The sequence below is a fragment of the Dromiciops gliroides genome, chromosome 2 (genome assembly GCF_019393635.1).
Source record: "Dromiciops gliroides isolate mDroGli1 chromosome 2, mDroGli1.pri, whole genome shotgun sequence".
Classification (NCBI taxonomy): domain Eukaryota; kingdom Metazoa; phylum Chordata; class Mammalia; order Microbiotheria; family Microbiotheriidae; genus Dromiciops; species Dromiciops gliroides.
The window spans coordinates 262,194,999-262,304,726 of NC_057862.1; the positions used below are offsets into that span (position 1 = coordinate 262,194,999).

The 109,728-nt window shown below is 37.8% G+C and overlaps 2 protein-coding genes across 6 annotated transcripts; one reads left to right on the forward strand and one right to left on the reverse strand.

The window, feature by feature from the left end:
- Positions 1-1,819: 1,819 nt before the first annotated feature.
- On the forward strand, positions 1,820-35,052 carry KLHDC2 (kelch domain containing 2). Of its 2 annotated transcripts, none has more exons than XM_043981636.1 (13): positions 1,820-2,429; positions 7,558-7,637; positions 24,532-24,649; positions 26,522-26,637; positions 27,068-27,149; positions 27,468-27,551; positions 28,680-28,760; positions 28,834-28,892; positions 29,172-29,281; positions 29,704-29,776; positions 34,088-34,175; positions 34,260-34,312; positions 34,668-35,052. In XM_043981636.1, exons 1-13 carry the CDS (start codon positions 2,226-2,228, stop codon positions 34,789-34,791), a joined length of 1,272 nt encoding a protein of 423 aa, XP_043837571.1. In that variant the 5' UTR covers positions 1,820-2,225; the 3' UTR covers positions 34,792-35,052. The 2 variants fall into 2 exon arrangements, with proteins under 2 accessions (XP_043837571.1, XP_043837572.1); XM_043981637.1 differs by lacking the exon at positions 1,820-2,429 and adding an exon at positions 3,254-3,450.
- Positions 35,041-99,734, reverse strand: NEMF (nuclear export mediator factor). Of its 4 annotated transcripts, none has more exons than XM_043981635.1 (33): positions 99,579-99,734; positions 98,003-98,071; positions 97,766-97,868; positions 94,636-94,761; positions 89,373-89,521; positions 86,943-87,010; positions 77,832-77,918; positions 76,433-76,506; positions 75,422-75,492; positions 75,262-75,337; positions 74,187-74,249; positions 72,952-73,029; positions 70,593-70,801; positions 67,017-67,202; positions 66,686-66,749; positions 66,204-66,292; positions 62,027-62,130; positions 61,437-61,499; positions 59,769-59,881; positions 54,828-54,885; positions 53,937-53,995; positions 53,726-53,846; positions 51,599-51,971; positions 50,255-50,297; positions 48,989-49,038; positions 46,931-47,078; positions 44,139-44,216; positions 41,051-41,257; positions 39,051-39,083; positions 36,575-36,675; positions 36,437-36,480; positions 36,271-36,350; positions 35,041-36,128 (listed from the first exon to the last, which is right to left on the reverse strand). In XM_043981635.1, exons 1-33 carry the CDS (start codon positions 99,635-99,637, stop codon positions 36,051-36,053), a joined length of 3,324 nt encoding a protein of 1,107 aa, XP_043837570.1. In that variant the 5' UTR covers positions 99,638-99,734; the 3' UTR covers positions 35,041-36,050. The 4 variants fall into 4 exon arrangements, with proteins under 4 accessions (XP_043837570.1, XP_043837568.1, XP_043837569.1 ...); XM_043981633.1 differs by having other exon boundaries at positions 39,051-39,086; XM_043981634.1 differs by having other exon boundaries at positions 51,599-51,974.
- Between the last annotated feature and the right edge of the window lie 9,994 nt (positions 99,735-109,728).

Here is a 109,728-nt window from a genome sequence, read left to right on the forward strand (position 1 = left end):
TTCCTTAATCTGAAGTTTGGGGTTTTTTTGACTGTTTTCTCTCATAACCTAGCTAATGTGGGAATGTTTTCCATGACTACTCACGTATAACTTATTTTGAATTGCTTGAGTTCTTGTGAGTGGGGGGTGTGAATGGAGGAGGAAGAGAAGTTTGTTATGGGGAAAATGGGGTTGGGGGGTTTGGGTAGGGGTAGGGGTTTGGGGTTCTTAGGAATTCCTCTTTAAAGAATTATACCCTCTTGCACACAAAAGCAGTTAGAATAAGATAATAGTTTATTTCGGGGCTGAGGAAGGGAAGGGAAGGGAAACTATGAAAGAAGTCCTTGGACTTCTAATGGGGAGAAAGGCATGGCACAGAGAGAGTAGCTCTGAGATACCAATCTCTTGGAGCAGGAGACAGGTAGATGCTTTTTTTTTTTTGTGGGGCAATGGGGGTTAAGTGACTTGCCCAGGGTCACACAGCTAGTAAGTGTCAAGTGTCTGAGGCCGCATTTGAACTCAGGTACTCCTGAATCTAGGGCTGGTGCTTTATCCACTGTGCCACCTAGCCGCTCCGACAGGTAGATACTTTTATAGAGGACTGATGGGGGTGATCATCTGACTGTGGAAAGTTCCTTTAGTGAGGGAAGACCATCCCCCCACTGGTGGTGGCTAGAGGAATTGGGTGAGGGGTGGCTGCAGATCTCTTAAACCATCTCCTCAGGACACAAAGGCAGCAGCCACACCCAAACTTACCTCCCCAGGGTTGAGGGAGACTAGAATGAAGGGTAGGGGTCCTATAACTAGCTTAGTTTGATCTGGTTCTACTTATCTCTTTAGGTGTGTCTGTCCTTTGGTTTAGTTTCTCAAGGAGAAGCTTCCTTGATGTGGTCCAAAGAACTTCTGGGGTGCTATGGGCCCAGAACAAGTTGGAACACAAAGTTTTAAAAAACTGATGTTAAGGGGGCAGCTAGGTGGCGCAGTGGATAGAGCACCGGCCCTGGAGTCAGGAAGACCTGAGTTCATATCCAGCCTCAGACACATAACACTTACTAGCTGTGTGACCCTGGGCAAGTCACTTAACCCCAATTGCCTCACTAAAAAAAAGAAAAAAAAAACTGATGTTAAAATTTGTTTTTACATATATTTTGGAAAATAAAATTCTATTCATAATCATAAAAAAAATAGCCAACTACCAACTTTTCACATCCTTGCTCCCTTTCCCCAACCAGACCATATGCTTGATTATACCCTCATGAAGAATAATATTTTAGGTAAAAATTCAGGTTTTATTCAATAAAGGTTAGTGACAAATTCTATTTGCATTTTAAAATTCAGAATAAAACTTAAAACACCAAGAAATTCGTAAGTGACCTTTCCCTCTGCATATACCTACAATTTTTCCTATCTCGCTTTCCCTTTTTTAAATGTTCCCTGGTATACAGCAAGCACTCATTATGTGCTCCACTGGTAGACTCCACTAATTTACTCCGCACGTGATTCCCCAAACCCCTTCACCCTACCCCCATCCCGGTCCCCCCTTTCCTGCCTCTCCAAAATCTAGGAAGAAGTCCCGGAGGTAGCGCTTGTTCCATCCCGCAGGGATCCCAGACCCTGTGCTGCCCCTTCCCCAGCTGGCCCTTAGGGCACAAGCTGGCCTTTGTAAGGCTGTTGGCCTTTCGGCTCTAAGACTGACCCGGACAGCTCTGGTCTAGCAGGGCAGCCAGCCAAAAGCGGGAGAGAGCCTGGAAGACCGCCGCTGGGGGGCGCTGACAGCCCCGCTAGGCTTCCGCACCTGCGTCCAGGGTCCGCCCCAGGAGAACCGACGTTTTCCGCTCCGAGGTATAAACAAGGGGCCATCCGGCGGAAGCTCAGGCTCGGGGCAGGGTCGGTTCTCGCGGGGCGGCGAGCCCAGGCCAGGCCAGGCCCTTGACGCTGGCCAGGGCCGTCTCAGTAGCGGCCTGGGCATAGTGAAGCAGCCTAACGTGGGGCCGGACCCGGGGCTTCGGGGCCGAGAGCTCCTAGGACCCTGCGGTCCCGGCTGCTTCCCCCTGACAGCGGAGCCCACGGCAGAGACCGCCGGCCGACCCGCGGGGCCCCCGGGCCGAGGCTGACGCGCCTCCGGGGCTAGGCGGGCGGCCGGCAGGCCGGCCCCTCGTCCTCTGGGGAGGGCCCGGGGGTGGCTTTATTTTCCCTCTCCCTGGGGCCGGAGGCGTCGGTGGTTCTTGAACAAAGAACAAACCAAAATGGCTGATGGAGAGGAGGAGGAGCTGCAGGCGGCCGAGCCGCCGCCGGGGCCGGGGCCGGGGCCGGGGCCGGGGCCGGGGCCGGGGCCCGGGCCCGCAGACCAGGAGAGCTCGGAGCTTCTCGAGGCGGCCAGTCCAGCCGAGCGCAGCGGCCACGTCGCCGTCAGCGACGGGCGACACATGCTTGTCTGGGGCGGCTACAAGGTCGGTAACCAAAGCACGACTGTCGTCCCAGGCCCTTCCCCCGCCTTCCCTGGGGGGCGGCGACTCTTTAGCCTCTGGCAGCCCGGCTAGGCCTGGCAGCCCGGCGGGGCCCGGCAGCCCGGCGGGGCCCAGCAGCCCGGCGGGGCCCAGCAGCCCGGCGGGGCCCAGCAGCCAGGCGAGGCCCGCCACCCCTTCCTTCTCGGTGATGTTTTTGAATGCATAAAATAAAATTCCTAGCATTGCAAAGGACATTAATTTTATTGAAGTACATTTTGTTTATATGTATATGTATATATATATATATACACACACGCACATAAAGTACATACACATATGCGTGAGAGAGCGCAGACACACATTTTAACCCAAACTCCGCAGATTCCAGATTAAGCAATTAGGATTTAACTCCCGAATTAGGGAGATTTCCCGGGGAGAAGTTTTATGTCTTCTTTCAGTTAGCCAGCGTTTGTCAAATTCCTGCTCTGCTAGGTACTGTCCTGGGGATACAAGAAATGGGAACGAAACCATTCCTATTGTAAAGGACAAACATTTTTTAATTATATACAGAGTATAAAGAGAATGCAGAGTAGTTTGGTGGTGTGGGACATAGGGCGTTAGCAGGTGAGGGAATCGGGAAGGATTCGTGTAGAAGGTGCTGGAGCTGCATCGTGAAGGAAAAGAGATTGTGTGAGAGAGGTGAAAAGGGAGGACATTCCAATTTGGGGTATGGCCAAGGCGAGGAGACAGGCATCATGTGTCAGCAACAAGAGGGGGGAGAAATGTCCGGTGACGTTGAAAACATAAGATCCTTGTTGTGAAGGTCCTGAAAAAAGACTTGGAATAATCTAGGCAAGAGTAATGAGGGATTGAACTAGGTGGTAGCCCTGCGAGTAGAGAAATTGTTCTATCTGATGGTTGAAGTGGCAAGATTTGGCAACGTAATGTGGTTTGAGGAGGTAATGAATCTGGAAGGCCGGAAGGATAGTGGTGCCTTGGAGAAAAATATGGAAATTTGGAAATGGTGAGAGTTGGGGTGCTGGGGGTGGGGGTGTAAAGGCTGGGTAATGAATGAGCTCTGGTCTAGACATATTGGGTTTGAGATTTTTTCCAGTTCATCCAGTTTGAAATGGCCAATGGGCAATTGGTAAGACTAAATTGGTAAGACTAAAGCTATGCTGGCTATATGTATGCATGTAAATGTGTATGTATATGTATACATACACATATTTGTGTGTATTTTACAATCTCTTAGTCATCTGCATAGAGATGATAAAGGCATGGGAGACAGTGAGGTCACACACAGTGCAGAGAGTAGAGGGATGAGTACTGATGTCTCACATACTTTGAAAAATACCCATAGTTGGGGCACTTGATAGAGATGAGGAGGAGTCAGGTAGAAGAATGAACAATAGAGTCATCAAAACTAAGAAGAGGGTATCTTGAAAGAGAGCATGACCAGGGTCAAATGCAACAAAAGGTTAGGTGAGAAGGATGAGAACTGAGAGAAGACTATCATATTTTGCAACTAGGCGATTGTTCTTAATTTTGGAGAGAGCAATTTCAGTTTTGATGGGGTCAAAAGCCTTATAGCAAAAAGTTGGAGTGTTTTCCCCTCCCTCTTTCTGCATCCTCAAACGTTTGGAGTACCCCAAGGTATCATCCTAGCATTGTCTTGATTCTGAGGGTAGGATAGACATAGAACAACTTTTGGTTACTAGCATGCTTTCCTGTTATTTATAGAAGTGCTGTCATTCAAAACCAGGCATTTTACAAGTGTATGCTCCTGGTGCTAAGCATGGGCTATACAAAGATAAATAAGACATAATCCTTGCCCTTAAGGAGTTTACAATATGGTTGTTGAGGTAATGTGTTATTTTTGCAACTGTTCTTTGTAATTGTTAGATTTAGGATGTTGTGTTGAACTAAATGACCTTTGAGGGCCTTTCCAGGTCTAACTTCCACTGAGTCTAACTAAATGTGTTCTTTTGTACTTTTCCCTGGTGGGAATGAAATATTAAAACATTATGGGGGGGGGCAGCTAGATGGCGCAGTGGATAGAGCACCGGCCCTGGAGTCAGGAGTACCTGAGTTCAAATCTGGCCTCAGACACTTAACACTTACTAGCTGTGTGACCCTAGGCAAGTCACTTAATCCCAATTGCCTCACTAAAAAAAACCAAACCAAAACAAAAACATTATGGCGGGGCAACTAGGTTGCGCAGTGGATAAAGCACTGGCCCTGGATTCAGGAGGACCTGAGTTCAAATCCAGCCTCAGACACTTAATAGCTGTGTGACCCTGGGCAAGTCACATAACTCTCATTGCCCCACAGCAAAAAAAAAAGATTAATGAATATTTAAAAAAAAATTATGGCTAGTCTGGAAAGCTACTTTTGGAAAACTTTTACCAACTGAGACCAGGATAGGCCTAGGATAGTTCTGCCTAGGGTCTCTCTGTCTAATTCCTTCCTTTTTAGTAGGGAAGCATCACACATTATAGGGGAAAGAGCATTAGAATTGGAGTCAGGAAGACAGCTTCATATTATTCATCAGACACAGTAGCTGTATGATGCTAGGCAAGTTACTTGTCCTCTTTTAGTCTCAATTCCAGGGTTATTGTGAAGATAAAGGAAGTTGCAGAAAGGATACCAAATCTGCATTGGTAAAGGAAGTTTCCTCACTTGGGAGTTTTCAGTACCAATGAAATTGTAGATCTGGGCTGTATTCCTACTCTTTGAAAAAAAAAATAAACACACGCACATACACATTGTCATTCCAGATAGAATATAAACTCTATTCATAGTAGGGTGTTTTATTTTTGTCTTTGTATACTTACTAAGCCTAGGAGATAGTAGGCACTTAATAGATTGAAAGCCAACTTACTGGATATGCAGAATGTTTCTCATTGTGTGTTGAATAAGTGGCCGTCTTGAAGTATAATTGAAGGTATTTGATCCCAGTGTGGTTAGAGCTCAGGTCATGGAACTGATTTATTTTGTTCCTATTTGGCCCTGTTCTGTGGTCACAGACTATAGTCATAGTGCTGACCATCTCCCAAATATGTACCTTTTGATGACAAGGGTAGACTCATGAAAGTGTATGAATAGAACATAAAAAATCTACCACCAGCACTAGGGCTGGACAAGAAGATCTGAGAATCATCAGGGGTGTGTGTGTGTGTGTGTGTGTGTGTGTGTGTGTGTGTGTGTGTGTTTTGTTGTTGTTGCTTTTGAGTCGTTTCAGTTGTGTTTGACTCTGTGACCCGCGTTGGGGTTTTCTTGGGAAAAGATATTGGAGTACCTTGCTATTTTTTTCTCCAGCTCATTTTATAGATGAGGAACTGAGGCAAACAGGGTTTAGTGACTCGCCTAGGGTCACACAGCTAGTAAATGTCTGGGGTCAAATTTGAACTCAGGTCTTCCTGATTCCAGGCCTGGTCCTCTATCCACTTTGACACCTAGCCATTTCCCAGAATCATAGGTCTAGAGAGAATAATTCAATCCATGGGAGCCAAATGAGAGAGAGAACCAAGAAAAACAGTATAGAGGAAGAAGAGAAGAGAGACTAAGACAAAGCCCTAGGGAGTATCTTAGTGGGCTTGACGGATAAAGATCCGTAAAGGGAGACTGAGAAGGAACAGTCAGACAAGTAGGTGAACTAGGAAAGAATAGTCACAAAATCTTAGTGGAGAGTACTGAGAAGAGGGTGATTGATGTTGTCAGAGACTGAAGAGAGATCAAGAAGGATGAAGATTGAGAAAAGGCCAATTAGGTTTGGCAGTTAGATCATTGGTAACTTTGGAGAGGGCAGGCAGGTGGTGCACTAGATAGAGTGCCAGGCCAGAATCAGGAATATGAGTCTTCCTGATTAAAGTCTGGCCTCAGACATTTAGTAGCTGTGTGACCCTGGGCAAGTCACTTAACTCTGTTTGCCTTGGTTTCTTCATCTGTAAAATGAGTTGGAGAAGGAAATGGCAAAGCATTCCAGTACCTTTGTCAAGAAAACCCCAAATAGGGTCATGAAGAGTCAGATGTGACTGAAAAGTAACTGAACAACTGAAACTTTGAAGAGATCAAATTCAGTCCAATGATGAGGTCTTAACTGCATAGAGTTAAAAAGAGAGGAAAGAAATGGAAGCACTAATTGTAGATAGCCTTCTCAAGGATTTTAACCTCAAAATGGGGGAGAAGTATGTGACAGTAGTTAGCAGGTGTGGACAGATTAAGTGAGGGTTTTTTGAGGACTTCAGTGTATTTGTAGATAGTAGAGAAGCAGCCAGTAGACAAGTAAGTGATTGAAGAGAAGGGCTTGTTTTGGTGAGAAGAAGGGCTACTTCTTCCTGTGAGGTGGGGGATGAAGGAAAGGAAAGTGGACAAAAACATCTGATGGGAAGGAACTTTCAACGATGGGCTTCATTTTTTCAGTGAAATATGAGGCAAAGGTCTCTGCTAAGAGGGTGAGGAGAGAAGGAATAATGGGAGATTTGAGGAAGAATTCAAAGGATTAGGAAAGTCTCTGTGGTTAATGGGATAGTTATTTGATTAGGAAGGTGTAAAAGGATTGCTTTCCCCAGTGAGGACTTGCCATTAGGTAACATCAGGTTATACTGGGGGAGGTCAGAACATCTTCTGTCTTCACTTAGCAGAACATGTGTAGGTACAAAGGCAAAAAATATAATATAAAAGGATTTTAATGTATTCCTGAAACCTTTATGCCTCCAACTCATAGGATCTTGGTAAACACTGAATTTTAAAGGTTAGCTCATTGATATTTATTTATCTATCTATCTATCTATTTATTGGTGAGGCAATTGGGGTTAAGTGACTTGCCCAGGGTCACACAGCTAGTAAGTGTCAAATGTCTGAGGCCGGATTTGAATGCAGGTACTCCTGACTCCAGGGCCGGTGCTCTATCCACTGTGCCACCTAGCTGCCCCCAACATTGATATTCAATATTATCATAGAGTAGAAAGATGTTACTATTATTAATTTTTTCCGAAAACATCAGTAAGTTATTAAAAGTTAAATGTGAAATGAAGCAAGGTGATAATACCTATTTAAGATACAAATCTATCATTGCTTGGTATCTTTTAAATCAATAGTCTTTTGTATATGTGTGTTTCTTTTTTAGAATGCTCAAGTCAGAGGATTTTATGATTTTTATCTGCCTAGAGATGAAATATGGATCTACAACATGGAGACTGGAAGATGGTAACTTTAAATATTATTTAGAGATGGGTCGGGGATGAAAATTGATGTAAGTTTTTAAAGGGAAAAGCAACTGTATAGAAGTTCCACTAAATTTTACTGAATGAAGGTCTCAATGAATTATGCTAAATTAACATGCTTTAGAAAACCATGGGGTGTGTGTGTGCGCACGCATGTATGTGCATGTTTCTTACAGAATCTTAAGAAGTGACTCTAGATCGGGGGTTTTTAATCTTTTTTTTTTTTTTTCACAGACCCCTTTGGGAGTCTGGTAAAGCTTAGGAGTTAAATACATGTGATTACAAAGGAAACCAATAGTATTGAAATACAGTTAGCAAAATATTTTCTTTTAAAGTTCACAGACTCTTGGTTAATAACTTTTGTTCTAGACTTTGGTTGCTCCTGATTATTTTTAGAGTTTACTTGAGGATTCTGTGATGACAGTTAAAAAAAAACTTCAGTGTATAAGAGGTATAGACAATTCACATTTGCCAATGGAGATGAAAAATGTTTTTTAAAATTATGTCTAGGTTGTATAATCTCCTACAAGTGGTATTAAGTGGGGGTACCCTGAATGAAAATAGTTTAGTTTCTTGAATCTTCTTGTTAGGAAAACAGAAGTTGCATGCCATTTTATTGAGTTTAATGGACTTTTACTTTTTTCTTATAATTTAAAATCCTCATTATATAAATTTTCAAATAAACTGTTACAAAAAGGACATATGATAAGGTATTGTTGTATTAAATATAGTTGTAGTATAAATTGATTTTGACAAAATCTGCATATTTTTCAAAATGTTTAGTCATTTTCAGTAGTGTCTGGCCTTTTTGACCCCTTTTAGGGTTATTTTGGCAAAGATGCTGGAGTAGTTTGCCATTTCTTTCTCCAGCTCATTTTACAAATAAGGAAACTGAGGCAAACTGGGTTAAATGACTTGCTTGGGGTCACATGGCTAGTGTTAGAGGCTAGATTTGAACTCAGATCTTCCTGATTTCAGGCCTGGCATTCTATCTACTGTGTCACCAGCTGCCCCAAATTTCTTTCCATTCTATTGTACTTCTGTTTCTCAAAATAGTGTATTGGTAATATTTTGGAGTTTATAAATTTGCTTTGTGGGTAGCTCTGTAATAAACATTTTTATATTATAGTTTTGGATTCCAATTTTTGTCCCTCTTTCCAACCTTCTCCTTTTCCTTCCCCAAGGCGGCAAACAATCAGATACGGGTTATACGTGTATGATTATGTAAAACATTACCATATTTGTCATAATAGGTATCTCTTTAGCATAGGATTTACAACATAGGATTTGCATGAAATCATACAGAAAGGATTGTTGGAGTGGGGAGGGAGCCCTGAGCCACGACTATTTCTGTATGGCTAATTAATGAATTTTTTCTGTTAGCAACTTTTGCTGTCATGTTAAAAAGCAATTAGATTAGAGAGTAGAATTAGGAGCAGTGGTTGGAAGGTATAGAGGCACATATAATCTAAACTTGATATAAAGAAATGCTTCCTAACTTGGAGGAACCTGGTTCCCCCTCACTGGAAGTCTTTAAAAAAAAAGATGAATGGACTCTTGCCACTTATGTTGTATGGTGTGTTTTTGTTGAGGTACAGATTGGACTATCTGGCCTCTGAGTTTCTTTCTAACTCAAATATTGTATTTTTGTTTTTAATTAAAACAAATTTAAAATAGCACAGTGAGAAGAATGATGAACCTTTGGTTACCTCTTTCCTCTAACTTAACTGTAAAATATTTTGCATCTCTTGTCACCAAATAAGGGTATATTTAATTTACTTTTATTCAAGGGAATATTTTTTCATATTCTTTTTCATTTTTACATTTCATTGCATTTCATTTAGGATCTTAGGAATAGTGGATAGCATATTGGACTTGGAATCAGGAAGACCCAAATTTGAATTCTGCCTCAGGCACTTAGCTATGTGACCCTAACCAAGTTTCTCCTTACTGTGCCTCAGTATTCTAATTTGTAAGATTTGAATTCAGTAACTCAATTTGAAATCAGTTTGAACTCATAGATCATAGATCCTCTGATCTTTGCTTGACAAGTTGGGGACTGTAGGGTGAAGGTGTATGATAGATTGTACACAGACAGCTGACTCAATGGATAACTCGTACATCAATAACAAGCCCTATCCTGATTATTAATGTATAATCTATTTCTTTTTGTGTGTGTGTTATTTGGTGCCCATTATGCCTGTTATCTGCTAATTCTCTTCTTGAAGAAAATACTCATACTCTCAAGGTTTCAGTGGAGTTTAAAGTCTCTCTTTCTGAACAGTACTTTTTCCATGTGTCTTACCCTCTTGCCATCCTTACCTTTTTCTACTTTAGCATTTAAGTCACAGAGCATCAGAATGTGTTGAATTAATTTAGAGGGTCTTAACAAATTATTTTTTAACTTTCTCTACCTTTTCATCCTCAGCACTGATGGTTTTGTATCAACTTTCTTTGACTTTTGAAGGACTACTTGAGTTATCCTTCTGTTTAGCTATAGCTTCCTTCTGGTTTCTTTTATAGCAAGAATAAGTTTAAATAGATTGAGCTCCTGTAGAAGTCACTGGACGCAGTCATTGAACAGGGATCTCAAATTTAGAGTACAAATAGTCAAGTTAACTATGGAAGACCTGAGTTCAAATCAAGCCTCAGAAACTTACTAGCTGTGTGACCCTGGGCAAGTCACTTATCTTCTGTTTGCCATAATCCACTGGAGAAGGAAATGGCAAACCACTACAGTAACTTTGCCAAGAAAACCCAGTGGACAGTATTGGCATACTGTGATCCGTGGGGGCATGAAGAATTGGACATGACTGAATGACTTAACAACAGTGTTTCAAGGCCTATGCTAAGGACTGGGGAAATAAAAGAAAGGTAAAAGGACAGCTTTGCTCTTGAGGAGCTCACAATCTAATAGGTGTAACGATTGGAATGACGCCACCTGCTGGAGATTTACTGTAGAAAAGCTCCGCCAAGAGTTGAAGGTCTTTGAGGGCAAGACCAGGAGTCTTTTCTTTGGCGTCAGGATGTGACGTTTGCTTGTGGGAGGAAGAAGGGGGGAGCCTGGCGCTCTGACTGGGGCTTTTTCCTGGGGATTCTGGTGGAGAGCGGAGCTAGAAATGTGCTCTCCCTTTAATAGATAGAGGAATGTAGGCCTTTCTCTCTCTTTACCAAATTCTTATTCTCCTTAATAAATGCTTAAAAGTCTAACTCTTGCTAAAGCTTATTATTTATTGGCGACCACCCATTAGATATTTTAGACAGACTAGCTAGAATTTTAGCCCTTTAACATAGGGGAAACAACATGCAAATAACTGTACAGACAAGCTAGCTACATACTGGAAATAATCACCAGAGGGAAATCACTAGAATTAAGGTGGTTTGGAAAAGCTTCCTGTAGAAGATGGGATTTAAAAAAAAAGATATAAAAGTATTTTATTATTTTCCAGTTTCATGTAGAGATAGTTTTCAACATTTGTTTTTATAAGATTTTTAGTTCCAAATTTTTCTCCTTCCCTCCTCTCCCTTCCCCCCTCCCCAAGACAGCAAGTAGGTTATATATGTATAATCATATTAAACATTTCTGCATTAGTCATGTTATAAGATAAGAATCAGAGCAAAGAGGAGAAACCTCAAAAAAGAAAAACAACAGCACCAAAAACAAAAGAAATAGTATCGTTCAATCTGCATCCATATTCCACAGTTCTTTTTTTTTTTTTTTTCTGGATTTGGAGAGCCTTTTCCATCATGAGTCCTTTGAAACTAAGAAGATGGGATTTTAACTGGGATTTGAAGGAAGCCAGAGAAGCCAGGAGGTGGAAATGAGGAGGAAGAGCAATCCAGGCATGGGGAACAGTCAGTGAAGATGCTTAGTCTGGAGATGGAGTGTCTTGTTTGAGGAACAGCAAGGAGGCTAGAATTACTGGATTGAAGAAAATGTGACAGAATAAAATGTAAGAAGATGGGAAAGGTTGGGGGCAAGTTATGAAAGGCTTTGAATATCAGAGGATTTTCTATTTGATCCTGCAGGTGACAGGGAGCCACTGGAGTTTACCAAGTAGGGGAGTGACATGGTCAGACCTGCATTTTAAGATGATCATTTTAACAAATGAGGGGAGGATGGACTGAAGTGGGAAGAGACTTATGACAGGCAGACTAACCATCAGGCTATTGCAATAGTGTAGGCATCATGTAATGAGATGAGATAAATTTGGGGAGGGGCTTTTTCTAGAGATGTTACAAAAGTAAAATCGACAGACCATGGCAGCAGTTTGGTAAGTAAGAATGAAGAGTTAAGTTTGACTACTGGTTGTGGGCCTGGGTGACTGGAAGGATAGTGGAGCCTTAACAGTAATAGGGAAGTTTGAATAGGTGGAAGGGAAAAGATGAGTTCTGTTTTAGATAAGTTGAGTTTAAGAAGCCACCATCAGGGCACCACACAGGAATGAGGGCCATTTCGTGTTTTTCTTTGAGTTTCCTTAGCCAAAAAAATGCATCATGGAGTAGACTAGGCTGCTGCTGCTGCTGAGTCTTTCTCTGCTTAGCTAGACTAGTTCTTGGGAACTAGTCTGTTGCTTAGGGTCATTATAAGTCTTTTCCAACATGGTAGATAGAAGCTGCCAGGGCTTATGCTCCACTTTTAGGAACCTAGAGTCACTTCCACACCATGATGAGGAATCAGAGTAGGACTACTCTATCTTGAATTATTTTAAAAAGTAATTTGTTATGAAAAATGGGAAACATAAAACAGAAATGACATTAATACAGGTTATAATCATTGTATGTAGAAATTTAGCCCTTGTAAATTGCTGCAACAAGAAGACCAAATAATGTCCAGAAGGTGGTTTGGTATAATATGATGCTAATATGACCTAATGGAGAAATACTGCCCAAAAGCAAAATCAGAGTCGAATATGAAGTCATCCTGTGGGTGAGTTCATATTCTACCAAGAAGTATGGTGGATGATTATGAGCAGTATTATGGGATAAATCAGAGAGAAGCAGTTTAAAGAAAACGTAACTGTGACTTCCAGTTAAGATTGGATACCGGAACGGAAGCAGACAGCTCAGCTCCCACATACTAACTCTAAAAGTTATGTCAGACCAAATGATGACTAAGAGATCTAGTGAGAAACTACATGAGATAACTTGGTCTACCCAGGAATAGCATGAAGTGAGCGAGAAGCCCACAGAGAATGAGAAAGAGGGCCAGCCACAAAAATAGCCTCCTTGGCACTACCAGAGATGGGCCAGAGACATGAAGGTTTCAGAAGGGGAGTCCGGTCCTCATTGATAATTCCTAGGGTAGTCACAAGGGATCAGAGGTTGCTGGGAGCATAAATTTTTAGATTTTTTTTTGTTTTTTTTTTTTTTACTTTTTTGTGGGGCAATGAGGGTTAAGTGACTTGCCCAAGGTCACACAGCTAGCAAGTGTCTGAGGCTGAATTTGAACTCAGGTCCTCCTGAGTCCAAGGCCAGTGCTTTATCCACTGTGCCACCTAGCTGCCTCAAATTTTTAGATTTGGACAACTCGGGCTCAAGGCCTCACATGGGTCTCTTAACATTATTTTCTGAAATACCATAGTGAGCCCTGAAGATTAAGTACCCTGAATATCAAAAAGCCATGGGAGCCAGGTGATTCAGATTGAGAGGTGGGCAGTCAGGGGAGGCTGACCATTTTACCCAAAAACAAAGTTGAAGGTAGAGCCTGGCAGTGGCACAAAACTGGTGAATAAACTAAAGAAGAGACAGACCACTGTAAAGCATTAAAATATGTGCTGAGAAGGGCAGCTAGGTGGTGCAGTGGATAAAGCACTTCCAATGGAACTTCTAATTATTATTATTTTTTTGTGTGTGTGTGGGGCAGTGAGGGTTAAGTGACTTGCCCAGGGTCACACAGTTAATAAGTGTCAAGGGTTTGAGGCTGGATTTGAACTTAGGTCCTCCTGAATCCAGGGCCAGTGCTTTATCCACTGTGCCTAGTTGCCCCCCAAGTATTCCTTTTTTTTTTTTTGGCAGGGCAATTGGGGTTAAGTGACTTGCCCAGGGTCACACAGCTAGTAAGTGTTAAGTGTCTGAGGCCGAATTTGAACTCAGGTACTCCTGACTCCAGGGCTGGTGCTCTATCCACTACGCCATCTAGCTGCCCTGCCTTTCTCCCCCAATTATTCTTAATGAAAAGATTCCATCCCTCAGGAAGAAATGCAAATATAAGTCAAGAGACATAAGTAAATTTATTTAATAGTTAGATGGGGCAGTGTGATGATGAAGGTTTTAACATTGTAATAAAGAAGAAGAAATGAAAAAAAAAATTAAAAAAAGAAGAAATGAGTTTTCAAGAGGTTTTGAGGGAGTTAATTAAGAATATGAGAGGCAGCTAGATGGCGCAGTGGTTAAAGCACCGACCCTGGATTCAGGAGGACCTGAGTTCAAATCCACTGCGCCACCTAGCCGCCCCACATTTGTTTTCATAAGATTTATAGTTTTCAAATTTTTCTCCCTTTCCTCCTTCCCCTTTCCCACCTCCCCAAGACAGCAAGCAATCTGATATAGGTTATATATGTACAATCACATTAAACATATTTCTGCATTAGTCATACTGTGAAGGAAGAATCATAAAAACTCAAAAAAGAAAAACAAAACAAGTAGAAACAGTATGGTTCAATCTTGTGAGGACCAAATTTTTTTTTTTTTTTTGGTGAGGCAATTGGGGTTAAGTGACTTGCCCAGGGTCACACAGCTAGTGTTAAGTATCTGAGGCCAGATTAGAACTCAGGTACTCCTGACTCCAGGGCCCGTGCTCTATCCACTGTGTCACCTAGCTGCCCCTGAGGGCCAAAATTTTATATACGAAGCGTTATTAGGGTGACTCGCTTTAACATTGGGGTCCTGGAAATATGAGGGACTCTTAGGTCTAATCTCCCCTTTGAACTTTCCTTTTATATATTCCTCCCAGGCCAATAAGAAAAGGAGCCTCTGAGCTTTAGTTCATAAAGGATCAGGTTTTGTTACTTGGGAATTAATTAAACCACAAAGGTGAAACCAATTAAGGAAATAAGGAAGTAGAAATACAGATAGATAGTCTTAACTCTAAGCTTAGCCTATGCAATCCCAGAGTGTTCTCAATTAAGCTAGTTAAAAGGAATTTAGGATTTTCCTTCATAAAACTCATCAAACCTGGTCAGTCTACAGTTACTCAGCAATTGCCTGAAACAAAGCAAAACATGTGCCTCTGCCAGGTCCCCAAACACCACCAGACTGATTGCCAGGCCCAAAGAGTGCAAACTTTTTGAACATGTCCCTCCTACCGGAAGTTCGCTCCCTTCCAGTTGTGTTTAGTTTTTCCTCCCCCAAAAGGGGAGGTCCTTCAAAAACTGCTCAGTAGCATGCACAATCTGAGGGTAGGCCAGGTGTGGCCCCTCCCAAGTGATTCAGCTAAAAGTTTTGATATTAATCTTTACCACAAATAATTTTTACCACAATCTGCATCTAGACTCCACAGGTTTTGTTTTGTTTTGTTTGGATTTGGAGAGCATTTTTCATTATGAGTACTTTGGAACTATCTTGGACCATTGTATTGCTGAGAAGAGTTTAATCTATCACAGTTGATCAAAACACAATGTTGTTGATACTATGTACAATGTTCTCCTGGTTCTGTTCATCTCATTCAGCATCAGTTCATGTAAATCCTTCCAGGTTTCTCTGAAATCTGCCTGCTCTTCGTATTCCATTACATCCATATACCACAACTTGTTCAGCCATTTCCCAATTGATGGGCAGCCCCTCAGTTTCCAATTCCTTGCCACCACAAAAAGGAGCAGCTATAAATAATCATGTATAAGTGGGTCCTTTTCCCTTTTTTATGATCTCTTTGTGAAAAAGACCGAATAGTGGTATTGCTGGGTCAAAGGGTATGCACAGCTTTATCGCCCTTTGGGCATAGTTCCAGATTGCTCTCCAGAATGGTTGCATCAGTTCACAGCTCCACCAACAATGCATTAGTGTTCCAGTTTTTCCACAGCTTCTCCAACATTTATTATTTTCCTTTTTTGTCATATTAGCCAATCTGATAGTTGTGAGGTGGTACCTGAGAGCAGTTTTGATTTGCATTTCTTTAGAAGTGATTGAGAACGTTTTTTCATATGGGAATAGATAGCTTTGATTTCTTCATCTGAAAACTGCTTATTCATATCCTTTGACAATTTCTCAGTTCTGGTCCATGCTCTCTTAATTTGCTTATGGTATCATCCTTTATGTGTAAACCATGTACCCATTTTGACCTTATTTTAGTATATGGTGTGAGATGTTGGTCTATACCTAGTTTCTGCCATACTGTTTTCCAGTTTTCCCAGCATTTTTTGTCAAATAATGAGTTTTTGTTTCAAAAGCTTGGATCTTTGGGTTTATCATTTACTAGATTGCTATAGTCATTTACTATAGTGTAATTTATACCTATTCTATTCCATTGATCCACCTCTCTATTTCTTAGCCAGTACCAGATTGTTTTAATAATTAGCACTTTAGGGACAGCTAGGTGGGGCAGTGGATCAGCCCTGGATTCAGGAGGACTTGAGTTCAAATTTGCCTCAGACATTTGACACTTACTAGCTGTGTGACCCTGGGCAGGTCACTTAACTCTCATTGCCCCACCAAAAACCAAAACAAAACAAGCAAAAGACATGTTTCAACCAGTGAAACCTTTTGGGGCAGCTAGGTGGTGCAGTGGATAGAGAGCTGGCCCTGGAATCAGGAGGACCTGAGTTTAAATATGGCCTCAGACACTTGATACTTACAAGCTGTGCGACCCTGGGCAAGTCACTTAACCCCAGTTGTCCCACCAAAAAAAAAAAATTAGCACTTTATAATACAGTTTGAGATCTGGTACGGCTAGACCACCTTTTTTGTATTTTTTCATTGATTCCCATGATATCCTTGAACTTTTATTTTTCCAGATGAATTTTGTTATTATCTTTTCTAGTTCTATAAAATATTTTTTGATAGGATTGTAATTTTTATTATATTGGCTCAGCCTACCCATGAGCAATTAATATTTTTCCAATTATTTAGATCTGTCTTCATTTGTGTGAAAAGTGTTTTGTAGTTCTGGTCATATATCTTGACAGGTACACTCCCAAGTATTTTATATTGGCCACAGATTTTTTGTTTTTTTTTGTTTGTTCTGGTTTTTTGGGTGAGGCAATTGGGGTTAAGTGACTTGCCCAGGGTCACACAGCTACTAAATGTTAAGTGTCTGAGGCCAGATTTGAACTCAGGTTCTCCTGACTCCAGGGCCGGTGCTCTATCTACTGCGCCACCTAGCTGCCCCTCACAGTTATTTTCTTTTTCCAGATGTGGGGAGCATTTCCCATCATGAGTCTTTTTTTTTTTTTTTTGGTTTTGGTATTTTTTGCAGGGCAATGAGGGTTAAGTGACTTGCCCAGGGTCACACAGCTAGTAAGTGTCAAGTGTCTGAGGCTGGATTTGAACTCAGGTACTCCTGAATTCAGGGCCGATGCTTTACCACTGCGCCATCTAGCTGCCCCCTCACAGTTATTTTTAATGGAATTTCTCATTCTATCTCTTGATGCTGGACTTTTTGGTAATATATAGAAATGCTGATGATTTATGTGGGTTTATTTTGTATCCTGAAACTTTGCTAATGTTGTTAATAATTCTGAGTAGCTCTTCAGTTGATTCTCTAGGTTTTTCTAAGTATAATATCATACATCTGCAAAGAACGATAGTTTTTTCTTTCCTCATTACCTGTTCTAATTCCTTTAATTTCTTTTTCTTCTCTTATTGCTATAACTAACATTTCTAGTATAATATTAAATAATAGTCATAATGGGTATCCTGATTGTATTGGAAAGGCTTCTAGCTTATCCTCATTACAGATAATGCTTGTTGATGGTTTTAGATAAGTAGTACTTATCATTTTAAGGTAAGCTCCTTTTATTCTTATGCTCTCTAGTGTTTTTGTTTGGTTGTTTTTTTGTGTTTTTTTTTTTTTAAGGCAGTGAGGGTTAAGTGACTTGCCCAGGGTCACATAGCTAGTAAGGGTCAAGTGTTTGATTCTGGATTTGAACTCAGGTCCTGAATCCAGGGCCAGTGCTTTATCCGCTGCACCACCTAGCTGCCCCTCTCTAGTGGTTTTTGTTTTTTTTTTTGGTGAGGCAATTGGGGTTAAGTGACTTGCTCAGGGTTACACAGCTAGTTAAGTGTTAAGTGTTTGAGGCTGGATTTGAACTCAGGTCCTCCTGAATCCAGGGCTGGTGCTTTATCTACTGTGCCACCTAGCTGCCCCCATCTAGTGTTTTTAATAGGAGTGGGTGCTGTATTTTGTCAAAGGCCTTTTCTTCATCTATGGAGGTAATCGTATGATTTCTGTTAGTTTTGTTATTGATATGATCAGTTATACTGATCGTTTTCCTAATATTGAACCAGCCCTGCATTCCTGGTATAAATCCCACCTGGTCATAGTGTATGATCCTTGTGAAGTATTGCTGTAATCTTTTTGCTAATATTTTATTTAAAATTCTTGCATCAGTGGGTACAGCTATTCCTAAGGCTCTTGGGTTCAAGATGCTAGGCTGTCTCTATTGGGGTCTAAGGAAAAATGGTAGTCGTGGTGGTGATAGTGGCTTGCCACCATGTTATGCCTCCTATCTCTCCCTCAAGGTACCTTGCTATTTCAGCGTGACCCAAAAAGAGTGTAGGTGTGGGGAATAGATTGGAAAGGTAGGAAGAGGCCAGGTTATGAAGGGTTTTAAAAGCCAGAGGATTTTACATTTAATCTTGGAGATTATAGGGAGCCACATGAATTTAGGAGTGGGATGGAGGGAAGAAAGACTTGGCCTGACCTGTACTTTAAGAATATTAGTTTGGGGGCAGGTAGGTGGCACAGTGGATAGAGCACTGGCCCTGGAGTCAGGAGGACCTGAGTTCAAATCTGGCCTCAGACACTTAACACTTACTAGCTGTGTGACCCTGGGCAAGTCACTTAACCCCAATTGCCTCACTAAAAAAAACCCACAAACAACAACAACAACAACAAAAAAGAATATTAGTTTGATTGCAGAGTGGATGATGGACAAAGACAGGGAGAACAACCAGCAAGCCATTACAGTAGTTCAGGGGTCAGGTGATGAGGGCCTGCACCAGGGTGGTTGCAATGTTTGAAGAGAGAAAGTGCATGTGACATGTATTAAAGATAAAAGAGAAAACTTGTCAGCTATCATTTATTAAGTGTCTGTGTGTCAGGCATTGTGCTAAGCACATAGATTGTAGAACAGGAGGAAATTGTACATGAAACTATCTTATATAGAACTTTTCTTTTTAAAAGTATAGAATAAATTTAACATGTAACTTCAAAAGTTGTTCTATTTCTCTGTGATTCCTTCTGGCCTTCCATTTTCTTTCTTTTGATGGTTTTTTTTTTTTTTTGCAACTCTAGCTTTAGCACTTCTCTCAGACTAACTTCCCCACTCTCCTATCAAATATGCATAGAGTCTGTCAAAAGAAATTTCTACATAGCCAAAATTTTACATATTATATTGCAGCTTAACACCATCAACTCTCTGTTAGGAGATAGCTTGCTTCATCATAGATACTTTGGAATCATGGTTCTTAAGTCTTTCAGACTTGTTTTTCCTTACATTGTCATAGTTATTGTATAAATTGTTCTTCTGGTTCTGCTCACTTCTTTCTGAATCAGTATATATGTCTTCCCAAGATCCTGTTCTTTATTTGTTACAGTGCAATAAAGATACATTACAGTTAGAGACTGTTCTGTTATTCCCCAATTGAGAGGCATGTCCTTAATTTCCAGTTCTTTGCCATTGCAAAAAAGAGCTGCTATAAATATTTTTGTATGGTTAGTCCCTTTTTTTTTTTTTAAATGCTTATAAACCTAGAAGTGTTATCTTTGAGTCAAAGGATTTTAGCCTTTTTCCAAATTTCTTTCCAGAATGGCTGGACCAATTCCCAATTCTACAAATAGTGTATTAAGGTGCCTTTTTTCTTACAGCCTTTGCTGACGGTATTTGTCATCTTTCCCAGTCTGATGGCTATGAGATAGAACATTAGAGTTGCTTTACTTCGCATTTCTCTATTATTGATCTGGAATATTTTTTTATATGACTATGGCTAGCTGGGATTTCTTTCCTTGAGAACTTCTCATTGGTATCCTTTAACCATTTTTCTATTGGGAAATAGTTCTTGTTTTTATAAATTTGAATCATTTCTTTATGTATCTTGAAGATGAAACATAAAGAAACTTGCTTCAGTTCCCCTTCTAATTTTAACTGTTCTAGATTTGTGTAAAATTTTTAATTTTATGTAATCAAAATGATCTATTTGATCTTCTATGATCCTTTCTATCTAATCTCTTTTCCTCCTCGCATATTTAAAAGGTAATTTCTTTTTAGCCTCTAATTTATTCATGATGTGACCTTTTATGTTTGTCATTTATCTACTTGAGCTTATTTTGGTATATGGTATTAAGTGTTGGTCTCAACCTAATTTCTGGGGTTTTTGTTGTTTGTTGTTTGTTTTTTTTTTTTTTTGCAGGGCAACGAGGGTTAAGTGACTTGCCCAGCGTCACACAGCTAGTAAATGTCAAGTGTCTGAGGCTGGATTTGAACTCAGGTACTCCTGAATCCAGGGCCGGTGTACTACTTAGCTGCCCCCTCAACCTATTTTCTTGAGAGAATGCTTTTCAGTTTTTCTGTGTTTTTTTTTTTAAATCAAATAATGAGTCTTTACACCAAAACTGCAGTCTTGCAGTGTCAAATAGTATATTACTGTTAATTTGCTTTTATCTCGTATATGTCATCTGTTCCATTAGTTAATCATTCTGTATTTTAGCCATCACTAAAAAGTTTTGATGATGATTTCCCTTGAGATTGTTGACCTTTTTTTTTCTCCAGATGATTTTTTTTCTAGCTCTACATAGTAATCCTTTAATAGTGTGTTGTTTAAAATCTAAATTATGGGTTCTAATCTGTCCCCCCCCCCCAGTCCTGGGGGGAAGCTGGCTAAAATCACTGATAAATTCAGCGAGTTTAGGCTTTTAAAGATTTATTAAAATATATATTATAAGTTAGTGAAGAGAGAGATTGAGAACAGATTCCTTATAGCATGGAAATCCTAGCTCAGATCTAATTCGGTATAGCCAGAGAGAAAAAACAATTTCCTTTCCTAGTAGCCCACGTGAAATCTCTCACCACCAAGCTGGTGTCCGAACGACTAAGAGGGACTCCTTGTTCTCCTTCTCTTGCCACATGCGTCTTCCTCACCAAAAAGAGAGTTCTTCTCTAAGCGAGTGTTCACTTCCTCGTTCCTCTCTCCCTTCCCAAAAGGGGAGGTCCTTTAAGTAGATTGGTTGAGAATGGTCTCTTGCTGATGTCAGTAGTACACCAACACTTCACTCAGGGCCAGCCAGGTGTGTTCCCCATCCAATCATCCTTAAGTAGGTGCTTAGACAGTTTCTCATTCTCACCCAATTCAAACAATAGTAAATCAGGTGGGACCCCTGGGCATCTGCCAAGTCCCATTATTTTATCACAATAGTTTGGTATGGTTACTGAATAAGTTATTTAATTTAGATAGCATTGTTTTTTATATGATATTGGCACAACCAACTTATCAATACCAAAACAGGCAAAAGACAATCCTGACTTCAAGGTGGTTACAATCTGGTGGGGGAGATAACAAACAAACAAATATATACAAACAAGCTTATGTATAAGATCAGTAGTAAATAATTAAAAGAGGGAAAGCACTGGGATTGGGTGGTTGGGAAAAGCTTCCTTCATAAGATGAGATTTTAATTGGGACTTGAAGGAAGCCAGAGCTGATGACATGAGGAGGGGAGAACACTGCAGGCATAGGGGTGAGCCAGAGAAAATACCTAGAACCATGAGATGGAATATCTTGTTTATGGGACAGCAAGAAGGCCATTGTCACTGGATTCAAGGGTAGGTGGTGGGGAAATGATGTATATAAGAATCTTGGAAAGGTTGGGGGCGGGGAGGGCATTGTATGTCAAACAGAGGATTCTGTATTTGATCCTGGATGCAATAGCCACTGGAGTTTATTGAATAGGAGAGTGTCATGGTTGGACCTTCACTTTAGGAAAATCACTTATGTGGCTGAATGGATGATGGATTGGGGTGGGGAGAGAATTGAGGCAGGCAGAACCACCATCAGGCTATTCCAATATCTGAGAGGGAATTGATGAAGGCCTGGACCAAATTGGTAGCATTCTTAGAGAAGAAAGTAGTGAAATGGACAAGCCTTGGCAGGATATTAGATATAAAGGTTGAGAGAGTGTGAAAAATTCAAGATGATACCTAGATTGTGAACCTGGAACATTGGAGAAATGGCATTGCCCTTGACAGTAACAGGGAAGTTTGGAAAGGGGAAAGGAAGTTTGAGGGAAAGACAATGAATGATTTTAGTTTTAGACATGTTCAATTTAAGATGCCTTCTGGTCATCTAGTCCATATTCCAAGGAGATCAAAGAAAAAGGAAAAGAACCCAAACCAAATCTTGTGAATATTAATAGTTAACAAATTCCCACATTAGCCAGATCTGAAAATATGGCTTATTGTGTACCTTGAATATATTACCTTTCTTTGAAGAGGTGGGTAGCATGTTTCTTTACCAGTCCTTATAATTGCATTGAATAGAGTTCTCAAGTTTTTCAGAATTGTCTCTTTTAGTATAAATCATTCTGTTCAGTTTGTTCTGCATCAGTTTATATAGGTCATCCCAGGCTTCTCTGAAACTATCGGTTTCATCTTTTCTTATAGTACAATAATATTCTTATTATATTCATATACTTTAATTTGTTTAGTCATTTCCCAATACAGAATGAGCTACTCTAAAAAATTTTTGTACATTTGGGTTCTTTTCCTTTTTCTTTGATCTCCTTGGAATATGGACCCTAGTAGTGGCATCACTGGCTTAAATTAGTAGTTTAAGCCTGTAAAAACTTGCACTAACTGATAACAAAGTGAAATGAACAGATCCAAGGAGAATAGTGTTCACAATAGCAGCAATATTGTATGATGAACAGTTATGAATGACTTAGCTATTCTCAGCAATACAATGATCCAAGACAGTTCTGAAAGATTTATGATGAAAAATGCTATTCACCTCCAAAGAAAGAACTGATGGAATCTGAATGCAAATTGAAGCATAATTTTTCTTTCTTGTTTTTTTGCCTGTGTTTTCTTTTATAACATGTCTAACATGGAAATATGTCTTGTGTGACTGCACATGTAGAACGTATATCAAATTGCTTGCCTTCTCAATGGGGGGAGGGTTGGTTGAAGAGGAGGGAAGGAAAGAATTTGGAACTCAAAAATTAAAAACTAATGTTAAAAATTGTTTTTACATCTAATTGGGGGAAAATATTAAAGGTGAGTTTAAAGACCTTAAAGTATAGTTATAAATGGTTTCCCAAAATGATTGTATCATTTTATAGCTCTACCAATAATGCATTAATATACTTGTATCTCTGCTGCTGCATTCTCTGGGTTTTGAGTGTGATATTCTACAAAGAAATTAGGAGCAGCTCAGGATGGGACCTACCAACATTCAGTCCTGATATAGGGACAAGTCTGATTGCTGCTACTTTTTTTGATCTTACCTTTTCAGGTTCCAATCCCTGCTTTTAGCATGGGTAACCCCATTGCAGGCTTGCTGCTAGTAGAATACTGATAGGCCCCAACCCCTTCAGCTGAGTGGATCTGATACTCACTCTTCAGTGTTCAATCTTAGTCTGAGCTTCCTGGACCTGTTTAATCAGCTTTATATTCCAAACCTTTTGCAAGCATGTTTAGAATCAGTGATATATTTACCACTGTGTAAAACCTGGCTACATCCACTCCATGCCCTGGTACTCACCCACAATGGCTCTCCCCCTCCACCAGTCCAGTCTGGTGTGAGAGAGACACAGGTACTAACTGCATCCTATTCTGTTCCTCGTCTTGGACTCATCCTCAGTCATTTCATTTGTTTGTTTTTTTCGGGGCAGTGAGGGTTAAGTGACTTGCCCAGTGTCACACAGCTGCTAAGTGTCAAGTGTCTGAGGTCGGATTTGAACTCAGGTCCTTCTGAATCCAAGGCCAGTACTTTATCCACTGCGCCACCTAGCTGCCCCCTTCAATCACTTTAGAACTGGATATGCAATTCCTTCTTGCTATGGTGAATACCTGCAGGTTCTGGCACAGTCTCTGTGCTAGAAGGCTCTCCCCCCCCCCCCCGCCCCCAGAAGGCTCTTTTTATACCTTCCTGCATGGACCCCCCCGTAGGCCCCTAGCTGTCTCTCTCTGCTGATCTGGGCAGTTACTATTTGGTTTGGTATGCTTCCTTGACTTTTTTTTTTTTTTAGTCAGAGGAGAGACCTTGGTACTGTTTCCTCCTACTCACCATCTTTGCCAGTTTTTGCTCTTGAAACATTTTTTTAAAACTACATTTTTAAAGGGAAAAGGACCCATGTGTACAAAAATATTTATAGCTGCTCTTTTTGTGGTACATCACTTGGGGAATAGCTGAACAAGTTGTGGTATATGAATATAATGGAATACTATTGTGCTGTAAGAAATGATGAGCAGGCAGATTTCAGAGAAACTGGGAAAAATATATTGTTGGAGAGAACTCCTAATTTGATGAGAGCTATTGAGTATGAATTAAATTAGATGGCTGGCCACTGAGATACCTTCCAACTCTGATTCTGTAAGTATTTTTTTCCTTACTGTAGGGGAAAAATGGTAGGTTTGAAAAACTGATATTGCTAAACTAGTTTTCCTTATCTGTCATGTCTTCTTTGAAAAGATAGTTAACATTCAGTTTTTTAAATTTCCTATCAGGACGAAGAAAAATACTGAAGGTGATGTTCCCCCTTCTATGTCAGGGAGTTGTGCTGTTTGTGTAGATAGGGTGCTATACTTATTTGGAGGACATCATTCGAGAGGAAATACAAACAAGGTTAGTGTTTTCAAGAATTTTAAATTCTCTTTTCCTACTTTTAGAAGCAGTGTTTGGGGATACCAGGTTTTTTAGGTTATTCAAGTAAAGTTAAAGGATTTATTACTCTTTACCACTTTTAAAAGTATGTTGGCCTTCATTTCTAAAATATATCAGGAACTAAATCAAATTTATAAGAATCCAAGTCACTCCCCAATTGAGAAATGGTCAAAGGATATGAACAGGCAGTTTTCTGATGAAGAAATCAAAACTATCTATTGCCATGTGAAAAAATGCTCTAAATCACTATTGATTAGAGAAATACAAATTAAAACAACTCTAAGGTACCGCCTCACAGCTATCAGATTGCTTAATATGACAAAAAAGGAAAATAATAAATGTTGGAGAAGCTGTGGAAAAATTGGAACACTAACGCATTGTTGGTGGAGTTGTGAACTGATCCAACCATTCTGGAGAGCAATTTGGAACTATGACCACAGGGATATAAAGCTGTGCATACCCTTTGACCCAGCAATACCACTATTTGGTCTTTTTCCCAGAGATCATAAAAAAGGGAAAAGGACCCACTTATACACGATTATTTATAGCTGCTCTTTTTGTGGTGGCAAGGAATTGGAAACTGAGGGGCTGCCCATCAGTTGGGGAATGGCTGAACAAATTGTGGTATATGAATGTAATGGAATACTATTGTGCTGTAAGAACCGATGAGCAGTGGGGGCAGCTAGGTGGTGCAGTGGATAAAACACCGGCCCTGGATTCAGGAGGACCTGAGTTCAAATCCGGCCTCAGACACTTGACACTTACTAGCCGTGTGACCCTGGGCAAGTCACTTAACCCCCATAGCCCTGCAAAAAAAAAAAAAGGAAACGATGAGCAGGCAGATTTCAGAGAAACCTGGAAGGACTTGCATTAACTGATGATGAGTGAGATGAGCAGAACCAGGAAAACATTGTACACAGTATCAACATCATTATATGTTGAACTGTGATAGACTTGATTCTTTTCAGCAATACAGTGGTCCAAGATAGTTCCAAAGGACTCATGATGGAAAATGCTCTCCAAATCCAGAAAAAAAAAAGGAACTGAAATCTAGATGCAGATCGAACCACACTATTTCTATTGTTTTTTTTTCTTTTTTGCTCTGATTCTTCTCTCATAACATGACTAATGCAGAAATATGTTTAATGTGATTATACATATATAACCAATATCAGATTACTTGCTGTCTTGGTGGCGGGGAGGGAGGGGAGGTAGGGAGAAAAATTTGGAAATCTCTACATGTAACTAGAAAATAAATACAATATTTATATGGGGAAAAAAGGTATGTTGGCCAAATGTGAAATATTGCCATTAGTATTTTGGCTGCAAAAATTTATATTTTCAGCCACCATTTTTTTTAAACTAATAAGATATTTGTGTATTATCTATTGACTCACTTAACATTTCTTTTGAAGGTAGTTTTGTTCCTTATAATTGAATCTTAGTATACCACTCTTACAAAAGGGCACTATAATTGATTGAATTAATAGATGTATAGCACTGTCTGATTTACAAAGCATTTTCTGCAAGGTCCTTTGAGATAGTAGTAATATGAATTTTGACACAATTTGGGGGGGGAGAAATTAGCAGTGCCAAGATCAATGAAAGGAAGATTGTAGTAGGTTGGATAGGTTACAGAGCTTAAATTTCGTAGATTAGGAGATATCTTGTAGATACAGGAGGAAAAGTTTATCTTTGAAGCTGGAATGACAGACTTTTGATAACCTACATTAAAATACCTAGCTATTCTCTATTGGAAATCTCAGACTGATAATATTTCTTTAGTTGTGTCCATTCTCTTCTTTCTTCCCTAAATAAATTTTTTTTCTGCAGTTCTACATGCTGGATTCAAGGTCCACAGACAAAGTGTTGCAGTGGGTAAGAATTGATTGCCAAGGAATTCCTCCATCATCAAAGGACAAACTTGGTGTCTGGGTGTATAAAAACAAGTGAGTTAGTAGCATTAGTATATTGCTTACATATAAAACTTGGTATACCCTTAAATATGTAATATATCCTTTATTACTTGTGAATAGTAACTGAATATAAAGAGTGCTTTACCCTTAAAAAACCTAAAACTGGGGCAGCTAGGTGGCGCAGTGGATAGAGCACCGGCTCTGGATTTAGGAGGACCTGAGTTCAAATCCGGCATCAATTAACAATTACTAGCTGTGTGACCCTGGGCAAGTCATTTAACCCCAATCGCCTCATGAAAAATAAAAAATCCAAACCAAAACCCTAAAACTTAACATTCTTATTTAAGTGAAGTAAAAATCAAAAAGATACTTCATCAACATTTTGAATATGATACAATAAAATGAATCACTAGTGAACAAAGTGGTGATGGAGTTTGTAAAATGTCTTATTTTTATATTACAGGCTAATATTTTTTGGAGGTTATGGGTATTTACCTGAAGATAAACAACTGGGAACTTTTGAGTTTGATGAAACATCTTTTTGGGTAAGTGATTTTTAACACTGACTCACTATTAATAACTGTTAAATTAAACAGAATTATTAATATCACCATATACACACCCCTTTCCTCCCTTCCATTTCTAGTATGCCTTGTTAATCAAGTTATGACTATGTAAAGTCAAGTCAACAAACATTTATTAAGTAATTATGTGCTAAGCACAAAGGGGCAAAAAATAGTCTTTTCTCCTAAGGAGCTCACAGTGTATAATTTAATATAATATGGATAAGTATGTGGCAATCATAAATTGGGAACTAAATATGGCCAAAAGTAGTTAAAGTAAAATTTTAAAATCTTATTTAGAATTCAAGTCATCCCAGAGGATGGAACGATCATGTACATGTTTTGGACACCGACACTTTTACCTGGAGGCAACCTATAACTACAGTAAGTTGCTACAGAACACTGAATTAAATTAGTCTTCTTATTTTGGTCACAATTGTTTTAAAGTATAACTATCTTCTCAGACTAGAAAGTGGATTGAAGAAAGATGTGAGTTGTGATTTTGTTTGTCTACTTTTTGGTTATAGGATGTAATCTATTTTTGTAATTGTTATAAAGACAGTAGGTGATGTGGTTGATTTCTTCAAATTTGGTGATCTTAACCCCAATTGCCTCACCAAAAAAAAAAAAAAGTGGGGCACCTAGGTGGTACAGTGGATAGAGCACTGGCCCTGGATTCAGGAGGACCTGAGTTCAAATCCGGCCTCATACACTTGACATTTACTAGCTGTGTGACCCTGGGCAAGTCACTTAATCCCTATTGCCTCACCCCCCCCCCCTTAAAAAAAAAATTTGGTGATCTCCCTCTTGTATGCTCATAAGGTAAAATATATAGCACCTTGCTATCTAGGCACTATGTTGAAAGTGAATTCATTTGTTTTATAATTCTTTTATAGCCTATTTTTTGTATTTAGAAAAAAAGTAAACTTTTAAAAGAATTATTTCTTCATTAGTTCTTTTTTTTTTTTTTTACGGGGCAGTGGTGTTAAGTGACTTGCCCAGGGTCACATAGCTAGTAAGTGTTAAGTGTCTGAGGCCGGATTTGAACTCAGGAACTCCTGAATCCAGGGCCAGTGCTTTATCCACTGCGCCACCTAGCCGCCCCATATTAGTTCTTTCAAAAAAGCAAATAATAAATTGAGATGAAGAATTTTTTGGGGGGTGGGGTGGGACAGTGAGGGTTAAGTGACTTGCCCAGGGTCACAGAGCTAGTGTCAAGTGTCTGAGGCCAAATTTGAACTCAGGTTCTCCTGAATCTAGGGCTGGTGTTTTATTCACTTCGCCACCTAGCTGCCTCATAAATTCTACTTCACACTACAGATTTACATTTTATTTAGGCAGTTGGTCTAGTCTTCCTAACCCTTCACATTACCACTGCTGGTGACTGTTTTTATTTGCTGTGCTCCAGATACAGTTCTGTTAACATTGTTCCCATTCCCAGAAACAACCAGTTTCTACTATCAGCTTAGCCTAGTCTGTTAACAAAATTTTCCTGTGTGATATTTTTTGCAGGGTAAATCTCCTTCTCCTAGAGCTGCCCATGCCTGTGCTACTGTTGGAAATAAAGGCTTTGTATTTGGAGGCAGATACCGAGTGAGTATATCACTTCCTAAATTTTGGTTTGCTTCTGGATTATTCAGAGTAACTTTTTTTTCCCCTCCCTTAGGACTCCAGGATGAATGATCTTCATTATCTTAATCTGGACACATGGGAATGGAATGAATTGTAGGTAACACACAACATTAGAAAAGTCCTTCAAAAGAAAAAACTTTCCATTGTAGATTCATTCCTTATTAAAGCTCTCTGTTAATAAATTTTCTTTATCATAATCATTGAGGCAAAACTTTCTGTTTTTAAGTATCCCTTACTTAAGAATTACTAAAATTTTGCTAATGCTAATTCATGCCAATTTTTAACATAGTTGTTGAATTCTGTGTTTGAAGAAAAGTGGAGAAAAAACTATAACATTGTTGCATTGATTACAGCTATTTTTTACTTTTTCAGAATTCCACAAGGTCTGTGCCCAGTTGGTCGTTCTTGGCATTCTTTAACACCAGTTTCTCCAGATCATCTTTTTCTCTTCGGCGGGTTTACCACTGATAAACAACCACTAAGTAAGTTGGTTTGATGCTTTTGAGCAGAACATGTGCCCCTAACTTTCCACAAAGAGTACGTAAACAAATGTAATTAATATCTGTGTTACTCTAGAAAATCCAAAGAGTCATTTACAAATAGGATTCTGTGCTTCTTTTAATCAGATACAATCTCCCCATTCATATTTTTGTTTAATTTTCAGAGGGTCTCAAAGTTGTAGGGGATGGATGGGATTTGCTTAGCTGTGAGTTCTAATGAAGGAAAAAAACCACTACATCTCTTTCTATTTCTTCTACATACACTGTTCAACTTATACACAAAATGTAATACCTTTTTGGAAATGAGCTTCAAACCTCTCTTGGTAAAAGTAAAAAGTACAGTTTAACATCACTTCCACATACAACAAAATAATATGCGTAAGGGTCTTTTTTCTTTTCTTCAGGTGATGCCTGGACTTACTGGATCAGTAAGAATGAATGGATACAGTTTAAACACAGCTATACTGAAAAACCAAGGTATAAGCAAACAAAAATGATTCATCAGCTTTATGCTGAACAAATAATTTGTGCATGCATAAGTGACTTCTGTGTGTAATAGAGAAAGGGGTGAATAAAGGTTATCCCAGAAGTAGCAACCTGGATGTCTCAAGTTGTAGATATCCTCATAAGAAACAGCGAAGTTGGGAGGAAGGGAAAAATTTGTTTGAAAGGCTGACAGAACAACCACTTTGAGAATGGACTTTTAAGAGACTAAGGTCTAGGAGACACATTAGAAATAATTCCATCAGTTAAATCAACTAAAGAAGAGAGGAGAAAGGACAAAAAGGTGGCTCAGGATAGTCATGGAGGACCACTGTTTTTAGGAATTGTCAGGTAGACAATGAACTGGTGAAGAAAATTGAGTAAGAGAGCAGCTAAGTGGATAGAGAACTGGACCTGGAGTCAGGAGGACCTGAGTTCAAATTTGGCCTCACATAATTACTAGTTCTGTCACTTAACCCTGATTGCCTCTCAAAAAACAGAAGAAAAAGAAAATTGAATAATGGTTAGACAGGTAGGAAAACCCAAAGAAAGCAGCATAAGGTAAGAGAAGAGAGAGAGTAACCAGGAAGTGGAGGATGGTCAGCAGTATCTAAAATTGTAGAGAGATTAAGGAAGATTAGAACTGAGATAAAGCCTTGCAGACTTCACTTTGGAATTAAGATGGTAACATTTGAGATAGGACTTCTGGAGATAGAGTGATTATAGCAGTTGGAGATTGAAAAGGAAGAGAAATGTACAACTAGTAGCTTGAGGGAATGTTAGAGTAAATGTTAATGATTGAACTGGAAAGAGTACAGTTAAACAGATGTGAAGTTGGACAGATCTGTTAGGATTTTTCTAGCATTCTGGTCTCATCATTCAAAAAACATTTACTAAGTACCTTCTTTGGGTCAGGCACAAAGAATTAGGTGCTAAGGATTCAAGTATTATATAAGTAGGTCATTGTGGAATAAAACACTCCCACCTCCCTGCACCATGTATGGAAGTAGAGATCAGTGTCAGGCAGTGTTCCTAACTCTTCTCCCTTATATACAGAGGAAATCAATGCTAAAATCCACATGATTTTAAAGGCACTTATAGATTGATTTTCACATTCTTAAAGAGAGGAACATCCCAAAAGAATATAAAAGATCAGAGTATTATTATACCAAAAAAAAAAAAGACATTGAAGAAAACAGCAGTACCAGCCTATATTCCTACTTGCTCATCTCTGTTATTTCCTGTGTTCATACAAATTCTATGTTGATTATAAAGCATTTTAGGTAGATGACCTCTATCCAAGTTTGCTTTGAGTTTTAAAATCTATCCTTGAAATACAGCCTTCTCTCTTCCAAAACAGTGCCACTCATGCATTTGCCAAGTAGAAGGTTCCTTGGTAGATAAAACCAGTGGTAACTTTGTTTAATGATCACATGTACTTTCTTTTTTTTAAATTAAAAAAATTTTTTTTTTTTAGTGAGGCAATTGGGGTTAAGTGACTTGCCCAGGGTCACACAGCTAGTTAAGTATTAAGTGTCTGAGGCCGGACTTGAACTGAGTCCAAGGCCGGTGCTTTATCCACTGCGCCACCTAGCTGCCCCACATGTACTTTCAAAGAAGTCATTGTCATGGATGATATCCTGTATAAAACTTAAATGGAACCAGATTTTCAAGAAACCAGAAAAAGACATTCTTTTCTCTTTTCTTTCTTTTTTGGTGAGGCAATTGGGGTTAAGTGACTTGCCCAGGGTCACACAGCTAGTAAGTGTCAAGTGTCTGAGGCCGGACTTGAACTGAGTCCAAGGCCGGTGCTTTATCCACTGCGCCACCTAGCTGCCCCCAGAAAAAGACATTCTTACCAGCCAGTCTGTCATCTCTACATTTTCTTTTTTTTCCCTTCCCCTTTCTGTGTGGCATTTTTTTCACTCTAACCTTCTGACAGGTGTGAGGTTTCCTCTCATCCATTTGAGATGCTTTTTTCCCCATTGAAACCTCACTTCCATTCCCTTCAAGAATACTTCATTGCCTGCTAACCTTCAGTGTTCCACAGGCCTCTGCTGTTTAGTCAGTTAAAGCATTTATGAAGCATACTGCTTCATAAATACACAGAGAGGCAAAAGACAGTTCCTGCTCTCAATGAGCAGGAGATAATTAAGAGAGAGTGAACTATAATTGAGAGGTTGGGAAAGGTTTCATGTAAAAACTGGAATTATACCTGAGACTCAGCGGAAGGAGGCAGAGATGAGAGAGAACATTCCAGGCATGGGACCTAGCTAGTGAAAATGACAGATGAGAGGTGGAATGTCTTGTTCAGGAGATAGTAAGGAGGCCAGTGTCACTGGATGCTAGATGGTATAAGGAAGTGATTAGGGGACCAAAATGCTAGCTTCATTCCTCTATCTTAGCTCTGCCCCTTTTAATCTTTTTCTTTTCTTTTTCAGCAACAAACATTTATTTTATTTTCCAGTTACATGTAAGGGTAGTTTTCAACATTCATTTTCATAAGATTTAGAGTTCCAAATTTTTCTCCTTCCCTCTCTCCCTTTCCTCCACCCTCCACAAGATCGCAACCAGGTTACATATGTACAATCCACAAGTGTTCTTTTTATCAGTTCTTTCTATAGGGGTGCATAGCAGGCTTCCTCATTAGTTCCTTGGGATTGTCTTGGATCATTTCACTGCTGAGAGTAGTTAAGTCATTCACAATTGCTCATTGAACAATACTGCTGTCACTATGCACAATGTCCTCCCAGCTTTGCTCACTTCACTATACATTGATGTTCATTAGTCTTTCCAGGTTTTTCAGGGATCATCCTTATAATCTTTTTACTAATTGTTTACTTTTCTTTATTACTAATTTCCTTTTCCTTCTTATTGAATCAGGTCCTTCCTCTTTAATTATCCTTAATCTTGCTTCTTCAACTATCACAAAATCTTAAAGTAGAATCTGGACCTGGAATTGCCCTTCAAATTTTCCTCAGTTTTGTACTTCCCACATTTGCAAAGAGAAGTCATTAAATGAGAGATTTCACTGCATAAAATTGACTAGTGTCTGAATTAGGTGGGCATCTAAGAAAAAAGACTTGTAGGAAATAGCAGTAAAATGATGGACAATTTGATGAAATGTTTGGAGAGTATTCTGGTGAGTGGGTCAGGAAGCCTTAATAATAAATCCCTTTTGGTCTGAAGCCCTAATGTTTTAGAAAAATCCATTTGACTTACACTATTTATCATTACATCAGCTTTGAATAGACAATATCATAATGTCTGTTAGAGTCAGGACTAAGTAAGTTCAAGTTCTACCTCTGTGACACAGATGTGGTTTTCTTACTGGGAGTTCTTTCTCAGGCTCCATCTTTCCCCCTGAAATGGTATGGTATAATTTCTTTAGCTAGTTAATAATTTTGCAATCTAAAATTTTAAGCTTCTGAGGGAATAGGTATGATTTTACCTTTTTCTGTTGGAATAATTTATTTTTCCTATAAAGGTAACTTGAAATGCTCATCATTCTTTGTGTTCTGGAGTGTTTTTCTTTTTTTTTTAAATGCTACTATATACATTTATAATGAACTTCATAAATTGCTTAGGATAGGGGCAGCTAGGTGGCACAGTTAACACTTGCCCAGGGTCACACAGCTAGTAAGTGTTAAATGTCTGAGGCCGGATTTGAACTCAGGTCCTCCTGACTCCAGGGCTGGTGCTCTATCCACTGTACCACCTAGCCGCCCCAGGAGTTTTTAAGGTACATTTTCCTACAAAAGACTGACATGGATTGTCCTATGCGTTAAGATTATTTTGACAGCTGTACGGAGCAGAAGTTTCTGTCTCTGAAAGGAGTGTAGTAGTAGTAGTAGTAGTAGTACTGGTAGTGTAGAAACATTTGAATAGAGAGATGTGGAAATAGAACTGCCTAGAACTGGCAATTGGAAGCATATTTTAGATAGAGAGATAGATGGCCTGAATGGTATCCATTTGGCTAATACCTTGGGTGACATTTTTTATTTGTGTGTGTAATCACTAACCAGATAGGTAGATACCATTCAGGCTATCTCTGACCCCAAAACATTCAAAGGGAAAATTGTTCACCTAGCAATGTGTATAATATGGAGATGTATGTGTATCTTTATAATGCACCAAATTTTTATACTCCTGTTTTGGTGTGATATGATTATAGCCACAGGGAAGGGGAAGCTTTCTTCTTCACCTTCCTTACTTAACATTATAGCGGGGAAGAGTATAAAGACGGCTAACCTGTAGAAAGGGAGGCATTTTGTTTAAACATGAAATGTTTTTGTTACTCTGCAGGTTGTGGCATACAGCTTGTGCAAGCGATGAAGGAGAAGTGATTGTTTTTGGTGGGTGTGCTAACAACTTGCTTGCCCAGCACAAAGCAGTAAGTATAGTTTTATTTTTTAAAGATGATTTTTTATTTCTGAATTTCAGTGACTAAAAAAATTTTTTTTTAAATCTCTCTTAGGCTCACAGTAATGAAATCCTTGTGTTTTCAGTACAACCAAAATCGCTTGTAAGGTAAGCTAAGGGGGAAAGATGCTTTTTTTTTTTTTTTTTGGGCGGGGCAATGGGGGTTAAGTGACTTACCCAGGGTTACACATCTAGTAAGTGTCAAGTGTCTGAGGCCGGATTTGTACTCAGGTACTCCTGAATCCAGGGCCCGTGCTTTATCCACTGCGTCACCTAGCCGCCCCAAGATGCAATTTTTAACTGGTTAATTTCTTGTAAATCATATTTGGGAAAAAATTGGGCACTTGCAGGAGGGTGCTAACAACAAGCATCACTTATAAACCATCTAATATTTCCTTATCTCCTTTTTGATAATTTATTAAAATTCAAAGTGCTTTTAACCATGTTTTTTTCTCCTTTTCAGGCTAAGCCTAGAAGCAGTCATTTGCTTTAAAGACTTATTAGCCAGCTCATGGAACTGCCTTCCAAAGCACTTACTTCACAGTGTGAATCAGAAGTTTGGTAGTAACAATACATCTGGATCATAAGACACTCTACAGGTCATGCCTCCAATAAATCTTGCATGGACAAGCAAAATTCTAAAAGGTGTAATTAATTTCACAAAGTGTGGCATCATCTGTAAGCTGTGTTGTAAGCTTTTTTTTGGCTTAAATATGCATGTGAATGGCCTAGAGAACCTATTTTTGTGTCTGAAGATATTTGCAATAAATGTATTTAATGCAAATGATTCTCTTCTATTAGAGCAAAAAATAAAATAAAACATACTGGACAGAAAGTCCAAGAACGGCTATCACATATTCTTATTTAATACTCTGAATAGGGCATACAACTTAGAGAATCATCTCACAATCTTAGAGAAGCTTACAACTAGAGAAAAGGTAAAACATAAAATAATTTAATTGAAATTTAACTTTCAAGATCATGGGATTTTGACATCATTCATAAATGGAGAAGTGAAATGGTACAATATAAACATCCAATTAGTACATAATCATATAATTAAAGATTCTCCTGCCACTAGAAGTTTTTGTATAAATTTCTAATGAAATCTTTCCTTTCCCTTTTCCTCCCCTCCCCCCAAGTATTATTTCTTTTACTTAGAACTGAGTATAATAATTTATCATCTTCTGGCCTGAACAAAGGAATCCCAAAAGGTTGGAAATATATCTAATTCTGGGAAGGGAAAAAAGACATTTTTAGTAATTGCAGTTCTTTAGTAGTACAAATACCAGCATGCTGTAGATACCTTAGCTTGATAACAAAGTAGTGAATGTGGCTGGCACAGGGTAGTTCGGGGAATGGGGGGCAGGTGAGGGCAGAAAGAACAATTGAATTATATTCAGTCTTTTTTTTTATAAACACATTCATAGCTTATGCCAACAGGAACTCCAGAAGTGATTGATTGGAGAAGGAAAAATTGCATAAACCCAATTACAATACAAATCAACTAGCTATTAACATTAGGAGAAAAACTGTTCCAACAGAGTAGGATCCAAGAACATGTGTTACAAGCTAATTTTTAGGTCTGCAGTATATGTACTATCTCAGTATTTCAACATGAAATGAAGGTTCACTTGTGACCTAAATTTCACATTAATTTAGGTGAACAGGCGCATGTATAGTGTTGTAAAAAATTTTATATAAACTTACAATTAAGATACTGAGTTTTTTCCATTTGAAATGGAGAAAAGGTTATTTTGTAGAATGCATATATAGTACAGCCTATTTACCTAAGCCACTTTGAGCATTTGAGTACCTTTCAAAATAGGTTATTATTTTGTCTCAGTTATTTCTTCTTTGCATTGAGCAGATTGGGTGCAGATACTTTCACTTTCCCAGGAATATTTCTTGACAAGTCAGTGTCCTAAAAAATACAAACATATTGAGTACCTTCATGTTTTTCAGGTTCTAGACATTAAACATTTACAACCACTATTTTAACTCTGACTTTACTATTAGAGCCAGAGGCTATACTAGCGGTCCAAAGACTATGGAAGAAAACCTACCTTTACACTACGAAATAAATCCTTTTCTCTTGCTGTTGCTTCTTTTGAATGCATGAAAGTATTCAAGGCAGTTTTAGCAGCTATAAACAGAAAAGAAGAAAACTGAACTGGTTGTCATTAGTTCACCATCATCTTTAAATCTTAAAGAATCAGAGGACAATAATACCTTTTCCTTTTTTCTGGACTCCAGGAGTAAGTTTCACTTTGTATCTTTAAAAAGAAATTGCCACATATCACTAAATTATGAAGCAATTTATAAAGCATTTTTGTTGTTGTTGACTTGACTAGCCTAATGGTGACTTACTTATAGTTGGTCATGGTGGTATATGGGGCACATATTGGTATAGCAAAAAGCAGCACATCTTCAGAGTGGGGTTGTCCTGTCAAAGAATCCAACAGGTTCTCCTAGAAAGCAAAAACTGCTTTGAAATGGGACAAAATTCAGATACTGTCTATTTAGATGAATACTTTTTTTATCTCCCTTCAATTCTTTTATGTTAAGTGTAATTTAGGACTTTATTTCTTTTCTCTTAAGAGAACCAAGGAGGGTACCTACTAGGGTTCACCCTGACAAGGATGCTTACTTAATTTTATAGTGGCACCATAGGTTAAGATCTGAAAGTGACCTCAGAGTCTCCTATTCCAGCCATACACACAAAAGTTACTGATTCAAAATCCTCTAGCTACAAAATCCAGTTTCCAGCACCATACTCTATTAATGCAAATCAGGCTACTTTTAAAACACCGAAGAAATATAGTATAAGACTAAGATTTTTATCAAGGTGGACAGAAATGGAATAGATACAGGGCCAGCTTTCTCTTATTTAGAGAAAATCAGATTACTTATCACTTAGACTATCTGATGCTGTTTTTTCTTGACAGCTGTTACAGAACCCCTTTAATATTTTAGGCTCCATACTGTAATGATTGGAATGATGCCACCTGCTGGAGATTTACTGTAGAAAAGCTCCCCACGAAGTGAAGGTCTTTGAGGGCAAGACCAGGAGTCTTTTCTTTGGCGTCAGGAAGTGACGTCTGCTAGTGGGAGGAAGAAGGAAGAGACTGGCACTCTGTCTTGCGCTCTTTCCTGCGGAGGGAGAAATGTGCTCTCCCTTTAATAGATAGATGAATGTAGGCCTTTCTCTCTCTCTACCAGATTCTTATTCTCCTTAATAAATGCTTAAAAGTCTAACTCTTGCTAAAGCTTATAATTTATTGGCCACCACTCATTAGATATTTTAGTCAGAATAGCTAGAATTTTAGCCCATAACAATACCAAATACCACCCAACAGTTTCTGTGTCTAGGGATACACGGGTTGCAGCAAAAAGCCTAGAATTAAGAACATTTATCCAAATGTAACTTTGCAGACTGAAAGTGAAACACATTTGCTGCCTCTCAATAAAGAGGTGGTATTGTCTACTTATCGAATACAGTATACTTTGCTGTGCTGATCTGATTTCCTTGACTGTTTGTTATAAGGAAAGTTTGCTGGGGAGGGGGAAGAGTGATGGGAAATATAACCAAAAAAGAAAAGTGGATTAATAAAACATTTAAAGAGAGAGATAATTTTTATAAGCCTTAAGAAAACTACTCAGCAATTATCATGATTGTATCTACAAAAAAAGTCTATTTTTCATAGTAGTTCATTATGTTGTGGCAAAGAACTGAAAATAGATGAAGTACTCATCAGCTGCGGGGGGGCGGCCTGAGTAAGTCAGGTATAAGGTGATAGAAATACCAGTGTGCTTTAAGAAATAATGAAGGAGATAGTTTCAGATCTTCCTGAATCCAGGGCCAGTGCTTTATCCACTGCGCCACCTAGCTGCCCCCAAGGAGATTGCTTCAGGGAAGCCCAGGAAGATTTTGTGAATAGATACAAAGTGAAGTGAGCAGAAGCAGGAGAATAATTTATAGAATTACAACTTGACTTAGCAATTCTGATTAATGCAATGACCAATCACAATTCATAATGAAACTGCTACACTCCTCCAGATAAAGAGACACAGGATGGACTCAGTACAGACTGTGTGTGTGTGTGTGTGTGTGTGTATAAAAACATCGCTAATGTGGGAATTTATTTTGTCTATAGACGTTTGCAATGGATTTTGTCTTTCTTGCTTTCTCAGTGGAAGGGTGGGAATTTGGAACTGAAACTAAAACTGAATTTTTTGAAAAGCCTCTCCAATTAGTACACAAGGTTCCCATTAGTTAACAAAGAGTTAGTTTCAACCATATGTGTTCAGAGATGTGTTTAATACCAATAATATATGGAGAAACATTGAAGAAGTGAGGACAGTACTAACTAAAGAGATTTATTTTATTGTACCTTTTTTAAAGATGTGTAAAATTTCAAAAAGGAAAAATAGCAGATTAATTTGACAAAGACTGGTTTAGTTTCTCTCCTCTTTTACTTGGAATTCACTCTTACTGTAGCCCATTAACTAACTACAAAAGGATTTAAATTTGCTTCATGAGCAATTTGACTACTAGGTGCAGAGTACTCAGCTAAAGAGTAGCATTAGAGTCTACGTGGGGTCCAGGAAGCTTGGTTATAGGGTTCCTAATTCTATGTCTTTCTGTTCTTAGGGCCCCTGCCCACATGTTGTTCAACTTGATCCATTCACTATTAAAGAATAAGGAAACCTAGGGCAAATGGCTCTGTGTAACATCAAAGAAGGACTTAAATTGGCACTAATATTTATGCTGAATCTTTTAGGAAACAGATGATACAGTGCTGTGAGAGCCCCTATTGGTCCCCATGCCCCCATAAAATCATACCTCATTTCCTTGTTGGTCTATATCTTGATCTTCCTGCTCCAAACATGGAAATAAAAGTGTATAATTAGTGCAACAAAACCCTTGTAGTCCATGTCAAAGATCATGTAACAGCCAAGACATCGTGATTAATAGGCTGTCACCACCCGACCCTTGCTGAGAGACAGATTTATATTCAAGAATGATCTGCGAGCAATGAATTTGAGTGTTACAGGGTATAAAAATCTGGACCTGGCATTTAAAATTTATTTTTCAGAGAGTAATACCACTCAAAGGGAGAGAGTAAAACAAAGTAAAGGTTTTTTAAAAATAGTGATCTAGCACATCTCCATGTTGTCTGGGAAGTTTTTATTGTTCTTAATCTGCAAAGGTATGAAGAATAACCAAACTAATTCATCAAAAGAAACAATTTTGGAAAGAACCGAGGATCAACAAGTCTTTTATCAATTACTACTGCCTCCAGAAAAATTTTCTGAAATGTATTACCCCAAATAATCAGATTATATTTTCTAATAAATAATGTACATGAGAGGATTCTTGCATTTGAACAAAATTTTCTTCATAAGAAATTCAACCCCTAAATACTGAATTACTATAAATTATAGACCTTAACTAAACTTAGATCCAAGACAACAGAATAATACAGAATATCAGAATGCAATAGTCCAAAATAGTGCTTTTATTACCACCAAAGGACATTAAAAAAACAAAAAAGGTAATTACTATATACATTTAGGAAACTACTGAGCTGGAAACATGGTGGTTTATGACCTAAGTTTAATTTGTCACAAAGAACAATGGTTGCCCAAACCTTTTTTTTTTTTAAGATTCTGCATTGAATTCATCAGAAACAACAGAATTTTTTGTTCAAATAAACATTTTCAAAATCCAGAAATTTAAAGTTTTTTTTTTTGTTGTTGTTTTTTGGTGAGGCAATTGGGGTTAATAAGTGACTTGCCCAGGGTCATACAGTTAGTATGTGTTAAGTGTCTGAGGCCGGATTTGAACTCAGGTCCTCCTGAATCCAGGGCCGGTGCTCTATCCACTGTGCCACCTAGCTGCCCCAAAATCCAGAAATTTTGCGTGCAAATTGAAATATTTTGTTAATGAAATTATTATATGGGTTAGTTTTTCAAACGGTACTTTGAATGTACCTAGGCCACCTTCAATATATCAATCCTTTCTACATAAAGATCAAGTAAATTTTTTCTCTGACTTCTATTTGAACCAATGTCAAATTACTACTTTACTTTGAACATATTTGTTTCAAAAATAACATTTTAAAGTCAGTTTTCACCAAAACAACATCTACTCAAAAACCTCATAAACAAAAATTTATGATTTTTAGAATTAGAGTGATTTTATAAGATGAAAGACATTCATCTCAATGCAACTGATGCTGGTGAGGTATGATGAGCAAACAAAGCCTACTTGCAAACTTGCCAACATCTGCTAATATATTCTGTTTGTACCTTAAGCCTGAAACCAAGCATGAAAGAAAAAATGTACATCTATCTCATCAAGAGGCAAGGGCACAGCAGCAGCTGTTTTAAGGTTCAATAATATAACTTAGTTCTGCAATTCCTTCAGTGCTGTAGAGGTTATGGTAGCCACAATTTTCTGGACTTATGATTTCACTAGGAATTCCCAGTGAGGAAACTCCCTCTACCAAAGCCAACTAGTAACCATTCTGAAATGTATAACGTTAAAAATTGTCAGGGGCATGAATATTAAGTGTCTTGCCCAGGATCACACAGCTAGGATATGTCAGAGGCCAGACTTGCACTTGGTGGGTTTCATTGACTCCCAGCCTATTTCTATATTCCCTATGCCCTGTTACCTCTTATTAAGCAGTTAAGAATGGTTGTATATTATGAATACATTCCTCAGCTCCTAAAGCAATTGTTCACTATTTTTAAAAAAGTAAACAAATATGCTTTTAGGAAAGAGCACTGAGCAAGTTTTTTAAATTTCAGATTATTTCTAAAGATGAGAAGATTTACCTTGTCATCTGGCTGATCGTCCATGGCAAGTTCTTGTAATTCATGAGTCAGAACTTCAAGAGAAGGAGTTTCTTTCTTAATTTTGTCACCAATCCTCAGTTCACTTCTGAATTTCTGGGGTTGTTTCTTCACTGCCTCTTCTTTTGTTTTCCCAGTTTTTCCTTTTTTTCCTTTCTTCCCTTTTTCTTCTTTGCTAGAACCTGCAGACTTTATTACACAGTATCACAGAATCAAAGAACTGGAAAGGACCTTGGAGTATACAAAACCCAATCCAAACCTGACAACAAATCCCTTCTAGAATATCCCCTGCCATTGGTTATTCAGCCTCTGCTTAAAGACCTCCAGTTAGAAGCAACCAACCACCCCACCACCTGAAGCAGTCTATCACATATTTTTCTGCAGCTTTAGGCTGCCAGCAACTTATGCCTTATATCAAAGTCTATATTTAACTCTGCAGCTTCCATCCACTGCTTCTAGTCCTTCCCTGTATAAAAAAAAAATTCTACTTTAGAACTGTATGATTTGATGCATTGTGAAGAAAGCAGAGCCAAAATAACAACATACACAATGATTAAAATAACAAGAACTGGAAAACAGATTGTCAGAAATTGGAGGGGATAGGTGACTTTACTATTAAGATCATGCTATTAAAAAAAAGAAATTGGAAGTAGCTCATAGACCTCTTATAGCTATGAGGAAGAAATGTATTCTTCACCAAACAAGGGATAGAGGTAATTATGAAAGATAAAAGAGATAACTTTGATTTCACAAAACTAAAAATCTTATGCACAGACAAAATTAATGCACCTAAGATAAGAAGAGAAGTGGTCAAATGGGAAAAATCTCTGTATCAAATTTCTCTGATAAAGGTTTTGTACCTAAGATACACAAACAATTAAAATACACACACACACACACACACACACACACACACACACCCCAATAGCTATTCTCCAACAGATAAGTGGTCAGACGATAGAAACAAACAATTCTCAAAAGATGAATGTAAAAATAGGCATATGAAAGAATGCTCTAAATCACTAATAAGAGAAATACAAAGCAATCTGAGATTTTACCCCATACTCTGCAAACTAGCAAAGATGATCCCCCAAAAGGCAATTTCAACGTTAGAGGGGTTGTGAGAAGATAGGTACAACGTTGGATTACTGGTAGAGCTGTAAATTGAGACAACCATTTTGGAATTATGCAAATAACTAAGATATTCATACTCTCTGAACCAAAGATTCCATTATAGGGCTTATACCCTGAAGGAAGCCATTGATTAAAAAAAAAAAAATCCCCATATACATCAAAACATTTATAGCAGCACTCTAGTGGCACCCTATGGCCTCCAGGATCAAAATCCTCTGCTTGGCATTCAAAGCCCTTCATAATGTATCCCCCTCCTACCTTTCCAATCTTTTTTTTAACATTTTACTCCTAAAGCATCTTGGTGCAACAGATAAACCACTGGACCTACAGTCAAGAAGGGTTCAGTTCAGATCTGTCCTTAGACACTTCCTAGCTCTGTGACCCTGAGCAGTCACTGAACCCTCTCTCTACCTGTTTCCTCATCTGTAAAACAGGGACAACAATAACACCTACCTCCCAGGGGTACTGTGAGATATGTCTAAAGTGCTTTGCAAACCTTAAAGTGCTATTAAATACTAGCAATCGTCCTGAAAATTGACATCAAACTATTAATTCTTTGGGTCCAGGAATGTGGATTAGTTGTATGATCATAAACCATTGTGTAATTTAAGATTCTAAATGTGGATTCTAATCTGTTCCCCCAGTTTGGGGGAAACTGACTAAAAATCACTGATAAAACGAGTTTAGGTTTTTAAGGGTTTATTGGAAAATAGAAAGAAAAAGATTGAGAACAGAATTCTAACAGCCTGGCATTCCTATCTTTCCTCAAATTTCCTGTGAAGTCCTCTGCCGCCACCACCATCAAGTCCGGAAGCGAAAAAGGCCAGTGCTCTCTGCGTAGGCTCCCTTTCCTCCTTCCTGTCTCCTCCCAGACCATAGGAGGCTCCTCAAGTTGATTGGCTGGTAGCCTTGATAGACAGCACCCACGAGCAAACGTCATTTCCTGACGCCAAGGAAAAGCCACAATGCCTCTGAGGCATTTTCCTCATGGTGGAGCTTTCCCACAGCAAGTCTCCAGTAGGTGGTGTCATTCCAATCATTACACCATGTCAATCCTACTTGTCTACAACAATAACATGAAAGACTTTGTCAAATGCTTTACCAAAATCTAGATTAACTGTGAGCTCCTTGAGAACAGGGACTATCTTTTGCTTTTCTTTTATATTCCTAATGATTAGCACAGTGCCTGGCACATAGCAAGTGCTTAATCAATGTTTACTGACTGACTGATTAGTAATGAGTGCTCCAGGATGAAATTCATCTGCATTTGGTGACTTAAAACTCATCAAGAGCATTTAGATTAATCCCTATTAGCCCTTTTTGTTCTCTCCTTTGAAGTACGTAATGATAGCTCTTCTTGAGAATATGCAGAGTTCCTCAAGTCCTTTCATTTTCTCCTCCAGCAGACAGACCAATTTTTTATATTCATCAGAGTTACACAGTATTGGTAGAAATACACAGTGTGCACGCTGCAGGTCACAGTAAAATGCCACCTGCTGTCCATACTTGGTGGAAGCACACTCTGTAACTCGGTTTTCTTTTTAGTAGTTCTTATGGTTATGGGAAGCTGCCTGTTTGTAAGACTTGAGATTTGAGATATACATTGAAAAAGATGCACCCACCTCCATTCATCTTGCACTGTTTTTCAGGTACTTGCTTTAACTTCCCTGACTTTAAGCTGCTGGGCCCCATTTCAGGAGATGAGGGTTAATTTAATTAAATGACGGAGGCAAACAAGACACAAGAATAGAAAACAAATACACACACAAATCATACAATTACCTGATGAAATTTTCTATCCTTTAAAACTTTTGCCTTTGCTCTCTGCAACCTTCCTTCTACTCTCAAGAACATTAGAATCTTTATCCTCAAAGAAAAATGTTACTTTGTGTGTGATAAAAAGCAAAAGATGGAAATGGTTTCGTGTTTCACTTACACCAAGGAGCTTCATGATAAGTTCACGGTCTTCTTCATCTTGGTCTTTATATTTTTCCTTCATTTTTTTAATTTTACTCTGTGGAGTCAAAAAGACTGGTATGAGAAATCCAAAAGTAAATAAAAAAATTAATAATTATCTACTCAGGGAGGGCTTTTCCCATTCATTCAACAAATATATATTGAGTCTCTAAGCTATGATAATAGATGCTGCGGGGGACAAAACAATGAATACAAAACACTCTTTATACTCAATATGCAGACTTTACCTGTTTCTTGTCCTAACCAAGTGTTTAGTGGACATCTCAAACTGGATGTCAACATGTCCAAAACAGAAACTCATTATCTTTCTCCCAAACTTCTCTAGACAGCTGGGTGGCACAGTGAATAGAGTGCTGGGCCTAGCATTAGGAAGAGATAACTTTGAATCCAGACTCAAACACTTAATAGCTATGTGACTCTGGCCAAAATCTAAGTTTGCAATCACGGTGTCATTTTCAACTCCTTACTCATATTTAGAGACCCAATCTTTTGCTCTATCTTCTCACTTTTAGCTTCACAACAGCTCTCACTTCTCTACATTCATACAGACACGACCTTGCTGTAGGTCCTCATAATCTCACATTTTGACCACTGTAACAACATTTTGTTTGTTCTCCCTGCCTCTCTCCCCACTCCACTCAGCTGCCAAAGCTATCTTCCTAAAGACAGGGGTAACCATGTGACACTGATTATGAGGCTGTTAACATAGATCAGGTAAAGCATAATAATGGGAATAAAACTAGGGGGTGTCAATGGAAATAGATAAGAAGGGATTGATGTAAGTTATTGGGCAGTCAGAACTAATAAGACTTTAGGTTGGAGTTTCTGAAAATGGAAAATAAACTTAGATTTCAAACCTTAATGATTGGAAAGAGTGCTTGGTTTTGTTTTTGTTTTTTTAACTGGAGAAATGAGGAAGGGAAATTGGTTTGGAAAAATTTTTGGTCATGGTGAAAGTATTTTGATTTCAAGAAAGAGTAAGGACTGACAAAGACTTGCAAGAATATCTATTTTTATGGGATAAGATTACCAAGAGTGTAGGATACAGAGCAAAATAAAGAGAAAAAAGCAGAATGTACATATAATCTTGATGAGGATATATCTAGATGGGTCAGTGGAGTTGGGAAGACTATATTCCAATCTGTCCTCCAATGCTTTCTGCGACACTGAGCAAATCTCTTGATCTATCCCTGCCTGTTTCCTCATCTGTAAAACAACAATAGTAATAGCAGCTGCTTTGTGGGATTATTTTGAGGATGAAATGAGAGAAAATGTATAAATAATAGCTAGCATTTTAAGGTCTGCTAAGCAAGTTACAACCCTGTAAGATCAATACTACTTTTACTCCCAAATTAATACATGAGGAAAACCAGTGGTTAGAGACAGTATTCAAACTCAAGTCTTCTGATTATACTCTAGTGAAAAAGGAAAAGACAAGAATTTCACTTTGGGGAATGTCTGTATTTGGTGGGTAGGGGAGAAAAAGAAGCCAGAAAAGGAGAAAGGTCAGAACAGAACTATAAATTCACAGAACTTTAGAGGTCATCTGTCCAACTTCCTTATTTTATAGAAACAGAACCCTGAAACCTAGAGAAAAATAATTTGCGCAAGGTTACATAGCTAATTGCTATTAGTAGAACTGGGACCTCCGGGTTCCAGTTCAGTGAATTTTCCACTACACCAGGCAACCTCCTAGCCCAGTATATAGCAGGTCACAAAAGGAAAGATTGATCAAGTGTCAGATGTTACAAAGAAGTCACAAAGTATAAAGACTGAGAAAAGGGCTTTTAATTTTGTATTTAGGAAGCCATTTGTAGGCTTCAAGAAAATAATTTCAACTGAATGATGGAAAGAGAAGGTAGATTGCAAAAAATCAGAGGATAATAATAAAGTAGGGACAATGAGTTTACTCTTCAGAAGCTTGTGGCAAAAGACAAATAGGACAGTAGGAGTAGAATTTAGTAAACTATTATATGCAATGAATAAATTCTTTTAGATTTATGATCTTTCATAGAGTGTAGGGTCTGAAGTCAGGAAAACTGAATACAAATCTGTCCTCAAACACTTACTAGCTATGTGAGTGGGTAAGTCAAGCTCTGTTTGCCTCCATTTCCTCATCTGTAAAATGGGGATAACAGTAGCATCTACCATCCAGAGTTGTAGTGAGAATAAAATGAGACAATAATTGTAATGCACTTAGCACAGTGCTTGGCACACAATAAGTACTATATAAATAATGTAAATATGACCATAAATCACTTAAAATCATGCTAAGAGTTAAAAAACAAAAAGAACTCACAAAACTTCCAAGTTAAACTTAACAAAAGGCATTAAGACAGACAAGGATAAACTACTTAAATTCTCCGGGCTTCAATTTCCTCAAAAAATACTTACACTTGATCTCTCAGCTCCCTCTCACCTCTAAAATTTAAGTCTATGATTATTTCCATTAACTAATTCTAATTTCTTCTACATCTTCTATTTCATTTAAAATAAGAAAAAATCAAAACCCCATTTTTTTTTTTTTACAAACCCCATTTTAGGGGGCAGCTAGGTGGTGCAATGGATAGAGTAGTGGCCCTGGCTTCAGGAAGACCTGAGTTCAAATCCTGCCTCAGACACTTGACACTTACTAGCTGTGTGACCCTGGGCAAGTCACTTAACCCCTGTTGCCCTGCAAAAAACAACAACAAACCACATTTTAGTACTAACTATAATTATTAATTAATCTTGCAACTTCTCAGCCTCTACCTTCTGTCCTCTCTTCATTGGTTGTGGACCTACAACATTTTTGCTTGTATTTGGAGAAACTTCAGTCTTCAGTGTATTTTCTTTTTCTTTTTCCTCCAACATGTCTAAATCTGTTGAGTCATTTGGTTGCTTTTTTTTCTTCATTTCCCTAAAAATGAACAAAACAGAAACTTCTGATCTTTATTGATCCAAATTCTTTCAATCCAAAACAACTTTCTCAGCTCTGCCACAGTCAGATGGACTTGATTTTGAATCCTGTCTCATATATTAACTAGCTGTTGCACAGCTAGTAAAATGGGGATAATAATAGCAACTACTCCATACACAGGGTTGTTTTATCATATAAAATAAAATGTGTAAAGCACTTTGCAAACTTTAAAATGCTATATAAATGTTAACATCTCTAAAACTGTAATGGGACTACCAACAATGGCTCAAGTATATCACTTGACATAAAGGCCTGGATTGTTATAAGTGTCAACTATTTCTAACATAACTTTTAAAACCTGCAAATTGAATTTTGTGATGCATAAGACTTCAAAACAGCTTACATTAATTTCAGACTGAGGCTCTCAACACATGTGTAAATGTCCTGGCGATTATAGTTATCTTCTAAGTGGTCTGTATTCCTCCACCCTTTCCCTCTTCTAATCCAATCTAATGTTAAACTAACTTGAAACATCACCTTGTACAACTTATTATCCTTGCCATTCAATGCCCTCTATCACTAGGAGTCAGCCAATATTTTCAACCTCATTTCCAGTCCTAATTACTCTAGCTGTCCTACCTAATAGTGATCTTTCCCTCTCAATGAATTCCTATAGTACTTTTCTAGATCACAAATTTGAGATGTCTCAAGGCTATACTATATTGTTGCTATTGTTTTTCTAAAGTGTTTATATCCTATTTCCCCATATCAACCGAAAATCAAAATGGCAAGCACCATATTTCCATCTCTTTCTATTCCCCAAACATGGCAGTTTCTTCCATTTAGTGGGCCCTAATCTCGGTAATGATTTGCTAAAGACATACTGCCCTGATCTTCTAAGCTCATTTTATGAATCTCCTGATATTTCTAGTTCTCTTTCCACTTTGGAGATATTGCCCAAGGGGTCACTCTTCTTCACATGTTAGAGTTAAAAAAAGAGAGCTTTTAAAGCCTGCCCTTAAATCAAAACTTAAGATATCTTTTCTATTTTTTTAAAAAAGTTCCTTTTTTGTGAAATTTTTCCTGATTAACTTCATTTATTCTCTAGCCTGACCAATACATTCAAGAACCATCTCTCCCCTTTGATATACTTGTATATTTTTTGTACATATTTATGTTACTAGAAAAGCTCCTTAAGGAAAAGGCTAGGGCACAGAATCTATTTTGTTGCCTACAGGTGCTCAACAGAGAAATATGTCCATGTTCAAACCCTCCACAATCTGATTCTATCCTCCCTGGCAATCCTTATCTCATACTATTTTCCTTCCCTTGTTCTTCATTCCTGCCTAACTGAAGTGCTATTCTTCTGTTGTCCTCTTTCATGGAGAGATCGGCCATCTCTCCCACCTTTCAAAGCCGAATTCAGATGACAAACCTCCATCAAGACTTCTCTACTCTATTTCCTTCCCAACAATCCTAGCATTTGCATTTATCGAAGCTGGGATCTCTTCATTTTCTCTGGTATCAACAGTTATTTGAGTTCTTCTTTCCCTACTTCATGGAAATCATGGCCTATCTTTGTATCCCCAACACCTGGTGCCTTACACATAGGAGGCATTCAATAAATATTTCTCAGACTGAATTTAGAACTTAGTAAGCTCAATAATAAGATCAATGACCATATTAATCCTAGTGATACAAAGCATGTGTCTTAAAATAGAAAAAGCTTTTACATTTAAGCATTAAAAATTAAATGAAAACATAACTATATGCCTTTTATTCTGAGTTATGAACAAGTAATTTCAATTTAATAAGGCTGATCTTTGAAAAGAGACAACTGATGTGTCAGCTAAACTATCAATTAGCTATAAATCAAGATGTTTGCTTTTTGAAAATACAAATTGTTTTACCTTCGCTCCTTGGCTGACAAATGCCTCCGGCCATGTAATTTACTGTCATTCTATTAAGCCAAAGAAACAAGCAAAAAAACAAACAAAAAAATAAACCCCAATACTAATGACTTTTCAAATATTAAAAACAAAAGCAAAAAATGTTTTATGAATGCCTTTAACTCTCTTTAGCGATAAAGAAAATCACTTAAAGAAGGAAAAAATCTCTGATTCTGAGACCGTATCTGATAATGTACATGATATTCTGCTCTAGTGACCCCCCTAGTCCCCACCTCTCTGCCACAATAGAGGGCATATTTGTCATTATCTCTCTTTCAAGACCTTCATAGGTGTTTCTATTACTCAGAGTTTGACTTACCTTTAGTGATCTTTCCAGTAACTCTGTAGTCACTGTTTATGGTGTTGTCTTGTTTAGTTCTTTAAAACCTGTTTAATTCTTCATTAGCACATAAAAATTTTCCTACATTTCTCTGAATTCCTCATATTCATCATTATTTATAAATAATAATATTCCAGCATTTCAGATATTTCCCAAACGATGGGCACCTACTTTGTTTCCAGTTCTTTGCTACCACAAACAGTAATGGTATGACTATTTTGGTATAGGATGGGCTTTTATCTTGATTTTTCACTTTCTTTGCAATGTAAGCCCAACAATGGTCTGACCCAGTTATGTCAGAGATTACAGGCAGTTTTTCTTCCATGATTCCAAATTGAAATCCAAAACAGTTGGATCACATCTCATCAGAACCCCTCCAATATTGTTTCCACTTACAAAAAATCTTTATATGGAGTAAAACAATCCTGTGATTGTTTTAATTAGTATTTTCTTTTTCATGACTTAGATCATGTTTTCATGTGGTCATTTATAATTTACAAACCTTCATTTGAGTGCAGAATGTTGCTGAAAATATTTTTCCCATTCTACCCCTTTCCTATAATTCTGATTCCATTGATTTTATCTGATAAAATGTTTCTAGTTTTATGTAGTCAAGATCACCTACTTTACCTTTTATGCCTTCTTTCACTCTTTGTTTGGTTAAGATTTCTCCTCCTAACCACTGCTGTAAAAGGTACTTTCTCTAATTCTAATAATAATGGTGTGATATTTAGTTCACATATCCATTTTGAGGTTATTGCCACATATGACACAGTAGACTTGATCTAATCCTAATTTCTACAAAATTACTATTCAAAAAAATTACTTTTCTTTATTAAAAGAACGCATAATGCTATTCTCTTTAAAAAGCTCAGAAGACAACTTACTGCATCAGAAGAATCTTCTCTGGTAACTATTTTCTGGAAGGATCTATGAAAATAAGAACAAATTCAGTCACCTATTAGTAGCGTCTAACATCACCTTTAGGCCTCAAAACAAAATGCTCCCAAAATACACTTTTTCATTAATAATCCTACAAATAAACCCAGTTAATTGGTAAAACCTACATAATATTACACTTTTCAATTTTCTGTACTATGCTTTTCCCTATATTATGCTCTACTTCACATGGACAGTTTGCTTAAGCATTTTAAAGTGTATTTTAAACTTTCTACAAGGCCATCTGTTTTATACAATCAATGTAGGAAATGATAGCCTTGTGTTTGAAATCAGATTTCATAAAGCATTTTCATATATACTGTACTTTTTACTTCCACATTATAGAGTTTTTTTTTAAACAAGGAATTATCCTATGAAATGGTATAACTATTATGGAAATTGATGTGGAATTATGAAAATGAAGTGACTAAGATGTCCATACCCTTTAAACCAGAGACTCCATTACTAGTTTATAAGTTATTGATAGGAAGAAAATTCCCATATACACCAAAATATTAACAGCAGCATTTTTTGTGATAGCAAAAAACTGGAAACAAAGTAGACATCCGTTGATTAGGGAATGACTAAACAAATTGTGGTACATGAAACTACATATGTGATGAATAAAGAAAAATATAAAAAAATTTACATGAACTGAAGCAGAGCGAGGTAAGCAGGACCAAAAATATATATATATACACAATAACTATGATAAAATAAATGGAAAGAACCACACACCAAAAATATAAAAAATGAATGTAACAAAATTATAAAGATCAAGCATGATGAGAAGACAGCCCAAACCCACCCTTTGATGGAGATGAGAGGTTCACAGATGTTACACATAGCACTTTTTATTTAATTTGTTTTTTTAGTGAGGCAATTGGGGTTAAGTGACTTGCCCAGGGTCACACAGCTAGTAAGTGTTAAGTGTCTGAGGCTGGATTTGAACTCAGGTACTCCTGACTCCAGGGCCGGTGCTCTATCCACTGCCCCCATAGCACTTTTTTAGACATGTTTAATGTACCAACCAGTTTTGATAATTTTATTTCCTCTTTAAAAAAATATTACTTGTTATATGGGATGGTTCTCTGGGAAGGTAAGGGAAGGATACTGGGCATCACTATGATGATGTAAGAAAGAAAAGATATCAATTAAAACTTACATCTGGTTCTTGGAATAAACAGATTGGGATAGGGGTAGGTTCAACATTTTTGTTATCTTTCTGTATGATCACCAGTCCTAATTTACTACATAAAACTTCACATTCTCCATTTTGCATTTTGAATTACCTTTGGGATTGAAGGTGAGATAGATCAATTGTAGTATCTGGATAATTTAATGATACTTCAGATTCATCCTTCCTTTTACTTGTATTCTCCTGACCTGCTTTCATCCTTTCTTGAGATTCCCTATCATCGTCATCAGTAGCAGGAGCATCGTTATCATTATCATCACCGTCACCGTCACCATCACCATCATCGTCATCATCACCATCACCGTCATCGTCATCTGAGCTCTCTTCTTGTGCTGATCCTTCTTTTGGCCTGTTTCTGTCATTCTGAATGGTAATGACCTCTTGATCAGTTTGAGACTTTATTTCCCTTTCTTCCAGAGTTTCAAAAGTGTCTTCTTGATCCTCCCCACTGCTATTATCATCATCATCTGCTTCAGAACAATAAGGAAAGTTAAAGTGAGAATATCACAACAAAGATGACTGGATAAAGAAGCCAGTCAACTAGGACAAATTTTCCTTATTATTTAGTTTTACTGATGACTTTTGTTTTCATATAAGCCATTTCCCTTTAACCTGTTCCCCCTAATTAAGGCTTTCCTTAAAATAAAGATCATTTAAGCAAAACCATAAAACATAGTGACCATATCTGTTAGCAAATACCACACTTCACACCTGATGGTCTTTATAATTAAATAAAAATTTCATATCAGGCAGTTTTTTTTTTTTTTTGCAGGGCAATGGGGGTTATAAGTGACTTGCCCAGGGTCACACAGCTAGTAAGTATCAAGTGTCTGAGGCCAAATTTGAACTCAGGTCCTCCTGAATCCAGGGCAGGTACTTTTATCCACTGCGCCACCTAGCTGCCCCCTATACCAGGCAGTTTTGAGGAGGAGGAAGCTACTAAAAAATGCTTTTCTGCTCTGAGGGCAGATGACTCAGGCTACCATGCAAAGGCTCAATAGTCATCTGACTATAGGCAGTCTCACACAATTTCTAGCACATGACTCATAACTTCTATTTATTATTCTATTTTATTATTTTAAAAAATAATAACAAAACAAATGAATGTATGTTTACTTTTGTAGTATATACATTGCCCAACCAAATAAAGTGATGCAAAATTACTACTCAGGGTTATAGAATAACTGCAAAAATGCTTTTTCGAAATCCAAGCCTGGCAGAAGGGAGAGAGGGAAGAATCATAGGAAGATTAGATGCCATGGGACTGGGAATATTTAAGTTAATTCCCTCTACCAATATACATCAGCAAAGTAAAAAGTTACTTAGGGCATTGAAAGGTTAAATGACTTGCCCAGGACCACAAAGCCACTGAAGGTGGATTTGAACTCAGGTCTTCCTGGCTCTGAAGTTCCACTAAACCATAATTTCTCATATTTTTTGCACATTTCCCATATCAATCTTATCTAAAGAGAATTATGCTAATTTGTTTTAATTATTTAATACTACTTAATTTGGGGCAAATAAATGAAGTTACAATCTCAAATGACAAGCTATTAGGATATGAAACTTCCTCAACAGAGGGAACTTAAGAGTGTGAGGTCTCCATCAACACAGATCATAATTCATCTAAGTATGACTTAGTACAAAAGTTCTATGGAGTGGCTGGTGGCCCATAGAGGTAAAGGAACTTGTCCTGGGTAACCAAACTAGTTAACAGTCAGAGATGGAATGTGAACCAAAGTTTTCTTGATTCTAAACCCAGCACTCCATTCACAGACAACATGGACTCCACAGTGACAAACTACATTTACTGTAAATTCATCTGTGCATCATTCTTAGGCACAAAATTAAGTACTAATTTTACATATTGCAAAATTATCTTTGTGAAATCTTTAATTCCACATTTGCTCAAATTATTTTTTACTATTTTAGCAGATAAGCAAATCTATTATAAATATTAGCTTTAGTTATGGTCTGAAGTATAGTTTCTAGTTTGAGTATGACAAACATTAAGTGCCTACTACATGCAAAGCACTGTGCTAGGCACTGAGGCTACAAAGACAAAAGGAACCCAAAATTCGGAATAGTTAACAATCTAGGTAAAGAAACATTTATTCAAATTATACTAAATGAAATTTATCATTTTAATTAAAGTATATTTTTAGAAATTTGTTGAGATAACAACCATTACTTATCAAATTTGATAAAATCCATGAAATACCTAATGGCTCCATTTCTTCTGAAACTAGCTGACTAGTGCTGCTAGCCACTGTTTCCAAATCTTCATCTTGAACTCTGACTTTCCGTTCCCCTCGATGTCTCCAAACACATGGTTCATCTACCTAGAGAATCAATTTTCACTTAATGATTTTTGTCTAAGTTTCTAATGAAATATAAGAAAAGAAAAAAATAACCAGGGGAATGAAGAGTACCTTAAACAGGAAACTAAACCCCATCATAAGATATGAGGGAGGAAGAAAATTCTTCTTTCCTAAAAAAGATAATGTACATCTTTGCTTTTAAAAAGTTTCTCTATATCTTATGTTTGCAAAACATATAAGATTAATGTGGCTTCACATATTTAACTACATGACAGATTATACAGAAATATATGCTATTCAAAGATTTCTATATTATGTATATTGACCAATTAGTGGGCAGTAGAAGTATATGGTTGTCCTCAGTTTTACATTTGTGTTACATCTTAAAACAATGTGCTTTCATCAATCTCTTCTATTATAACTTTATGCCACATAGCCATAAATTTTTTGTTGTTTTGGGGTTTTTTTTGTGGGGCAATGAGGGTTAAGTGACTTGCCCACAGTCACATTGCCACTAAGTGTCAAGTGTCTGAGGCTGGATTTGAACTCAAGTCCTCCTGAATCCAGGGCTGGTGATTTATCCGCTGCACCACCTAGCTGCCCCCTATAATTTTGGACCAAGAAAATTATAAATGGATTTGAAGATAGTAAATCTTTTCCCCAAACTGCCAAAACTGTCCCCATTTACTACAAAGATCATGCAAGATACAGTTGCATTCACTCCCTACTTGATGCTATTGAATATACCATCAAATAGATTCCTAAAAATGTATACCCTCGGGGCAGCTAGATGGCACAGTGGATAGAGCACCGGCCCTGGAGTCAGGAGTACCTGAGTTCAAATCCGGCCTCAGACACTTAACACTTACTAGCTGTGTGACCCTAGGAAAGTCACTTAACCCCAATTGCCTCACTAAAAAAAAAAAATAAATAAAAATAAAAATGTATACCCTCCACAACCCATTAGTGGAAATGAGGAAAGTGATATTGTTAAGTTCTTACCTCTTATCATGAAGCTTCCTGTTGTCAAATATTCTCCAGTGGGTGCTGTTTTAGACACCTGAAAAGTCATTAGCAAGACTGAATGAATGAGTGAAAAACTCCACCTTGAAGGGGAGTGGATGAAACAAACATTTATTAAGCACCTACCACATGCCAGTCACTGTGCTAAACATAATTATCATCTCATTTGATACTCACAACAACCTTTTGTTGAGTGCCATTTTAATCCCCTTTTATAGCTGAGAAACTGAGGTAGAGATTAAGTGACTTGCCAGGATCACAAAGTTGTTAAGTGACTGGGGCGAGGTTTAAACTTGGGTCTTCATGAGTTCAAGTCCAATGTTCTATCAACTGTGCTAGTTTTACTTTTAGTTCTAGAAGTTATCAAAAACACTGAGCACCAAGAGAGACTATCACCTGGTAGCTGAACATGCATATGAAAAAAAGGGAAGAGGAGAAGCTTTTGTAATTCTTAGACTGTTAAAAATAAATCTCTATAAAAATTAATGAACCAGAAGTTTATTACAAAAAATAAATAACAATAAAACTCATAGTTGAGGTAGAAAATGTGAATATTCTAATACGGAATTTTCTGTAACTGGCATGACAACACAGGGATTACAATAATTAAAATGGCCATAACCTAGGCAAAGGGAGCAATATTAATAATAAATTGTACATGTCAGTTACATCTTTTCAGGTATTTTGCAAAAATATCTAGACCATCATTAATGATGGCATTTGAGGTAGCTGATGGGTGATGCATGGGATATTGTGTTGGTCCTGGAGCCAATATGACCTGAGGTCAAATTTGGTCTGAGACATTACTAGCTGTGTGACTGGGCAAATCAGTTAATCTGTTTGCCTTAGTTTCCTCAACTGCAAAATGAGGAAAATAACAGCACCTACCTTGCAGGGTTATTGTGAAGATTAAATGAGATAATATTTGTTAAACTTAGTACAGTGCCTGTCACATAGTAGGCACAATATAAATGTTTATTGTCTTCCCTTCCACCTTCCACTAGGGATTCTTTTCTTTTTAATGTGTCAAGAATCTTTTATTTCATCAGTCACATATCCATAAGGTATAGTCGTAGATGGTTGTCTGAAGTCATGAGACATTAAATGACTTGTCCATCAGTAACACAGAGTCAGAGGTAAAATTTGAGGCAGATTTAGTCATACACGCACTTAGTAAAATCTTTTGTGTTTTTAAAAAAATTATTAATTTTATTCTGAACTTAAGAAATAAACAAGCATTTCCATAATATAGCAGAATTGAAAAAAATACAAATCTATTATGTACTGTGATATTTAAAATCTAATGTGTGATCACCTTACCTGCCCCCAGTGTGGGGGGAGAACTAGCTAAGTTTACTGATAAATTCAGCAACAGTTTAGGCTTTTAAGTATTTATTAAAATGTATTAGGGGTTAGCAGAGAGAGAGAGAGAGAGAGAGAGAGAGAGAGAGAGAGAGAGAGAGAGAGAGAGAGCAAGCCACCTTCACCTAGCTGCTCACGCTTCCAAAGAGAGCGAGTCCCAGCCGCTTCTCCTGGAAGCCCCCTGTAGAACAGGAAGCAGTGCAGTCCCCACACACAGCTCCAAGTTAATTGGCTGGTCCACTGATTGACATGACTTACAGGTAGTTTATGAATAGAGGCAACTTATGGATGCCAGGCAGCTTCCAGACACTAGTCACATGATTTCTCATTGGGGGGCATCACCCTGGTTCTCACAATGTCTTTCTCAGCAGGGGGTGGCACCCTGATTCTCACACTACCCCCTGTGCTTCATGAAGAAACATTGTTTCCTTACATGAAGCAATAACATTACAGATACTTCTGACTAACAAAGTAAAAGGGATGAAAAGAGAAATGAAATTGAGCGACGCATTAACAGAGGCTAAAGGGGGCACTCCCCTTTAGCAGGTGGACATTACAAACAGAGAAAAACTAAAGGGTACACTCCCCTTTAGTAAGTGGACATTATAAACAGTGTATGCAATGGGGAGATGGATCACGTGCCACCGGCCAAAACAAAACCGAAACATTCCACCTGAGGTAGGCACCATTGTACCTTTTACTTAGAAACCTTGTGGCCTCTTTTGTGTAGCTCTAGTAACAAGTGGTGGCCATCTTCCTGGCAAATCTCAGCATTAGGTGCAGTCAGGAGTAAGTGGAACCTTTAAAGGTAATGGAGGCTAAATCCTGTTGCAAAATTTGAGAGAATAATGTGGGACTGTCAACAAACCCCTGTGGGAGTCTGGTCCAAGTCCACTGTATTCTTCCAGATAAAGGCAAACAAGTATTGGTAATCTTGATGTACTGATATTAAAAAGAAAGCAGAGTGGGGCAGCTAGGTGGTGCAGTGGATAAAGCACCAGCTCTGGATTCAGGAGGACCTGAGTTCAAATCTGGTCTCAGACACACTACTGGATGTCTAGGTATAACATAAGAGTTAATTGTTTGCAGATCTTGTACAAAATGATAAATAGGATTGCCATCTGGCCCAGGCTTGGACATCTTAACTGACAAAATGGGAGTATTACATGGGGAATGATGGCATAGGACAATTATACCTTGTTTGTCAAAGTCTCAATTGTAGGGGTAATTCCTTCAATGGCTTCCCTAGATAAGGGATATTGTGGAAAGAGTGGTGCTGGGCCATCTTTGGTCTTAATGCTAACAGGCACAGCATATTTAAGGAGACCTCTATCAGTAGAGGAGGAAGCCCACAGGGACTCAGGAATATCAGAAGGAATTTCAAATGTATCCCTCACTGTTTGCTGAGTGTCTGAGATCGAAACTGGTAGCAAGTAGACAGTGTCCTCTGGCAATTCCAGGGAGATGCCACCACCTGGAGAACAAGATATAGTTGCTCTAAGTTTACAAAGGAGGTCATGACCTAATAGATTTGCAGGAGAGTTGGGCATAAGTAAAACTGTTCTACTGTTAATGGGCCCATAGATACCATTTGAGGGGTTAATTTTGCAACTGTTTGAATTTTCCCTGAAACTCCAACTACATTTAGAGATCCGATAGATGTACATTCAGGGTAAGGTTTGCTCACTAGGACTGATCTAGAGGCTCCTGTATCTAATAAATAATCATAATAAGTATCCCCAACCCAAGGGTTACATGGGGTTCACTATTCTGGGGAGGTAAATGGACTGGAACAAGAGAGCTAAAGATCTCGGGGTCTGGAAAGGTAAAACCTTCAGATTCCACTGTCCTTTCCCCTCCCCTACACCATCAGTCCTCTACATCTCTCTGATCTGTACCCCTTTGAGAGGGCCTGTAACTGTTGTCATTCTGCCCCTCTATATCTCTCTGGAAAGGTCTATAACTGTTTTGATTCTGCCTCTCTGTACCCCTCTGAAAAGATCTATAATTATTCTGATTCCATTTACTTTGCATAATCCTATAGTACCACATTATGTGCCCCTGTCTATTGCAGTAATAGCAAAATCTAGGGGGTTGATAGCAATTCTACCTCTAATATATTTTAATAAATGTTTAATATCTAAACTGTCAAACAGTTGTCTTAGTTAGCTTTCCCCTTACAGGGGATAGGTAGGGTGACCATACACATTTAGTTTTACCCGTCACAGTACAAACTGCTATTCCTTTTAAATATATAATAAAATAGGGGCAGCTAGGGGGAGCAGTGGATAGAGCACTGGCCCTGGATTCAGAAGGAGCTGAGTTCAAATCTGGCCTCAGACACTTGACACTTACTAGCTGTGTGACCCTGGGCAAGTCACTTAACCCTCATTACCACCCCCCCAAAAAAACCCCAAACAAACAAACAAACAAAAACCAATATAACTGTTCTCTTGGTTCTGCTTATTTTGCTCTTCATTATTTCATTCAAGTCTATTTATATTTTTTTCCACCAACAGTGAATTAGTGTCCGAATTTTTCCACATTACTCCAACATTTGTCACTTTCCCCTTCAATCATTTTAGCCAATCTGATAGGTGTAAAATGATATCTCAAAGTTGTTTTACTTTTCATTTTTCTAAGCAGTAATGATTTAGAGCATTTTTTCATATGACTATAAACTGTTTTGATTTCTTCATCAGAAAACTGCCTGTCCATGTTGTCTGACCATTTATCAATTGGGAAATGACTCATATAATATATACTATATATGCATACATATATATTATATATATACACACTTCCCTAATGATTCTTAACATTTGATATTTATTATACATTTTCAAGCAACTGTATATGATTTAGAGCATTTTTTCATATGACTATAAACTGTTTTGATTTCTTCATCAGAAAACTGCCTGTCCATATTCTCTGACCATTTATCAATTGGGGAATGACTCATATAATATATACTATATATGCACATATATATAGTATATATACACAGTGTGTGTGTGTATATATATATATATGTATGTGTATATATATATATATATATATATACACACACACACACACTCCCCTAATGATTCTTAACATTTGATATTTATTGCACATTTTCAAGCAAATGTATGTAATACTTTATGGTTTGCAAAGTACTTTACAAATATTACCTCATTTAATTCACACAACAACCCTGTAAGGTATGTGCTATTAATGTTACAATTTTACAGAAAAGGAAAATTGAGGCTAAGAGATTAAATGACTTGTCAAGGAGCACACAGCTAGTAACTGTCTGAGACAGAATTTGAACTTAGGTCTTCCTAACTCTAAGTCCAGCTCTCTATCCACTATACCACCTAGCTGCCCCAATTGTGACACTATACATAAAATATGATCAAATAAAAGATCATTAACTTCAACTCTATAATGTCTCTATCTAGTAAGAAATGGATCATGATTATACCCAATAGAGTTCAGCTATTCCATGAATTTAGTTTTGGTTATTTATATATTTATTTGCATATACGTTTAAAGAAAAGCACAAGTTCCCATTACCTGATGATGATACACCCACCAAGCACTGGTGATAACTCGAGCATCCCAAGCAGCACTGTAACACAATGCCATTGTGCCAGCTTCTGTCAAAGTCCGTGGCGGGATTGGTTCACCTACAATAATAATGCCACAACCAATGAGCTCCCTAACTATGAATTTTTTTCAGATACTACGATAATAAAATCAACTCGCTTCCTGTAAAATATACCCTAAGTACAAAAAAAGGGATATGAACATTAATAGCACTTCTATTCATATATCTCAAAATGTTAATCTTATTGTAATTAAAACATTCATCTCTTATAGGCTTTTAAAAAAAGGACATTTAATTGAGGATGGCAGGGTGGGGTGGGAGATAGCAAATAGTGATGACAGAAACAAAAAGAGCCATTGAAACTTTTTTTTAAAAATGCACAGAACAGAAGATAGTTCAGAAGGAAGCACAGACAAAATGGTACAGTTTTGAAAAAAATGTGTGGAATTATGTACTTTAAATAAAAATAATTGCTATGAAATAAAGATTCATGGTATGTTCTACTGTGAATAAGAAAATGCTTTTTTTAGGGTTTAAGTTCAAAAAATAAAATAATTCTATTCAAAATTGACACCCCTATATAACTAGTCATATAACAACATGTTCTCATATTAATCCTGGAAATTAATATGGAAAAATAAAATCATCATAACTTCCTTAAGACTTAGAAATATTAATGGGAAAAATTCTAGATTCATCAAAACAAAATGAAAGACAGCATTAATGAATGAATGAAAAGCATTTACTAAATTCATGCTGTTATTTTTGTCCTTCATTCTCAAAGAGGACCATGACATCGGGAGCTGATATCATGACTTGCAGTGAATTGGATTTAAGTGAGGGAGAGCTGTGCAAGGTCAGCGACTTCACTCTCTCCTCTACAGCCATCTGGGTCCAGTGGCAAGATGTATATCAAGATGACTAGAGATGGTCCTGGATGTTTAAGACAATGGGGGTTAAGTGACTTGCCCAGGGTCACAAAGCTAGTAAGTGTCTGAGGTCGCCTTTGAACTCAAGTCCTCTCAATTTCAGGGTCAGTGCTCTATCCACTGCGCCACCTAGCTACCTCTAAGTACATGATAAGCACTGAAGATATGAATACAAAAATGATATAGTCCTTGCCCATAACAGCTTAAATGGGGAAAACAACACTTATAGGGGAGAAATGGTTAGGGAAGGAAGTTATGGTCTAAAAAGTCAGAAAGACAAGGCAGTCCATTAAAACACCTTTTTCAGAGGCAATGGTAGTGGTGATTTGATTTCAGTTCTCAGAGTATAAAGTGGAACACTAGGTAAAGAGAAAGGAGAAAGTATGTATAGCAGGACCAAAAAATGGCTACTGTCAAGATAAGTCTATGTGGTCCCAGAAAGAACAAAACAGAGTTGGTTGGCTCCACCAAGGCATGGCCTCTGATATTTCTGTTTGGATGGTAGAACAACAGTGGCAAGCCTGGCAGGGAAGAAAATGATAGGGGTGAAGTTGAGGATGCATGATGTTTGGTCCCAGAAAATGCAGAACTTAGCTTTTCTAAGGCCCAGAGGAAATGAAAAACAGAATAGAATAATATATTCTTTATTGTATGGAACTACTCAGACTTAGCATTTATCTTCTTAAAAGAGATCTAAAGTGTTACCCGTTGGATTCTTAATTACACAGCTTGTTGCACCATGAAGATCAGCATGAACGTAAATATCCCCTTTAAAAAAAAATAAAGGAACATCTATCACAATGTACGTAAGTTCTAAGTATAAACAGACTGCTCTGAATTTCAGCACTAAGAAACTGACCCAAATCCTGATTTTTCCTTGAGGAAAACTCATTAGAATAAATTTCAATAAGTAGGTCACTAGCAATCAGATTATGAGGGCTTTGGTAGACTGAAGTTGATTTTTCTAATACACAAGAATCAGATGTTCCACAAGTCAGTGCAATTCGTTGTGGAACAATTTCTTTCTATATGATCCAAACATCCTGGCTTTTGTTACCTGGTATCAAAAAGACCTTGAACAAGTCATTTAACCTCTACTGGCCTCAGTTTTCCTCATGACAGGGTTGGACTAGATAAAATCTAGGATTCCTTTCACCTCTAAATCACATAGACTGTTTTGTTTTGACCAATTTGATATTCAAAAGAATACAAGATGAAGAAAAATGCTTTTATGGTCAAGATACCTAGTCTGTGCATTTAAAAAACTTAAAAACTTTAACATGGATTTTACAAACCTGGTGTCAAATATCTCTTCACAATCATTTCATTTTGTTGTTGGTCTCTTCCACCTATAATGAGATAGTTCTCAGAGCTAATAAACCATAAAAACTTCTCAAACCTGTCAAATCAGGAAAAAAAAAATTAGCTAGCACATGTGTGTGGTTTTTTTTCCCTCTTCCCCTGTAAGATCTTTTGGCTGCTAGGTAGCACAGTAGATAGTGTGCTAGAGTCAGGAAGACTCATCTTCCTGAGTTCAAATCCTGGCTCAGACACTGGTTATGTGACCCTGGCCAATCACTCAACCCTGTCTGCCTCCCATTTCCTCATATGTAAAATGATCTGGAGAAGGAAATGGCAAACTATACTAGTATCTTCGCCAACAAAACCTCAAATGGGGTCATGAAGAGTCAAACACAACTGAAAAATGACGGAGGAACAACAACATAAGATTTTTAAAATTCCCAAGTTGCCTGAATCTCCTTTTCAAAATAATTTTCATCATGAAGGTTCAAAAGTTTAACCTCGGGGCAGCTAGATGGCACAGTGGATAAAGCACTGGCCTTGGATTCAGGAGGACCTGAGTTCAAATCCAGCCTCAGACACTTGACACAGGCTGTGTGACCCTGGGCAAGTCACTTAACCCTCATTGCCCCACAAAACAAAACAAAACAAACAACAAAAAAAAAGTTTAACCTCAAACAAAACAAAACAAAAAAACTACTTGATGGTCTCATGTGATCATTTTTATACACTACCTAAAATCTACACAATAAATCTTTTTATCATATCCTAAATTGGGCATTTCAACAGAGAATATAAATAAAATTATTCTCTCACCCCTTAAAGGTAGGGCCAATCAAAGACAAAAAAGGGGAAAATGATTAATCATACATAAAGCAAAAAGCTGCTTCCATAGTTATTTATTGTAATTTGCTAAGTGACTGTTCAGTTCAAAAAAGGTTTCATGAGCACTGTTAGAAGACCTATAAAATTTAAAGATGGATTTTTCATTGTGGAGCAGATAAGCTATATATGCCCCATCTCAGGAGAAGAATAATTGATTTTATTAATTCTGAGGTTAAAAAAAGTTTGGAAAAATTATGGGCATTACAAAATGCCTCTCCAACCTCCAGGCAATCTAGAAAAATAACAATCCTGATGGAAATGTGAATTGGTTCTATCATTTTTTTAGAAATATACCCCTGTGTAAATCACTAAATGGTCCATATCCTTTGACCCAACAACAGCAATAAAAAAAAAATCAAAGAATAAGGAATAATACTCATATGTACCAAAATATTTATAGCAACTCTTTTTGTAGGGGCATAAGATTGGAAATTAAGAAGAAAGGGGTGCCCATCAATTGGAAAACGGCTGAACAAATTATGGCATATGGATGTAACAGACTACTACTATTTTCTAAGAAATTATTAAAATGACAATTTCAGAAGAGAAAGCTAGGGAACTAGTATGAACAGATATAAAGTAAGCAGAACCAGGAGAATAACTATGCAATAGCATTAACAGAATATAGGCAATGATAATGTTTATTTTAGGTTAATTACAAAGAAGCATTTCACCTTGTTCATTTTTTATTTTGTTAATTTTTAATCAGATTGGCTGAAGATTTATCAATAATGTCACTCATTTTAAAGAATCAGCTTTTAGATTTTGTTGTGGTTGTTATTCTTTTTTTTTTTTTTAATTTTTCAGTTGTTGTTATTCTACTCAGTTTTACAGGCCCTTTGGTTTCCAACTAACTGTGTAACTATGGTCCATTCACTTAATTTTCCTTAGTCTCAGGTTTCTCATCTGTAAAGTGGGGATAAAAATAGTAGCTACCTCACATGATTATAATAATGAAGCTCAAAATGAGGCCATATATGTAAAGTGCCTTGCAAACCTTAATTAAAATACCATATTTATTAAAATAACATTTGTTAGCTATTAGTCCCTACTTCTCTAATTTTCATGATTTCTTCTTTTATGCTTATTCCAGTTTTATTTGTTGATTTCTAACTTTTCAAATCATATACTCTGTTCATTAATTCTTTTTCTACTTTGTTAATGGATTCTTTTGGGATACAATTTTTTCTCTGAAGACTACTTTAGCTGCATTCCAGAAATCCCGATATACTGTCTCTTTATTGTTTTCACAAAGTTATTGTTTCTATGACACCTTGTGTCATACTACTTAAGGAAAACATTTTCTGTAACTGAACAATTACTGGACACAAAGAGTTTAGAAATTAAAGGGACAGGGGGCAGCTAGGTGGCCCAGTAGATAGAACACCGACCCTGGAGTCAGGAGGATCTGAGTTCAAATTCGGCCTCAGACACTTAACACTTACTAGCTGTGTGACCCTGGGCAAGTCACTTAACCCCAACTACCTCACCCCAAACCCAAAACCCAAAACCCAAAACAAAGAAATTAAGGGGACAATGTCAACTTGAAAGGAATTGTTTTAGTGGAGTGAGCCTTTGATCTCTCCTTAGCTTTATGCTGTTAGTGGTTTGGACAAAGGCATAGATGACATGCTTGCCAAATATGTAGATGACACAAAGCTGGGAAGAAACAGCTAACACCATAGATGGCAATGTCCAAACCTACAAAGATCTCAGCAAACTAGAAGGATCAAATTAAAACAGATTTCATAAAATAGGCATAAATATTAAGTTCTACATTTGGATATAGAAATTGACTTCACAAAGTAAGGAAGGCAGGGCTAGGAAACAGTTTCTGTGGAAAAATTCTACAGGTTTTAGTGGACTAAAAACTCAATGAGTCAAGGCAGTAAAAACAAACACTAATATTGCCCAAGGTTTTAGAAAGGCAGCAACACAGAGCACCCAAAATGAGGGAAGTCCACACTTCCACTCTATTCCTCCCTGGTCAGGATACATTTGAAGTAGGATAAGAGGATCACAGATTTAGAGCTTGACATCAGGGGCTCTTTTCTGTGTCTTTGAACCCTCCTGACAGTCTGGTAAAACCTATGGACCCCTTCTCAGAATAATGCTTATGGGGCATAAAATAAAATATATTAGGATCATTAAAAAAAATTATACTGAAATACAATGATATACACACAAGTTCATGAACTACAGGTTAAACATCTCTGATCCAGTGACTGGATGGTCCTTCCAGCTCTCAATCTACCTCCTCCTCTAGGTAAAGTCTGGAAAAGTAGGAGTCCAGTGCACCTCTTACCTTCTCCATTCTGGATGCTGGGTGTTCCTCTCAATGAAACCTATGGCAACATTAATTTTTTTGGCTGCCATGACATAGTCACCTTTTAGTCCACTGAAAACTCCCAGACAGGTTCCACAAGAATTCTTTTTTAGTCCTGCTTCTATATTCTTTGCAGTCTAACCCTACTTGATAGATGAGGAAAGTGAGGACCAAAGGGATTAAGTGATGTGCCCAATATCATCCAAGTTGTGTCAGAGATGGGGTTTAATGTAGGTCACTGATTCAAATCCACTGCTCTTTTCACTGTACTACATTTCAGTTTTAGGTACCATGTTGTAAAAGAAATGTAGATACACAAAAAGAAATCAAGATATGAGAAGCCTAAAAATCATGCCATAGAAGGATCAATTACAGGGTATGAGTGTGTTAGAAGGGATGGAACAACCAAAAGAGGGGTTACCACTTCACACAACATGAGAGATGGAAGGGATCTCAGCAGGCAATTTATCTAACCTGTACAGAAAGTAATTTTCCTTGTATAACACGCAAAAAGTGGTATCAGACTTTTTTCCTCTGGGCCCCATAGAGCAGAATTAGGCACAATGAGTAGAAGCAGATTTATATTAAATACAAGGTAAAACTTCTTAAAAGTTTAGAGTAATTCAAAAGTGAAATGGTAAATTAGAACCACTCACAATGAGAATGAGGATTTCTTGGGTCCAAGGAGTTTGATTTTTTTGCAGGGCAATGAGGGTTAAGTGACTTGCCCAGGGTCACACAGCTAGTGTCAAGTGTCTGAGGGTGGATTTGAACTCAGGTCCTCCTGAATCCAAGGCCAATGCTTTATCCACTGAGCCACCTAGCTGCCCCCTTAAGGAGTTTTAAAGGAAGGGAAAACCACCAGTGGTTTCTTATATCCATTTTAATTCCTTCATTTGGTGGCAAATGATTCTCCAAACAAGAGGAAAAACTAAGAAGTGCAAAATAAATCCACTCACCAATACACTTTCCGTGCTTTCTGAATGGTGGTAACCATCTGAACTTCTTTGAGGGTTTGCTTTGTTTTCTTTTCTGCTGATTTGAATGCCTATGAATGAAGAAAATAAATTTTAGAAGGAATAAGTTACAAAAAAGAGCTAATTGTAAAACCTAAGCAATGATTAATGAAAGAAATTTTCAATCAGAATCATAGAATTTTAAAGTTGCAAGGGACCCTGGAGACCAATTATCACTACCTTATTTTGTAGAAAAGGAAACTGGGTTCTTGAGAAATAAACTCATCCAACTAATATATCTCAAATCTAGGACCAGAATCCAGGTCTCCTAACTTCCAGTCTATTGCTTTTCCAATGATATCATGTCTACATATGTAAAAGTGAATAGAAAAGACACAGGGAAAGGAGAGAAGGAATTCAGTAAGGACATTAAAATGTTGGGAGGAGGGGGGAGAAATGAACAGAGTCTGAGAAATATTCAATACCTTCTCAGCAGCTTCAACTGTTTTTTGTGTTTTCCTGGCAGCATGTCTCTTATGGTCATAATATCTGCAATAACATAAATTTATCTTAAAATTCAAATCCCATGACTTTTATTCTTTATGCTCCATGAACCTTACTCTGTGGTACACTAGATTTAATAATCTATAACATCCGGTAAAAATTAAGCAAATAAACAAGTATCTTGGCTGAAATGAATGTTCAGAATAGGAAACATTTCCCAAAAATCTCTATCTCATTATTTAAGAATTCACAAGAAAAGATTTGTGTATTAAAAATGCCTTTTGAACTTCTTTTTGTAGTAAATAGTCTTACTTTTTGGCATTGGCATATGCTGACAAACTGAGATCAACATCAACAAGTAATGGCTTATTTTTCTGAAGTTTCTGAAGCTGTTTGTTCTTTTGCTTTTTTTTTTTCCCCTTTGGTTCTTCTGTTTCTTCTTTTTCAATGTTAGTTTCATCTTCTTCCTCCTCCTCATCTGATACTAGGTATGGGTTTCTATTGAAATTACAAATCATTTTGAAATTGCATTAGTTTTTCAAATTTGCGATAACATTCTTTTATTCTTATCCCAATTTTAAATATTAATAATACTTAGTTTTTAGAACCTTAAAATAACTCCAAAGCTCTGTGTAAATGTAAGACACAATGAATTTTTTTATAACATTGTGGATAAGTTTTGTGGCAGGACCAAATATTATCTCATTTTATCCTCACAACAACCCTGGGAGTTAAGTGCTATTGTTATCCCCATTTCATAGATGAGGAAACTGAAACAGAGGTTAAATGCCCAGGGTCACACAACTAATAAATGTCTGAGAATGGATTTGAAATTGGGTCTTCCAGGTTCAGTGGTCTATTTAATCTAACAACTTATAACTTGTAACAGCAAGTGTTCCTTCCTCACCCTGAAAAATGTAAATGAATCAATATTGTTTGCTATTAAAAATACACATGCATATACATATTCAAACATAGGTATATTAATAAATATAATTGGAATGATTGGAATGATGCCACCTACTGGAGACTTGCTGTGGGAAAGCTCCACCATGAGGAAAATGCCTCAGAGACATGGTGGCTTTTCCTTGGCGTCAGGAAAAGACGTTTGCTCATGGGTGCTGTCTATCAAGGCTACCAGCCAATCAACTTGAGGAGCCTCCTATTTTCTGGGAGGAGACAGGAAAGAGGAAAGGGAGCCTGCACGGAGAGCTCTTGCGCTTTTGGGGTTCCTGACGTGGTGGTGGTGGCGGCAGAGGACTTCACAGGAAATTTGAGGAAAGATAGGAATGCCAGGCTGTTGGAATTCTGTTCTCAATCTTTTTCTTTCTATTTTCCAATAAACCCTTAAAAACCTAAACTCGTTTTATCAGTGATTTTAGTCAGTTTCCCCCAAAACTGGGGGAACAGATTAGAATCCACATTCAGAATCTTAAGTTACACATAATGATATGTAATATAAATATATTATATTAACAAATATAGGTATGGATAAGGATAATATTGTTAGGGGCAGCTAGGTGGCACAGTGGATAAAGCACTGGCCCTGGATTCAGGAGGACCTGAGTTCAAATCTGGCCTCAGACAATTGACACTTACTAGCTATGTGACCCTGGGCAAGTCACTTAACCTTCTTTGCCCCGCAAAAAACAAATAAATAAATAAATATTGTTAGGATATGTGTATTAAAAGTTTATTCCTCCTTCTCCATGGAGTCTAGGTTTGCATTTCACATGTACAATCCCAAGATAAAACACCAAGACCTCTGATAAAGCCTCTGATTTCTCATTTGAAAGCCACGCTCCTGACACTTGCCAGTTAATTGCCATGTTTCCTCCAAGTATTAAATGTCTCTTGTTTTTTTGCTTCCATCCCTAAAACTAGCTGAAAAGGCTTCCCTTTCTTTATTCAATAATAATTTCATAAGTTAAATGACCATCTCAACCCCAGTCAGCCCTTTGGGTTAACCTTGAGTAAATCAAGGAACATTTTACTCTTATATACTCATCTCCCTCAATGACCCCAGAGTATAAATCTGTAAAGACATGGGATTTTTCCTATACACAGGGAAAGCTAAAAAAGTCATCTATGAAATGCTACACCACTCTAATCTGGGGAACTGTCATACCACTGCCCCAAACTGGACATCGATTTATAGGCCTGAAGTATCTGACTTCTATTTCTAGTATTTCCTTTAATAAATTTCCTTTGGTATTGGAGTGGTTGTGGGAAAACAGGCACACCTTTGCATTGCTGGTGGACCTGTGAATTGGTTCAGCTGTGCATATCTTTTGATTCAGTCATACCACTACTAGATCCTGTGGTAAAATAATGCAATTTGGCAGATGTCCAGGGGTCCCACTTGATTGACTTAGTAGTGTTTGAATTGGGTGTGAATGAGAAACTACTAAATACCCACTTAAGATGATTAGATTTTTAGCCACCTAGTTTAAAGTTGTCCAACCCTGAGAAGGAGTATCCTCAGAGGTTGTGTAATCAACAGGGAACCAGTCTCAGCCACATAACTTGAAGGACCTCCCCTTTGGAGGAGGGAGAAAAAGGTAGAAAAGGGGACCCCAACAGGAAGTAACACATACTCTTGGTCTCCAGGCTGAACAGCTGACTCCCATAGAAATTACAGACCCCTGGTAGTGAGTTAAATCCAGCCCTTTGAATTAGCTGAGCTGGAAGCAAGTTTGGGGATTGTATATATAGGCTTTTGTTAGAGTTAGGGGGGATTATCCATTTTCCTTTTTCCCTATTCCCTTGCCCTTAACTTTATTAATTTCACCTTTGCTGTGTATTTTATTCCCATTAAATAAAACCTGATTTGTCTGTGGAAAAGAGGCTATTAGGCTCCTTTCTTATTGGCCTGGGAGAAATAACTAAAAAAGGCAGTTCAGAGGGGAGGAAACTTTGGACCTGGAGGTCCCTCAATATTTTCTGAAGGCCAATATTATGGCGAGCCACCCAATTAACTCTCCACATATTAAATTTGGCCCCTACAATATCCTAGTAGAAGAAAGGGACCCATTCGTACAAAAATATTTACAGCAGCTTTTTTTCATAGTAGCAAAAACTGTAAGGTATAGGTTGTCCTCCTATTTGGGGAAAAACTAATAATAACTGGTTTATGAATGTAATGGGATATGGAATATCCCAAATGTCTTAACACAGTTTTAAGCTATTAACCAAAAGTTTTAGCACAGTTATGACTTTTGGTGGAGCCCATTTTATACAATAAAAAATGCCAAAATAGCTTCAGAGGAAACTGGGAAGGTCTCTGGGAACTGATACAGAATAAAATGAGCAGAACTAGACAAATAATATTATAGAGAAAAAATTTCAAAGACTGTAGAGCCCTGATTAATATAATGATAAACCATAAGTCCAAAGGAATGAAGATGAAACATGTGTAAAATGAGCCATATGTTTTTGGACATGGCCAATATAGGAATTAGTTTTGCTGGACTTAATTGCTATGAGGTTTGTTGTTGCTGTTGTTGTTTTTTAATTATTCAGTGGGGGAGAAGGCACACTGGGAGAGAGAAATAACAAATGCTTGAAAAAAATGAATTTCCTTTTGACAGTGAGTATAGCTCATGGGTTTACTTTTTCCCTTTGTAATAAGAATATCCCTATTGTCAAATAAAGGAACTACTATGAGTGAGAGAGTCTGATAAAGGCTCTTACTAATTTTTAAATTCCTCAAATACAGGTAGTTCTTATTCCAATTGTTGTAGTGAGTGGCCCCAACTTAAGATTTCAAATTACAAAGGAAAGCAGATAGAGAAAAGAATACACCAAGAAAAGTTATTCTGGGTCAAAGATGATCAAAAATAGGTAACAGCAGCAATTTTTCTCATTACCATACTTCACAATACTTACTTTAGCAGCATTGTGACATGATTGGTTTGCAGTTTCAATTCTCTGATTGCATTTGCAACGGTATCTCCCTGAGCTTGGGCTTCTTTTACAATTAACCCAATTTCTGTCCAGTCTATCTGGTTGGCTAATGCACTCCGAACCACTTGGATGGCTCTATCTACTATGTGTAGATTCATTTCTATGAGTTCTCCTTTGATTTTATCAATTTCCTTAAGAAACAAAGAAAAATAATTACTACAATGCCAATTAAATGTACCCTTTAAAAAGAAATATTTAAGCCCTCAGCCCACAGACAGTAAGGGGGTTGGACAACTTGTCAGAAGATTATAGGGGTCCTTTTGCTGGCACTGGGTGCAGGACTCTGTTGTATTGCCCATACATGGATCTGGGTTGAAGTCTTGGGCCACAGTTTCATGGTAAAGAGGAGCACTAGCACACCAGAGCTTGTAGCCACAGGGAAGCAGGGACCCTGGCCAAAGTTCCAGGGCAGAAAAGAGTGCTTGTGGTCATTCATAGACCAGAAAACAGGCAGAGGAGCGGTGAACACACCTCTCCCTCTCCTTAAATCATACCACCCTGGAAGAACTGAAAGACCCCCAGAACTAGATCTGCAAACAGCTGGGTGTGGTAAGATTATTGGAATTTGGGGGCAGCTAGGTGGCACAGTGGATAAAGCACCGGCCCTGGATTCAGGAGGACCTGAGTTCAAATCCGGCCTCAGACACTCAACACTTAATAGCTATGTGACCCTGGGCAAGTCACTTAACCCCAATTGCTGCACCAAAAAAATAAAAAAAAAAGATTATTGGAATTTGGCTGTCTGATTGGATAAGCCACACCTGGCCTGCCCTGAAGTGACATATGCTGCTGATGTCAGGAGAAACCACTCTCCACAGGCAGTTTTGAAGGACCCCCCCACACACACTTCTGAGGGAAGAGTCACTTTCCTCCCGGTGGAGTGAACAGCAGCAGGAGCAGACAAGTCCTCCAGGCCCTGGCTATAAGCTGTTTTTTCCATTGAAGCTATAAGCCCCAGGTGGTGAGTTAACATAAAAGCCCTGCTTTCTTTTGAATTAGCTGAACTGGAAGCAAGTTTGGGGATCGTATAGACTTAGGTTAGAGTTAGGAGGATTATCCGTATTTCTTTTTTCCCTATTCCCTTATCTTTGATTTTTATAAATTTCACCTTTGCTGTTTATTTTATTCCCATTAATAAAACCTGATTAAGGCTGTTATGATCTTTTCTTTTCTTTTTTTTTTTTTTTAGTGAGGCAATTGGGGTTAAGTGACTTGCCCAGGTTCACACAGCTACTAAGTGTGAAGTGTCTGAGGCCAGATTTGAACTCAAGTACTCCTGACTCCAGGGCCGGTGCTCTATCCACTGCGACACCTAGCTGCCCCCTTAGGCTCCTTTCTTATTGGCCTGGGAGAACTATCTAAAAAGGCAGTTCAGAGGGGAGGGAGCTATGGACCTAGAGGTCCCTAATTATTTCTGGGACTCCAATATTATGGTGAGCCACTCAATTAGCAATCCATATATTAAATTTGGCCCTCACATGGGCAAAAAACCTAAAGCTTGGAACAATGTCCCCTCCAACCCAGGAACTGTGTCCAACATTAACATAAAGTTAAAAAAAATAAAGAAATAGGCTGAAAAAATGAACAAACGACAAAAAATTAATCTGACTATATAAAGTTACTGTGGTGATAGGGAAGACCAAAACACAGACTCAGAAGAAGACAACAAAGTCAAAACTGCTACATGCAAAACAAGAATATGAATTGGTTTCAGGACCAAAAAAGGATTCATAGAAGAGCTCAAATTTTTTAAAAAAATCAAATAAGTAGGGGGCAGATAGGTGATGCAGTAGATAAAGCACTGGCCCTGGATTCAGGAGTACCTGAGTTCAAATTCGGCCTCAGACACTTGACACTTACTAGCTGTGTGACCCTGGGCAAGTCACTTAACCCCCAGTAGCCCGCCAAAAAAAAAAAATCAAATAAGAAGGGTAGGGGGAAAATTGGGAGAAGAAATGAGTGATAGACAATCAACAAAACAGTAAGTTAAGCCTTGACATCCAGCATTTGCTAATTTTTCCAAGGTGTAATTGATCACAATGAAAATTTAATATTTGGCTAGCAAGTACAAGCTTGCTCTAAGATCATATCCTTGAACAGTCCACTTCTTTATGTAGAGTTCTTCCATTTCTCATATTGTGCAAGTAGTAGAAGAGAACAGGATGATTTGATCATCCTGGCCATCTGTCCAAGACTCAATGTACCAGTTGCTCAGTGAGTATTCAATAAATCCTTATTGACTGAAAAGAAGCATTTAAGAGTGAAATATAAAACTTAATACCTGAGCTTGATGAAGGGCTTCTAATCTGTGCTCATGATCCTTACGGACATTGTCCAATTTCTTCAATGCTTGCTTCTCCTTTCATCAGCAAAACAGATCAAAGGAATTAGAAACACAAATTTAGATAGATATTAAATTGAATTTCAACTCAGAGGGAAATATATCTTAAAAATAAACAGGTATTTATTCAGTACAATTAGAGAAAATTTAATGGGATCTTACTAAATTAATATTTTTCATCTCTTCATGCCAGATATTATACTATTATACATGTAAAAAGGGATGCTAAAGGGGTATAAAATTGATGCTTGTCATCATTCATGAAAGTATATAACATATATTTGATTTTATATATGTGTATGTGTGTATATATACATACATATAATGTATATACTTTTTCCTACCCAACAAGATTAAAGAATTAATTTTTTAAACGATTAAACATTTGCATACATTCTTTTTCTTAGAAATTAGGATTTTATCACATATCACAAGAAAATCACAGGCCACAATATTTAGAAACAAAATTTATTTTCAAAACCGAAAAGGAAGTAAAATATATTTTCTTACTATGTTTATTTTCTAGTCTATTTAGTCCTTATTATTCACTTCTAATAAATGTAGCTCACATTGACAACCTAAAAATCTGTCTATGCCAGAAGAACCTAGGGGGTTAGTTTTTGACAAAACGGGGAAAAAGAGAAATCCTTTTTCTTCAACTTTCACTTACCTATTGCTCCCAGTCTTTCCTAACCTTTGTTGCAACTTGCAACTGTGCAATGCCTACATTTCAGCACTGGACCTGGGCCTAGTCTTCCCCAAATTATAAAATTATTCATTTAATCAAAAAATCTCCCTCCTGCCATCACCTCATCAAAACTCTTATCCCCTCAAAGGGAATTCTGAGCTCCATGGAAGTTTTAGGGTCATGGAAATACAATCGTATATATTGATTAAACTAATTTATATATATTAAAATATGACAAAAAGACTAATTCTCTTTGGAATATTTGAATTTTTAAAAAATGTTGTCTAACTGGAAGAATGTTGGAAAATACTTTTCAATAGGAGGCTTTCCTGAAACACTTGAATACTTTCTGGTTTCCATAATAGAGGTCTGTAAATTGGTAACTAACTTCTGAAAGGGCAGCCCAGGAAAAGAATCATTTAATAATCAAATCAAACTATGGTCCCTTTTTAACATAAATACAATATGTTTTAAAACATAAATATACCTGTTGTAAAGCTTTCAGGTCTATCTTCTGGCCTTCTAGCTTAGAATAAAATTCATCCACTGCCTTAATTAAAAAAAAAACAACACACACAACATAACAAATAATACATAGAAGCCTTTAAAATCTTATCACTGGATAAAAAAGAATGAAATGGGTCCCACTCTCAGAAGATGTGGGGAAAAAAGCCATTTACCACTTATTTCTCTTATAAAATCCTTGAATGGGGGGCAGCTAGGTGGTGCAGTGGATAAAGCACCGGCCTTGGATTCAGGATGACCTGAGTTCAAATCCAGCCTCAGACACTTGACACTTAGCTGTGTGACCCTGGGTAAGTCACTTAACCTTCATTGCCCCACAACAAAGCAAAACAAAACAAAAAACAAAAAACCCCAAACCAAAAATCAAATCAAATCAAATCCTTGAATGGCAGAAGAATGAGAGAACTGAGAAGTAAAATAATAAAGACCACTTGGAATCCATGCCTGTTTCTGATATTAGAAAAAGCATCAATGTACACAGTCCTGAACTGTGCAAATACAGTTGTATCACATTCAAGCCCACCATGAAAACATGCTAAATTTACTTCTCCTAAAAGCATAAATATTCATTAATTATTTCTGTAATTTAATAATCCCAAACTGCAATTGCATCAATAAACCAGGCAGCAAATTAACAAAAGTTGTAAAAAGCAGTGAATTTGGTAAAATGCTCTGTGAACTCCATAAGAGGTCTTGAATTAATAACCACTTAAAGTATCATCCCTTAAGCAGTAAATTTTACCATTAAGTACTTCACTTTTGTCTGTCTATTCCATGATAATTCTCTAAGAAATTAACTGATTTGGACCAATTTTGCTAATAATGGAGCCTTCAATTTTTGGTTCAGCCCACCATCTTTAAATAAAACAGTAAATAAATATAAGTGAATATACAGTTTATGATTATACCGCATGCTGCCTACATTTCAGAGACCTATCAATAATTGTTCTACAATACATCGTTACATTTCCCAATTGGGGAAAATCTATGTCCCTACCTAGATTGGCTAAAAGACAGATTACCAAAAAAAAACCCACCTTGTCAAATGATTCAAATTCTATATATGGACATTTGGAATGTTGAGAAAACAAGAAAGGATGAAACTCTTCATATCTGTAAAATAAATCAATAATAAAATTTAAAATATTATTTTATATTAAACAACTAACCCATGTGAATTAATCTTTAAATACCTACGTGAGTATATCTTCAGATTGCTTATCTGGTTCCAGGCTCGGTTTTTTCTCTTTTTTCTGAATTATATACCCCTAAGGAAATCAAACATACAAATTAAATTTTTACCAGAATGAAGATCTCTATTTTACATCTTTACTTACAAACATAATTTGATTGTTGTTGGCTTTTTGGTGGGGATGGGGGGTTGCTATGCTAAAGAGTACCAAAGAGTTAGGAAATAGTAAAGAATAAACTGACATATCATGAGGTGATTCACAGAAAATTAATCTACAGAAACAAAGACTGCTAGAGGCAGAAGGGACCGATCCAATCCTTTTTGTTCCAAATTAAAAAACCAGATGCAAAACAACTTGCTACAGTCAAACAACTAGCTAGTGTTCGATTGGATAATATAATCTAGTCTCTTGAGTTCCAGCCTAGTGATCTTTTCAAATGCAGGGAAATCTCTCTACGAGTAGAAGGTACATGGTCAAAGCCTCTAAAAAGTTCAAACAAATTAAAACTTATTCCTCAAATTTAGTCCCAAGAAAAGATCATTTAAATTATCCTAATTATTTCACTTTTCTTGCTGTTCAGTTGTTTTCAACTTTTCGTGACCCCATTTGGGTTTTTCCAGGCAAGGATACTGAAGTGGTTTGCCATTTCCTTCTCCAGCTCATTTTAAAATTGAGGAAACTGAGGCAAACAGGGTTAAGTGACTTGCCCAGGGTCACATTGCTAGTAAGTAGCTGAGGCCAGATTCAAACTCAGGAAGTTAAGTCTCCCTGATCTGAAGCCCAATGCTCTAGCCACTGCACCACCTAGCTGCACTTTTGTAGTTAGTTTAATCTTCTCCAGTTCATTTTATGACTTAAAAGGTAAATGAACAACAAAATCCAGAATACTAATTACAAAAAAGTCAATATTCCAGATAACAAAAACCATAAAATTTACACACACTAGGTTTTATAAGTTGTATTTCAACTCTAAAGTTTCTAAAGGAATAAAACCACAGCTTAAGTAATATTCTACCTTTCCACTGAAGTTGGACATTGTTTTCATATAATCTTCTGCTTTCTGCAGACAAATAAGTACTTTTTCAATATCTATTATGGGAAAGAAGAGATACCAATTTACCTTCTAAATTTATTATGTCAATGTAGCATCACTTACAATTAAGGAAGTAAAAATTAATTATCCCTTAACAATAATGCTTTTGGGGCAGCTAGGTGGCGTAGTGGATAGAGCACCGGCCCTGGAGTCAGGAGTACCTGAGTTCAGGTCTGGCCTCAGACACTTGATACTTACTAGCTGTGTGACCCTAGGCAAGTCACTTAACCCCAATTGCCTCACTAAAAAAACAAAAACCAAAAAACAATAATGCTTTAAATTACAGAAACTTAAGCAAAACAAATTTTGTTTGTAAGAGCTAGTAATATATATTTTTTAATTTTGATTTTAATGGGGGGGAGGAGCAATGAGGGTTAAGTGACTTGCCCAAGGTCACACAGCTAGTGTCAAGTGTCAGAGGCCAGATTTGAACTCAGGTCCTCCTGAATCCAGGGCCAGTGCTTTATCTATTGTGCCACCTAGTTGCCCCCACTAGCAATATATTTTAAAGTCTTCTTTTAGTTTCATTTTTTTAATACCAGAGGAAATTATATCTTGTTTGACCTACTAGCTATGAAAACATGTTATTGCTGAAGCAACTGAAATGGTAAGTTCTTATAAACTGAAATTAAAACTCTTTTTAGGAAAAAACCAAACCACATACCATCCTGTCAGTAAAGCAGTAAAGGAAAAATACATGACCTGCAGTTTGGCATACCAAAAGTATCTTAGCATTTTAATTAACAGAAAAAATGATAGTAAAATTCCAAACCTAGCCTACAAAAATCTTTTTAATCCATAATGTACCAGCACTATAATACTGATATTACTATGGAACTTAACAATTTGCAAGATTATTTCTTTGGGAAAATAAACTCAAAGTTCTAATTCTAGATGCCCAAAACACAGTTTCTTCTGCTCAAGCATCAAGGATGCCACTCCCCCAATTCCCACAGTGGTGGCTTCAGTGTCAGAAGCAGAGGGTATTCTTCAAGGAAAGGAGGGCAGGTTACCATACCACTGGTGACAGCAACAACAGCACAAGCATCAACAGAGCTCCAATGGCAAAAGGGTAATAAACTTAGTAATGGAGGATAATGGAAGGGATATGATGTATGTATGTATGTATATGTGTCTATACACAATATATATATATATATATATATATATATGACACTCAAAAATAAAATATTCTAAGTTGTAGATATCATTTATTTATTCCTTTTCTAGAAATAGTAATCATTCATAATTTAAAAACTAACATAAGCCAAACAGAAAGAGGCAAAATAAAAGTGAATATTTAAACTTGTAACATACATACCTCTAGGTTCAAATTTCTCATCTACTCTGACATTGCCAAAAAATCCATTTTCTCTAAGACAGTGTTCAATCAGAGTGGCTCCATAAGCTATTAAAGTAGAGAACATCATACTTAGTATTTTCCAATAATATTAAAGAATTATTAAAAATTTCAAAAGCAGCAAGGCATCCTTAGGGAAGGATGGGACACAACATATATCAAGTAAATCAAATCAACATCACTATCTCCCCTCGGACCCAGACGAAAACAGCCTAGCACCTTGAACCCAAGAGTTGGTGGCAATGTTTCCATCCCCCTACCCAAGCAATCATCTTGGGAAAGAGGCAACTTGGTCCCTGCTTCTGAAGGTGCTGCAGCTATTGCTAATGAAGACTCAGGGAAAAATAAAAGTTCTTGTCACCAAAGTCTTTGGCACTGTCAAATGTCTAACCATCAGAAAATGATATGATTTTTACAGTGAAAATGACATTTGGAAAGAGGAAAAGAGGCATCTTGTTCTACTTTGCCACTGCACTGTAAGGTCCGTGGGACCTTTCCATCTGACTTGCAGCTGAAACCTCCCATGTGTTGTCTCCTCTATATGAGTTCCCTGAGAGCAGGGATTGTCTTAGGCTTTTATATGTATTTCCAGTGCTCTCCATACATAGGAAGTGCTTCTTAATTGCTTCATTCATTCATTCATTCAAAAATGAAATGACCCACTGTAGTCATAATGGATACCAAATGAATAATGTTTCAGAATGAAACATTGCTTCATTTTCACATGACAAATCCTGTACATATTACTTAACCTTTGATGGAACCATGATTTCAATGGTTCGGGTCAGTACTCCCTCCACTGATATGGACTGAATATTATTCATACTGATCATCCTTTGCTCACGCCTACAAAGAAGATCCACCTAATGCACTTGGAGGCCTTTCTCTGGCTATTTTAATATCTGGGGAATAAAAATGTACCACTTAAGATGTCCACTTATCATGTCTCATTCTAGATAAATGATAGGCTCACCATCTTTTCTGGCAGTAAATGTTTTTGATCAAATGTCATTATTGGAAACATACCACAGCAAGCTTTTTATATCCCATCATTTATCTTTTCACTGACCTTGGCTCAGAATTTTGATGTTTTAGAAATTATGTTCCATGATTCACAGCCAAATGGACCAGGAGTATATTGGTATTAAAGAGATGTGTTTCTAAAGCAATGAATAATTTGAAAACACTCAAACTCAAACTATCTCAGTCTTTTACTCAACAACAGTGCCTGTCTATACTCATTATGCAGGTTTATATAAATATAAAATAGATGAGTATGTACCTGTAGGAATGTGTATGTACATGTAACCAAGCTCCCTTCTTGCTATTCTTCACACCCAGCATACCAACTCCCATCTCTGCCTTTGCCTTGGCTGTCCCCCAGACTGCAATATTCTCCTTAACTCTGCCTTATATGTAGACACATATACATACATGAGTTTGGACCTCTGATTCCAGTGGGATTTCCTTCTCCATGTGCAAACTCCCTCTGAGGATGTAGAGTGTTAACTTGTTTGTAATTTGAGAAAATAAAACTCAGAATGTTACTATGTTGTTGCAGAAATGGTGCTAAAAGAAGCCATGGATGCTTTTTTGTTTGTTTGTTTGTTTTTGTTTTTGTTTTTTTTGAGGGGCAATTGGGGTCAAGTGACTTGCCCAGGGTCACACAGCTAGTAAGTGTTAAGTGTCTGAGACCGGATTTGAACTCAGGTACTCCTGAATCCAGGGCCGGTGCTCTATCCACTGCGCCATCTAGCTGCCCCCATAGATGCTTTTAATCACACTGTTGGTTTAAAAAGAACTATGTTCTCTTGGGGACACTAAAGCCATTGTCACACAACTATTATGTATTAGAGGCAGGCCTTTAATCCATGTCTTCCTGATTCCCTGGGTAGCATGCTCCCATTATGCTAAACTACTTCCCATATGTGTGTCTGTATGTATAATGACAGATATTTATTGTGTCTATGTATCAGGTATTCTCCTAGACTCTAGGGATAAAGACAACAAAAGACACAAAAACATGAAATGGTCCCTGTTCTCCAAAAGTCTAAATTCCATCAGAAGAGACAAAATGTACAAATATAAGCATATGCAGAAGTAGTACAAGATAATTTAGGGAGGGAGGGTTCTAGCAGTTGAGGGCATCAGGAAAGGCTTCATTTATGTGGTACTTGAGCTAAATCTTGAAGAACATGATTCTATAAGGCAGAGATAAGGAGAATATTCCAGTCTGGGGGACAGCCAAGGCAAAGGCAGAGATGGGAGTTGGTGTGCTGGGTGTGAAGAATAGCAAGAAGGGAGCTTGGTTAGACCACACAATATGGGGAAGAGGAGTAATATAATGGGGATAAAAAGGTAGTTCAGAACCAGTTTGTGAAGGGCTTTAAAAGCCAAACAGAGGAGTTTAAATTTTATCCTTGAGGCAGCAGGGAACCACTGAAGTTGACTGAGTAGGGGAGTGACATACTCAGATCACTTTGGTACCTATATAGAGGATAGACTGGGGTAAAAACTTGAGACGAAGACCAACTGAGAGGCCATTTCGATACTCCAGGTAAGAGGTGATGGGGGCATGAACTAAGGTATTGGCTTTGTGAATAGTAAGAAGAGGATGAGTGCAGGAGATATTATGGTGATAGGAATAGCAAGATGTGGCAACTGATTGGATAAATGGGTCAAGAGCAAGAAGTTGAGGATGAAGCAGGGGTTGGAAAACCCCTTCTCTCCATTTACACAATTACCACCTTGGTTCAGGCCCTCATCACATCTTGCCTAAATAACTGCAACAAGTTTCCTAATTGGTCTGCCATAAGTCTCTCACAAGTGCAGTCTATCCTACATGCTGCCGCAAAGGTCTCACCATGGAATTCTTTTATTCAGTCAACTCCAATGGCTTCCTATTGTCTCTAAAATAAAATATAAATATCTGTGTCAAGCATTCATAGCCCTTCACAACCTGGTCCCAACTTAACTTTTTGACCTATTTGAATCCAGCTAATCTGGGCTTCTCTCTATTCCTCAAGGGACACTTCTCTTTGCCTCTTTGCATTGGCCATCCCCCATGCCTGGAGAACACGCCATCCTTACCTCTACCCCACAGAGTCCCGCTCTTCCTTTAAGATGCAGCTCAAGCACTATCTGCCTCATGAAACCTTTCTTAATATGCCTAACTGCTTGTGTCCTTTCCTCCAAATCACCTTGTAATTAGCTATTTTGTATTTATTTGTTTTGGTGATATACATATCTATATACATACTTGTTTCCTCAATGAGAATGTAAGGTTCTTTCAAATACGGATTGCTTCATTCTCTATACTTTTATCCTCAGTGACTAGCACAATGTATGTACTTAATAAATATTTGTTGATTTATTAATTAAATTCATCAACATTTTAGGATCCATTGTCTGAAAAGGTAATGAATCTCCCAGTTTCAAAACTGTGAGAAATAAACTCGATCTGCCTACTAAACAGATATGGTTTTGTTTGTGCCACAATACTAGTATCTTTGAACCCTCTGAAATTTCTGAATTTTTTGCGACACTACTCTCCCTCGGTTCTCCCACTTATCTGATGCTCTTTCTCAGTCTCTTTTACTGGATCTTCATTTACATTCCACCAATTATCTATGGGTTTCCCCCAAGGTTCTGTCCAGGGCCCTCTTCTTTTTCTTCTATCCTATCTCACTCACTAATTTCATTATTTCCCATGGATTCAATTACCACCCCTATGCTTATGATTCTCAGATCTATATATCCAGTCCTTGAACTCTATTTCCACATTACCAACTGCTCATTAGACATTTTGAACTGGATAGCCCTTAGGGCATCTCAAACTCAAAATGTCTAAAACAGAACTCAGTGGCATTACTCCCAAATTCACCCCTTCTTCTGAATTACTATAGTACTATATCATATTACATCATCCACCTAGTCCCAGGTTCAAAATTTTGGTATCACTTTTGACTCTTCACTCTTACTCATTCCATCTATCAAATCAGATGGCAAATACTGTCATTTTTACCTCCACATCATCACTTTTGTCCCATTTTCTCCACTCACGCAGCCTCAAATCTACTTCAGGTCCTATTTCAATAACCCTCTAAGTGGTTTCCCTGACATCTCTCCCAATTCTAATCTACCCTCCACATAGCTACTTAAAGTGTAGACCTGACCATAATACCCAATACCCAGTAAGCTCCAATAGCCCCTATTACATTCAGGATAAAATATAAACTCCTTGGTTTGGCATGTAAAACTCCTCACAACCTGGTTCCTTCCTTTTTTTCCTATTTTTTCAGTCTTCTTCCACATACCTTCTCAAATTCAGCCACACTGGTCTATCTGTTGTTCTTCTCACATGATGCTCCATCTCCCATCTCTGTGTCATTGCACTGAATGCTCTTCTTCCTCATTATACCACTTAGTTTCCCTGAATTCCTTAAAGACTCAGATCAAACAGCATCTTTTGCAAGGAATCTCTTCCCTGTCTTCCCTCCCCTAGTTGCACTAGTGCCTTCTCTTCTTTTTATTTTTTTTGAATAAAAGTATTTTATTATGTTCCAGTCACATGTTTCCATAAGATTTCCAATTTCAAATTCTTCTCCCTCCCTCCCCTAGACAGCAGGCAATCTGATATAGGTTTTATATGTGTGTGTGTGTGTGTGTGTGTGTGTATGTATATGTATAACATTAAACATATTTCTGCATTAGTCATGTTAGAAGAATAAGAGCAAAAAGGAAAAACACCAAAAAAGAAAAACAACAGCACCAAAAACAAAAGAAATAGTATGGTTCAATCAGCATCCATATTCCAGTTCTTTTTTTTTTTTCTGGATTTGGAGAGCCCTTTGGAACTTTCTTGTATCATTGGATTGGTGAGAAGAATCTAGTCTATCACAGTTGATCAACACATAATGTTGATGATACCATGTACAATGTTCTTATGGTTCTGCTCATCTCACTCATCATCAGTTCATGCAAGTCCCTCCAGGTTTCTCTGAACTCTTTCTGCTCATCGTTTCTTACAGCACAATAGAATTCCATTACATTCATATACCACAACTTGTTCAGCCATTCCCCATTTGATGGACAGCCCCTCAATTTCCAATTCCTTGCCACCACAAAAAGAGCAGCTATATTTTTGTACATGTGGGTGCTTTTCCCTTTTTTATGATGTCTTTGAGAAAAAGACCCAAAAGTGGCATTTCTGGGTCAAAGGTTATGCACAGCTTTATAGCCCTTTGGCCATAATTCCAAATCACTCTCCAGAATGGTTGGATCAGTTCACAGCTCCACCAACAATGCATTAGAGTTCCAATTTCTCCACAGCTTCTCCAACATTTATTATTTTCCTTTTTTGTCATATTAGCCAAATCTGATAGGTGTCAGGTGGTACCTCAGAGTTGTTTTAATTTTGCATTTCTCTAATCAATAGTGATTTAGAGCATTTTTTCATATGGCAATAAATAGCTTTAATTTCTTCATCTGAAAACTGCCTGTTCATATCCTTTGATCATTTCTCAATTGGGGAATGACTTGGACTCCTATAAATTTGATTTAGTTCCCTATATATTTTAGAAATGAGACCTTTATCAGAAGTACTGGCCATAAAAATTGTTTGCCAGCTCCCTTCTAATTTTGGATGCATTGCTTCTGTTTGTACAGAAACTTTTAAATTTAATGTAATAAAAATCATCCATTTTGTATTTCATAATATTCTCAGTCTTGTTTGGTCATAAACTGTTCTCCTTTCCAAAGATCTGAAAGGTAGACTATTCCATCCTCTCCTAATTTATCTATGGTATCACCTCTTATGTCTAAATCATGTACCCATTTTGACTTTAGTTTAGTATAAGGTGTAAGATGTTGGTCTATGCCTAATTTCTGCCATACTATCTTCCAGTTTTCCCAGCAGTTTTTGTCAAATACTGAATCCCTCTCCCAGAAGCTGGAGTCTTTGGGTTTATCAAACAGTATATTACTAATGTCATTTACTACTGTGTCTCCTGTGCCTAGCCTATTCCATTGATCCTCCACTTTATTTCTTTTTTTTCCCATTTTTGAATAGAATTTTATTTTCCAAAATATATGTAAAAACAAAATTTTAACATCAAATTTTAAAAAACTTTGTGTTCCAACTTCTCTTCCCCACTCCATTCCCATCCCTCACCCACAAGAGCTCAAGCAATTCAAAATAAGTTATACATGAGTAGTCATGGAAAAATTCCCATATTAGCTAGTTGTGAGAGAAAACAGTCAAAAAACCCAAAACTTCAGATTAAGTAATTGTCAAAGAGGAAATGAAAAAAAAAATTTTAAAACGTGTTTCCATCTGTTTTCAGATACTATCCGTTCTTTCTCTGCAGATGGGCTGCAATCTTCATAAGTCTTTCAGGGTTATATTAGATCACTGCCTTGCTGATAATAACCACATGCTTCCCAGAAGATCATTCCCCACTATTGCTGTTATTTTGTATACAGTACATTTCACTCTGCTTCAGTTTATGTAGGTCTTTCCAGGTTTTTCTGATAGTATCCTATTCATCATAACCTTTATATAGCACCTTAAGCTTGACAGAGAATTTTCTTCATAAAAGCCCAGCAAAGTAGGTACCATACGTTTTGCCATTATAATCAATCATCATAACTATTTCCCTCTGTCCCACTTCCTTCCCATGACATTTACTCTATCTTCTTTTTACCTATTTCTTAGCCAGTACCAAAGAGTTTTGATGACTGCTGCTTTATAGTAGAGCTTCAGATTTGGTACAGCTAACCCATCTTCCTGTGCATTTTTTTTTCATTATTTCCCTTGATATTCTTGACCTTTTGTTTTTCCAGATGAATTTTGTTATTATTTTTTCTAGCTCTATAAAATAATTTTTAGGTAGTTTCATTTTTATTATATTAGCTTGTCCTATCCATGAGCAATTGATATCTTTCCAATTATTTTGATTTGTGTGAAAAGTGTTTTGTAACTGTGTTCATAGAGTTCCTGGGTTTGTCTTGGTAAGTAGACTCCCAAGTATTTTATATTGTCTACCGTTACTTTAAATGGAATTTCTCTTTCTATCTCTTGCTGCTGGACTTTGTTGGTCATGTATAGAAGTGCTGATGATTTATGTGGATTTATTTTATATCCTGCTACTTTGCTAAAGTTGTTAATTGTTTCAAGTAATTTTTGAGTTGATTCTCTAGGATTCTCCGAGTATACCATCATATCATCTACAAAGAGTGATAGTTTTGTTTCCTCCTTACCTATTCTAATTCCTTTAAATCCTTTTTCTTCTCTGATTGCCAAAGCTAACATTTCTAGTACAATATTAAATAATAGAGGTGATGATGGACATCCCTGTTTCACCCCTGCTTTTATTGGGAAGTGCCTTCCCTTCTAAGGTTACTTTCTATCCATACTGCACATATCTTATGAGTATTTATGTATGAGTATGTATTTACACAGTATTTATTTATCTCTCCCAATTAGTATTTAAGCTCCATAAAGGGCAGAGATTGCTTTGCTCTTTTTGTATTCTCAGTGCTTAATATAATTAATTCCTGGCATATAGTAATTATTTAATAAATATTTGTTGGTTAACTGATACCTTTCCAGACTTATTATACATTACTCCCCTTTTAAGACTATACATCCTAGCCACACTGGTCTTCTTACTGTCCCTGACACATGACATTCCATCTCCCATCACCATGCTGTCTGTGTCCCATACCTTGAATTCTCTCCACTCCTCATATGTGTTTTTAGAATTTCTTGGGGGCAGCTAGATGGTGCAGTGTATAGAGTACTGGCCCTGGATTCAGGAAGACCTGAGTTCAAATCTGGCCTCAGACACTTGACATCTACTAGCTGTGTGACCCTGGGCAAGTCACTTAACCCTCATTGCCCCACAGACAAAAAAAAGAATCTCTTACTTCCTTCAAAGCTCACCTTAAGTGCTACATCCTACAAAAAGCCTTTCCTTAGGCATTCTCTCTTCCCCTCAGTGCAAGTCCCCTCCCAAATCACCATGCATTTACTTTACATATATTTTGTATATATTTGCTTTTCCCCCCTTGATAGCACATAAGCTCCTTAAGGGCAGAGAATGTTTTATTTTTGTCTAGCACAATGTCTGGGACATAGTAGGTGCTTAATAAATGCTTGTTGACTGAATGTTAGTAATCTCTGCTTGTTGTCAACTGTGTGACTGTAAAGATGCTGAAAATCATCTATGAAAGGTTGCCTGTTTCCTTCTCATACTTTTTATAAAGCTATCTCTTTATACCAGTGTAGCAGATTTTTTTGGTAGTAGCTAGGTGGTATAGTAGACAGAGTTCCAAGTCTGGAATCAGGAAGATGCATCTTTCTGAGTTCAAATCTGGGCTCAGACACTGGTTGTGTGACCCTGGGCAAGTCACTCAACCCTGTTTGCCTCAGTTTCCTCATCTGTAAAATGAGCTGGAGAAAGAAACAGCAAACCACTCTAGTTTCTTTGCCAAGAAAACCCCAAACAGGGTCACAAAGAGTCAGACATGACTGAAAAACGACTGAAGAAAAACAAGAATTTTTCTTTTTTGTAAATACTGCATAAAGATAAGAAAGTAGGCATGTAGAGTTATTGTTGTTATTTCTCCTTCTTTTCTAAAGTGGACCACTGACATCATAGATGATGCCTTAACTTGCTTGTGAGACAGAGTTGTGCAAAGTTGTCAGCTTCTCTCTTCCAGAGTCACTGAAATCCATTGGCAAGACAAAAGTCAAGATGACTAGGGATGGCCCTAGATACAGTAAATGACATCCTCTCATTGGCCTTTTTTGTGGGAAATATGTTATTTGTGATTTTTTCCTTTCTTCTCTTTACGATACCTTTTAATATAATCCTTCAATGTTTTACAGATGGTCTTGCCTCCAGCACATATTTCATTTCTATTTCAATAAATGTTTGCTGAATGGAATGTTCTCAAGCATGCTGGTTTAGATTTTTACAATAAATAACAAATCAAAGTGTTTTTTAAAAAGACATCCTAAATTGCTTATGTTACTAATAATACATTGTAATACATAGCATTACTCACGGAGAAAGGGGTTAAGAATCCTCTTTAATTGTTCTCCTTTGGGTGCACTGGATATTATTTCAGTTAATCTATGAAAAAATTAGAATTACCATTTTAATTTGCTTAGAGCTACATTATCTGGAAAAAATTACTTTAAGAGAAGAAATAAAATGATGTACATTGTTCCCTGTGATGTCTTCACACCACTGTGTATGTGTATATATGTATTTATCTAATTAGTCACTTAATAAAGCCATTATTATGTCAAGCAGCTTTTTCTAGCAAAAATTCAATTACAAAAATGTTCTAGTCCATCATTTCTCAAATTCTCTTCTATACAACCTCAGGATTCTACAAAGAAAAAAATTATGGTGGCAGACACGCAGAATTACTTTGCTCTTCATTTCATTTTCTTTGTTGATCCCACATGATTTATGCACTTAGCTAATGTAGAGAACAGTTAAAATTGATCATGACAATATTTTATTCTGGACCAATAAGAAACCATTATTGATAAAACCCGGTAATATCTACAGCACAATCGGCTGACTTCTTTAAATGTAATATTATAAAAATTATAGTGATTAAAGGAATGGTTTAAGAAAAACATGGGAAAACTTATATAAACTGATGCAAAGTGAAGTGAGCAGAATCAGGAGCACAATCTACACAGTAACAACAATATTACAAAGATAATCAACTTTGAAAAATTCAGTAATTCTGTTCAATATGATGACTGAATAGAATTTCAAAGGGCTCATGTTATAAATTGCTCTCCACCTCCAAATAGAGAACTAATGGACTGAGTACAGACTGAAGCATATTTTTTCTCTTTCTTTTTACTTTTTATTTTGGTAGTAGTAGTGAACATGGCCAATGCCATGTCTTGTATGACTTCATATGTGTAATGGGTATTGTATTTCTTGCCTTCTCAATGGATGGGGAAGGGGTTCAAGGAAGGACAGAATTTGAAACTAAAAATAAAACAGCACTGAATAACTTTGGCTGAAATAGGCATAAACTAATTTGTCTTTGTATTCTTCAGGTTGCTTTTTAACTATTAAATTTTTATGCAAATGTCTGAGTATTTAGGGAAGATGATGAAGTTTAAAGAGACAAAAATGGATGTTTTTATCATGACAATTCTGATAAAACAAACATCTGCAAATTTAGATTCAATACCAATCCCAAATACAGAACAAACGTCAATATGATCCTAGCTATTTCAAATATAAGTTTACTTCCAGTGATCCTAATGTATAAAGTACATTATGTAAGAATATTTCTTTTTTTTCTTTTTGGTGATGCAATTGGGGTTAAGTGACTTGCCTAGGGTCACACAGCTAGTAAGTGTAAAGTGTCTGAGGCCGGATTTGAACTCAGGTCCTCCTGAATCCAGGGCCGGTGCTCTATCCACTACGTCACCTAGCTGCCCCAAGAATATTTCTAAAAATAGTTCCATAGTTCAGGCAAAAATCACAAAGGTATTTAAAAAAAACCACACTTTGTTTGGTTTTTTTTTTTTTAGTGAGGCAATTGGGGTTAAGTGACTTGCCCAGGGTCACACAGCTAGTAAGTGTTAAGTGTCTGAGGCCGGATTTGAACTCAGGTAATCCTGACTCCAGGGCCGGTGCTCTATCCACTGTGCCACCTAGCTGCCCCTACACATGAAGTTTTAAAACAAAATTCTAGTTTTTAACAAATAAAACATGAAAAATTATAACAATCTTCCAACATATTGGCTTATATAAACAAAGGGCAATATGCACTGTTATGAAACAACTTATAAAGTGAGCTATTGCATCCAATCATTTAATATTGTTTTTAATTTTAAAATGCTTACTGCTAACAATCACACACTTTGTTTCTACTGAAGTAAACTGGTGGATACTGTTAGAATAAAACTGATCAACAAATGCAATATTTTTAAAATCAATTTTTTGTTGTTATCATTAGAAGATATATTTAAATTGTTTTAAAAGATTTCGCTGTAAACATTTTACCAAAATTTTCATTAGTGAAGGAGTCTGTCATCACAAAAACTTCATGAACCAATAGCTATGAGCGTGTTATATAAACTGCATCTTTCCTCAGTGTCAATGGTCTAACCTATAATTTCTCTTATATCCAAGATACTAATTTTTCCACAAAACAACCAGAAATATTCACCTTCCCCTCATTTTGAGAGGAAACTACCACCAACTCATGAAGTAATAAAAAATGTGGCTAAATGTTTTTAGTTTGCAACCCCCAAATAGGGTTTACTTGAAATGGCCACATATGTATATAACAGACATACTAAGTTTAATTATCATTTTAGACAATGTTATTAGACCTAATTTATCTAAGTGAAAATCGACCCAAACATTTCAAATCATAATATTAAGACAGATATAATTTCATTTCTCTAGCAAAATACAGTATACTTATTATAAATAAAGCATTAATTACCTTTCCAATGAAAGTAATGGTTCCATTACCCTTGCATGATCAACTGGATACTTTTCTCGAACAGCAAACTTTACATCATCAGCTTCATCACTTCGAAACCTCAAGATATTTAAAATTAGGTATTCATAGTTGGTAAGAACAATATTCCCCTGAAATAAAAATTTAAAAACAATCTGTAGCTTAGTATTTTTCTCAATATTGCATCAAGGAGAGGAAAAAAAGGAATCTTCAAAGAGCTTTAATCAATTAAGTTTAAAAACAGAAAATCCAAATACCTTCTCTAGCTTATTTCCTTAATATCCCTTAATATATATAGAGAACTGAGTCAAATTTATAAAAATACAGTTGATAAATGGTCAAAAGATATGAACAGGGGGCAGCTAGATGGCGCAGTGGATAGAGCACCGGCCCTGGAGTCAGGAGTACCTGAGTTCAAATCCGGCCTCAGACACTTAACACTTACTAGCTGTGTGACCCTGGGCAAGTCACTTAACCCCAATTGCCTCACTAAAAAAAAAAAAAAAAGATATGAACAGACAGTTTTCAGATAAAGAAATCCAAGCTGAAAACTATGTAGAGTCATGTAACTGGAAAATTAAAAAATACTTTTATGAAAAAAAAGTATACTATAAAAAACAAAACAAAAAAATAATATATCCTTGCTCATACCAAAACTCTCTTTTTCTGTGGTCAAATTTCTTGAGAATACTATGTACAATTGATGGCTCCATTTCATTTCCACTCACTTCATTCTTTTTTTTTTTTTTTTGGGTGAGGCAATTAGGGTTAAGTGACTTGCCCAGGGTCACACAGCTAAGTGTGTAGTGTCTGAGGTCGGATTTGAACTCAGGTCCTCCTGAATCCAGGGCCGGTGCTCTATCCACTGCGCCACCTAGCTGCCCTACTCACTTCATTCTTAAAAATTATTGATATATTTGTGGATATCGCCATAATTTCTCCAAGTATCTCTCACTTTTTCTCTCCCAAAGAACAACTGAATTAAATAAATAATATTTTAAAGACAAAAATTAAAGTAACATAAGAGGGAAAATCAGTATAACTGATCAATATACCAAAAAATGCTGAAAAAAAGATGTCCAATGTGTAAAGCTTGTGGAATGTGGAGTAACTATATATTCTCCTATCTCTTCTTTTGGGCCATGCTTAATCTTTATAATTTTGCAATATTCAGTTTTGTGTGGTTATTTATTTTTACATTTTATAGTTGTATATATTGGTTTCTTTTTTCTGCTTATTTCAACTGCATCAGTTTGCTCAGATCTTTCCATGATTCTTTGTGTTCATAATTTCTTCCAGTACGGTGGTGTACCATTTCACTCATGTACCACACTTTGTTTATCTATGCTCCCAACTGATGTGCATTTATTTTGTTTCCAACTTTTGACTATCATAGGAAATACCGCTATAAATATTTTTGTGCATGGACTCTCTTCTTATGGATGGCTTCCTTGAAGTTTAAGCTCAGTTGAAAGGAATCGATATTTTAATACACTTTATTAGCATTAAAAAAAAATCTAAGCTATCTATAATCATATGAAAAAATTCTCTAGATCACTACTGATCAGAGAAATGCAAATTATAACAACTCTAAGGTATCACCTCACACCTATCAGAGTGGCAAATATAACAAAAATGGAAAATATTGGATGTTGGAGGGGATGTGGGAAAGCTGGAATGCTAATCCACTGTTGTTGGAGTTGTGAAAAGAGCCAACCATTCTGGAGAGCAATTTGGAACTATGCCCAAAGGGCTACAGAACTGTGTAGACCCTTTGATAGAGCAATACCACTGCTAGGTTTATATCCCAAAGATATCCCCCAAAAGAGAAAAAGACCCATTTGTACAAAAATATTTATAGTAGCTCTTTTTTGTGGTGGCTAAGAACTGGAAATCAAAGGAATGCCCATCAATTGGAGAATGGCTAAACAAACTGTGGTATGTGATGGTGATGGAATATTATTGTGCTATAAGAAATGACAAGCAGGATGATTTCAGAAAGGCCTGGAAAGACATGTATGAAATGATGTATAGTGAAGTGAGAACCAAGAGAACATTGTGTAAAGAGACAACAAAACTGTCTGATGAAGAACTGCGAATGACTTGACTTTTCTCAACCATACAATGATCCAAGACTATATAAAGGACTATTGATGAAACATACTATCCACCTTCAAAGAAAGAATTGATTTAGATGGAACAGAGACTGAAGCATGCTATTTTTCACTTTCTTTCATTTTTTTCATTTATTCAAGTTTTCTTATACAAAATTACTAATATGGTAATGTTTTACATAATCCATATATGATTGCTTATCAGCTCCTGGAGGGAGGAGTGGAGGAGGGGAAGGAGAGATAAAAAATGGAACCCCAAATGATAAATACAAATGTTTATTACATTAAAACAAAACAAAAATAAATAAAATGCCGAAAACAAAAACCCCAAACCAACCCTTAATAATCTGATTGTGGAAACTATAAAGAGCTTCAGTTTGAAACCCACTGAAAGCACTATAACTTACAAAACCAATCTGCATTGCTGACAGTTCTCTACATTGACAAAAACACAGGTACTCTTAAAAGCTTTCTGTTATTTATAACAAGATACAAGCCAGAACTGCCAAAATGACTCTTGAGCTTGTAGGAGACAAATGTGTGTGTGTGTGTGTGTGTGTGTGTGTGTGTGTGTGTGTGTGTATGTATGTATGTGCGTATATTTGAAGAAACATTTGAGTACAAACAGGCATCTACTTTGTGATTTTAACTGCATGTGATTTTAATCCCTATGACACTAATGTCATATACCACTTAACTTTCAGGAGCAATGGCACTAAGGATGATTTAAAGGCACTACAGGTCCCTACTTAACATACAATGCATTCCTGGAAATCACAACATAAAGGCAACACTGTAAAATAGCTATTAGTTGCTGCTGCCTTCACTTACTGGAGTGTATTTAGTGTCATTAGCAGAAACTGTCAAATAACAGACACTTAGAAGAATGCGGGTTTTTTGTTGAAAAACAAAAAATGTTGGAAACCCCTGGAATAGTAAGAGTTTCAAACCCCACCTCTGATCCATGCTGACCACACTTAACATCTTAGTATAGGAAGCAGCTCTCTAAAACTCAAGTTGCAGACCAGCTGCATATTTATATTGACAAACAAAGTTTCCTTTTGGGAATCCCTAGAATGACAAAATCAGAGGCCTACTCTAAATTTAACAAAGATGGAGCTTTTTACAGACAAAAACAGATTTAGAAAGGGACATAGACCAAATATGGTATTTTGTTTAAAAAGCATATTTTTATTTTCAATCAAACTTTAAGATTTTGTGATTGACACCATACTTTACATATTAGAAGCTGTATATGTTAAATTTACAGTAATAAAGAAATAGCCTTTCATATGCATCCTTTGTGATTCATAATCAAATTTTTTGCAGAACTCAAACATGACTCAGAACTTTCATATCATTTTGTCACTGATATTAGACCCCTGGTGCCTTGATAGAAAGTATGAAGGATACAAACCATGAATTCCCAAAATGGAAAGTTTTGGACAGGTCTAACTCTCTAGGAGACGGCCAAAATGAGACACAAGTAAAAAAAAGTGGAGCTAAGAAATAATAGATTTAGGAATATAATTTTATAACTTTCTTCTTTTGTTTATTTTAATGTTACAACTCTCTTAAAGAGCAAGAACTCTTTTTTTCACATCTCAGGTCTTGTCTCTTGTTCCACATCTGTTTTAGACCTGTGATCTCCAATTTTTTAAAAATCATAATTCATGTGTAAAAAATTTCTGAGCATGAAATTTTAATATATATGTGTTTACCTGTTTATATATCACTATGCTAATAAATATATATTATAAAACACAAAATAGAAATATATAAAAGATGCAATTAAAATGAAATAAGATTTTATCCTGAAGTCAACAGGGAACCACTGGGATTTACTGAGTAGGAGCATGGAAAACCTATGCTTTAAGAAAATCAATTTGGCAGTTGCATGGAGGATATACTAGAAGAGGGAAGAAAACTGAGGCAGAGAAGCCAATTATAATGCTACTGTAAATCCAAGTAAGAGGTAATGAAGACCTAAACTAGGCTGTGTGAGTAGGGAAAAGTGAACAAATGCAAGAGACATGGAGGTAGAAACAACCAAGATTGTCAACTGAACATGTAGAGTGAGGAAGAATAAAAAGTCAAAGATGACCCCAAGGTTATGAACCTAGGAGACTAAAAGGATGGTGGTGCTCTTGATAGTAATAGGAAAGTTTGGAACAGAAGCACATTTTAGAAAAAGATAATGAAATTAGAAATTTGCAGTCTGACACAACACATCAATCCCTGCTCCTCCTGTGCAAAAAAAAAAAAAAAAGGAGGCAGTAAAGCATTCTCACTGGTTTAGCACCAGTAAACAGAGCCTACCCTCCAACAATTGCCTGCAATAGCTACAATGTCATCTGGGGAGCAGGAATGGGTATGCTGGATGGAAAGGGATACTTTCTCAATAGCACTTATGCACTTGTTTCAGATGGCCAAGCTGTGATCAAGTTATAAACACCTAGCAAAGAAGGGAGTAGGTTGGGAGTTTACAAAGTAGAGAGGGCAGAGTGGAGACTGTTAAGGGATACAGACAGGTGTAGTTATGTTGGAGACAAGTCTCACAATGGGCTACCTGGAAAGGCAGGAGCCAGCAGTGTGCTGGTAAATGTTTAACAACTAACTTCTCCCCTCTCCCAAATGTAAGCATGACACACTTTTAAGTTTAATCTGCATTAACATTTTTCTATCAGTTTAAGTCAATACAATCAATAAAACAATAAATCAAGTTTTGATTTATATTGTTTTCCAATTTCCAAGATGTAAATGCACACAATGAAAATTTTTAAATTGGCTCTCTAGAGCCAGTATGAACTGGCTCCAGCACAACCTGGTGTGATCCACCTTCTGAGCCTCCAACTGATCACACACTTTTTGGGATTAGACCATGACCCACCATTTGGAGTCTACTATTTTAGACAATTGAGGACTGCCTGAAATCTGACCACCAGACACTGTACAGTTATTTAATTTTTGTGGCCTTTCACTGTGTTTTTTTTTTCTGGACCGTAATTTTTTCCTGTAGGTCACTGACAAAAAAGGACTCCTCAACACTGTTTCACACTATAGGAAATAAATGTTGAATACATGACATAATCGTTTTAATTTTTCAGAAGGAAAAAAAGTTTTCAACTTACCTTATCATAAAGCTCAATGATTAAATGATAGGCAGCTTCATCACTTCCAAACTGAAAATCTACAATCCGATCCACACCAAGCTGTTTTACACTGACTAATCTTCGACTCTTCAAATGCTTTCGGCACTAAGCAGAAAAAGGGGGGAAAGTCATTTGTATAATAAAACTGAACTTCTAAGTCACTTATTGTTGGATTGGAATTTGGTAAGTATACTTATATTCATTCTTTAAAACTGAATCCAATAACTACTTATTAAGCATCTGTTATATGTAAATTACTAGAGGTACAAAGATATAATAATAAAAATAATCATAAAAGCTCATGTTTACATATGCCTAAAAATAATTTTAAATTTATTATCTTATATGATCAAAAAATTAAGCTATCCCTATCCCCAAATCTATTGGGGCTATACAATACATGATGTACAAACACAAGGTAATATGAGGAGAAAACACTCACAATTTGTTGGTAAGGGATAGGGGTGGAAATCAGGAAAGGCTTACCTAGAATTTGGCAACTGACCTAAGCTTTGAAGGAAGCTCAAGATCCTAAAGGCATAAGGGACAACTTGTGCAAAGGCATGGGGATAGCAGATGGAAGTTGAGTTGGGGAATAGCTAGTGATCCAGTTTGGATGCAAAAATAGACTAATGTAAAATTAAGGCTGAAAAAGGCAGGCAAGAGCCAGATTGTGGAAGGTTTTAAAGGCCAGGCTGAAGAATTAGTATTTTTTCTCCAAAAGGCAATAGGGAATCACTAAAGATTCTTTAGCACAGGTGAACCTGTGCCATAGGAAAACTATTTTGGCAGCTGCATGAAGAATGACCCACACGGGAAGAAACTTGAAGCAGAGACAAATCAAGAATCTTTTTCAATAAGCCAGGTTGATAAAGAAAAGGTCATAGGATATAAGGGGAAATGTTACGGAAGTAGAATCAATACGCCTAGGGAACTTAAATCTCCCTGAACAAGAATCCTTTCTATGACATACCTGACAAGTAGTCTTCAAGTCTCTGAAGACCTCTGGGGAAAGTACTTCCCATAGTAGTCCATTCTACATCTGGATAACTTTAAGTGAGAAAGCCATTATAACCCAGTGACTCTGATTCTGCATTCTGGGGAAGAGTAGAAGTCTATTCTCCCCCACAAAGTGACAGTTATTCAGATACTTGTAAATGGCTATTATGTTCCCCTGTGGTTCTTCTCATGCCTAAACATCTTCAACTAGTCATGTCCAGGACTCTGACAATGCTTCACCCATGTCATCTACCAGCCATGCTGTTACATATGTACCTCCTGACATTCCACCTCTTGCTCTGCCAACAACAATCATATCAACCACCACTGCTTCTGGAAAAGGTATGTCTATAATAGAACAGTCTATGTTTCAATTCATCATCCCTATGACTTTCTACAACAAAACACTCTTCCCTAGCCACTACTCTCCTGTTAGTAGCTGCTTCCTTTTATTTGAGAGAATTAAAAATGTGAATCCCTAGCACTTAGAACAGTATCTAGCACATAGTAACCACTTAATAAATACCTTTTCATTCATTTATTAATTCAATTCCTCCAACAGATCATCAAATTGCATGATCTCAAGGCCCTTGTATATTTTGGCTGCCCACTTCTGCATGTTCTCCAGCTGATTAATGTTCTTCCTATAATGTAGTGCCTAGAACTAACCATAATACTCCAGATACAGTCTAATCATGGCAAAATACAAAGGGATTCACATCTTATTAGTGCTGGACACTGTGAGTCTCTATATGTAGCCTAACACTGCATTAACTTTCTTGGCTGCCATATCAAACTGTTAACTCCCACTGAGCTTGTAGTCCACTAAAATTCCCCAGATATTTTTCACATGAACTAATGTGTAGCCATGTCTCAACTTCAACTTGTGAAGCTGATTTTTGGAACACCAAATATGAAAGTTGAATTTGATAATATGAAATTTAGTAGAAATAAATACGAACTTTCATACTTGACGTTCAAAAAATCAGCTTCACAAGTTGAAGTCCATTAGGGTTTGGATTAGAGTTGGTGGATAGGAAATGAAGTAGAGGTTAATTCCGGGCAAGATTAAGGTAAAAGTTCTCCTATCAGGACCTATAGTGATTCCTAGGGAGAAGCCCAAGTTTCCAGTAAGGAAGAAGTGGGGAATGAATGATTGACTAGAAACAACACGGTTTGGTGCTTGTGGCTTGGAAGTGTTCCCTCCCTGTGATCCCCCTATTATAGAATCTTATCAGTTTTACCCCCTACTATAACATCTCACCAATTTCACAGCGGCTTACAAATCCATCCCCCTTTCTCCATTCACAATGCTACCTGGGGTTATGACTCCTCACTGCCTACAGGATAAAATGCAAGCTCTTCAATCTGATATTGAGGGCCTTCCACAACCCAGGTGTCGCCTATCTTTCCACGCTTATTTCACACTACTTCCCTTCATGAACACTATACTCTAGTCAAACAGGACTACTCATTGTTTTCCACACTCAATCCTTCATGAATCTACACAGATTGCTCCTCATGCCTAAAATGCCTTCTCAACTATACCTTTCAGAATCCTTTTCTTCCTTCAAGGCTGAACTTAGTTGGCAACTACTCTGGGAACCCTTCCCAGACTCCCTCAATGTGACTGTTCTCCCTACTAAAATAACCTAGTATACATGTGTATAAGTTCTATCTCCTCAGTAGAACATAAAAGGACATAGTATTTCATTTCACTGCCTTTGTATCACCTTCGTATACAGCAAGTGCTTAACATATATTTATTGAATTGAATTCCTTTCATATGCAACCTGTCAAAAAAAGGAAATGAAGCTAGTCTGACAAGACTTGTCCCTTTGTGAATACCACTTCCTTGTCTGGATTTTCAGTACTTATCCATTTAATAATACATCCTAGAAATTTACCAGGAATTAAATTCTACCCCTGTACTCTAAAGATGAAAAAAATGAGGTTAAGAAAAATTAAGTAAATTTGGGAAGTATATCTTTGTTTCAGTAACACCAAAAAAAAAAAAAAAAGGAAAACCACACAGGTATAAACTGAATACAAACTATATGAGTAGAATGAAGTTTTAAAATTTAGCTTCTCCTGACCAAGTGAAAGTTACCTTCATGGCAAAGCTAGATGGCATCATATTCTTTGGCCATTCAAACTCTGTTGTGTGAATTCGTATACCAGATTCAAGTAAAAGTGTAACTTTTAAGTCTGGTCTGTGAAAAAAAAGAAAAAAAAGAACTTAAAAATAATATTTGCCAAGAATAATCATGAAAAAAATTAAGGCAAAAAAATTAACAACCTCAGATTTAAATAATCAGAACAAGTAAAAAATATAAAATACTCTTACTTTTGAAGGCGTATAAGGTATGTCTTATTATCCACATCATAAATATTGTGTACTCTCATTCCTAACAAGCTGTAAGGCAAAAGAAAATATGTTAACAAATCATACTTTGCAGGACTGAGAAAAATAGTACACATGGTAAAATATAGGTTGCATCAATAACAAACATAGATTCATAGATCTAATCCAATCCCCTAATTTCATAGATGAGGAAACAGAGCTAAACAGATTAAGTAATTTGCATAAATTCACAGAGGTAGGATTTGAGAGAGAAATTAAGAATCTCATTCAGAACAGCTCTCAGGTCATCTAGGTCAAACTATACCTGAAAGAGTTAGCTTTACAACATCTCTTGCAAGTTTTCACCCAGCTGGAAGACTGCCTGAAGCTGTCCATTTCACTTCTGGACTCCCCTACCAGAAATCTTTTCTTCTAGTAAACTGAAATCTGCTAATCCCTAACTTCCACTCATCCCTCCTGCCTCCCTAGGGTCCAATTTCTATTCCAAATGAAAGTCCTTCAAATATATGAAGAAATATATATCCTCCTCCCCTCTGGCTGTGCGGAACATCCCAGTTTCTTCAACTGATCCGCATATGATGCGGTTTCCAGTCTGTTCCATCTTGGTTGTTATCCTCTAGACTCAAACAAGCTAAGTCAATGTTTTTCCTAAAACGTCAAACTCAGAACTATACCCTTTCTTCTCATTTTTTTTAACACTATGCCTCTCCTGATACAGTCAAAAATCAGATTTTTTTTTTGGCTGCCATGTGACGCTTTATTCACAATGACTTGAGGATAAAGAAATCTCAGATACAAGAATAGCTAAAAGGAATAGAAAAGGACTCCACGACCAGGTTCAATCCTAATACTAACTATTCTTACATCCTAGATTTAAGAATCCTTATCCTCAAATCAATGTGAATCAAGTGTCACAGGGGACACTGATTTTTGACTGTATTAGGAGAGGTCTAGTATAAAATAATAATGGTAATGATGATTCCCACTTATTTAAATTTCTCTTTAGACAGGATCTGTAATTTCATCTCCAAATAACAGATTTAACCATCTGTATTGTTACAGAATCAAGTGTTAACACATAAGGTTAAATTTAACCTAAGTGTTAGAGATAGCTGCCTGCTATCACTGAGAGGTTAGCTTAGCCATGTGGCCATACGTGCAAACAGTATGGGTCAGGAGGTCCACCCTCGGAGCCCAGCTGAGGCTCCGCTCACATTAACAGAATGGTTTTAAGATTTAAAAGGGCTTTTAGAGACTCTCGGTACCCGCAAGGGAGTTACGGCCGGTGGATGATAGCCACTGATAACTTCCAAGAGGGAAGAAGCTCATTCCAGGTCGGCCCAAGGTTTCATAAGCTCACAGACGGCCAATCCTCGACTTTCCGCCCATCCCCATCCCCGGGGTGGTCGGCCACACGCTCCCCCCAACCCCGAAGCCCCGCTTCGCCCGAGAGGGGCCTGGAATTAGAAGGAAAGGGAGAGGAGACCTCAGGTAAGTGGGACCATTGTAGGTCTCTCTCAGTTCCCCACAGGGCACGACCCGGGTTGCCCCCGCCTACCTGGCATTGAACTCGGAGAGGATGGCGCAGATATCTACGGAGCTGAACCGAGTCTTCATGGTGAAAGATCCTGAGCGGCTCCACTTCCTACCCAGCTCCTCCTCAGGTCCGCCAGCACTGATAATACTCTGAGCCGCTCACCGCCGCACGCAGGCGCAGTAATCAAACTGACGGCGAACCAGCAGACCCAAAATTCATCGAAGCGCACGTCCAAGTCGGCTGTGGTATTGTGTATCTCTTGTTCCTTAAGTTAGAGACAGAAAATCTCTGATCTACTAACCTATCGTCCCGGACGAATATCCTGACTAAATTCAGGGAGAGCAGTCGATCCTGCCGCCTTTCTTTCTTTTTCTTATTTTACACACGCTTTCTAAACTGAAGTCTTAGCGACTCCTGCTGGTACAAAAAATTCTTTGCTTTATGTTTCTTGATAATTTTGCGAAATATCCAGCAGGGGGCAGTGCAGAGCAAAGCCTTCGCGCGGACGGTTGCTCTGTTTTTCAAGTTGTGTTGTCAATTTTAACAAAGAGAAACGTAACTTTTCTCATTGTCATTTAGGAGCAGAATTCATACAACAACTCTGCACGCGGGGGGTTCGTTTTAAACATCCTTTGAGTGATGAGCTCAACGTTTCGCTGAATCTTTTTTTTTCCTTTTTGTTTCATGCTCGAGTGATTTATAGAAACGCACTTACTGCAAAAATTATAAAAAGGAGACCGCGTCTCACTATCTTGCCCAGGCTGGAGTACAGTGGCTATTCACAGGCGCGATCCCACTACTGATCGGCACGGGAGTTTTGACCTGCTCCGTTTCCGACCTGGGCCGGTTCACCCCTCCTTAGGCAACCTGGTGGTCCCCAGTTCCCAGGGGGTCACCATATTGATGCCGAACTTAGTGCGGACACCCGATCGGCATAGCACACGGCAGCCCAGAACTCCTGGGCTCAAGCGATCCTCCAGCCTCAGCCTCCCGAGTAGCTAGGACTACAGGCGCGCGCCACCACGCCCGGCGAGAGCGCAGGGCGCGCAGCGAGACCTCGAGGCTGTGGACCTGAATGACGTAGCCTGGAGAGGGAGGAAAGGGGCGGGGACGTAGGAGCCGGTTCGATTGCGGCCTCTGCTCTATAGGTGGCGGTGCTGAGAAGTGATACGTCTCTAATGCGGCAAAGCCAGGAGGAGCAAAATCAAGAAAAATCTGCTTGCCATGGAGAAAAGGATTCTGGGCAGTGCTGGTGTGACCATAAAGAAATGCACTACGCTCATTTTCATTGGCTGTCTCCCACGCCTGGAATACTCTCCCTCTTTATCCTTGTCTCCTGGCTTCCTTCAATTCCACCTTCTGCAAGAAGCCTATTTTGGTTCCCCGTAGGGATCTCCAATTTATTCTGTATGTGCCTTTGTACATAATTGTTTGCATGTCGTCTCCTTTCATTAGAATGAAAGCTTCTTAAAGGCAGAAACTGTTTTTGCCCCTTTTAATATCCCCATCACTTAACATCGTACCTATCGCCGAAAAAGCACTTAAATGCTTGTTTTACTTGACTTGTGTAGCTTCTTAAAACGGTGCAAAAGGGAAGCTTTAGAAAAAAAAAGGAAGGAAGGGAGGTATGAAGGAAGGGAGGTAGGAAGGAAGGAAAGAAGGAAGGAAAGAAGGAAGGAAGGAAGGTGGGAGGGAGGAAGGAAGGAAGGAAGGTGGGAGGGAGGAAGGAAGGAAGGAAGGAAGGAAGGAAGGAAGGAAGGAAGGAAGGAAGGAAGGAAGGAAGGAAGGAAGGAAGGAAGGAAGGAAGGAAGGAAGGAAGGAAGGAAGGAAGGAAGGAAGGGAGGGAGGGAGGGAGGGAGGAAGGGAGGAAGGGAGGAAGGGAGGAAGTGAGTGGGATGGGAAGGACACCCACTGACTCCTGTAATAGAAACTCGAGGAGAAAGGAGGCCAAAGCATTGATTTTATTTCTTTCGAAAGAAAGGTGCACCACACTCACTGGGACAACCAGGAGATGTAACACACTGGGATTAGAAATCAAGCAGTTTTTATACTTTTTACAGACATCTAATTTGAGCAAAATGCGGTAATTGGGTTCAGCAATAAATCATTCTCCTGGAATGTTCAGCGAAAAATTATTTTGCAACATTTTCTGTTTCTGCAACAAATTTATCATGTCTACGTAATGTCTTGGTGCAGACTCTTTGAAACAATTTTTAAGTTGATATGCCTATATTTAGAAAGGGGGATAGTAGCTTCCCATTATTGCCTCTCTCTAGAGAAAAAATAGAGAGAAATAAGGGGCTCTAAAGGGCTTTAAGACTTTGAGATCAGATCACTAGGCTGAGGGGGGGGGCACTTTCCATCTCAGTGGAGGGTCATATCCCTATGTCTCTCGGAAGGAAGGAAGGAAGGAAGGAAGGAAGGAAGGAAGGAAGGAAGGAAGGAAGGAAATCTCTAAAAATGTTTGCGTCAGTGGCAGCACTTTTTCTTCTCCCAGTTGTTACTAGTAAGTTAAAAGGGAATAATACTTTTAAATATAGAAGTTTTATTTATTATTAAATCCAATTTATTGCCACACTTGGCAGCTAAAGTTTACTTTCAGTGCTTCCCCTTGTATGGAGCAAACTGCCTCAGTTTACCCAAATAACTCGAGGAGACCACCAAGACAAGCAGAGACAGATTTATTACATCCTCATGAGGACGGGCAAAACCCAATTCAAAGATATGCCCAATCCTCTAGGCTTTTATAGTAATCTTGAAAAGGACTGTCCCCACGTACACCTAGGGTGGATGAGCTCACAATCTAACATCCAATCCTATCTCACCCAGGGTGCGTATGGAGACATGCATACGTGTTCCAGGGACAAGGGGGAAAAGGGGAGGGGGAACAAGGTCAAACCAAAGGAAAAGGAAACAGGGGAGTGAGAGTCAGATGTTTCAAATCTCACAGTTCCCACTGACTCCCCTCTCCAGGCCCCTGTCTCTAAAGATAAGGATGCCAGGGTTAAAATTTATCTTTGGTTATGTTGGGAAGAAAAGAATAATCCATTGTTGGGACTCCAGAGTCAAGGGGATTCTGCTCTGAGAAAAAGAGACAATGTCACTTAACATCTGGTCTCAACTCAATGGCTGCATCCTGTGCCTAGTCCCGTCCTTTCTTCTTGAGTCCCGAGTATTGAATTGGTGGGCAAACTCCCTGACCCACTGACTGGGGTTCTGACACATGATGGATTGCAGACAAAATTAATATGTAGCTGACAAGTGGGGAGACTGAGCAGAATTAAAAATACTGTTAATTGGCAATAAAACTTAAAGGAGACAGTGAGAATTTGACAAGCAATAAACTTCTAAACAAACTATACTGGGGCAGGGCTGGGTACCTTCCAAACCCCATCCTCAGAGTTTAATCTGACTCAAATCCATAATCATATCATACACCCTCTACCATCCCACAGATGACTGAATGTTAGAGCTGGCCAGATGCTAATAGATAATTTAATCCAAACTCCTCATTGTTCAGTTTAAAAAACTGAAGCCCAGAGAGGGAAATGACTGGCAAGGATCACACAGCTGTAGCATTATCCTGGTGTTTTTACCCTTTCCACTCTTCCTCCACTCCCTCTCAACAACAGTATTCTCTACCAAGTATTCCAATTATTCCTCCTTCTCTATTTATTGTTTGTTTGTTTGTTTGTTTGTTTTGGAGGGTCAATGAGGGTTAAGTTACTTGCCCAGGGTCACACAGCTAGTAAGTGTCAAGTGTCCGAGACAGAATTTGAACTCAGGTCTTCCTAAATCCAGGGCTGGTGCTTTATCCACTGCGCCACCTAGCTGCCCCCTTCCTGCTTCCTTATAAAAATTTTCATTTTTACCATTTCCTGGGGATGGACCTCTGATTTTAACTATTCTGGCTGAGTGACAATATGAATAATGAATCTGTGACAAGCTGTTAATGGCTATTACTGTGTTAATGGAACCGTATTTATTTACCTTTTCTCTCTCTCAGGTAACATTAAAAGTGGCTACTTTGGGGGGCACCTAGGTGGTGCAGTGGATAAAGCACCAGCCCTGGATTCAGGAGTACCTGAGTTCAAATCTGGCCTCAGACACTTGACACTTACTAGCTGTGTGACCCTGGGCAAGTCCCTTAACCCCCATTGCCCCGCAAAAAAACAAACAAGCAAAAAGCCAAACAAAAAAAAAAAAGTGGCTACTTTAACCCAACATTGGTGACTTTAATGGTGAAGATTTCTAGTATTGTGACAAAATGGGAAGAGAGTTTTGGGAGAGGCATTTTTAACTTTAGATACACTTCATACACTAGTTTGGGGTGGAATTTGCAATGATTGTGGAATCAGGGAAATATAGACAGTGAGCACCCATAAAGATGGATGTTTGCCAAATATGAAAAACAAAACAAACACAAAAAACTTCAGTGTTATAGTGGTTCTTGGCTTTGTATCCCAAGCTGAACTATTCCATAATTAGCAGCAGATCTTCAGTATCTGGCCACTTTATACCTTCCCTTCTTTCCTATTACTACAGAGATGACCAAGGAAAGATGCTGATCTGCTAGGCTGGAACATCTTCTGTGGAGCTGGACATTCATTTCCCAGCCAGCTGAACTCCCCTGGATATCTGCATCAGTACTAGAGTGGTTTGCCTTTTCCTTCTCCAGCCGATTAAGGAAAACAAAGGTTAAGTGACTTGCTCAGGGTCACACAGCTAGTAATTGTCAAGTATCTGAGAAAGAATTTTGAATTCAGGTCTTCCTGACTCCAGGCCAAGCACTCTAGTCCCTAAGCCACCCAGCTGACTCTTAAACCACTAGCTAATGTGATTTTTTTTAAAAGAGGGGGAGGGGCAGCTAGGTGGTGCAGTGGATAAAGCCCTGGCCCTGGATTTAGGAGTACTTGAGTTCAAATCCAGCCTCAGACACTTGACAGTTACTAGCTGTGTGACCCTGGGCAACTCACTTAACCCCCATTGCCCCGCCAAAAAAAAAAAAAAGAGGGGGAGATGAAATTACTGGTATCAAAAGTGAAAAGGAATTTCATAACAATGAAGAAAAGGAAATTATCAGAATATATTTTGCCTGATTATGTACCAACAAAACTACTAACTAACAATGAAATAAACAAAATAAGAAAACACCCATATTAACAAAGAAATAGAAATTTTAAATAATCAAATCTTAGAAAAATAAACAAGTTGAATTAGTTATAAATGAACATCCAAAGGAGAAAAATCCAAAACCAGATGGATTTATATGTGAATCCTATCAAACATTTGAAGAACAATTAGTTCCAATTGTTCCAACTGCATAAACTGTTTGCAAAAAATAGGCCAAATATTGATTTGAGAACTGCTTGGTATGCTGGGATTTGTAAATTCAGAAAGACAAGAATTCCTTTGTGACACTGAAAAGGGGTTTCAAGTATCACCATTTTTGAACCAGAGTGGGAATTTGAGTCATCAATGAGATTTGTAAAAGAGCCACATACAACCTGTGAAGAAGCAGCTCCAGGGGAAGGAATAGGGAGAAGGTATCTCCTGCCCAAGCTGGGATTTAACCAATCAAACTGAAAGAAAGGTTGAACTGCAGCAGAGAAGGAATAGATTAAGGTTGACCATTGAACCTTTGAAGACAGAGGACTTGGGCTGAGACCTCTTTAAAGACTGAAGGAAACTCCCAAACTATTTCCCCGACTATTCCTCCCAGTTCCTGCCCCAAGTAGATACTATAATAAGCTCTGCTTGCTTTGGGGAGGGGGGGCAGGGCAATAAGGGTTAAATGACTTGCCTAGGGTCACAAAGCTAGTAAGTGTCAAGTGTCTGAACTGAGGTCCTTCTGAATCCAGGGCTGGTACTTTATCCACTGCACCACCTGCCCCGATTGCTTTTTTTTAACCCCATCATTTCCCATTTCCTAATCTTGTCTCAAATACAGGTCTATCCCCAAAGTCCTTTTAAACTATTAAAGATTTCTGGGAGGGGGCAGCTAGGTGGCACAGTGGATAGAGAACCGGCCCTGGAGTCAGGAGTACCTGAGTTCAAATCCGGCCTCAGACACTTAACACTTACTAGCTGTGTGACCCTGGGCAAGTCACTTAACCCCAATTGCCTCACTTAAAAAAAAAAAAGATTTCTAGGATGCCCTAGATAGAGAAGCTTGTAGCATTAGCTGGAAATGTACAAAAATTCAGATAAGGGGAGACAAACTTTGGTCTAAAAGTTAGGAATTTTCCTAACTGAGGACTCAGAAACATGATTGTACTACTAACTTTTTATCTTCTATAAACTCCATTAAACAAAATAGCTTCATTCCCTTTCCAAGCCATAGTTCTAAATCTAACTCCTGGACTTTGGCATCATGATTCATGCCTTCTCCTAGAGCTTTCTCACACGGAAACATCTCTCTCCACTGTGTCTACCCCCTTTGCACACTGGCAAGGTCTTTCCAGGGCCTCTGTTTTGAGGACAGGCCCAGGCTAGCCATCCTTCATTCCCCTTCCAGACTTTGCCATGGTGACTCAGCTGCCTTCTTATTCTGAAATATCCCTTTGCCTTGCCAGCCCCCATTGGTGAGTGTCTTCCAGAGGTCTTCATTTTGGGGATAGCTTCAGGCTAGCCATGCTTTCTTCCCCTCCAAGCTGTGCTTCTGACTCTCTAGACACAAAGTCCCAGCATGGGTATCTTTTTCCCCTCCTCTCCCCACCCCGCTTTCTCAGTTTCCTTTTATGTATTATCTTCTTTCATTAGAAAGTAGGTTCAGGGGGGCAGCTAGGTGGCACAGGAGGACCTGAATTCAAATCCAGCCTCAGACACTTGACACTTAACTAGCTGTGTGACCCTGGGCAAGTCATTTAACCCTCACTGCCCTGCAAAAACAACCAAAAAGAACCAACCAAAAAATATTTTTAAAATATATTAAAAAAAAAAGAAAGTAAGTTCATTGATGGCAAGGATGACCTTTTTTTTTCCCCTTGCATTGGTATCCCCAGTTTTTAGCACCAAGCCTGACACTTTGTAAATACCTAATCTATGTTTGTCTCTGCCCACAGAAGAGGGCCATTATATTGTTCCTAGTTTTAAAAGGGTGATAACTGTACTGGGCTGCCACTTCTGGGAGGAGTAGGCAAGGAGGTGATGGAATTGTCTAATAGAAGATTGTACTCTAATCCACCTCCCTTAGAAGAGATTGGCAAGGCCTGAGAAGGATTCACCTTTGCTCCTCTCCGGCATGGAGGAGAAAGCAGAAAGGATTAATCATCTGTCAGCCAACTCTAAACTGCACAGTGACACCCACCAATCAATCCTTCGGAAAAGATTCCTTCTATGAAATAAATATGGTCTTGATAACTAAATAAAGAAGAGAAAAGAGAGAAAGAAAACTACAGACCAATACTGGCACAAAATTATTAAATAAAATATTAGCTGAAAGACTATGGTAACATCAAAAAGTTTGTATATTTCAGACAAGTTTGATTTAAACCAGAAACAAAGAGTTGGTTCAATATTAAGAGAACCATTAACATGATAGACCAACTACATAAACAATTACAAAAACATATTAACAAAAAAAATTTAATCCTATTATATATTAAGAGATGCAGAAAAAGCTAAAACACTTATTTTGGCTAAAACACACAAAACGTATAGGAATAGGGCGGCTAGGTGGTGCAGTGGATAAAGCACCGGCCCTGGATTCAGGAGTACCTGAGTTCAAATCCGGCCTCAGACACTTGACACTTACTAGCTGTGTGACCCTGGGCAAGTCACTTAACCCCCATTGCCCTGCAAAAACAAAAACAAAACAAAAAAAAGTATAGGAATAAATGAACCTTTCCTTAATATGGTAGAACTGTCCTACCAAATGAGAGCAATACAAACCAAATGAGATTAATCTAATTGGTCTTTAGACCATTATACTTATTACACTTAAGGAAGATAACACATTTCTAGTTACATATTTAGCTAAAAGTTAAGCTAAGTTTCTTCTATAGGGTTTTCAGAATTCCAGCTACTGGCAGCAATCTTAAAATGAAATGGAACTCTCTACTGCACATTGTCAATGCCCTTGTATAAACTGTATTTTATTTGAATATCCTGTTGTTCAGTCATGTCCAGCTCTTTGTGACCCCATTTGGAGTTTTCTTGGCAATGATACTAGAGTGACTTGCCATTTCCTTTTCCAGATCATTGCATAGATGAGAAAACTGAAGTAAATAGGATTAAGTGATTAACCCAGAGTAACACAGCTAGTAAGTGTCTGAGGCAACATTGGAACTCATGTTCCTGGCCTGGTGCTCTATTCATTGCATGACCTAGCTGCCCTTGAATATCTTAGTTCTTAGCAATAAGTTATTATAGCTGTCAGTTTATAATAGAACTACCTTATTAAGCCTTTTTGCCTATTCTTTTTGTTTTGAAAAGCATAACCATCCAGAAAGTCATGTTCCAATCCTGGGTTTCATCCCACCAAAATTAAATGTTGCCTCCTTGCATTATTATCTCTAGATCTTCTTGTGGACAAATATAGAGCATTTAAGTATAACATTTGGGGGCATGGATTTTTGTTATTGCATCCTTTCTTGGATTTTATTTTTGTGAAAATTAGAGTGTTGAACTTATTATTCTTTCTGCATTGTAGCTACTTTTGATGGTATCTATCTTGGTGTCTCAAAAATAGGCATTTTTCTCCCTCTCAATCCTTTCTAGTTTAAAGCTCTTTTGATTAGTTTTTCCAAGGCATTTCCAAAATACATTCTTACAAACTTTTGTTAGGTTCACTCTGTCAGTGGTCAGAAGTCTGTCATCCCTATATTTTAAACCGTGGTCCAGAAATTTAAGAGATGATATTTATCTATTCATTTCTCAAATTAGTTTCTTGCTCTTTGACTTTGTTTCTTGCCTTTGTAAGTCTCTTGCCACCAGTGGTTTGCAGTAAGGAAAATAAAGCCCTTGCCCCTATAATAGTCTTTGGTTTCTTGCTCAAATTTTTATAATCTTTCACAATATTTCTTAGGTTGTTCCTGGCAGGATTATTTATGCTCATGTGAATGACCAAAAGTAGATAATAGAAATCTATTTTGATAAGTTTCAAGAGATTCTCAGTTATTTCTGTGATATATTCCTTGAGAAGACAACAGACCTCTCAATTGTTATCAGAAACACAAACGGGGAATCACTAACGACATGTGTATTTTTCTTCTTCTGAATCTTGCTAGATGATATCTTGTTTTATATCTTCTGTGACTCTACTGTCTTATTCCTCAGATAAAAAACACCTGCTTCTTCCTCAGAACATCCAGCTCCATTGGGAAACATCTACCTAGAGAAGCAGTCATTACAAAGAACAGGAATGGCTCCCTCTAGAATAGTTTATGCCAGATAGACCTAATGTTCTTTTTTAAGCTAAACTTGTAGATAAGAGGAAAGCTGCACATACAGTTTACTGTGAGAATCAGAGTGCCACCTCCCTGCTGAGAAAGACATTGTGAGAACCAGGGCAGCGCTGCCCTGAGGAGAAAGCAAGCGTGTGACTAGCATCTGGAAGTTACATCTATTCATAGAAACGCCTGTAAGTCATGTCAATCAATGCTACCAGCCAATTTTCTTGGTGCTGTATGTAGGGACCACACTTGGGTGAGCCTGCAGGGAGCTTCCACTCCAGAGAACAGGGATCTGTCTTTCCATTGGAGGTCCCGGTAGGAGCAGCAGGTGCAGGGAGCTAGGGTCTTTCCTTCTGAACTCCATGTGTTCTCTTTAATAATTTAATAATAAATAAATGCTTAATGCCCCAAAGACTGGTGCTATGAGTTTCTAATTTAAGGTGACCATACATTAGATTTTTAGACATCACAATTAGACTTTAAACTTCACATGACCAAGATTTTAGAAAAATTTTTGGTAAGCCATATCATAATATTCTTGGGAAAATCTGAAGTAGTTTTAAAAATAAATTTCTTAGGTCATTTGGTAGAGGAGAAGGAGCTGAAAAGGAGGTGTGCTCTCTCCCCTTATCTAAATCATATATAATGTAAACCTTGCAGAGCTTGGACAGGAGAGGATTTCTAAGCATTGCTCATAAAGACCAGGGCTACATAGAAACTCAAATACAAATATAGGAGTCAAGAGGAGGAAGGTGGTGCAATGATAGAGTGCTGGG

Bases quoted from the DNA above. Each gene is read 5' to 3' on its own strand.
- KLHDC2 (XM_043981636.1), top strand. From the start codon at position 2,226: ATGGCTGATGGAGAGGAGGAGGAGCTGCAGGCGGCCGAGCCGCCGCCG. The intron at 28,893-29,171 runs GTAGGTAACACA...TTACTTTTTCAG, and splicing joins ACATGGGAATGGAATGAATT to AATTCCACAAGGTCTGTGCC. The intron at 34,313-34,667 runs GTAAGCTAAGGG...TCTCCTTTTCAG, and splicing joins CAACCAAAATCGCTTGTAAG to GCTAAGCCTAGAAGCAGTCA.
- NEMF (XM_043981632.1), bottom strand. From the start codon at position 99,637: ATGAAGACTCGGTTCAGCTCCGTAGATATCTGCGCCATCCTCTCCGAG. The intron at 70,802-72,951 runs GTATTAAGTTTT...TTGTTTCTTAAG, and splicing joins AAGCCCTTCATCAAGCTCAG to GAAATTGATAAAATCAAAGG. The intron at 53,996-54,827 runs GTAAGAACTTAA...TATCTTTTTTAG, and splicing joins AGGAAGCTTCATGATAAGAG to GAAAGAAGAATTTTCTTCCT.